The 119,705-nt window shown below is 39.6% G+C and overlaps 2 protein-coding genes across 2 annotated transcripts in view; both read right to left on the bottom strand.

Annotated features, from left to right (window-relative positions):
• MYOZ2 (myozenin 2) overlaps positions 1–10,596 on the bottom strand; it is a 15,273-nt gene extending 4,677 nt beyond the window's left edge. The window contains exons 1-4 of the mRNA XM_054283873.1: positions 10,521–10,596; positions 5,351–5,520; positions 3,808–3,937; positions 2,279–2,462 (exon numbers count right to left, since the gene is read on the bottom strand). Coding sequence (XP_054139848.1) covers positions 2,279–2,462; positions 3,808–3,937; positions 5,351–5,520; positions 10,521–10,596 — 560 coding nt within the window. The remainder of the gene's footprint in view (positions 1–2,278; positions 2,463–3,807; positions 3,938–5,350; positions 5,521–10,520) is intronic.
• A 21,036-nt stretch (positions 10,597–31,632) lies between these two features.
• On the bottom strand, positions 31,633–107,154 carry SYNPO2 (synaptopodin 2). The gene is made up of 5 exons (XM_054283862.1): positions 106,972–107,154; positions 54,390–54,541; positions 49,344–50,128; positions 44,121–46,291; positions 31,633–32,206 (listed from the first exon to the last, which is right to left on the bottom strand). The coding sequence occupies exons 1-5, from the start codon at positions 107,098–107,100 to the stop codon at positions 31,643–31,645; spliced, it is 3,801 nt and encodes a 1,266-aa protein (XP_054139837.1). The 5' UTR covers positions 107,101–107,154; the 3' UTR covers positions 31,633–31,642.
• Between the last annotated feature and the right edge of the window lie 12,551 nt (positions 107,155–119,705).

Genomic DNA, 119,705 nt, shown 5'->3' on the forward strand with positions numbered 1-119,705 from the left:
GTGCAGTTTTAGGAGTGTAGACATCTAAGTCATGGCTGTGAAATCCTCTCCAAGAGATGAGTATCTTGAATTTTAATTTTTCAAATTCTCAAACTTTTTTTGAATCTGCTAGAAAACATAAGTCTGACTGTAGCATGTAACTTTTCTAGGGCTATCAGGCATCCTTTTCTACTGGATATCAGTTTTTTTCCATGGAAAGAAGAGTTGTGGTGGACGATGCTTATATATTTTTTGGTTTAAACTTTACCAGTTTCACAGTCTGGTTCTGGATTATGTGCCAAATTTTAGGGTTTTATGGCAGTTACAAGAGAGGGTATTGACTTTTCCCTTATAAAAATGCACATATGTTCAAGAAATTCAGACTGCTGAGCCTCACTCTGCCGTGTCATACACAGAGAAACTCCACATAGAAAGAAATCCAAATAGTTAGTGTTGTGAAGAGGGCAGCTAACAGAACACAGGGCCACAGAGACAGCCTTAAAATCCACAAAGAAGCCATCAGACACCATCTCAAGACAGATATCCCTGTTAATGGAGTCTCTGTGCCCTGTCTGATGCTGTCCTTCACAATAATGACTAGCACCTCTTGTGAGAGGGAGAACTGATTCTGTCTCCATGCATTTGTATCTTTAGCATTTTTCCTTGGGCTCTTTTTTTTAAATTTTTTTTTTTTTTTTAGGTTACAATAAGCACAGTACATGAACTGTGCTGTTACTGTTCTGATGTTGCAGCTGTGGCACTTCTCTGGCTTGCATTTGCTGTTTTGTCTGCCGAGGAGAGTGTGCCACACAGACTCAGTTATTGACATGGCAATGTATATTGCTGCTAGGAAATCAAAGCTAATGCAGTGTCTGCAGTGCCAATTTTGATGCTGAAATGTGCAATGTTTTAGTCTTTGCACTCCTAGTTGGGGCCCACATCAACAACAGGAACACAAGTGATGTTTGTGGCATATTTCTCAAAGTTTGTATTTGTAGGGGGACAGAATGTAATTAAATAAAGGTAGTATATAGAAAGTAATTATAGAAAGAGTTAATTATTAAGGATTAGGAGCAGGCCTGACTTTAGCAGGCTGCAGTTGTAGCTGATAATAACAGTGCTATAAAAGAGTGGGTTGGTTGGCTGAGGGGAACTGGAGTCAGCTGGCTGCTGTGAGAAGGAGGAGTCAGTGCTTAGAGGAGCTGCCTGTGAGAAACGTCAAGGAGGCACAAAACTCTAGCAATGTGGAACCTTTGCAATGTAATGACAACAGAACTCTTGCAATATAATAACAACATGTATTGCTGTGACCAATTTTGTTTTTCGAAAGATTGCTGTCAGGCCTTCTCAGGAGGGGTTTTGGTTTGGCTCAGCTGTCTGAAACTCAGCAGGGTTGTCCATTACTTCAATAAATAAAAGTAGTGTAAATGGAATGAAAGAAAGCAAAAGGCATGAGTAAGAATTTGCTTTCAAGCTTTAAAAAGCCAGTGTTGTCCATATATCCAGTTCTACTGAAAGCCATGATACACTAGTTACTCTGTAAGTAAAACAATGATTAAGCTGTTAGTTTGTTGCTGAAGGTTGTCACATATATAAGAAATGTTATACTGCAATAACAGAGAAATCTTCAAGTTATTTAGTGTGAGGGATTGGTTGTGGGATAAAGTTCATTGCACCATCGTTGCCTAAGATAAAGCCATGTGAGTTGTATTAAAAAAAGAAATAGAAGAAGAGTACTTTGCATTAGACAACTTAGAAACAAAGTTCTGACTGAGACATCTGACAATACTATGCTTACTGAAGTCAACAACAGGCACCCTGAAAGGAATTTGAAGCTCATATTTCCCATTTATTGAGTACACTGAATCACAGAATCATAGAGTGGTTTGGGTTGGAAGGGCCCTTAAAGATGATTTAGTTCCAACCCACCTGTCATGGGCAGGGGGACCTTTCCCTAGACCAGGTTGCTGAGAGCTCCATGCAGCCTGGCCTTGAACACCTCCAGCAATGGGCATCCCCAGCTTCTCTGGGCACTGGATTCTGATACTTTCTTTCTTTCAATATTTTTAGCAATTTATCTTCTGTTCCTAGTTCTAGAGTTTGAATTTGGGCCCATACTTTAGAGATAGACTAATTTGCTCCTTAATGCTCTTGTTTACCACTTGCAATCTCTGTGTGTGTTCATGTTCATGCATACACTTGCAAACATGGCTGGTAGGGTTTTTAAAGCTGGTGAAAATATTTTATTTCATAGTAATTTTCCTCTGGTCAGTAAAATTCCATGTTCATTTAGGATTACCTGTTAAAGCTCCTGTAGTCAGGCAGTTCTGGCTTTGCTTCAGGTGCAAAAAGTTTAGGATATAAAGCTTCCAGTAGTTCTGGATCATCTCTAATGGCTTCTATCCAGGGAGACTGGTAATACTTTGGCACAGCTGTAGTGTTGAACTTTTCAGGAGGAATTTCTTTCAGTGGTCCAGAATATCCTGCAATGTGGTCAAGGTAAAATGATTATAATGATTCTTTGTGTTTTCTGCTTTCTTGCACCATCCTGTGCAAGCAGGAACTAACACAGCAGAACTTCTCAGTGAGTTAAAATGAACAGTTGGGCCAAGTCACCAGGCTGGAGCCACACAGAAATAGAGACCAGGCAGGGCAAATTTGTAGCTTTTTAGACAGATAATTCCTCCAAAGTATTCCAACTTCTTTTGAGGCTGAGTTTATTTTGGTCTTTTTTATAAATTTGCTTCTATTGTAAGCATTTGTTTGAAACCGGAGAGTCCTTAGGCTAAATTAACAAAAAGATTTTAAAAGCAGACTGTTGATTAGAAGTAAGATAATTCTACCTCTTTGAGTGAAATTTTCCACAAGTACATCTACATCTAGGTCTCTAAATGAATGCTGTTTCATTCTATAAGCTTAAACCTCCCCATGGCTTAATACCTACTCTGACCAGACCTTTTTTGCCTAAAGAAAGGCTTGAAGATTTCTATCATGTCTTAGCAATGGAAATTACCTCTGTTTGCATTGTGTTTGGCCAAAGGATGCACAGAGCCTCAGCAGACACCAGCAGAGCAGGACTGACCTAGTTTACATGGACTGGAAAAGGTCTGCACAAAACATGCATTGAGTAATTCTGAACAAAGAATGAATTTGTAAAAACCATGGTCTGCTCATGGATAATTCATAAACAGGAAGAAGGGCTATATCACTGAATAAATTAATTAAAACAAATTAGCCTTCTCTAGTCTTAAAAGAATACAAAATAAGGCCTTCTTGTAACTCACTCCTTTAAATAAAGCCAACAGTACCCTCACAGTTAAGGATTTAAAAAAGAACAGTTTATGCTGCCAGAGGCAAATTCCTTTCAAAGTTACTCCTCTCTAAAGGGTTCCAGCAAAATTTAGTGGCTTCAGATTTACATTTATGGATAATTAAGCTACAATGGATAGCTTGCTGACTGTTGAGCAGGGTGTTGCATGTTGGAAACAATGGTTTGACAAAGGAAAATCAATATATTAATGTGGTTTTAAATCAAAGGATCTCTTTCTCAGTGTTTTTAAGACCTGTACATACAGGAGCAGCCTCTCTTGATATTGTTATGTTTTCAGTTTAGAGAGAAGTAGTACAAAAGGTGTATCAAATCTTTTAAAAATGAACACAAGCAACTAGGAGCATCCCAGCATTTCTGGGAGAAGTTCTGATTAGTTATCTGACTCAAATGTGTGTATTTTAATATTAGTCCATTATCTTCTAATTGAAGGTACTGCCTCAATGGTCATGTCTTTGCTGTGCAGTGGGGCTGAGTGCAGTCGGTGTGTGCAGCGTTACCTGGGGCGATGTTGTCAGGGTGAGGAGGGCTCCGGGGGTCAGGTGTGTTGGGAGGTGTCATTGGGGCGTGCTGGGGCATTCCTTCCACACTGAGGCCGTCCATTCTGACACTCTGCACGGGCTCTCCACGCTGCGTTCAGGCAGGAAGAAATAACACTTCAGGCAGGGCATTCTCTGGGAGGCTGCACCAGTGCTCTGATTTCCAGCCCAGATCTGATTGCCAGCGTGCACAATACTAAAGCACGCTGTGCTGCTGTCTGGTAGGGTATTCCCTTCACACTTACATTGTCCAAGTAACCAAAAATGAGCATTTTTTGGTCACTAGACACTAGAAGCTGTTCTGTGCCAGACAGAGCCCCCATGCAACCCAAAGGGTCAAGAAATTTGGCAAGTTTGAGCCCTTTGATTCTTCAAAGCATCTCTTCCCATATCATTTGAAAATTTGCTGCATTTGTTGCACTGCTTTTGTTTGGGATTGTCTTTTCCTTTATTTGTAGTAGAAATAACAACTTCAGTGCAGGTCACTTTCTGGAGATTCATGATATGCTGTTATTTTCCACCCTCCTATTGGGATATCAGTTCTAAGGAAACATCTGAAGGCTTAATCATTGTTGCATAAATATAGAATTAGAGTCTCATAAGAAGTCAGCATCTTATTTTAACCGTGACACATAGGCTAAAAGCAATTTAAATATAGACTGGTTTAGAGTAAGAATTTCTTGAATAGGAAAGCAAACAAATAATACTTGTTTAAACTTGAAGTAACAACAAAAAAAGATCAAGGCAGAATGTTTTCTAGTCATCCTGAAGTATGTTAAAAAGATTAACTTTGGCAGGCAGAACCCTAAAGATGATGCAGACACCACCAGCGGTGCTAAATAGACACTTAGGGGAGGGAACAGGAGCCAGAGGCATCGTTTTTTCATGTGTTGGAATGTCATACTGACTGTAAACCAATTGTACTCTGTGGTTTTGGGGGAAAAAATGGACTAGAGGGAAAAGGATCTGTCAGACTGTAGCAAAATCATGGAATTGCATACAGCATTCTGACAAGATTGATGGTGTGCTTAGAATTTATCTGTGTAGCTTCTAATACTCAATAGTATTAGATATAGATGGGCTTTTAATGATAGTGTTTAATAGATGGGCTTTTAAATGATAGTGTTTAATAATAGCCTTGGGTGCTCAGTGGAGTTGTTCAGATTTTTTATATGGGATTTCTTTTGTGCCGATTTATTTTAAAAAGGCAGATTAATCAAAGCCCAAACTGGATCTCATTTTATCCCAGTGTAATTTAGCTTCTGTTGAGCAAGTGATCAAAGACATTGGAAATAGCCATACCATATGAAAATAAATTTAAATTTATTTTCATGTCTATAGGATCTCATTTAATAAAATACAGTTGCGGCATTTCTTCTTAGCCTCATTCTAGGATTTTGCTTTTATTTTTCCTGAAACTACAAGTAAATCACACACAATGCATATCATGAGCACCAAAGGAATCTGATGTAGAATCACCAAGAAGCCATTAGAAAATACTCACATTTCTAGGCTTGCTTGCCACGTAATGATAATTTTCATATGTGTACTTGTCAGATCTCCGCTGGCGGCGCTTGAAGAGCCTGGCCCCTCTGTTGCTGAGCGTCGACAGCTCCTCCACCATGATATCTCTGGGCGTGCTGACCTTTTTCCCAAGGTTCAGGGTGGGTGAGACTGCAATGCCATGGGTAAGTACAAACCCCTGTTTGTCTCAAGTGTCTGATATTCCATGCTCTGCACCTGAAATCCAGCAACTTCCTCATGCATATTTAGTTAACACATAGCACAGTGTCACATGGTGTTAGTGAAATTAAGCCTTCTTCCCAAACTTTGGAGGAGATTATTGAACACCACAAACCTGTATTCTAAAAGATGATAAGCATCTCAAGCTCCAAGTTAGATCAGGTCTATAGTGTCCTACACATTATATTAATAGCAGGCTAGCAAAAACAGGCTTCTGCTAAAACTGGGAACAAAATTCCTTCTGATCCCAAGTTCCCACATTAAACCTACAGTTAACTTTCTGTGTCCTGCATTGGATAGATAAGAGATAATCCCCTTTAAACACACCCACCAGTTTCTATTAAATGCTATTTTTAGACTGACTTTCAAAATAAAGCTCAAGGTGTGGAAAATGAGTCCTAACAAAGAATTACAACATACTTCTAGAAATTGATTCATTTAGGACCTTTTGGGTTTTATTCTCTTTAAGGGAAAACTGAAATACTGGATGCATATTTCTTTATTCACTACTTGGGAAAAATTTCTTCTATGTCTTTATTCACATCCTGTGGAATTTGAAAAGGAAGATGCATAAGCAAGGTAAGGGGAGATCAATCAGGACTGTAAACAGAGAATTCTGAATGTCAGAATTCCTATGGTCATGTTCATGATGGTGCTCTGGAAGCTGGGACGCCGGTGGCACTGAGCAAGCTATTGCTTAGTGACTGAACTCTCACTGAATGTCCTCAACCTAGAGACAAAACTTCAGCATTAGAACACAGAAACCTAAATGCTGAATAAACTATTTTCTATTTATTAATTTTTGCTTAGAGCATTGCAGAATTTAAGAAATATAACAATAATGGCATTCTATGTTTCACATATTCTTATGGTCTTCAGGATTTAAAATTCTGAACTTTGACATGTATTTTAATGCATTAAAATGAAATGAGGACGCGTTATACATAATACGTATCCTGTTAGCAGAGTAAGCAGACAGGAGGGTGAGTTTGAAATTAACATTACAAATTAATTAGCTGCAGAAGGTGCCTAATGCCAAAGTCAATATTGCATATGAAGGGTTTTGTTTTTAGTAAATGGCATGTTCAGCCTGGCATGTGTCTCCTAGTAACTTTATGTTGGAAAAACAATGTGATGTGCTGACATTTAGGAAAACTTAATGGAGACAGATATATTAAATATTTAGCTGAAGCTGGATGGACGAGTTTTCCACATAGTAAATCAAACAAGTAGATGGGCCCTGGAGTGCACCCCTGTTGATCCATTTCTGTCCATACCAATTTCAACTGAATGCTTGCAGTGGATTTCAGTGGAACGAGAGCAAGTTAAGTGGATCATGAGCTGGACTGTGCACTTCTGCTTTAAAATAGTGTGTGCAAAGAATCCTAACAACCTCCTGTTGTTTAAGAGCTAGTTACAAAACAGAGTGTTCTTAACATGGGAGAAAATGACTCAGCTTGCCCAGTGTATCCCTATCAGTGGCTGATAGTGGTGGGATTTTGGCTCTGACATGGAGATAACTGTACTGGTTATTGGCTCATGGCCTGAAATTTAGACCTTAAGTCATATTTTGATTTTATCGTTTCTCAAAATGACTGCAGGGGTAGAGACTGCTGGATGGTTTTATATTAGCAAGAAGAAAGAAATTGACCCCACAATTCAGCAACACTTTGACATAGAAAAGCTTTTGTTTGTACACAGAATGGGGAGCTTGAACATCCTCAGAGACCAGGGAGCCAAGGCAGCTGCAGAGCTCTGTCCAAAGCACTTGGGATTCTTCTGGGACACTCTGGGTGTTATCTATTTTGGGCCTTGCTGTTCCCTTACATACACACTGTTCTTGTTAATGTTAACTGAAGGCTCCAAGCTACTTTGTAACCCACAGTTGTGTACTCTTGTGTATCCAGGCAGCATCCCAAAATCATAAGTGTAAAGTTCATTTGAATTCCTGGCCAACTAAAATCTAATCATCTGTCTAGCTTTATGATGTGTCTAGGGATAGTTTCAGTGTCAGTGCAGATAAGGTGATAGAGAATGAGAGAAGGAGGACATTTAGGGGGTGATGGAAAGAGAACATTAATGTCTTAGATGGACATTGAAAAATAATATTGAAAGTTTAATTCATAGTTTAATCTTAATCTTAACCTTTTAGCTTCATTTCTTTAATTTGCTCCTGCCAAGTCCTTCTCGTCCTGTGCTTAAAATCACAGCAGATTGTATTTAAATATGATTTATATAGTCCCTCCTGCATTCATTACCTAATATTCCTTTAATCCTTCAGTTTACAATCTTCTAAATGCCTTAATCTGGCCTATAAACTTTAATGACAAATATTAGAAAGTGTGTTTGTTGTAGTATCAGAAATAAGGTCTCTTAACTCTATCAGGAAAGACAGTTAATCACATGGATACTGAAGAAAGCATTTAAGAAGTAGTATAGAACTCCATGTGGGATTTAAGTGGTGAACTCCAAGGGCTTCCTTAAACATATGTATGTATGTGCATCCAAGTAGTCTTAGAAATGTTCTTATTGGTCCAAGTCTGCCAGTGACAAACCCTGGGCTTGAGGAAGTCGCTGTATGCACCCACTGATTTACTCATGCAGTTTCTCTTTGAGACTGTAAGAAGGTTTACAGTTGGTGTCTATTCTTACAGCATTTTATGGTGTGTCCACTTTCTCTAAAAAAATAGGTCATGTCCCACAAGCCAACAGCAGAGGTGGACTTTCAGTCTTCACCAGTCTTGCCCAGAGAGTGGTGATCTCAGACACTGGCAAAAATCTTGGCTGGTTTTGGAGTCTACCACCAACTGTTTCTGCTACGAATGTCTTTTAACAAGGAGGTGGAGAGTCACAGTTTACCTGAAAGTGTTATAATAAAAAGGGTCTGAAATAAAAGTGGGGTAGGAACGCTTACACCATTCCGAGGCGCTAGGCTTTATGGTACAGAGCCTTCTGTTATTGTGTGCCTGTGCTGTCAGTGGAGAGTTTCACAGGCCTGGGAGACTGGCTGGAGCTGTACATTTAGTGTTGATGTGATCACCAGCTGCAGGACTGTCATTAGGAATAGTGATTCCAAGCCCAGAGACACAGCAGTTCACCTTCTAGATCTCAAATTAAGCTCATTGAATTAACAATTCAGAGCAAGACAAAATGTCAAAAATTAGTTAAGCTGAATCTAGTCAATTAAATGCTGTATTTCTCCTTGGTTTTTCCAAGGCTTGTTCAGATTTGGTCCCAAAAAACTGGCTTATATTTTGTGTCACCACAGCTTTGGTTATCCTTCCCTTTTCTATCTGGCTTCACTGAACTTGTACAGTTCTCTTATCACACCCAATTCATGGACTTTCATTTTCTGTTAGCATATAAATATCTCAAGCACCCGAAGAAGAGGTAAAAATAGCATTTTACTAAGAGTTAGAATTGCCTTCAGTGGCCACATATCACAGCATATCTTGCAGGATAAGCTGCCATAACTATGAGTATGAATCTTGACAGCAAATCTGATAATATGTAAATAATAAAAGGGAAGATTATGTGAGGCAAATGTTAAGCATCAGCACAGATTATCCAAATACACCAATGATTTCAAGGGCTGTATGCTACATTTATTAATATTGCTATGAATAGTAGCAACATTTACCATGTGAAATGCCTGGTTCCAAACAAACATATGAAAGACTTTTTTTTCCTTTTGCCCTGAAGAGCTTACAGGCTATTTCAGGCACATGTAGTGCTTGGGTTTACAATACCAAAAAAAAAGGGGTTGTAATGAAATCTGGAAGGACAGACTGGCTTTCAGATTTGAGTGCATGTTCAGTGGAGAATTGAAACAGGAAAGAGGTATTTGTTTAGGAATAGAAACCTCAGGAAAAAACCTCTGGAAATATCAGAAGGGGTAGGACCAGGCAAGTAGCTTCGTGTTCTAAAAATTCTTAAGTCCCTTGCCCTACCCGTCATGTAATCTCAGTGGTCATCAAGTGAGTGCAGAAACCATCCACAAATTTTTTGAAACAAAAGCCCACTGGAAAGATTTTCTAAACTGGAATTCCATGTTTGATATTTCATCCCATGAAAGTGGTATAACTTTCATAAATTCTCTGCAGCTCTCTATGGTTGCAGCTAGGCTTGAGGGGTGCTTATCACTTTTAGAAAATTGATCTTTTATGTAAATAGTAAAACAGGCTTCATGAGCAGGATTGGAAGGCTCTCCAAAAGCATCCAGCACATGCCTAATGAAAGCCAGGCAGGTTTGTATTCCCACTGGAGTTAATTGCTTCTTAAGGTGTCATGCTAGAAGCATAACTTCACAAACCTTTTCAGAAAATCAAACAACCTTCCAAAAAGTGCCTGCATTTCCATCAGTGCCACTACACAGAAGTAAAATATCTGTCAAATAAGATTATTTGGTGGCTGTGCATTAGAGAGAATGTGCATTAGAGAGAATGCCAAATGCTAGTAAAATGTGTTAGTTACAAAGACGAGATCTGAGAGGAATGGAGATGTGAACATTTGTTTCAAATTTTCTTATCAATTATATAAAAAGCAGAGTGAAACACAGCAAAAGAACCTAACAAACCAAGAGGGTACAGATCATTATGTTTCTTAGATGATAGCCTTTTAATGTGGAATGAAGTCATGTTATTAACCCCAAATAATGTTCTGAAAGGCTATCCTAGCAGAATGTACATCAGCTGTTAGATTACTTCATTCCTCCACAGCAGTTGTTCATCTGAAAATAGCTTTCAAATGAAAAGAGGCAACTACAAAAGGATTAGTTACCATAGGCAGCATGATACTCCCACAAGATTATTTATGGCAAAACACCCAGAGACAAAGCTGCAAGAGAGTTAAACTCTGTGATTAAAAAAAAAAATGTATTAGGGAGGGCTAGAGGACATTGCATATGCAGTAAGCTGGGTTCAGTGCTATACCATTTCTGTGTATTTCATCCATAATGGCTGATGCTTGCTCTTTCCTCTCTTTGGCCAGGGCAGAATCTGATAACATTGTGATTTTCTGATACGACTTTTCCTTGCTGCAAAAAAAACAACACATTTTTATTGTTGAGCCAGCGCACACAGTTTGGCCAGCTTTCATTTCCAATAGCCTGTTTAGAATGGCTGAGCAGTGAAGTCAGGGGTTTCTGCCTGAGAAATACTGCACTGCAAAATGCACTGGCAGTTCTTGCTTACAGACAGATGTTAGGACATGTTTTGATGGATAGAAGATTCATAGGAATGGACTTTGAGTTGGTTACATAAATTCTTCAGCAAACATCAGTGTCAGTGGTATAGGCCTTCTCACATCTACTTGCTATACCTCAAGATGTAAATTCCTAACTAATTTTAATTTACATCTTGGTTTATGTTTGAAGAAATGTTACATTTTGAAATTTCTTAATCTAATAAAGAATCTGAGGAATGAAACTAGTTCTTCTGGCATCTTTAAAGAAGGTGCATTTCTGACTAAGTAAAAATATAAACATCTGTTAAGTTGCAGAGTCAAGAGGTTACATAAATGTCTTGTATATGACAGTTTGTAGGACAGACAATGTCAAAACATTTCAGGAAACAATACACTTACCCTACTGTTTTGTTGTGCAGATAAAAAGCGATGTCAACCCTTTAGCTGAGGCTTCAGAAGTTAGTTATGCATGGGGATGACCTGCCTGGTCCTGGATGGTTTGTACCCTTGTGCTGGGATCTGCATGGTACCTAGAACTGAGACAAACTGGGGGGCTGATCCTCTCCAAAGGGGTTGGCATCCAGCTGACATCAACCAGTTATATATAGAACCAAACACTCCAGCCACTCATATCTTCCTGGCAAAAGAGGAGAACAGAAAAGATTCGACTGCACCCACAACAAAGAGAGGTTATGTCCCTTTTAGAGCTTATTGAAAATTTGGTGGAATGCCCCCCCTGATGTACAGATCATTTCCTCAACTTCTCATCACCCCAGAGAATTATAATCTGCGTGTTATAATCAGGAAGGAGACATTTAAAAAGAAGGTGTTAAGTGTATAGATAGGCAAGACTATAGCAGATGAGAATGGCATGGGCTAATCCTTCAGTGAAAGATGAAACCCTGCTCCTGTAGGGGCTGATGGCTAAAGTCAGTGGCAGATGGCTGATATACAGAGGCTGCTCTGCAAAAGAAATGAGATTTTCTTCAGCCTGATACGTGCTAGGCAGTAATTGCTCAACAAGCACACGTCTCTCAAACTGTTTTTCAAAATCCCTTCACTTTCTTTGAGCACTGGGGACAAAAAGCCTTCAGCAATTTGAAGCTCACTAATATCCAGCATTCCAGGATAGTGTTGTATCAGTTTATCAAAGAAATGTGTGATTTGTAGTGCACAGATATTTCCAGACAGCAACCAACTTTGGACAGAATTAAACAGCGGCAGAAGAGAATATTCCTCCTTTGCCCTCCTGTCTGAATGCAGATAGATGAATTTTGGGGTAGCAAAACCAAGGTGAAGTTCTTCTGTTTCTGATTTGGATTTGAGTTTGTTCTAGGAAGTTCCTTTTTATAATGGAAAATTATGATCTAATTTGGCTTGGAGGATTGATCAGAAAATTGCACGTATTCTGACTTTAAAGGGAATCTGGAGAGTAATAAAATAAACCAACACAACCTGCAGACCTTTTCCAGCAAGAAGCACTTTGAGGTAGATAATATTTATGTGCCTGATCCAATGTCCTGAAAATCTGCCTGTCCAACTGAAAAACTGCATTGTTTTTCCCTCAATCTTTCTATTCCCTTTGCTTAGCTTTGCAAAACATATTTCTGAGATCCTGGCCATCTCTGCCCAAAAGAAATGTTCATTTTAATCCTCACCATCAGAACTGACCTGCTGTTATGGCTGATTGGTAATTTTTTTCAAGCTTTTGTGCCTGGATCAGACACTTTTAACAGTACTAACAACCATGGTCAACCAAGTCTTGGTTGAATCTTACCTATTCAACTAACAACTTTGAGTAGTCTCAGTGGTTCATTACCAGCCTGCCAAATGACACTGAAGGGCAGAAATTTAATGTTAAACTAGCCTGATGAATTGGAGGGGGGGGGGGGGGGGGTGAGGTGAGGGGGTGGAAATCAAATGCAATTCAGTAAAGCCATATCCAAAAGCAATTATAAAGTGGGCATTCATCTGATTGGCACTGACTTAAATGCTTAATCCAGGAGGAAATATCAAGAGACATCCCAAATAGGATAGTCTCGTGTTTAGTCTATTCCAATTCCCATTAACCAATTATTTAATACAATAAAAAGTACATAAATGTTATTGTTTTGAAGCTGAGCATTAAAAAAAACTTTGTAGCGTGACTATCCTAGAATTTAATTCACTACTTAGTAGTGTGTGAAAATTTTGAAGTAGAAAGTAGAAATAAGCATGTCATTGCAGCTGAAATAAAGAATGTGTATCTGTCATGACTGCAAAACTAGAACTGATCCTGTTCAATGCTGCTGTCTTTTATAATGCTCAAAGAGGGTCAGGACACCATAAAATACACCAAGTTACTGAAACATCTTTCATATAGAATTGTGACTAGTAAAATGTCCATAATTATTAGTAAAAGCTAAGGAAGGTGAAAGAATTACAGTGCCATAAGGTGAAAGATTTACAGTGCCATGTGACATCATCTTAAAAATTGAACCCTGCATGTCGATGAGAAGAACTATTTTATTAGTGGCAAACTAGGATGTTTAGTCAGCCTGGTAACAGAGGCAATATTTTCCTGTCTTCTTCATTTAGGGCATTTTTATTTAACCAAGTAAGACTTGGTTGAATTGCTTTTATGTGACTAAAAGACTTTTCCTTTGGGTCTGGTCTTTTCTGACACTTTGTGGGTTCTTTCCCACCACACTGCTTCCTCTAAATTGCATAATTGACCAGAAAGGACACCTGGGCTGGCAAGTGGAAAAAGCCTGAACTATCTCTCCCTCATTTTCTCTCCTTTTCCATCTTTTGCCTCTTCTCTCATCTCCACAGAGACAATTTAAATGTTGAATAAAGCCCCAGTTCTTAACAGGTACTTAAATTCAACCTGAGGCTGTGACTGCCACTTCATGCCATGAATTTAAAGCAATGAACTACTCAGGCTGTTCATGTATCTGTAGTGTATAATTCACAATATGAGCAATATCTGTTTGTAAAAAGGGGGCTATAATTACTAGACAATGGCAAAGTTGCTGTTCCATTAATGATGAGGCTGATGTTTCTGTATTCTGTGTCCATCTGTGCTTCAGACAGCGATTTACAGGTCTACCTTATTGTAAAATACCTGGTTGGAGCCAGGTAGGCATAAAGTCCCAACTATTGCTTTTAAAAATTAAACTAGTCCTTTTTTTTGGAGATAAACTGCCAACAGTTGCTTTTTTCAAGTGAAACTGGCCCCCATAGATCTAAGTGTACTTGTAATCTTCTTTTTACTTAAATTCTGAACCTAGGCCTCCTACATGTGTTGCAAATGAGACCGAGTGCTCTGTTGTCATAAATTTTCATGAAATACATCTTGCAGTCTGACTGAGGCAGTACAGGGTTCCCTATTTCCACTTCTAAATTCAAAAATATTGGAGTCAAAAAAAGGCCCATTATAGAGTTATCTGGAATATCCTTCTTTGCCTATGAAAATTGTGGGAAAAGCCTTTTGTAAAAAATAAGTCCAGTTTGATTTTTTGCTTAGGGATTTTTTTTCAGGTGAAGAATGAAGTATTTTAATTTCAATTACATGCTTCATTGATACTTTTTCTGTAGCTACATTGAGCAGACTAACAAAAGATCTGAGGTATTAATGTATTCAATAAGATATAATCAATAATTTGATAGGCTTTTAAAAATATTGTTACTGTTGTCTTTCTGTTCAGGATCCAGACAATATAATTTTTTATCTGGAATTCATAGGAAGACATTCTATGATTCAGTAATCTCATTATCCTCAAGTTTTTTTAAAACAAATGGGAAGGTTTATTTTGTAGAATTTACATTTGCCACATCGGGCTCAGTAACAATTCACATAAAACCCTGAGAAAAAAGTCCCCTTGTTTCACCTGCATTGTCTGTAACAGAAGAAGGCTTAAAGGAGGATGACAGATTAATATTGCCCTTGCTCACAGGCTGTCAGGCTGGTTTAATTATCTTAGCTGTTAAATAATACTTCTCACTGAAATTCATGGTTCAATAGGTACAACTCATTGGAGACTCTGCTCTGTGTTTGACTGAAGTTAAATAATCCGTTAAAAAATAGGAGAATTTCTTCAGTGGCATTTTTTCCATGCTGTGGGATCTTGCTGCATTTAGTACAGACACATGAGAAATACATTTTCTGTGCAGAGGTGGGGATGGAGCTTCATTTTTGGAGGCAAAAATCCTGTGCCTCTACTCTCCCTGAAAGTGGGAAACCTGCCCCAGCAGCCTGGGGCTGGGCTGTAATCCAGCCTACAAGGACAGCAGATATGGGGGGACTCCTCAAGGTTCGTCACTTCCAGTTGTCTGCACTTTCATGCTTCATTCCCAGTTGAAATAGGACTTTAAGAAAACATAAAGCCGACAGCCTGATTTAATCCCCAGGGCTCAGGCCACAAGCAGCAGCCTGTGCTGTCAAAGACTTAATCAGAGCCAGCAGCTGGCCAGGGAGCTTTATTTCAGTATGTGCATGTTCTGATGGTCACTGATTGAAAACTCCTTCATTTCTGTGGGTGGTCCACCTCACTGTGAGCCTGACATACTCTTTGGGGTTGTTTTATTCTTCCATCAAAAGGATACAAGTCTTCTCCCTGCTTGCATCAACATTGCAGTCTGACGTTGTGTCACCAGCATGGAGAGTGTTTGAGTAAGGGACTCTTAAAAAGATCCTTTCTTCTTAAATACTGCAGGGCATGCACATCTTTCTGGCAGGTTCATGTTTGTTTAGAGATAAACCTTTCTCATACTGCATTCAATTCCAAATTCTGTCTCCATACCTAAACAATCTATTTAGATGCCTTCACCACAGGATTTGGATACCTGAGAATTTTATTTTGTTATTTTTGATGTGGTGCTGTGATTTTAAAAGGAAACATTCCAAATGAAATAGGAGTTCAAAGAAAAGACTGACTATTCTGCCAAGTTGTTGAACTTCTTCTGTTTGCTGTGAAGTGCCAAACGTCAAACTGGGAGAGTATCTTGGGGGGTTTTGTTTTTGAAGGTGAAGGGGGAAATTTTAGTCCAAAATACATGTCATAATGGTTAAAGTATGTAGAATATTTTAAAAGTACTTGAAGATGCAGATCCAAGGCAAACATTGCTGTATATCTGATTTTTATGAGCTCCACTGATGCTATCAGATCAGTGGATTAGTTTCATACTTATTTTCCTAACTTGGTGTTGACAAAGAATTCAGAACCAAACCATTCAGAATTAAGAACTATCTTCTGGACAAAGGTTTATAAAGAATGTGTGGTTTTAACTTCATTGTGGGGAAAGTACATAGTAACTTTTGTCTGGCGTGTGTTTCAGACATCTTTTCAATTTTCTGAAAAGAAACTATTGGAAGGGTCAAGTTCTTATGAATGCAGGAGCTGGAAATAAACAAACAAACCAAAAAAGCCTTAAAACTTTATGTTAAATTCTGACATCTTAACAGCATTGCTGTTCTTTACTCAGAAAAAAGCCAAACTTGCTGCCTTCATATGCATTGAATTCTTTTCTCTCTGTTAAGACAGCTACCAGCTTGGCTTGTGATGCTGGCAGTACACATGATGCAAGTATCTTGCTGATCTAACTTCTATAATCTAAGTAGTTTGAAACTAATTCAGAGAGGACAAGAGACTTTTGTTATGAGCAGGGTGAGTTCCTTTCTATGTGGTGTGTAGTTCATATGTTTGTTTTTAAGTCAAGACAGTGTGAACTCCTCAAAATAAACAAACAGGAGAGTAAAATGCCGCCACTTAAAATCAGCCTTAAAGTGGTAAACACTGGTAAACAAAGCTGAGAATACTGGGGGTGAGGGAAAATAATTTTTGTTTTAAAGATAAATAAGCTCCTGATCCTACCAGTAAACACCTGTTCAATTTTGTGTGTGTTTGGTCTACTGATCACTGAGGGTTACAGCTCTAAAGCAAGGCTGGACTAATTGAAGCATGTTCAACAGAAAAGTAACCTGAAAGAGCAAATAAAAGTTTGTAGAGCTAGAAACAAATTTGAACAGAAAGAAGAGTATTTGGACTATTATTTTTACATTCAAGTATGAGTACCATCAAGCCCTGTGTTTAAGTATGGTTTATATAACTTTTCGTGCTGAAATAATTTTAAATTAAGCATAAGTCTGTCAAGCTGAGAACACCATGTGAGTGTAAAGGCACAGAGGTTGAGATGGAGTTATGGCTAAGTAGGAACACTGTTGTGCACACACAGGAACTGTGCTAGCAGGAAATAGTCAATAACATATCCCAAGAAGGAATCAGCTGGCCAAGTGTTTCCATAGGAAAAAAACTGGCAGGAAAATAGCCTTATATTAAAAAAGGAGAAAACAAAAACAAATAAGGTGGAAAAGCTTACTTTGGTGTTTCCCTTTTTTTCCCACACTTGAGAAAGAGAACAGTTATTAACATTTGGTTGAAAAACAGGGGTTCTGGCTGCCAGTCAAAGGCAGCCCTGCTGTGAAAACATTTCTGTGGCTGATACAATACCTTATGGTAACCACTGTCTTCAGCAAGGAGTGCTCTACAGCAGGGTAACACAGTACCTGTTTTATTGCTGATGTGTTTCAGCTATTGTAAACACTTTTTCCTGAAGCGGTTCTATTAAAGAAGCATTTTGCTGTACTATTTCTGTTTCTTCCTCCATTGTTTCATCCTCTGTACAGCTCATCATCTTGCCTGGGACCTCTGCATAGAACTTCAGTGGACTTCTGGTTTGACTACCAATGTCAGGCTTTCTTTAGAATCTCAGGTTTCCTTTATCACTTGCTCTAATTCTTTCTCCCAGCCAATAAACTTACTGGGGTGTGAATTATTCCATCTGTATTTTTTGTTCTCCAGAAAGGACAACCTGCCTTCTTGTATAATAACAAACTTTATATAAAGAGTAATTGTATCTAGACATTACCATCTTCTGAAGTAGATTTTTTTTTTTTTTTTTGCTTTTGGTGTATTTGTGTTCCAAGCAGATTCTTTTTTCTAAATTAAGAATACAATCTAATGTAACTTCTAATTACTTATTTTGTAAGGCCCTAGACTGTATCAGCATCTACTTTATTATAACCATTAGATGAAAAGCACTTTTCTGTTTTCTGTTGAGGAAAGTAGCTCCCACAGCCCCTCACTGGACTCACAGCCTGGAAGCCTCTGCCCATGCTTCCATGATAGAGAAAGGATGAAGAGACAGTTCTCTTTGAAGAGTGACAGCCTGCAGTAGAAGGGACATGGATAATTTTGCATTCTTTTCTTAAGTCACTGTGCAGGCCATAATACAAGTTTGAAGGCTGGCCCCAGTGCCCCATAAGACCACAGCTAAAAATCCCATTTCTTCATGCAGACATGTGCATGAGTGTCTAATCCTGTTTCACAAGAAAAAAAAAAGAGAAATGATGTGATAGTCCTGTGCTGCCCTGAGGAAAAATTTTGTGAACATGGCTTCTAATCCCTAGAACTGAAGTGAGTCTGTCCTGGAAACTTCAGCACGGTCCCAAGAGAAGTGTCATCCTAGGTAACAGTGGTTTCTTTCCAAGACACTTGTTCCTCTGGGTACAGTTGCTATTTGTAAGTGATTCAGACTAATGTCTCATAGTCTGCAGGAGCCTTCAGTCCTGACACAGGGCAGCTGTGCTAACCTTGCTTTATCCTCGGGGCTTTGGGGCAAGACAGCTCTGGGACTCATTGGTGTCACTGAGTTTTAGGCCTCCGTGTCACAGGGATGATACTGTTCTTTTTGAGATGGGAATATGTGATGCAGTGGATATTCTGGTGTTGGGGATAGTAGCTTTTGATGGACATTTCACCATAAATTAGAATAAATTAGGGGGAATTGATTTGTGATTTAAAGCCAGTGAATTTTCCCTCAGTGGCAAAGCTGGTGTTCACTCCAGAGATGGCAATTCACGTCTCCTTTCAGAGACATGAAGCATATTTCAGTAAGTACACATTACATAACTTGTCCCACATTTCTTTCTCTTTTTAGTATCCCAGTTTGTTATGAAAAATTATGCTCCCATTAATCATTATAGCCACTCATATTTTTCTGTGAAAATAAATCACCGTCCTCTGCCCTTCCTGCACTGGAACATATTTAAATCAAAACAAGGATATGTCCACGATTGGTTCAGGGAAGGGAGTGTCGGCTAATGTGGCTTTGCTGCTGCAGAAGGATGAAAGCAGGATTTGTCTCTGTACTCAGTGGATTGCAATGCTGTGTGGTAGTGTCACTTGCCAAATAAGATTTCCCCTTTAGCACATGCAGAACTCGGCTGAACGTCAGTGGAAACTGCGAGCACTCAGCACGGGGGCGCCTGTAGTTGGGTCCTGAGGGGAACATTGAACCCTCTTTTGTTCCTCCTGCATCTGAAAACATTTGGGCTGGCAAAGCTAGAAAGCATCTATACTACTGGGAGAAACCAGCAGGCCTCTAAATTCCTGATTTAGGTTGTCACCAGCTTTATTGAGACTGTTTTTAGAAAGCATTTAAATCGAGGTGTCCAAAATTGCATATGCAACACCATATTCAGGCTACAGAGCAGGGGGCTGATTTTAAGACATTTAGGCATTTACTGTTTTCAGATCTCAAGGCTTCTGCAAAGTCATTTTTATTTACATGCTTTGAACATGAATTTAGGGACCTACCTTATCCAACAGTGTAAATATAGAGGCTAGGCTATTTTTAGACTTCACAATGTGATACTGGGCAAAAGGACTTTTGAAGCAGAGATTGCTGGTTACCAAACCACAAACCTGGACCTACATTTTTCAGTAACTGTCTGCTTCTCTCTATTCAGGACATGTGAAGCCTTGGAGAGTAAGTTAAAGGCTGTAGATGTAGATGATTCTCAGGGAACAGATCCTCTCTTGGGATGTCAGTTTCTCCAGAGAAGAGGTCTGAGGAAAATTCACCCTTAGGACAGAATGAGTTTTCTTTTACAGTATATATAAGATGTTATTTCTGTATTACTTGTACAAGGAAAATCAGTTCCTTATTTGGCCTCTGAAGAGAGAGAAATTTACTTTGGTCTTCTGGAAGAGCACAATGCTGTATTTTGGAAAATGAATATACAATACAAAAAAGACAGAAATTTTAGTGCAAAATGAATCAGATTCATTCGGACAGTTGACTACTTAGAAATTAAGCTTTTCTGCTGACCTGTTCAATTTTGGCTGAGAAATTAAGTCCTTTCATAGTGAAGGTAGCAGAAATAAAGAAGTCATCCAAATAAACTCTGGTCATCTTCAGAGCTGACAATCCTGTGACCAAAGCAATGGATGTTCCCTTTGCAATCATGCAATATTTGCTGGCCTTATAGGCAATGGGTGTCAGTTAACAGGCAGGCTTGTGAGGCAGCCTGGATGTGTTTTAGAAGCCTTCAGATATTATTTGTTGAATAAAGTCAGAGAATGATTATTCATTAGTGAGGGAATAGTCCTAAAACTCTAAGTCTGCCTCTGGTATTTGTGAAGATTCTTCTCTGGGAGTTTTTCACAGGCAGACTCAGTATTAGCAGAGAAGATGTCGAGTGCATTGCTGTTGTAATTTTTTCCCAATAATCAGAAATGAAATGTAGACCTCACTTTAAGATTATAGTCTGGCTGAACTTGTTTTCTGTTTGGTGCTTTCATTATCAAAGAAGGTTCAGAGTTTCTCTCTTGTCACTGTTAATTTTGCTGAGGAAAAATACGCCCACCACCAAAGTAGTCTCCTTGTGGGAAAAATCCTCTTGGAAAAAATTCAACACCATTGTCACCATTGAAACAACACAAACTATCAGTTTGATTTTGGGGCATTTTTTCCTCTGTTTCACATGTAGGGAACTGATTTCTGCATTCAGCAGTGCAAATTGTTAGCAACCATCTTTAGTGAATTTTCCCTAAATGGTAGGGTTGTTGCTGTTCTGCTTTGTGGCATTTCCAGTGTTTGGTATTTTCTGGTGCACCCATTAACTTTGCAGTTAATTAGAATACTTCATGGCTGAAATGTAGAAAGCCTGTAGTTCAGCAGATGTTCTTTCTATAAGTTAGCACAAAAGTGGTGAATTAGAAGTAGTATTTCTTTGTTGCTGTGTCATCAAGACATGTCATGACCTTACCTTTCAAAAATTTGAGCAGTTTCCAAACCCATTTCAAAGGCTCTGCTAGTCAATGAAACTGAATACAGCATCATTAACTTAGGCAAGCATAAATTTTAAAACTGTCACATGTCGCGGTTGCATTTTACCCCCAAATATACCTATCAATTTGACCCTTTTAAGTGCAAAATATTACCATAGTTTTCATTGTGTTGAGCACATCTACTGTACTACTGTGCACGTGTTTTAGGGATAATATCTGTTTGTGATTAATTCTTGGCATTTTTCCCTTTTTTCCCCCTTTAGCTGTTATTGGAGTCATGCAGAAAAGATCAGTGAGCAGCTTGCCACAGAAAGGATGTATTTTACACGATATTTGGAATATACAATCAATTTACAATAGGTTGGACACTATTCTTTACCATGTGAGCAATGGTGTTGGAAGTAATACTTGCTGGGTTACACCATCATCAGTCTGCCCCTTTAATTTTTTTAATAAAAAGTAATTTTCTGGTTCCAATTAAATGTGACCTCACAAAGCTCTTAAATATGAAGAATCAAAGGCCAAGTTTTGATCCATAGTTCCATCTTTGCAAGAAGAATTATTTTAAAATGGGAGAAGGAATATTTCACTCCTGAAATGTGCTGTATTTTCTCTTAATGTTGCTCCCATTTCTTTCTTCACAGATTCACTTTGTTTAGAGGCATTCCATGACTAATGGGCTTGCTAGATGATTAGCAGCAAACAAAACTCTTACCATCTCATATTTTCCACTCTACAAGAGTCCAGCCATGCCATAGATATTTTCCATTCTTACTCTTGATGTTCTACAGATGTGGAATTAAAACTCCTTGCACTGTATGGGAATGCATTGTGGAATTGGACATGTGTGTTTTACCCTCCTGACTAATTTCTCCATTACTTGAGCTGCCCTAAATGTGGGCACTGTGCTCAGTGGAGTAACACTTGCTGTACCAACACCTTTATACTCCTTAATTCAGATAAAGCTTATCTGTCAAATCAAACAGAAGCTGCCAACATTTGCAGCTTAATTGCTTTTCCAAATTCCTCTTTCACTTAGAACAGTGAACAGAGCTAAAAGAAACAAGAAACTATTGTTGGCAAAGGTCTGGAGTTGTGTTTATAGTTCCATCCCCCTCAAAAAACATACTGCAAGACTAAAAGTCATTGGTGGAGGAATTAAGGCTTTTTGGAGAGTAAAACTTCCAGAAATGTGGACTCAGAATTGCACTGGGAATAAAAGATATGTATAGTATATTATGTACACACTTAAATACCAAGGCTGAAGGTTTTTTCCCAGGGAAGGATTTATCTTTATGCTGTGACATTTGATTTAGAACAAATAGCCATGCTCTGATGCAATAGGAAAGAAGAGACATGGATGGGTGATTAGGGACGACAGATCCAATATTTTTGCTGTTCTCCCTGAATTGTGTTTATGGTTAGAACTTAAACTAAACAGCTATTTAGCACTGCCATGAAAGTGGATGGTAACTTGGGCCCGTGTGGCAAGGAAGCTGTAAACAAAGTGTGTGTGACTTTTGCCTGTGCACATAATGCATTTGAATCATGCCAACTTCCTTCTCTTTCCCCCAGAGATTATGCCTCAGTGTCTTACATGGAAATCACTGGAGCGGGTGGTCACGTAATCACACGAACTGACTCTACATTTGTTCATTACCTTTAGGCTCTTCCTTGCCACTGTGCATTCCAGGAAGATTCTTTAGCAGTGCTTGTGTTGCTTTCTGTTTGTGTACTTTCTGTCTCCCTTTTCCAGGAGGTTTCTGTTTCCAGGAGTTAGTATTGCTAGTCCATTAGCAGAGATTTTTTTTCTTTAAGCTTTTTGTCCATAAAGTACTTTGTCTGCACACTGATTTTATCTACATTTATTGTTATGCCATCTGCTAAGATGAAGTTAATTGTTAACTCCACTTTGTTGAGAAAGAAGTGGCAAGTTGGTCAAGTTTTGCTCACTCATTTTAACACTAGTCACAGTTTCTTATTTATGCAGTTTTCAAGGAGGCCCTAGAGAAACTCTTGCACCATCTGTCATAATTTTTCATGTGTGTCACCTTTTCCCCAGGTTAATGGAAGTGACTCCTGACATAAACATGCCTTCATTTGGTGCCTTTGAGTATGGCCGAGCCACTCTTTTCCCTTTAGTGGCAGGGTTGATCCCCTTAGTAGCAGCTGAGTGTATGTTTTACATTACTGTTGGGACAGATACAGAAACAATATGTGCTCCTTAGTAACAGACATCAGACTGAAGACATTGCCAGTGGTGATTTGGCAATAGCTCATGGGGAGGCTCATGATTTAACAGGAACTTAAGATTTGGTTCCTTTGGATGGGTTTTGTTTGCTTTCTTACAGAGTTTAGGTGAGACTAGCATGGTGACATGGGAGAAGGCAGGGGCTTTTGTTATGGTAAAAAATGTGGACTCCCCTTTAATTCTGATATTTTAAACTAATCCTTCTACTGCCCTTTGAGGTTAATCTGTGTTCACTCAGCTGTGGTTACCATGAGTAAATAGCTCCAAAGCCTTACATTCTCTGTCATGGGATTTGGTGAATTTTGTCTGGCAGTCTGGGCCATAACTTGATCTGTCTCTTGAATGACTAGATTGTTTCTTCAAAGGACCTGGAGCTCCCTTCCTCTTCCTTTTCTGAGCTGTAAGAATGTAATTGTGCTGCTTGTGAAGTATGCATGACTGCTATAAATAACCAGTGGATTATAGGTGAAGGTAAGAGCCAGGAATGTCCCCATCCAAGTGCAGCATTGCCATTGCCCCAACAGCCTTGGGCAGTGCACGTGTTCTTTCCATTCCATGTTCTCTTCCATTGGTAAAATGAGATAATGACATCTGTCCACCCCGTGCTGCTGAGGTCAGGAGTAATAAACTACAGTCTGTGTGAGACTCATTAAGCAATGCCTCCTCTATCATCTGATTTAGCTCAAACTTTAAAGTTTTCTGGCATTTGAGTTATGAGTTATATATGAGTTCCATATGAGTTCCAGTGGACTGCTGATAATGACACTGCTTGGTGTCTGGCATCCCCACAGATCTCTAACTGTGCCACGGCTACTCTGTTGAAACAGAGGCTTTGTCAGGGAGAGCAAATAGTATGGATTGTATGGATTGTGTACCATTGCCCTCTGTTGGACAGCACTAGGCTTAGTCCAACCTCTTGTCGTCTTTTGGGCTTGCAAAACTTCAGAGCAATAAACCTGATAATGTTGTGAAAGTAAGCTTGAAGTGTTTAGTGACAAACTGACCATCCTTGTTCCAAAGATTGCACCAATCCCTAAAATGCAGAGGGAAATAGAAGTTTGAAAACCTACCATGTCCTAGAATGTCCCAGAATTTTTCTGCTTTGCTGGTAAAACATGGTTTTATTTTTTCCCTCCTGCTCTCTGCCTACCTCACATCTTCTGTGGCTTGTGAGCTTTCTGTGTACATGTAGGTGAGTGTTCAATATAATATATTTCCTGTATTTAGTTTAGCTATGGTTTTTCAGGAAGTTTATAAGCTTTGTCAAAAAGTATCATGTATTTCATACACACTGTAGTATCTGCAAGAGATGGTGAATAATGGCAAGAATTTAAAACAGGGAAGTAAAAGTATGAAAGGTACAATCAAATTATTATCTGAGGAAAAAAGAAATGACAATGTTTCTTGGAAGTGCCCATAATCCCCATTGTGGTTGTGAACTTAGTCCTAACTACTTTTGTGTTCTCTGCCCTCCAGTACACAGTTTATGGCAGAGCATTCTGAGCAGTAGAAATTATTATAAAGGTCACAAGGAAAAACAAAGCTACTGTTGCTACTGTCTGAATGTTATCTGTTTGGATTGCTGCTCTCCAAACCTGTACTCATGCTGCTGTTCATTTGAGGTTACATGCAGAGCAGTCACATCTAACTCCAGTAATAAACATCCAAAACACAGTGATCTGTATCAAATTCTGCTGGGTTAACAGCAGCTTATTAAAGTGTAGGAAGAGATGAGTGCTGGTCTGTTCCTCTAAGCTTCAAGCTGATTTTGAAAAAGCATCTGCCTAAACTTCCATAACTTTATGGCTCCCAAAATAACAACAATCATCTCTTCACTGTCCTTGAGTGTTTTTTCTGGTCTGTTGATGATCCATTTCTCAAGTACAGAATTATCCAAACAGACCTCTGCAAGCCTAGGTGAGTTTGGAGTGATGTAAGGCTATGCCTGGGGTCCTGGGATCCAGTCCACCGATTTTAGGCATTTATTTGAGGATGGAGTTAATTTCTTTTTAAGAATGCCCCTTCACACTGGTTATACAGGAGGCCAAGATAGCAACTTGAGCCTCAGCAGAGTCCCAGCTAACTCTCCATAATTCTGCACATGAGTGAGTGAGTTCCTAACAGAAGATAACATTTAAAAATCTGATTATTGCCATAGTGTTTTGTCAATCACATTTTGTAATTCTGCAGGCTACAAAAATCTACAGAACTGCTGACACCAATTCAGTGCTTGTAAATTTGTTGTGTTTTGTGGTTCTACACATTTCTGTGTGAGATGAAGTCTTTGCCCTGCTGGCATAAGTGGTAAATTAGTCAAGTTCCTGTTGATTTAACTGGTAACAGGGTTCTGCTCCACGTGTTCCAAGGAATTCTGTTGCCCTGTTTTGTTCTTGGTGTTTCTTTGAAATGTGGGTTTTCTCAGGGCATACTGATTCAGTAGGAAGATTTATTAATTTCTACACTAATCTTTTTATTTTATTGCCACATGGAAAATCTCTTGGGGTTTTATACTGCCAAAGGAAGTAAAGAATGGTGAACTCTGCAGAAAATAATCTTGAACTTTCACAAAATGATGAAATTATGTGCATCTGTGGTGGGGAATTTCTTGGAAACTGTAAAAGTTACCAATATTGATCATCTTCTTCAAAATATTCTGTTTTGCATACAAGTAATTCTCCAGGGAGCTTCAAGTCCTGTGTTTTTATACAAACCATTTTATATGCCGTATATTTGAATTTAAATATAAACTGTCTTGAAGAGACCTAAAAATCAGAGTAGCTGATGTGCACCTGATCAAAACTGCTGTTTATGCTCATAAGCCTTCCTGTTAGAAAAAAACCCCAAAACATTAGAAATACCAGAGTTAAGAATATGCTGACTTTATATTGATTCTTATTTTTCAAAAATTACTGACTTTTTGAGGCTAAACCCAAGCACATCCATTGATATTAGGAAGCGACTAATTAAAATGAAAATTACTTTGGAATTGTTAATAATATAAAGAGTGGCAATTGTTTTATAGCTGCCACAGTTCTGTGAGGTTGTTCATGCTAGGAAACTCTACCAATACATCTATTATTCTGATTTAGAATTCTGTAGAGCTTCTTATTTTCCATTTTTGCCTTGGGCAAATTCTGCTTGTCTACAGCCTGGTTGAAATTATTTACAACATTCAACATTGTTTGTCCAGCAATTAGCATATCTTTCCTTTGGTTTCCTTATTTATAGGGAAAAAACTAGTCATGAACCTCTTCAGTATTTAGACAAAATTACCCTTGGGTTTTGGTTTACTTTAAAGATAAAATTAGATCTGGAGGTTTATCAACACCTTCTTTTTGATAGGTGTGTCAGTGTATTGGAACCTTCCAGCTGTTTGAACTGCAGTGCAGCACAGAATGTTCTCCATGAGCATCTGTTAATTGGCCATTACCTTTCTCCCTCCACAAACACCCCACAGCTTCGTGTGCACGCACACAAACGCTCCCGAGGTCATTTTGTTTTGAGTGTGAATTACTTGAGTCCTTTTTTAGGACTGAAAATGTGTGAACAAACACCAGACATTTTCCAGCATCTTGAGTGCTGTTTCTGACTCAGCAGCAACACAAGGCTTCTTTTTAAGGTCCAATAATATACCCAGGGAACTATTTCAAAGCACAAATGTTCAGTTTGAGGAAAACCAGACACTGGCCTGGAAATGTCTGCCTCTCTGGACTTAAAATTCCCCATTCCATCAGCCTCACATTCAGTAAGGGAGAAATCTGCCACACTGGAGTCATTTTAAATGCTCTCAAGTGTTGATGAATGCACCAGAAAATCGAGGGCATTCCAAGAAACCCAGGGTACATTCTCTGCACAGTGAAACATCCTACAAAACCTATGACTGTTCCCCTGGCAGGGAGATTTTTAATCTGTTGCCAATTACAGGACTCAAGGGAGTTATGTTAAACTGTGAGTGTGGCTTATGCTTCCTTTCTTTATGATGTATTTTAGAACTTAACAAAGAATGGAAATGTAGCTGTGGAAATGAATAGTACTGGGTCTCTTATAACCTTGTAAATCCTTTGTAGAGCAAAGCTCTTAAAATGCTATTGTGGAGCTTTTTCAGTTCCCTGAGTTTTACATGCATTAATCATTTTTCTTGTACTGGGGACAAAATCCTGCTTGCTGTACAAATGCAAAAACTGCTTTGGGATTCATTTCATGTGTATAGTGAAAATCTGATCTGACTTTCCACAGCTAGATTGTATATGCTGGCCTTATTTCCTGAAGAGCTATTTATCCAAATAGCCTTCCCAGTGTACAGTCTGGGTTCACAATTTATTCACAATATTTATTTCACGTTTGAACAGTAAGTTTCAAACAATGAGAATACAGCAATGTACAAGGAACTAAACAGAGGGTTAGGTGCAAGTAAAGTAGACAAGTACAGTAAGTAGATTTTAGTTGCAGATTTTTTTGTGGTTGGGCTGAAAATGTTCAAACAATAAAAACTGTTCTGTTTGTATTATTTAACCTGGCTAGATTGTACTTCACTGTGTTTCCTTCCCCTGCTTAGTCAGTATGGAAATGAAATTCCACTAAATTTGATAAGTTGCCTTTTGACCTGATACTGATTTAAGCTTCTAGAAGCTCAGACCAGCATGAGGTCACTGACAGGCAAAGTCAGTGAGTCTAAAAATGGTGCAGAAAAAAAGAGATTAGGCTTTACTTGGGTTCAGATTATTTAAACAAACAGAAAAGAATTTAGGGAAAACAAAATTGTGTTTCTCATCTGGTTGGTCAAATCACTTTATTATGTGATACAATTTACATCGCTGGCATGCACTGTCAAATAAAGTGTCCTCTGCAATGAGCAAAAGTCTTTAGAAGTGAAAAGTCTTCTATAAAGATAACACAGTCTCTTGCTACTAGGCAGAAATGCAGTGTAAATAGATATTTGGTTATGTTAAAGCACGCCAAAATGAAAACAAACTATGAACAAGATTGTGAACATCATCATCTAACATAACTAAGGAAACTAATTTTCAATTATATTGTGTACAAATGCTCTGCATGTTAACAGAGACACCTCTGAGGGTGAGCACAAAGCCAATGATTTAAAATATCAAGAGAAATTTTTCCTCACATTTACTGAGCAGATCTGTGCATTCAAAAGCAAATGTATGAAATACTTGCATTAATATATTCAGAACTCACACACAACAGTCACAACTATTTTATAGAAAGATGCTTTGCTAGTGGAGGAACGGGGTGAAGGACAGAAGGTGAAAAATGCTGTGGGGTCCTTCTAAAGCTCTGATGCATTAATATTTCATTTACTGGTCTGGGCCTGCTGCTTTCTTTGAAATCACTACATGATCTCAATCTGGATTTAGCCTGATTTCCTTCCAAACAAGGCTATGTGATCTGTCTGCATGCCTGCCCTCAGGTCTGCCCTCCCATTAATAACTTCAAAACTGTTTATTAGCTCCATTTCTCTGCAGCACAGGAACAGATCTCAGAGACAATCCATTGCCCACAGACTTTGTAAAAATAGACAGTGTTGGGGAGGCCAGATCCACTTCCCTCTGTTGCTATTGAGGGAAATGCTGCACTGGGAAGTCATTCCATATTAGATAGGGGAGAATCCACATGGGAAAGAGAGCTAGGGAATCCTCAGCAGGAGGAAAAAACGAAATCAGGAGTAGGTCATATTAAACACCCAAATTAATCTATGATATGATACAAAGCTACATGAAACTCCAGCGTCAGGGATTCTCATGTTCACAGAAGTACTCAGAGATTAATTCCTGCTTGTGAAGAGAATGAAATTATAGGGCTGCACAGTTTTTGTTCTAGGGGAGTTGACAGAAACTCAGTGATGCTGTCTGAAACTCTTCACTTCCATGTTTGTTGCCTATTTGGGGTGGGGAATTAGGGCTTCATCCTAGAGAATCTTTTCCTGTAAAGTCATGTGATCACAGCATTAAAGCCTTTCCAAGATCACTTGGTATCATAACTTTTTTTGCAATATCAACATTTAAAAACACTTTTGGCAATTTTTAATTGCATGTACCTTAAAATTAGGCACACATTTTCTTCTGATAGATGCATGACCTCAGAACTCACACCACTACTTTCAATGGGAATGTAAAAGTTAGGTGTCCAATTCTTAGAATTAAAATAATGGTGTTGGGTAAAAATATGCTTTAATGCAAACTCATTAATCTGTTTTTCTTTCTAATGATGTAAAGGAAACAGCTAAAAGCAGAAATCTGAACTTGATCTGCAAGGAGGAGCTTGTTTTGCTATGGTAATATGGACCACAGGTCAGCAAAATATGTAAGGGCATGCACTTTTCAGAATGTAGGCCTTCTGTGAAATGCATTGCATTGGTACTTACTGAATATCTAAGGCCTTGATGACCTTGAACTATAGATTTCACTGAATTTCAATTTGATTTATAATTTAACTGAAATTAAGTGAGGATTTGGCATGTACTTCCAGGGCAATAGGTTTAGCTGTGAGGATAAGCCCTCAAGGCTAAGGGGACTTCCACAGTCCCACTGGTGGAATATTCCCAATTGTGATAGAAGGGGACATAAAGGGACTCTGCAGAGAGACATCTATTTTTGCCTGTGTCGCAGGAAAAATTACTCTGATTGTATGCATATATAACTCTGAGGTGCAAAGCTCATTTTCAGGCATATCATGGCAGCCTTGTTCATGTAATTTTTCTAAAATCACTTTTTTTTTTTTTTTGGAAATTCATATTATGAAATAAATCTGTAAAGTGCTATAGCATATGATCATATTCTAAAAGTTTGCCACTCTCTCATCTTCATTTCCTGACTGGTCAGAAAGATCAGTTGAATTTTAGGGAGACTTCTGTTTGGCTACAGAATTTCTGCCAACTTAAACTCATTAAGGCAATATTTTTTCCTGTAATTATTTGCTTTTAGGGGAAGTTCCACCTCAACTGAACTTGGATTTCATTTTCCTTTCTCCTTCATTTTATAATTGCTCTAAGTGAAAATTCTTTGCAGATGGGAATTTTTTGTGCTATATTTTTTCTGGCTGCATATATGTTTTAGTTTTTTTCTAATCGAATCCCTTCACTCACAGTGACAGCCTTACTGAAACTAAGGAGAGTTAATAGTGCTGCTGCAGTAATTTCAGCTGACTGTGCTTGACAGATCCTTCAAGAATTCCCCACAGAATAAGGAGGATTGACAACACTTCATAAAACTTGGGGTGTTCATTTAATGCTTTAACAACATCTAAACTACCCAGGAAGCCTGGAATACATACATTTTTAGCCACATATTTCTATTGTTTAAATAAGCTGCAAATGCAAGGAATGTCTCACCAGCAAAAATTACTCAGCATCTCTTCAGATCCATCAGCATCATTTAGATATAACCAACCCCCCAAATATTTGCTCCTAGACTCACACCCTGCACCACATATCAGGAACCCTCTGCCACATGCCAGCTTCTAGAGCAGGAGCTGTCCTTGCTAAACAACTTATCTATGTCTTCCCAACTGAGGATACAACTCAAAAGCTTTCTAAACATTGAGCTACCTTAGAAACACAAATAACTGCCCAGCCAGTTGGATTACCAGGCACTGGAGCAGTAAATGCTCAGCAAATAGTGCATTTCACAGAGAAATAAAGGCTGTTCAGCCTCTGACTTGTTTGATAGTTTATTACAAAAATAACTTGCAGTCCAGTTTAAATACACTCCTCATCTCTTTTGTTGTTCAAGTATCATGGTATTGATCTCTATTAACAATGCCTTTCTTCCTGGTGTTTTGACATTAATTACAAGATGTAAAACTTCATTGGAACTGTCTTGAAATCTATCTGAAATGATTGCCTGTGTATGATTTCCTGTATCTACATATTGTGGTGATTCAGGTACCATTGCCACAAATGTGTTTTAACTGTTGCCATAGTAAGAATATTAATGGATTTACTTTCTTAGCTCATTATAGAAATGCAGTAAAAAACCATATGGCAAATAAGCCAGTGCTTCAAAGTCTTCCACTTCCATTAGAACTTTTGCAAATCTGACTATATTTAGTAACTTAGAACTCATGCCTAACATACTCAGAAAACCTGCAAGATCCTGTAAAATACTTCTTGGTTATTAAATGCCCTTATTTTACTTTTTTTTTTTTTCACATTAGCTTAACTGCAAGCATTTTTGCTGTCACTTTGTACATCCTTGCTAGATTTTTGCATCGAGTCCATGGATTGCCCCACTTTCATCTCCCCCCTCACCCCAAGAAATGCATATTTTTGCCTTTTGACAAACAGAACAATCTTAGGTGTAAAACTGAGTCTATTCTAGAGGCTGCTAGCGCTGCAGTCATGTGAAAACTGTGCTCCATTCAATTTTGTCTCCTCATTTTTTTACTTCAGAGATCACCAGGCCAGCAAGAAACTTTCCTTCTCCAACTCATATCTTAGGGCTTGCTGAGCTGGGGGAAGGGAAAATGCCCCAGGCCCTTCAGCTGCTCATGTTGGACGCCTCCATCCCCTTGGCTGTGGATTGTAGTTTGAATCAGCTGTTGACAAGCAATAGTCAGACCTGGAATCCATGGACATGATATCGGGATCTGTTGTGGAGCGCTGAGTGCAGTAGGGATACTGCAGCTTAGGGCCAGCCTGCGGGGCACTTGGGGCAGACAGGGAGCTTTTTTGGGGTGACAGAACCCCTGATTGCTTCCCTCCCAGTGAGGCTACGCTACCACTTGGGGCGGGGGGCTCGTAAGCAACTTTAAGTTTCCATTCATCTGGTGGCTCAGGAAGCGTTTTCCTGCGAGCAGCCGACACCACGTTAGCAGCAACGCATTCCTGCATGCTTTGGGGGCCAAAAGCTTCATCCACTAGGCCAAGGGGAGATCTGGCTGCTGCTTCCCAGGGAGTCAGTCTCTTGCCAGGCTTGTCAGCTGCTGTGTCTGGCTTGCTGAAGTAGTCAGGGGCAGGCTGAAATACAAGAGGAGAAGTGGGAGACATGGCTCGAGGGATGAATGAGGAAGGTCTCCCAGGAAGCGATAGTGAGCGGCCACTGCTCCTTCCCTAGGAAGACAAAATACCAAATACAGTTATTAAGCAGCAAGAAAGGAAGCTCCTTCTCTTCACTTCCAAACTGGAACAAAAGACACTGAAGGCATGTGACATCCTGGCAGTCCCTTTTTATGTCTATGGGTATCTTTTAGAACTTTAATTTACTGGAAAGGCAGGAGGCAGAGAAAGAAACAGGAACTAAGACGCAGCAAATTGAATTTTTGAGGAAAGCAAGCAGACCAAAGAGAGACTTTTACTGAAAAAGTACAGTGGCATTAGCAACTGTGCAGCTTTCCCACTACTTAGCTGGTGTGCCTTGCTCTGAAAAGACCATTCTTAATGCAGAAGGGAGTTATGTTGTGACAGTTCTGTGTGTGTTTACAAGATTCTTTCTAACATTAGGCACAGCCTACTTTATTTGATTACAGGCTCTGTCTAGGACATCTGTCCAAGAATGTATCTTTGGCAATCTCCTTTTAAGAAAGGCTTTTCTTACTCAAAAATTATTAGACTGATCCCAGTTTTCTCTTTTGGGGGCACAAAAGTGAGCACAAGCAATTAAAGGCGTTAATGCAATCATTCACTTAATACCCTTACATGACGCTACTTTTGGCTTCTTTAAAAGGCAATGCCCTCGGAATTTCAGTACATTCCGACCCACTTATAGGAGCAATCCATTCATTTTTGACAAATCCTAATCTTCTTAGTAATGCAGCACTTTGAAACAGAAACTGTGTTTGTGAGAAGGTTCTGCTGCAGCAGCCATTTGGCAGCGCACGAAGCAGGTACAGCCTGTCCCCAAGCCAGACCTGCTCTCTGTGTCACACAAATTACCTTGTTCTTACAGTTTCTACAAATGTGATTCCTAAACTCACTGATTCACACTCATTGATTCATGTCCTCAGGCTTAAATTACTTTAATTCTGAAATCTGCTCTGAAATTCCTGGCTCTTTTTGCCAGAGACTTTGCTAGAATTTACTCTGAACGACATTGCCCTGCATTCCTTTTCCTAATGAACTTCCCAAACTTAAATCACTGTAAGCATGAACTAGAGAGCAGCTAACCAGGTGTATGATCATTCAAGATATAGCTGATCTAGCAAAGACTCACATAGAAATGTCACATTTTAAATTTTTCTGCCACAGGACTTTGGTGCACTTAAGAAACTTGAACGACCACTGCTTCAGGTTTTAAATCATGTTGTAATATCAGCCTTTTGTATGAGAGATGGAAACTGAGGAAGAGACTTCAGATTTCATAATTTTCAGTCAGTTGGGTCATACTTAGCTTGAATCTCTTTTAAAAAGTGTAGTGACACTCAGAGGTTATGTCATGAGAGTTTTGACAAGTTTCACAACCTATGCTTTATGACAGGACTGTCCTGTCATCTCTTAGCTACGATCAGCTATTTCCAGTTTGCATTTTCAGAGAGAAAACTCCCCAACATTATTAATCCCACCCACACACCCCCCTATGTTAGAAAGTAATCAGATAACCCAAACCACAAGAAATTAGGTGGTTATTAAGAATATAAAGCAATTAAGAAGATAAGGTCATAGAGAGGGATGAAGTAGTTGATTAAAACAGGCCCACCTCATCAGTCTACTGGTGTAAGCTCCTCTCAGGAGAGTTCTACTGCACAAAAGTTCCCCTTTTTCAATGGAAATATCTGTTCAAAGCCCTGCGAGTACTTTGTAGGTTTTCAGAGATGCAGAGAGAAATGATACTGTTTAAACAAGTGTTGGAAAAGATATCTGTCTTTTCAAGACTTTTAGATGAAGATACTGTTGAGTCTGTCCTGTTCAGAGAAAAACTCCAGAGCTCATCAAGTTACGGAAGTATCTTTTTGGTGTAACCATAAGTTATAAAGCAGGAACTAATTTTCTTTGACAGAGTTTAATCAGAGAATGGTGAGTTATTAAGTGTGTTTTACTACCTTTTAATCAAAATGAATAATTCTATTGTATTATTTATGTAGAAGTCCTGGTCTGGTCTTCCATTTCCCACTTGATAGCTTGTCTTTAGAAAAAAAGGTCTGAGGACTCTTATTTAGACTAAAGACTTTAGGCTGGGTTTTAACTTTGAAATTCCAAAATGTGAAAATGCAATCACTTTCCTCGAGCTTTTGTAAAGTAAGGATAGTCTCTGCTTCCTTGAAGTAAGGACTGAACAGTGTGTGGGTTTAACTAATATTTATCTTCTTGGATTGTGAGAGGACAAAACTGTGAGGGTAAACAGCATTCCAGATATTTTGCCTGGAAGAAGGCTGAAGTACAGAGGAGGAACCTTGCAAATTCCAAAAGGAGGGCCTGAAGGAATTTGAGGAAAAGAAAACTAACTGACTAACTGACTAACTGACTAACTGACTAACTAACTAACTAACTAACTAACTAACTAACCAACCAACCAACCAGCCAACCAACCAACCAACCAACCAACCAACCAACACACTACTTTGGTGTTCAGCCCTTTCAAGCTAACAAATTCTGGAATTAAGGCAACTTCCAGTCACTAGAATTCATCATTCATCTGCTGGACAGCAGCAGCCAGAGATGCTAATACTTTCTAACATTTCCCCTTTATATTTAAATTCTGGAGATACATCTTTTGACAAGCATGTACTAGAAACAATGCACAAACCCCAGACACAATGAAAAACATGAAGTGTAACTAGAGAATAATTACTCTCCCTTCTTTCTCCCTTAAGCTATAAGAAAATATTAAAAAGAGGGGTAGAGATTTTCCATTCTTCACCTCAGAAATCAAGGAAGAAGAGAAAAGTGAAATGTTACCAGAATTATTACTTTATCACCTTTTTTATTCCTATGACCTTGTGGTAAAACAGTTACTAGAATTATGCAGCAAGACAAGCTAGAACCCTCTACACTGATTAATTTATTCTATTCCAGGTCCTGGATGTTTTCATAGGGAAAGACCTTTTTCTGCAATAGTTATTGAAGGGAAAGTGATTCCTAAATGTAAAGAAGAGGAAGGACCATTTAGAGTTGCCCTTTGCCATCAAAGAATCCTGTCAGCTGCTGAGTGCCTTAGGTGTCTGTGCAAACAGATTAAACTGTTTGGGTTAGTTTTAGATTAACACTGATTCTGACAAAGCAAACTAGTTATAAACTGCTCACTGAAGCAAACATTCATGACACTGCAAGAATCTCTGGTAGTTATAAGATCTGTGTTAAGAAAAACTAATATTTATATAATACTACTTCCAAAAGGAACTATTTCCATACATAAGCAAATGAAGGTAAAAGCAGTACTTAGGTGTGTGCATGTACAGATCTAGTTAAGGTAAGATGGATAAGTGTGACTGTCTGCCTTTGATTTAATGATATCTTTACCAATTGTCAGGAAAAAATGGGTTATTTGGAATTTACAGCTATTTCAATTTTCTTCCTAATTATGAAAAGCTGCAAGACAAAAAGAACAGTACTTAGGTTCATAAATAGTGCAAATTTTAAAGGCAGAAGTCAGAAAGGTCTTTTTTCCTTTTCCAGGCTAAATAAGAATGTGTAGTACTACGTAGTGAAATGATTTCCCAGCAGCTGTTTTTGTGTCTCAGGTGGCACATCTCAGTACAAGAAAACTCTGTGTGTGTGTTTACAAACCACAACTGCTGTTTTACCAGTCAAGAATACAAAATTGGCTTGGGCTCTGAATAGTCCAGTGAAACTCTCTCCACATAAACTCCTCCCTAATGAAGTCATTTGAAAAAGTTGGACCTTCGTGTCTAAGTCATTAAAGCAATTTTATTTTTGTCTTTTCATTATGGTCCTGGTCCTTAATCCCATATCAAAGCACATTAAAATCCGAGTTAACAATAGTGCCTGGATGCTGTTTACACAGAAAGGGACAAAGGAGGAGGAAGCAGATAAAACAGTTGTTTTATCTCAAAAAGTGACTCTGAAGCCCAGAATGATGCATTTCTCCTTTGGCCTTCTATGGGCTTGCAATGGCCTCTCCAGTCAGAGACCAAACCACTGAGAAAATGCTAGGAAAAATAAATTATACTGAATTTTTATGCCTTTCAATTATTTTCTTATTTCTGTTTTTTTAACATGAAAGAAGCACTTCAGCTTTTTTAACTGAGCTGAGTATGGAAGAGAGACATATTGCTTATAATATTAAAGCTTTTTTTTTTCCCCAAACCATTTATTATTTAAACGTTATGTAATGAAAACATATTTTCTCTCAGAAATGCTGCCAGCTCTGCAGTAAATGCTACAGCTATTTTATAATTCAACTACCAAAAGTTTTGAAATAAAATGGGAAAATAATTTTTATTTGAAACTCTTGAAATATTTTACAGTAGACTAAAATAGGAATGAAGAAATTTGTCTAATGGCTGGGGAGGGAATCTCACTGTCTAACAACTAAAACCTTGTCAGTGGCTGTACTGAGACCAGGAATAAATTAGAATCACACAGTTCAGGCCTGATCTTGTCTTCCTCAACGCTGTCTTGTCAGGGCGTGATTCTGAAACTTTATAGGGAATTTTAGGACTGGAATCTAATTTATTCTAAATTCAAATTGTTTCTAAATGTGGTGTTATTTCAGGTGAGAACAATCTTGTTTTCATAATTTGTATACAAACTAAGGAAGCAGTTACTGTCAGCCACCTCACATAAGTTTTGCTGCAACTCACATAAGATTTGTGACAAAATTTGTGAAAAGTTTTGCCTTTGAAAATAAAGTCCTTTTTAGTTGTCAGATAATTTTAGAAAAGGAAAGTAAATTATTAGATTAGGCCTTCACTTCTGCGAAATGCCTGTGTGCTTAAAAACCAAAAGACTGTTGCTAACTTAACTTGTCTTTTAACTTGATAAATTAGTTAGCTCATTTTGGACCTATGCATATGAAAGAAAACCAACTTTTCATTATAATTTAATCTTAGTTAGCTCATTTTGGACCTATGCATATGAAAGAAAACCAACTTTTCATTATAATTTAATCTTTATCCATATGCAGTTCTCTAAACACAATATATTTATGCCTACAGAAAGCAAATGTCTGAAACTTTTGGCCATAGGCACCTTAGATTTCCTTGGAATAAACAGTTTATTTCTTGTCATGAAGAATATTTGCTGCCACCTGCTGGATTTTACATTGCACAGCTACCAGCGCAAACTTGGCCCTATTTTCTGGCCTTTCTACCTTGAGATGTGGTACCCGTGCCTGCTTTAGAACTGGTTTGACACCAACCTTTGTGTCTGAAGTGTCCCATATTTCAGTGTAAATGTCCCTGTGTGTGGACATTCACGCTGAGAGCTTTATGCAGGCTCAACAGGAGCACAGCCTGTTCCAGCCCCATATCCTGTGAGGTAGGAGTGTTTTATTCATTCATTCCTACAAGTCCTGGTAGTTCAACCCCCCTGTTACAGTGTGCTCCATGATGGAATTCCAGGGGTTATTTTGGCTCTTAAAAAGTTGCCTTGAAGCAATGCTAGGGAAGTTGGAAGGTCAGCTCTTCCAAAGCTCTGAAATGAAAGCACCATTGCCCAGTGCTGATGCATTTTGATTAAATTTCAGGATTTCTGCCCCACCAATTCAGGGATTCATTTAGGAAATATTAGGGTTCTCTAACACAGGAGTAGATTGTAAAAAAAGGTGGTTTTGTGGGTTGGAATTCATTGCTGGTCACTGAGGGCTCCCTTTCTGGAATTCCACCTGGAGTCTGCCAGCTGTTAACACTCACAGAGGGATGTTAAGGGTCACATTGACAGAGTAACTGCTGCATGTGCTGCTGGGCTCTGGAGATGCCTTGAAGTGCCTTGAACTGGACACCCAGGGCCACAGAGTGCCCTGGTGTCAGTGCTGCTCAACCTGAGCATTATTTATTCATTTGTAGAATGCCACAGTGCAAAGATGAACCCTAGCTTCTGAATGGTTTGGGTGCCAGCAGCAGAAATCAGTAAGAAAATCATTCAGAATGAAAGGCACCCTTTGAAGAGTGTGCATTGAGTAAGGAATGGTGCTGAGCATGGAATGATGTCGAAACAAAGCAAAGAGCTGTTTGTCAGATGGGAATCCTTGCAATGATTGCAGATGTTCTGGCCACACAAACCAAGGAGATTGGATTAAGTTGACACAGGCAACAAGAATTCCAAGTGCCTCACTTTGCAATCCAAACAGCAGTGTTTAATATTGCTTTTCCCATAATTCTATATACACAGTGTCAGATGCTTGCATCAGTTCCACTTCAGCACTCTAGGGAGAAAACCAAGCGTACCCAGATGCCAGATATTTTGCTTTTGTTTGCAGTATAGAGCCATGTGCCAACAACAACCTGCATAGAGGGGTTGTGAGAAGCAGCATTCTCACAAATCAAAGCCAAAAATCACTAGCAGTTACTTATGGGTTTTGGGGGAAAAAGAATCCTTCTTTTAAACACCTGAAAATATTTGTCCTTAGGTTTATACTGTATGGAAACTTTTACTTATAATATAAATGTGCTGAATTCTTTACTTCTCAATCAGTTAAAGCTCACACTGAAACTGAATGTTGTGCTCCATGTCACCCTTTGTAATCCAATGTGCTCCCGTGATTGGGAATGTATTTTATTTCTGTAATGTTCCTCCTTTTCTTCTGTTTGTTGTATGTTTCTTAAAACCATTACAATCTGCTGTTTCAGATCTAGATGGAAACATCAAGAGAAACATTCCATCTGTCCAACAGTCCAGTCTTGACACCTATTTAGAAATGACCTGGTTATTTTCATAGCATCTTATCTTTGAATTGCCTGGAGTTATGAGGGGAGTCTCTGGTTTAAGATTTCTGTCTTTAAAATGTACAAAAGAATGAGGATTCTTGTATGAAAATGCTGGTTTTACATTAATTCCCCACAAAGGAAGCCTTCATCCAGATAGTTAAGCTGTAAATTCACGAAGTTATTTCTCTCAAAGCTGAGTTTTCTCAGCCTAAGGGAGTGTGCAGTTATTATATTAACCCAGGTGTTTGTGCAGGTTTCACATGCACCGCAATTAAAAAGTTTGTCAAGATCATTACAATGAGGAATAGGTTTTTCCTTTAAATGCTGTAGAGGATAACTGGAGACTTGTTCAGCACACAAAGAAAAAGTCTTTCCCTGCCTTACTTAAGGAAGCAAATATTAAACCCATGGGATTATTGTCATATGGTTTGTCTTAGCTCATAAAGGAAGAGTTCAAGTCTGCATCTGTAGAGATCATTTCAACATAGAGTTTCAGGATTTTTTCTACTTTTTAAATCATTTGATGAAAACCTGAAGGGCTTCCATTAGTAAGCAACCAGCCTGAAAACCACTTGTCAAACATAACTCTTGAGTGATCCCAACTTCTCCTGTATGTAATGGCATGCAAAAGTAATGTCTACTGTAAAGTAAGACCAGTTGTTGTACTGGGTACTGTCAAGTTGTGATGGGGGCACCAAGACTGCCATGAAATTACCAGGCTCACATATTTTCCCAAAAGATCTACCAGCAGTGAGTTCATTCAGAGCTTGTGAATCCACAGGGTTTTGAAGATCTTGTCAAGTTTCTTCATCATATAGTGTTTCCATTCCAAGCTGAGTAGAGCCATTATAAATACCATTATGCCAAGCTGTGTAATAAAGATTTGCACTTGCTGTGCCAAACCACCAAAGCAATCAGTGCAATCCCAGCTGTTTGACTTCAGGTACAGAAAGTTGCATCATGTAAAAAGGCAAGACTGGAAGAGGGAACCTTTTTAGAACCAAAGGGTTTGGAATTTTAAAGCTAGCAAATCTGGAAAAGGATCCTGGAAAAAAGAGAGGAGAAACATTTTGCACAGTGTTAGTTGTTGTCGTTTCCCTGCTGTTCCCCTGCCTCACAGTGTACAGAGCATTCCCCACTCCAGAAGAGCTGGAGCAGCACACAAGGGTCAGGCTGGTCCTTTGCTGAGCTCTCCTCCTGGATACTTGATAAGCAATGCTCCTCCCAGATCCCATCATCTGGTGTGAAGTTCTCTTTATAACTGCTTGTCACCTTTTATCAGAGTTCAACAAAAAAAAAAATCTGGAAATGTCAGCTGTCTCTATATGCAGAACAAATGAGTCCCTCTTGCTGTTCTTTTACCTTCATTATTTCAAAATCCTCTGACAGGTACTTTATCTTGTGTAGTCACTCTTTTTTTATGGAGTTTTGTCCCCCCAGCTTGCCTCCCTCTAATCCCAGTACTATTTTCTCTCAAAATTTCTGCTCTGCCACTTAGCACTAATTTTTCTACCTGAACCACACACAAACTCCACACTTCCTGGTTTTTTTTGGAGCCTGCTGCCAACCTCTTATTTTTTGTTTCTTCCTTCGGAGAAGAAAGCAGAAGAATGAGGCTTGCTTGTAAGAGATGGTAATGTTTACATTATAAATGTTGCTACAGGAAAAATTCATTGAAATCTCTTTCTGGTTGTTTCATAGTACATTATTTTTTTTCAAGCAGGAACATGGTAAGAGTGGTTCCTCTAGAGAAGGGAGGAGGAGTTAAGCAGTTCTTAAGAAGAAGAGTTCTTCTTTAGTTCTTTAGTTCTAGTCGAAAAACTAAATTTTGTCTTTCATTTTTGCAGCAGAAATTTTAACTTTTTGTCTGAAAGCCACTCATCTCCAAAACAAAACTTTCCAATTCAGTTATGTAGCAGGATGTTTATAACTGAATTTATGATTAAATTGAAGATATATTAACCCTTGATTGAGGTAGCTGTTTTTATGAAAAGGCTGTCTAGAATGTGAGATCAAAACTGGTGTATTATAATATGTCCAGTCTGTGTTAATTAAATGTGTTAAAATAGTCACAAAACACATAAATTCCTCCTTTAATGTGAACATACTGGAAGTATTGTTATTGGACATGGCTTAAAATTCACTGTTAAATATGCTTCCATAGCAAAGATGACAACTGCATCTTGGCAGGCTGGCCATATTATATAAAATAATTCTAAAAGCTTTTTCAGAAAACCATCTACAAAAGCTCACTGCCCTTTCCAAATGAAATTTCAGATGGCTCCTCTACACAAATAATTCATTTTCTTGACATTTCAGCTACGTTTGACTTTAGCTTTTCATCTAGACCCATGATAATGAGCAGCTCAGCTTTCCTCTTAAATATCTGCTTCATGAGAGATTACATCTTGGATAAACCTGTAGGCAGAGCAGTCTTTTGAAACAGTAATAAGAATTAAAGACTTACCTGATTAGTAAAACGAGCCTTGAAGCCAAGTTGGATGCAAGTCCCATGTGTGTAGGATGATGTGTATATAAGAAATTGAACTCAGAGATGGGCTTTGAATGAGATCTTCAAAAGATCCAAACTGAGCTATGAGCACTAATGTCATTGAGACTTTTGTTTTTAACTCTAACTGGTGCTTTAAAAATCCTTCTGTCATTGTTCTAGGCCATATAAAATACTTGTATTTGAATGCAAATGGGATCAAAATTCAGCTTTTCAGCATAGATGCACTTTGGAAGCTCCTGTGTCTCGGAGCCACATGCATCAATACCAACACTTGTGGAGGAAGGACAAAGCTGCCATAAGTCTCCTCCTTAGGGAAATATTCTTTTGGTGGTGGAGTGAACAAGTACAGAAGTATGATTATAATTTACAGATGTGCTCTACAGGAGGAGACTAAGCAAAAACAGAAAGGCAATATGAGGTTGATTGGATTTCTGTGTCTCTTCATAGCATTACTTACCTTTGGCAGGGGATCTTAATTCAAAGTATATCCTGGTGTCTTAAAGTCTACCTAAAATAGTATATGCTACTCCAGATTGATCTTGGAAAGAGGGAAAGAAAGGAGGGAGCAAAGGGAAGGGGAAAGAGGTGGGGAAAGGGACAGAGGAGCTTTTGTGTTAACAGACTAGCATAGGAAATAGTCTTCCCCCATAAATAAGCTGTCAGTCTGTACATGGATGTGAAGCAAAAAAAAAGCTGCCAAACCAAAGAAAAAAGCCACAAACAGGCAGAGAGGAAAGGGACAAGTTTAATGATAGAAGAAAAGTACAGGTATTGACAGTGGAAAACAGGTAGAACGGAGATCTCCAAAGGACTAAAATATTGCTACTTTCTATTTCCAGGTAAATGCAGTATAACTATTTCTTGAGTTTTCCAATTTTTTCCCCCTCTGAACATCCTATAATTTTTCTGAATTTTAAGGAGGAGATGGGCCCCTTGGTAATTTTCTTCTAATGCAGTCATTATCCCAATCTAAAATTTAAAGGGGAGAGTAGAATTTTGGAGGTCCAAAATTCATAGGAGTGTTTTTTATTGATTTGATTAGAGTTTGAATTCAGCCTGCTTTCTGCATGTGCAACCAAATGCATTCTTCTCATCTTTGATTGCAGTTTGAGTTACCATCATGGGACCAAACTACAGAGATTTTGTTCATACTTAGGAATGTTTTCTTCATTGAAATAGATGGTTCTTCAAACCCTGCTATGATATACAAAGTCCATAATCTGGTCGGTAACTAGCTGAATGATAGTTTAAACAAATATACCAACAAATTCTGCCACCTTTATTCACAGAGTTATGCTTTAATCTTTAGCTTCCCACCTGGGATGGATTTTGATTCCCTTAGTTGTGAGAAACAGCACCTTGTTTTAGCCCTAGCACCACTAATGCTGATGAAAGCCATGCTAAACTACTCAAATATTTGCTCTAGATTTACTGCAGGATTATACAGTACATTTCAAGATCACAGACTCTTAGAAGCTCTCCCCAGTAGCAGTATTTCAATCCTTAGTCCCCAATATGACAAGTAAAAGATAAAAGCAAAAGACCAGAGTAAAAAGATTTAAAGTGTGAAGAAGCACTGTAGAGGCCCAAGAGAAGAAAATTAAGTGTGTACAAGAGGCCAGTAGGAAGACATGGTCATAATCATGATTTACAGGTAATTTCTGTGGCACAAAGTACTCTGGGAGCAAGAATCAGAACTCTACACTATAGGCAGCCCTCCAGTTCTCAGTCACTGCGCTTTCACAAGAAACTGGTTCATTGCATTACAGCTGCAAAACCCAGCTCACCTCTCTGACTGCTCAATAATTTTGATTTACAGGCTTCTCTCATACTTGCTGGGTTCAAGGCAAACTCTGGCTAAAAATATGCCTGCGTGTGGGATGTGAAATTTCCCCAAAATGGGAAATTTTAAGCAATTTGTCCAGCTGTCTTTCCACCTCTTTTTAGTCTTCATAACACTCCAGCATCTCTTATAGCACATTCTCTGTGAAATCACAGAGGCAATTCATGATTTTGGATCACAGCTGATCCACATAGCTTACTAGCTAAGCCCCTGGCTCATCAATCAGATTCCTGTGGAAGGACCTTCGAGCCAGGACAGATTCTGAGTGAATTCCATAAGGCTCTGTGCAGGCCAAAGGTCTTTCCAGTTGTGTTCTGCTAGTGATCAGTCAGAGTCTACCACTGTATCTATTTTATGCTGTGTTAATAATACATATTGCTATTTGTTAATAAGGCACTTCTTTAAAAAAAAAGCAACACCAAAGTCCTCTAATCCCTAGGTCATTAGAACACAGTTGGGGAGAGTGACAGGAAGAAAGCTGTTCTCTGTTAATTTCACGTACCAGGAACATTGTTCGCTGTTTCTATTGTTGTAGTCCTAAAGCAAAAACCTAGTGTCCTGCTCACTTCATGCAATGGCACCTCTCCATTTCAGGATGTCATCTCTATAAAGCACCTGATAAAATGCATAAATGTGCTAAAAATTTTAGATCTATTTTGATTCCTTTAAAAAGTTCAAATATTTTGGACCCAGATTTGAGGTGATACATCTGACATTCTTAAGTAAGCTAAGGAATACCACTGGCTGTGTGCCAGGTGACCACTGCAAAGCAGTGACTGCAAGCAAAATGGACACTAAGTTTCTGCTTAGAAACCAGGTTTACTCTCGAATAACCGATGGCTTCCACACCTGTGCAGTGACACCAGCTTTCTTGGCTGAGAATTTTGGCCTCGGAGCGGTAAACAAAGAGGATGTGGTGGTTTCTGGCTTAGAGAAGGCAGAGTATGATTCATTCCCTGGGAGAGAGGCGTTGGACGGGAACGAAGGCTGGGACCCGTAGGCTGGCACGGAGTACACCGAGGAGGGCCGGGCCCTCGTGGGAGAGCCAGCACCAGGTGGAAGGAAGGTGGGTAAAGGCAGTGTTTGCTTTGAGGGGGACAGCTTCGATGTCTGCTTCAGGGCAAGGCTTTCCTTAGGAGGCTGGAAAGTAAATAAAGATGGATCGAGTTGATAAGGTTGATGTTTCATGATATCCAAAGCATTGAGACCTTTCTTAGGTTTTCTTTTTGTGTTTTTGGTAGCAGCAGGGGCTTTAGAGGAAGGCTTGGTAGCAGCAGCAGGGTAAGATGGGCAGTGGATGGGATTATAAGCGACGGGTGGAGGTGCTCGGACGTTAGATGAATATTTCCAAGAAGCTGGTAAGGATGGAGTTGGAGATGCTGCTCGTGCCATGTTAGCCTGCACAGTCTCTGAATCCACCACATACTTCTCCATTCGGGAATGCCTCCTGGCAAACAGCTGTGCTCCTTTCCCACTCATTTCTGGTGGCATCTCGAAGGGAGGCTTTGTTTCTCCAGAGCTTGGGGTGACTGGTGTTGCCTTGGGGGCAAGGTTTGGACTCGCCAGGCTGGCCTGAGGCCCTTTGAAAGGACCGGCAAGGTCAAGAGTGCTTGGGGGATGGACGGGAGAATGAGGATACTGTGGAGATTTGGGTGGCGCAGGATACGCTGCCTGAGGTGAGGCTGGTGCTGGGAAAGAAGGAGGCTTGTTGGAAGCTGCAGCTGAAGGTGACCAAACTGGTGAAAGTGGAGAACTAGCAGAAGGAGACACCTTGAGTGAAGGCTTTGGAGCAACAGGAGGAGGGGCCTTTTGTTTAGATGCTTGAGTCTGCATGAAATTGCAAGCTTCTGCTCCCAAACTGAGGTAGTCTTCTTCAGGTCCTGACTCAAAACCAGCTCCGGTCCCTTTTTTGCCCTCTGCATTGTGTACAAGGGACAACAGGGCAGGATTAGGACTTACTTTGGGTGCGTCTTTGAAATTGAACATGGGTTTGGAAGTGCTTCTTCTCTTTGCCTCCTGCAGTATCCCAGTTCTTTTGGCTGGCACGGCAATCCTTTCATCCCTGGACGCGATGTGTTCCGTGGGCTCCATGGCTGCCCATGTGGGCAGGGCGGCCTTGCTGGCCACAGGAGCTGAGACAGGTCTGTAGAAAGCCTCAGCTGGTGGGCTGACAGAGCAATAAGGAGGCGGTGCTGCTGCATCTGAAAGGGGACTGGTGACATTTCTTACAGGTGAAAATGGTGCAGCTGCTCGGTTTTGAACTCCAGAAGGGAAGGGTTTTGCTGTTTTATTCAAAGATGGTGCCTTTTGAGTTCCAGAGGACTGAAAAGAGAGGTTTGTGCCAGGTGCTAAGCCAAAGCCATTTTGTTGTACTACTTTGCTGTGATTCTGGCTCACGTCTGTGTAGCTTTTGCTCACGCAGCTCTGCTGTCTCGACATTTCCTCCTCTTTTGATTGATAGATGGAAGAGCTCACTTTCTGGAAGTTCTCTGTCATGGTGCTTTCCCTGTGCTCCTCTGTCTGCACTGTGCTTGCCTTCATCTCCTCTTGTTCCGCCGTAATCTGATCCATCCTCTGCCGCCTCTTGGCAAACATGAGGGCCCCTTTCCCTGTGGTGTCTGCAAGCGTCTGCATCTCCTCTCCACTTTTTGTCTTCTTTTCCACCTCGAGCAGACCACTGTCCCAGTCAAATGTCACGATCTTGCCGTCCTTGTCAATGTCAGAGAAAAAATCTTCATCTATTTCTGACTCACTTGTTGCAAGCAAACTCACCTCAAAAGTGTTTTCTTTGTCCCCCTCTTCACCTTCACCCTCTTCCTCCTCGTCCTCGTCACGTTCCAACTCCCCAGTCCCGTAGCTGACTAAAGTGTATTTCCTTGCCCTTTGGCGGCGCTTCTTGAACATCAACACCCCCTTGGAATTGGGGTTGGGAGCTGCTGTCAGCAGCAGTGCAATGCTTTTACATTTAGATTTGGCTTCTTTCACCTGCTTCTCTGACAGGCTCTCGCTTCGTCGGAGCCCTGGGGAAGGAATCAGAGTGCACAATTAATTCATGCAGCCCACCGCTCTGCAAGGAGACTAACAAGTGCATTTTTCTGTACTGAAATTTATTAAATATGGAAACATTTCTTTTGTATGGAAAGTTCATTATACTTGAGTTTTTCTCACAATATCAGCTGGGTTAGAAATGCCATACCCAGCATGCCTTGGAGACACACCCATGCAAGTTCAAAGGCTACATCACTTTCCTTAGAACTCTCTTAGCTCAACAGGAACATTATACACATCTTTATTTCTAACATTGTCAATTTTTATTCCCAGCACCAACAGGCAGGTGATATTTTCTCATTTATCCAGCTTCTGGTCTGCTGTTTTCCAAGTATTTGACTACAAGTTCCTAGGCTTACAGCAGCCATTCCCAGCCAGGCAGGCCATGACTGCTTAATGTCCAAGACCAAATGAAACTGAGCAGATTCTGTCTGACAGTGGCAGCAGCTTCTGCCATTTAGGTGCTTCTTTTACTCCTGTAAATTGCAAAGTTGCTATAAGTCAGCATGCTACCGTGTATTAGCTGTTTAAAAGCAAGTAGACATCCAGAAGGGCATACACAGAAAATATTAGCATTGACTTTCAACCCCTTGGTAGATGTGGGAGTTTGTCCATGGTATGCAATGAAAGCAGGTTTCAGTCTTTAAACAAGCATTATTTGCATGAAATATAAGTTCTGTAAGATATGACATATACAGAATATTTATTTTGGAAATGTGGCAAGAGTGAATCCACATTTAAGAGCACAACCAAGGAGAGTCAACTAACTTCTCAAGGGTATTCACTGGAGTATCAATGACAATATTTCTGAAAGCATAAACTACTGGTTTTCTTCAGGTCATGTGAAAGAGGAACAGATGCAGCTGCAAGGCTGATGGATGCACTGTTCATCAGTGTGACTGCCTCTTTGTTATGGGACATGGAGCATGTCCCTCATGGGGCAATGGTGGTCAGGTGGTGTCCCTGCTGCTTTCCCTTCCTCGTACTCTACCACTGAACCTCATCAATTACAGCCTCAATACCTCCTCCCTTCAAAAAACCTGGAATTTAAAGCCATTCCTTACTAAATCTATAGTCACAAGGAAAAAACATGCCTCTGATAAAAGTAAATTATTCGGTATCTTTTTCTGGCATAAATAAAACAAACTTTTTAAAGAAAGTTATGCCCTGTGTTTTCTAGTCATGATCCTTTTAGCCACGTCAGTAGATGGAGTCTGATACTTCTCCTATTTAAGACAATTGGAGTTTTGCCATTATGCCAGATGACTGCACAACTGGACCAATGGTCCTCACAAGAATCTATAAAAGAGAAAAGAGCATGGGACCCAAACCAGCAATTTGTAATATTTTATTGTTGGAGAGCGGCATCACAAAATCCTTGGCTCAGTCCTGTGACAATCCAATTGCTTACAATAGGAAGGTATTTTCCAAAACTATGGGTTTTAGTGTTGGAGTGCTTCCTATTCAGGTAAATATGATCTGAATAATATTTGCAGAGAAAATTTCTGCTAAAGAGATCATAATAAAAGTTCTTTTCTAAAAGTTTTTTTTCAGACTTAAATGCATAATAACTTCTCTTTTTGCAGAAAACATGCATAGTGCTTGCTGCACACAGAGCATTCACTAGGCTGGGCAATTAGTCTTTTCTAATGTGTAGACAGGTTAGTAGTAATAATAATAATAATGAAAAAAATTGTAGTAAATCACTTGTTCCTAAGCATAATGACCTGCCACTAGTTTATAAGAAACTGAGATTGTCATAGTTGACATGGAAAAAGGACAGGACTTCTTGAAAGAAGAGTTTATAATGTAAAAAGTAGTTCATTCTTTGTATTTTTTTCCTTTTAAGACAGGCACGGCAAGTAATTCCCTAAGAAATGCAGGACAGTTCCACAGTTGGTTCTGACTTTGCAGCCAAAATGTGAAGCATGTGCACTTTTCTTTTATACTTCATTTAATATGCCCAAAATATGTGGGTTGCATACAGACACTTAGGCATAAGTAACTGCCTAATCCACTTGCCAATGAGACACAAATGGTTATCATGCTAAAAATATGCTTCCAGAGGAATTAGCAGTGGGTTAGCAGAGGAGTTCCAACGCTGCATATGAAATAGTTTGTTGCTACAGTATCTCACTGCATACATTCAAGCACCTTTGACATACTGCTACAAAATCCCCAGACAGGATTCTTCACATTGCTGGGAAGGAGCAAGCAACCAATAGAAAGCTCCCAGATGAATAAAATAACGAATAAATAACTAGATTAATTAATAAATAATACACCTCTACACCCAGTTAATCAATATTGCCTCCAGTGGCAAGTTTGCTTCCATGTAAACTTCTTGGACTCATTTTGAAGCTGACCTCTGGGTCTGGGAGTCAGGAGAAATAACATGTTCACTTTACAGTCTAGAGAAGGCTGACAAAACCAAAAGGATCATGTAACAGTTGTACACATGCTGGTGTCTGTCAAAATCTCTTCTGCAGACAACATCAAGCTTTGCTGCTAGACTTTTTTATTAACTTTTCAAAGCAGTGGCATGGCTTTGGTTTTAGATGATGCAAATGACCACGCAAAGCTTTTGCTATAAAAGGAGAAAGCCACGGGATTCACTTAGACATGTGCAAGCAACTTGTTCTTTTTGTTAATATTTTACAGATTGCCACTGAATATGAGTTAGAAGACCAGCAGAGTTCAGCCCTTTCAGGAGATGTAAGTATTTTTAGTTGGACAAAGTCATGAGTTAATTTCAAAGTGGAAGTCTACTAAGCAAAGTTATTCAGCACAGTTAAGGCATGGGTACACTCTTGGCTCATCACCAGGAGCACTGTATTACCCTGAAAAAATACATAAAGCAAGAACAGAAACATCATTTAAAAGAAAAAGAGAGAAGGAAAGTTAGAAAACTTCAGAAAAAAAATTTCACATGTTTTTTTCTAATGTATTCTAAATCCTGCAATTATATGCAAAGCTACAAGAGATGCCCCCAGGCAGTGCAAATATTAGATGGGACATACTCACTTGCGTGCCTTGCCCTGTGCTTGAGAGGTCTGTGTTCCTTTTCCGAGTGCTTGCTGTCTTCTCCCTGCACTGTGGCTTCTGCTGAGATTGCAAAGGAGAGGAGGGAAGGAGGTGCTTCTGACTGCCCTCCTTCCACTTGAGAATCAACACACCCCCTTTCAGACGGAGACCTGGGCGCTTCCTTCTCCCTGTCTGAGCAGTCCAGAATCACCTCCACCCTGGGGATAGATGGAGCTGCGCCTTGGATCCTCTTGACCTCCTTGCTGCTAGAGAAGTGGACTACTTTGTTTGACCACTGGATGTTGCCCTCCTTCACAGCCAGGGGAACTGCGATGAGGGGGCTGCTCCCGCCCTGCTGTGCACTGGGGCCTCTGCCTGAAGGGGGGAACTCCTCTGCGCCCAGGAGAGTCACAGCAGGAGCACTGGTGGCCTTGTGGGCGTCATTTGAGAGGGACACCTGCAGCTCAACCATGGCACCCTCTTCTGCCACCCCTCTGACACCAGCCTCATCTGTCACGATCACTTTAGGGGTGGCTATCACTTTAGGAGCAATTCTGTGGCTTTGTGTGGTCTCTTGTTTTGTTTCAGCAAAGTGTGTGTTGCTTTCTGCTGCTCCGTGGTGAGTCCCACTGTAAATCTCTGTGATGCATAAGTCTCCGTGGGGAATCTCTTGCTCTGTGTTCATTTGCAGTGTGGTGTTCTCCCCATAGCCCTCAATTTTTATGTTCTCGTGCTTCCCATTTTCTCTTTCAGCGTTCAAGGTTTCATTTATTCCACTGGAGGATCTGCACATACATAAACAATTCAAGAAATTAAGCTGCTGTAAGCACAGCCATTTTAATTAGAGTTGCAAAGGCAATTTCTGCATAGTATTTCTCCACCCTAATTAATTGTGGCACCTTCTAGCAGGTCCACTTTAATGGAAGAATTTTCCCAGGATGTAGACATCTTAAATAGAAGCATCTTTGCATCTTTCAGAATTTTTCAACTTAGCAGTGCAGTAAGAAGGAAATTACATTACTCTGGTAGAGCTATGACCCCACTACTAACCTAAAATGTGAAATTGTATCATTCTTAACATCAGTGTGCTTTCACAGACACATTTTTGTTACAGAGTTTCCAGAGAAATGCTGCTGAGACTTTTGAGACAATACTTCTTCATATTTCACATGTCCGTGAGAAAACTGACTTTGCATGTCACCACAGGAGTGGCCAAATTTTGGCTCTGTAGCCACTCCTGCAACTATTTTAGGCACCATCCTTACATGTGGTTCCTGTCCCAAATCATTCACTCTCTAAGGAATAGAGAAGTACTGGATAAGGATCAGAGGGAGGGAAATGAATATTTGAAATTCACATTCGCAGAATTCCTGAGAGGATCATCATCCTTGTGTATCATGGATTAATTGAAATATTCTGGGCCTATTCTGGTGATCCAGCAAAAAAGGGTAGTGAACCTGTACAGTATTTCCTACCTATTTAAAAATATACTATTTCCAACTGGAAAATGTTCTCACTTACACAACCTACAATATATGTCAGTGTAGGTCCTTTTTCTAAACTATTCTTTCCTGTGGCCCAGGTAAGATTATTTGCTGCTCTTATGACACCTGGTGTACTCCTTAGCACTTTCTTTCAGTACTCTGGACCATACTGAGTACTATTAATTTGAGGAGAAATCTTGTCTGTACAGCAAGGTTGCAGCATGTTATTTAGAGCTTCTATCTGCTAGAAGGTAGCAAAGCACTTTTTCAAATGAGGGAAGTGGTAGGTGTCCTCAGTAAATTATTAATATCAAGTACTAGGGAGGTTTTCGAGATCCAAAGCAGCCCTGGCTATTCTGAAACTTTGGAACCCCCTAGAAATCAAGGTCAGAAGAAGCAGCAGAAGGAATGAATCTGTCAGTGTGCTGAAGAAACTTCAATATTGCTTGCTTTTCAGGCATGCAGCTCACTGCTTGTGGCAGCCTGGGTCTGCCTCAAAGAGCACGAGAGGGGTAACATCCATTTCACCACATCTGGGGCTTGGTAAAGGTCAGGCAGATTTTCATTTCGGGAGCTCCTTGTGAGTGCTGCTGGATCCCATGGCATGGTGCTGCTTGGATGATCAATTGTAGTGCTCCCAAGCACGGATAAATTACAGAGATCTGTAAACATTTCCTTCTAAGATATGGACTGGGGGCTGGGCCAGCTAAATGTTAGCCTTTATTGGTAGCTGAATGATTGTATGTGTGGGAGAGAAAGATTTCCACCTTAAAAGGCCCTTGCTACATATGGATATACTTCTTCTCTATATAGACATAATTGTGCATCCTGTGTCAAAAGGCAGAATACTGGGTATGATTTCTTTTTTGTAGTTTCACATTCTGTTTTGTCACATGATTGTTTCTGTTTCAGGCCTTTCCAGCTCACTGCAGGAACAACAGCCCTGGTGTAATTCCAGGAAGGAAGCAGAACTCCTGGAGTCAGCACGGCAGGATTTGTCATAGGCTCATGTTTTTACTCTCTACATGGAGTATTTCATGTCGGCATGCACTGAGCACTCCCTTCTTCCCCCTAGAAATGTTCTCTCCAGACTCAGCAGTAGCCCAGGAGCTGCTACCCCTGATGTGAGAAGGCCAGGCTGGCGTTTCAGTGTCTGTCCCCTCTCTGCACGTTTCCCGGATCCATCTGCTCAGCATTTGCCCAGCGCTTGCCGGGAAGGTCAGAGAGAAGCTCCCCCCACGGCATCTGGGAGTGCCCGCCCTGCAGGGTGTCGCTTTCCTCTCATCCTGTAAACCCAGCATTTTCTGGGCACTGCTGCTGGTCACTAACTCACTGTGGCTTTCACATCGGGCATCGGGAAAACTTTTGGTAGACATCAAAGGCCAAGTAGCATTTTAAAAACTATTTTAAAAGCCCAATTTTCCTCCCAGTAAGATTCGTAAGAGCAGAATTAGGTCAACAATTAATGCCTGTGAAAATCCATCCTTCATGCAAAAAATTCAGGGACTTTTCAATGCAAAATATTCTTCCCTGCTAACAAAAGATACTTAGATGTAAAGATCACCAGTGGAATGCCACTTAAATTATTCTTTCCTCATTCTTTCTAGCATTTTCTTGAGGTGGCTGCTAACAAGTGGCTACTCAGGAAAGGAAGAATTTGCTTCTCATAGCTCTCAAAGGATGCTAAGACACTTCCTGAGAAATCCTTCTGGGGGTTGTGCTGAGAGGGATAGTACCCACAAATGAGGTGGGAGTGGAAGAGAAGTGTTTCAATCCATTCTCCCATACCTGGGAAGATACAGACAGCAAGGACTGGGATTTGGGAGAGGTGAGCTAATGAGCAGAAGTTTAAAGATTCTCACAGTGAATTTTTTTAGAACATTTTAGTCACTTTCAGAGTGTTGAGCAACTCCAATTTTCCTAAAACTTCTGACATGGTTTCAGTCCATGAAACACTGAATTATATGTTATAAACACTCTGTTCTGGTTCTGATATTTTCTGATATTCTCATCTTTTCAGGACGTGCCTTGCTGTTCACCATGCATTCTAGCAGGGGCAATGGAGAGTCCCTTTCAGCTGCAGCATCCTGTGGCCTTCAGACAACTGAAATATCAGTTATGGAACAGCAACAGGCAGGAGTCAAAGTATGTGGAGCTATTTCTATGGCTGAAGAGAAGACAGCTGGTCAGCCACAAATATCATTCTTACAAGTGCAGCTCCAGTAGCCACGTTATGAATTAAAAACAGAAGAATGCAGCTATCACATGAGGAACACTCAGCTGCTCCCTGCTGAACCAGGAGCAGGAGCTGTGCACTCTGGGGAAGGTAAGATCTAATCCTCAGCTACCTCTGTCCCCCTGATCCTGTCATACTGATCCATTACTCAGCCCCAGACAACATGTACACACAGGCCATGAAAAATGTCTGTGATAAATAAAATGAGCACTCCTTGAGAGCATCTAGTTTTGAAGGCAGGCTGTCACTTTGAACTGCTAAGCACTTGAGGAAAGCTCCTTTGTCCAGGTTGCAGGAACCATGAGGAATTCCACATGCTGTGTAGACATCCCTGGTAGCCAGAGACATGTGCCTGTTTTCAGCCTTTCCAGGGACACTGCTCTGGTAGCTGTCATGATGAATTCTGATCCTTTCCTGGTCCTGCCTGTGAGAGGGAGCTGCAGTAGCTCTGGGGGGAGCCTTAAGCCCTTACAAGGAGTGTGGGAGTTTCAAGAATTTTCTTCCTCTTCTTATCCCCACTGAAGGCAACTCAGAGTTCATCCTGTCTGAATTCACAGTCTGGGGAGAATGTGCTTTACTGTAGGTGGCTCTGAACTCAGGTTGCCTTTATTACACTGATGCCAATTACAGAACAGGCATTGGAATAGACTGATGTTCAGTGAGCAGTGATGCTGGCCTGCTTGCAAGTTTGCATGAAGCATCTCTGCTCTGAGAAACTCAAAGCATTTTCAAAAACTGAAATTCCCTCTCACTATTTTGCAAAGGCAGAAACTGAGACCCTGAGAGCTGTGACTTCCCCCACCTCATCTAGTGAGGTGATAACAGCTACAGAAATAGAATTCATGACTTCCAGACCCTCTCCTCCCCCTGACCACTAACACATTTTGCCACCCAAGAAGACCATTTGCCATGTCATCATCAAGGCATATCTGGGTAGCACAGTTTCTCCATCTATACAGCCTTTGTTTTATGTAAGCCTCACTTCCCTATCTGTAGGGAATAACAACACTTCACTGCTTCAAAGGGGTGCAGGGAATAACTGAACTCAAGGCTCTGCAGTATGCATATATGGTAGTGGACACCTTGCAAGTATTAATACTTACATTTGGAGACTGTACTATTAATTCTGTGCCTGACTGCTGCTGTTCAAATTATATACATTAATTCCTTCAGCTCAAATTCTCTGTCTTCCTTTTCCATCCAAGCAGAGTTACAGACATTAACAACAGGACTATCAGAACCTCTCAGTATAAGTCTGCAAAACAAAGCCAGCATTTTCCAGGTGATTCACTGAATTGCACCAAAGCATCTGGAGCATTCCTGTACCTCTTGATAAGCATCTGCAGGACGTCAGTCAGGCTTTCCATCAGAACAATGACTTCAGCATAGGTCAGGTCTCCACAAGGCTTGCCATTGATAGACACCACCTCATCCCCCTCACACAGTCCAGCCTTGGCTGCTTTGCTTTTGCTGCGAACCTACAACGAGTCAAAGAAACATTCCAAATTGCACAATTAGTGTTCATTTGAAAACAGCAGCAACCATGTCCTCAGCATACTTTTTGGCTGTAAAAAAGAATTGATAATATTGATCATAAACAAATTTACAGTAACACAAATTTATAACTTGCCTCAGTTGAGGTTAACACTATTCTGGCCAGTAATAATACAAAACCTGCTTTACTGAGCTTGTGAGCTAGGTGTCAAACAGGATGGATGAATTATTTTAAAACTGGGAGACGTGGAAGTTTGAGACAGACAATCAATTGATCACAGTTTAGCAGAACTGCAAAAAACTGCCCCATTAGTTTCTCTGAAAATGAGGACTACTAAGAGCTGAAACCCCCACTGAGATTGTAAAAGAAGAGTCTGTAAATTCAGGCCTCTCTGGGCAGTGGCATGATGGTCACTTTTTCCTTAGAAGCCCAACTGTAGTTTTAGTCTCCAAACTATAGACATCTGCATCCCTGGAGATCCTAAATCCATGTTTAGTCATGTGAGTAAGTGCCCTGATTTATTAAAGCACGCCTGTTATGGTTTAAACTTCCCTGTTAAGTTCTCATTCAAGAATCCTGTGCAGCTCAGTTTTTCATTTTCACTCCTTTTTCCACTGGCAGTGTATTCTAACTTATCACAGTCTTTGCATAACAAAATCCAGACAGCTCTAACACCACTCAAGGTATGCCTACAGTTGATGGCTATTTTTGAAGTACATATTTGGCAAAGAGTGTGTTATATTAACCAGGATTCTTGCACAAGTCTATTTTAGAATGACATATACACAAAAAAAGGCTGTCCTTGAGTTCTTTGAGCTCCATTTCTACCTGTTGGTGTGAGTACTTTGGCCTTATCCCACATCCAGTTCATTCAGTGTGCTTCCCTTGTTAATTCTCATAGTGTTTTCTTGAAATTTTTTAGGGAAGTAGCATTTCTACCACACTCACAGTAGCAGAGTCAGTTCCTACTCACTGTAGGAAAGCTACTTCTGATATACTCTGGACCTGAGGGTGAAACTGCCCTGCAGACTCATGGAATTGTCCCAGATTTTCTTTTAAGCCACTGGGCTGGTACCTAAGATACATTTCAGAAAGGAAGTTCCTTGGAGTCAGGATGAGGTGGGCCACAGCAGTAAGACTGCACATTTCCTGTGGCAGGGCCACCATGTCTGTCTCTGCTGTTTCAATTTCCACATTCCTATGTGTCACATTATGGCTCTTGGAGCAGTGAAGGAACAGAAGCCTGGTGCATACAGAAGCCAGTTTCTACCTTGCAGAGTTAACATTTACAAATATGGAGTGGTATGCTGCTCTGTTTATCTCCCCTTGGACAAGAGCATAAACATCCTTGTGCCTTGGGAAGAAATGACACTTTAGACAGTGCTTAGAAGGTTTTGTTTCATATAAGAGCTAGAATTTGGGATGAGGTCTAGTTACTGTCTTTTTTTAAATAGGGGGGTATGCTATTAAAATTTTACAAGACATTCTTGGCCTGAATGTAAATATTTAATGTAGATGCCATGAAGAATTTTGAGTGAGCCTTTTTCAGAAAATCTATAAACACCCATTATAGAAACCTGTGAACTCCAAAATAGCACAATGTGATACCTAGACTGTGAGAAGAAAACTTGTTTCTCTTTCTTTATTTAGTGTTTGAGGGACTCCTTGATAGCATTAAAAAGAAAACACAACAGACAAGGAGATAGATTGATTTTCTTTTCAAAGTTCTTAAAAGGTTCTCTCAGTCCATTTTTTCTGCCTTGTGAATTGTTGAGAGATCACAATTCTGAGAAATATGAAACTGCATGCAAAAACACCCTCCCAAATTTGAACAATATCTGTATAAAATCACCTCAGTATTAACCTTTTTTTTTTTTTTTGTATGTTTCTGTTGGGGTAATAAAAGGGAAGGGAGAGAAGGAAATAGGCAAGGGCAGGTTATGTGGTAAATTATAGCAGGTTGCTTTTAGGATAGAATATGCCATCATCATTCATGTTATTTCAGCCTCAGCTGAAATACCCCACAATATGTAGACTGCTTTGCTACGCAAGCTGCAATTGTTTCTGGCTTTGTTTATTTGTTTTCACTGGAAACCCACAAAAATGAATAAAAATTTACTCATGTAAACCAACACTTTTCAGGTTTCTGGGAAAAATAATATAAATAAATAAATAATAAAGAAAGAAGACCCACCCAGAACAACAATAACAACAAAATTCCAAGAAGATTTGTGGAAAGAAAGATCTCCCTGGTAAAATATGTGTTCAGTGGACATTTTTCTCTCAAAATTTTGGCAGAAAGCCTTTGAGGAGCCCACTGGGAAACAAAAGCTGCTTTTGTTAGCAGAAATGCTACTTGGTCACACAGGAGACAGTAAGAAACCTTTATCCAGTTCTTGGGGACTTAAGGCAAGGTTATTTGGCTGTAAAGCAGGAGAGATTCTTATAAAACCAGTGATTGCTCTTGAGTGCAGTCCTGGCTTTCTCAGGTACTTGTTAGTTCTTTGTACTTGAAGTTTTCCTGAGGAAGAAAATGTGAGTTTCCCAATAAATTTTTTTGAATGGGATCTCACCAAAAGAAAAATAAACTTGAAAATATTTTCTTTGCTTTCCAATGTCTGCAATACCAGTATAAAACAGCAAAACTGGGCTGATGCTGTTAGTGCTGAACCTGTCAAGATACCAGCTGCTAGTGGGCACCTTGAAGAGTTCCACTCCATTTTCAGCTGGTACTGCCTCTATTTCCTGCTCCCCCTCAGTCAGGACTCTTTATTATTCATATACCTGAAGTGAGTAATTTCTTTTTATTCCCAGATTTCTCCTGTATCTAGAATTTCCCACTAGCAGGAGTGCTCTTTGATGATTAAAATGTCATGTGCTGAGCAATTCCTCACATCCACAGAAATATTAAACTTAGGAGAAAACTGTTCCATGCTATGTAAAGAACTTGACCTGGGTGTTCACTGTTGTCTGAGCACCCCAGGCAATCCAGGACCCCCTGGCACCACTTCAGAGGCAGCAGGGACTGGGGGCTGTCCAGAGGCTGATCAGGAGGATCTGTGAGGACTTGAGGTGGAAAATGTGAGTGAGCAAGGTCTGGGTGCTGTGCTGGCCTGGTGAGAGATCACCTCCCAAAGAACAGGTACGTGGGGAAAGTGTAGGACAGGAGCTTTGGTGGTGCCTGTGGGATGCTGCTGGGGCTGGAGTAGCCATGGATGCTCAGAACATGGGGCAGTTCCAGTTTCTTCACCAGGAAAGAATAAATGGATGGATACACAGTGGCAGTGCTCTTGGGAGTGTGGGGAAACGGTATTTTTAGAGAAAGCAAATGGGAGGGCCCAGCCCTCATCCTGTGTACACTGTAGTGCTTTTAATTTAAACTAGATCAAATCTTCTGCCAACTGGAGATTCCTTCCCACATAACTAGATCTCCTTTGATCTCATCTGAAAGCACTCCAGTTACAACCCAGAACTGTTCCATGCTATGAAACAAAGCATGGTAAATCAGGAATAACAGAGAAATTTGCTTCAAAAATGTTATCCCAATGAAGCTAAAAAGCTGGAGTAGATGCACCTGGTACTTGCTGTGGCTACAAGTGGATGCACAGACAGCAACTGGGGCTCAGCTGACCAGCTGATGATTTTGGGTGCATGTTTGAGCCCTATAATAAGCAGATCAGGGTTTGAGGTATGTTGAACCTGGTAACAAGGTCAGTGAGTTGGAGTTTAAAGTGAGGCAAATGGACTTGAGGACATTCTGCAGTCCAGGTTCTCTAATGGCACAATGAGGAATTATTAAGATTTTTTATCACCTTTTCATCATCTTTACCAGTGTTTTTTGTTAAGGATGATGTGCATCTTAATCTTGTCCTGGAGTTAATTTATTCTGGAGCCAGGAGTACAAACTTTTATCTGGGATGTGTCTAAGTGCTGTGCAGCAGGTACAGCCTGAGTGAGCACCCAATCTGAGGAAAAGAGCACTATGACCATAAGCACAGTCCATTTAGCCTAAAATTATATCCAATAAAATAAGACTTACGTAGCTTTAAAATATACATATATTTGCACTGCAAAAGTCTGAATTTAAAGCAAGCTTTCCAAAACCATGAATTATTTTCAGAATTATTTACTCATCCTTTTTCAGTTTGCCAGCAGCTTACAAACAGCAGAACAGGAAATACTGCCACTGCCAGTAGAAATATCCTTCCCTGCATTTCAGGCACCCTGTTCTTACAGACAGGGTAGTTTCTTCCATTGAGGGGTCACCTCTGGAAGAGCCTATTCAGTTGGATATCCTGTCTGATTCCTGAAGCCTCATTTGAGCTGCTGTTGCCCCTCAAGGTTTGAAGCTGGTTCCTGGAACCTTATTTACATGTGTGTCCTCAGTGGCAGTTTTGGGTCTTTGGCTGGCCTTGTGTTCTCCTGTGATGAAATATGTTGCCCAAAACAGCAAGGCTTACCAGGCAAGGGACTTCTCTAGATCAGTTGTCCCTCCTCATTATTGTTTACTACTTTAGTTATGTCAACTGCAAACTTTACCAGCAGTGACCTTTTTGTTTTCTTTTAAACTGGTGAATAAACATCAACAGCAAAGGACATGTCCTTTGGGTGCTGTTATACCCTTACTGAATAATGATTGCCCAGATTAATGTTACCTTCTCAGACCCAAAAACTAGCTTTTAAACTAGCCAGCTTTTAAAGCAGTAATTTTTACTAAGTAGCAAACTGTGCCCTTTGATGTCTTGCAGAAATGTGTTTAATAAATTTCTATCTAAAGCCTTTTTAAAGTAATCATTAACCTAAATCTTGGGATTAGTACCCTTACTGTTTAGAACTAACTAACTAACTAACTAACTAACTAACTAACTAGCTAATTATTAATATAGTGACATTGTTTAAATGTGCCTTGTGTTGAGTTGTTTTTAATTGTTCTGTTGTATTGCCAGAGATATGAAATGGTAAAGAAGCAGAGAAAATAGGTGTCAGTATGCAAGAAGGTGGGGCTGGGGAGACACTGCTGCTTCTTTTGATGATCATACTGATATTAAAGCAGTAAGTGTTTGATGCACTCCTTTCACAAGTCATACTCTCTCTAAAAGAAATAACTTGCACTATAACTTTGACACCCTGAATACAGTTCTGATGTTTCTAAATCTATTTTTTTTTTTTTTATTTACAGTCAGCTACTTTAATTTTGAGAGAAAGTATAATTAAGTTAAGAATCCAAGTTAAATGGGTTATGTGTCAGAAATTACCATGGAGTCAACTGACTTGAATAGGCCTAGTCCTGGCCATGAAAGAGGTGGTGATTCAAAGTGATTGAAAAGACGGGAGAAGTGATGAAGTGATGAAAAATCTGAGCCATCAGAGAAAGTTTTATTCTGCTTGCTGACAAAGTGATAGATGTGAAAGTATCAAAGTATAGTGGAACTCAGCTTTGCCACTTAACTAAATACTAGTTAGTATTGCAACAATTAAAGGCCTGCCTGTTAATTGCTGCAATAAATTTATCTGGCTAACATGTTTTTCTTAAATATTTTGAGGCCAGCATAAATAATGTATTCACTACTTAGATTAATTTTATCAGACATTAGGTCATACTTTCCAGAAGTTATTTTTTCTCATTAATTGATTAGCTAAGTGTTAGTCATGAAGTTCAGAATCAGCAATCAAAGATCAGTGTTTCCTGTAGACAGTATTTTAAAAAAATCCCAAAACCCACCAAAAAAGGCACTTCATCTCTTCTGTTAAAAATCCTACATCAAGGACAGTGGCTGGTAAATGTATTTAAAAGTATTTGGAAGTTATCTGTCACTCTAATAAAATGAACAATGCTTTGCTTTGAGAAGGAAGCAGAAGCACTCAGAGTGACAAATGTTAATCTATAAGTAGTTTGACTTGTATGAAGTTAGGGAATTAAAAATGAAGTTACAAATCAAATTAATTCAGCAACAGTTTATAAATAAGGCTCTAGGCCTTGTTTGGCAATGGTTATGCATGCAGGAGTTCTTTAGACAGACAAGTAGCCCTCAGTTAGTGAGCTTTTCGGGGGTTAGAGATGAAGGACTGTACAGTAAGTTAAGCCTACCTCCTAATGTGCTTGGGGTTTTTAGGCATCTCCATAGATACTTTAAATAGCTCAGAGGTTGCAGGCTGGTAAACAGTGCTATTGCTAAATCAGAGGGGGTGATGAAGGGACAAGCTCACATCCCTTGTTTTCTCCATGGTTTCTGGAGGGGACTTCAGTCAGGTTTACAATGAGAACATCCAAATGTATTTCCACCTTAACGCTTTCTTCCCCATCCCCAAGCACTGCCATCACAAGTTATAATGTGGGCTGTATAAATAATGAGTCTTAAGGAAAAAAAAGTGGCCATAAATGAGGAAAATTGGAAGACCTTTGTGCTCTTAAATTTCTGTTTTACCATGTATATAAAGAGAAAGTAGCTGTCAGTAGAGAGATAGTGATGTGCAGACAGGAAAGAGTCATCAGATCTTCAAGAAGGAAATTGGAGCCACTTGTAGATTTAACTGAGTAATTGTAGCAGAGGAGTTCCTTGAGAGGTTTTAAAAGCCATATAATTAGGAAATATTCTGGCCTAGAACTCTTGCTTTACATCCACATAAATTCATTGGAAATACCAGGTTCTGGTTTAAACTGAAGGCATTTTTAGTAGGACAGGGCTCAAGCTTATGGATTGCATTTTGAGTAAAATGGGTAAAATGCTATTGAGGTAACAGTGTCATTGATGGAGCTGGAGTGGGATGATTTACCTGGGTGTATGGATTCTGTATACAGACTCCACGATGGCTGCATGCATTTTACTCTTAGAAAGGGCCTCTTTGAGGCTGGCATACCAAATTTTAGTCTGCTTTCATTAGCCATGCCTGTACTTGAGCATGAGTCTGCTGCATGATGTGGCTCGAGCTATTTGCATCTGTGCTGCCTGGAGGTGGCTTTGCGTCAAGCTGATTCCAGTTCTCATCCTCTCTGGACTGAATTTCTCTACCAGATAAGCTACTTTCTTTCAGAATCAGTCAGGGAAAAAGCCACAAAGTAAAAGGTTCAGACAGGGCAAGTTCCCTGGGATTGTGAGATCCAACTGCTCCCTAGCTCCTCTGAATGTGTGGGAATGCAATGAGGAGCCTTGCCCCAGAGCTACAGCTCAAGTGCTGTGACTTCAGCTACTATAAATATAGATAATAGGAATAGAGACATTAAGAGTATAAACTACTTTTCTATATTTTACCTTGAGGTCTCTGTGTCCCCTCCTTTGGGGATTGTATGCAGTATTTACACAGTAAGATTAGTGAGAGAATGGAAATGCCTGTCAATTAACTGGGTTAAACAAAGATGCTTCTAAGTTATCTCCCAAACAGTTTTCCTGAGAGCAAGCTTTGAATAATTAAGTATCTTTGGCTTGTAAGGTAAGCACAAAATATTTCCTCTCACCAAATTCTTCCCAGTAGCAGGACAATTATATTGGGAATTGGGCAGTTCAGCCCACTTTTTTCTCTTTCTGGTCTTAAAGGGAACCTCCTAGAGACATCCACTTTCATGTCTATCTGTAAAGGTAATTATCTTTCTAAATGGGTTATGAGACAAAATAACCTTAAAGACATCAAAGGAGAAAATAGTTAATATGCCTATCCATAGTTTTATTACTAAATGTTCAAAAAGCCTTTCCAGAAGGGAAGGTAGAAAAGCCCTCTTTGAATGCACAGGAGTGCTGCCATTGCTTATCACTAAGATCATCATAGAAAAAATTGAATGCTGGTATATTATTATAGTAGCTTATGGCAACACAGAAGATCTAGGATGCTAAGCCATGTAAAACAAAGGTACTTTTAAACTTTAAAATCCATGGATCTCATTGCAAAGGTTCTGGTTTTACTTAGCAACTCACAGCTAAAGCAGACTTTTAATTGTGGTTTGCTCATGTAGAAGTTCATGGGACATTCCTGCAGAGAGGATATGGTACCATATTGTTTTTCTTTTTGATTAACTCTGTCTCCAGTTCTTCTGCTGGGCTGTACATGTGAAATCATACTTCTTGATTCTGGATCAGTTCAGTGACTGTTGTCTCCTCCTTCCCACAGTGTCAGAAGTACTTATATAAAGGTTCAGATCTTCGCACTGTCTATTTGACAAATGCAGTTTGGTAGAACTTCTTGCACATTCTGTCGTGGGAGGGTTACAGAACCTGTTTGGCCATTTGTATATTGACAGAGCACTTGTGCCATTTGGACTCAGAGAGCAGACTGATCTCAGTGAGAAGAAAAGCCTGCTCAAATTCCCAAAAGCCTTGCCTAATGTACTAGTGTATCATCTTACTGGCTGTTGCCTTTTTCTGGCAGAAATCCAAAGTTAGCAGCTGAAGAAGAGATGAGATAATGACCTCTGAAATATTGATGTGGTATGCTGGCGACACAGCAGATTTCCCAACAGTGAGCTTGGGCGTACGGCACTTCAAGTCTGCTGTTCATTTTGTACAGCAGATCCAGTGCATGGCCTTTCTTGGTGTGTACCATTGCATGCTTGTAGCTGATGTGTCAAAACCAAAATTTTGTCACGCTGCTTTAACTTTTTACAGTGAATTTTTGCTATGGTGGAACATGTGACTAGGGGAGGAATGATGCCATAGCTTTCAGTATGGTAGATGTGCACTGATTGCTCTATTTCCATTCCCCTTTCCTTCTTGCACTGCTTGAGCAGTGACTGGCTGTATGCTTCCTGCCTTATTTCTGAGTCCTAACCAACTTTGATCTCTCCATGAACACTGCAGCTATGTTTTCATTTCTTCCTTCCCACTGCTCCCCATGCAGAGAGATAATTGCATTGTCAGAGCTTCTTTGGGATTGAGAATATAATGCACCTTTACTGAGTGCTTTGGTATAAAGGTAGAATCAAAAGTCTTTAACTGCAGTATACCTTATGTCCTGGAGATTAGAATTTCTATAATGATAAGGTCAAGGGAGAATAAATAGAGATCTAAAATGTCTTTATTATCTACTACTGAACAGTTGGAGGCAACAAGTGCTACAATAGACAGTTCTTGTGCTAAGTATATCCACTGCCTAACCTGGGGCTGAGGTCTTGTCACTGATGAGCAGAGGAACTGCAATATGCTTGCAGTATTTGTACAGTTCCAAGACCATACACTGGGAGTTTCCAGTAGGAAAAGGGACACCTTTCTTATACCAAAATTGCAGTCAAAGCACCAGTAAATGAAAGGTAAAAAGCAAAACCTGCTACCTGAAAGTACTTACCTGCTGGTGCTGCTAAAAGAATGATGGTATATAATATATGCACGCTGTTACAAAGAGAACATTTGTAGCCTAGATTTGGGGTTGCTGGGAGAAAATAGCAAATGTATGTGAGGTAACTGAACCCTTCAGTTTCTTAAAAAAGGAAAAAGAAATTAGTTTGCTGGAGGTCTTTGTACTTTCCCCGGTTTGGTCCAAAGCATGTTTGTGTAATTTGATGCTTTGACTTGTGACTTGCCTTTCAGATTAAGCAACGTTTTGGGAGGGGGACATGAGGGGCACGAGGGTTTTTTGGGGAGGTAGCAGTAGGGGGGATGACTGGCTTCTTAGTGACACACAGCCTATAAATCCATCCTGCTGGCAGGCAAATGAGCCACTCAGTTTACTGGTGTGCACTTGGTCAAATCCACTCATTCCTAGCCTCATATCCTGTATCAATTACTCTGTTCTGTGTGGCTCCCCTGTCTCATTTTCACTCCATTGGTCACCTGCCCAAATTCTCTTGATGCAGGGGGGATGGGAACAGGCAGAGAAGGAAAGACAGGAGGGTTCTCATTACAAATCTGGATTTGAGACAACACATTTAATCCTTAAAGCAAAACTGCTCCAGTGACAGTTAAAATGTTCAGTCTCCCCAGTCTATTCCCTGAAATGGTATTGTTTATTACAATCCCCTAACATTATGTCATGAGCTTGCAAATACATGAGCACGCCATATGATCATCCTCCCAAAAGGAATAGCAAAGGCAGCAAGAAGGAACAAATGCCGTCTTACAGGTTTCTGTTTCAGCAGGGGCTGCAGCTATCGCTGTCAGTGATGTCAAGGTTATCCTGAAATGTGTGCCCAGTGATGTATTTCTTGCTACTTGCCTCACTGCTGAGGCAGCAATTCAGTCAACACCATGCAGAGGTAACTGGAGGCTTTGCCTCGCTCCCAGTGGAGAAAGCAGCGGCCCCGTGTTTGTTGTGGGAGCTTTCTGTGTGTACAAAGCTCAGCACAACTGGGCCAGATCTCAGATTACAGGGTAGGGATCTTTGGTGGCTGTATTAGCACAAACGAGAGACTTTGTTCAAAGAAACCAAATACCATGAGCATCTGGTAAAGGCAGCATCTAGCTAATATACATTAAGCAGTTATTGTGTTAGTACCCAAAGCAAAGTACCCAATGCCAAATAATCTTCACAGGAAAGCACAGTCTTCCAAGTCATTTGAGAAGTATGAATCAAACAGTGGCCCAAACTCAGCTGAGAGCTCCTTACAGGGGCTGTGTTCCAGCTCCTAGTGCTTGTGGTCATCTTTACCTGGACTGTTCACCTAAATAAAACTTAAAATTAGCCTGTATAAAAATAGTCCTGTGTGAAAGCTGCTAGATTTATTTACCAGGGCTTCACATGGAACTCTACCATGTCATTCTCTCTTGAACTGTATCTATTCCTTCCACTTCTCAAAATAAGTCAGCTAGATTCAAGCTTCCCTACACTTCCCAAGAAAGTTCTTACTGCCGAATTTCAAAACTGCCTGCTTCACTGAATTTTCACTCTTCCTTGACGCTTCTCTAATTGCTCAACTCTTCATATCTGAGACAGGTAGTGTAGAAATTTATATTGACTAGTAGCTTTAGCCATGAGGTACAGTTTCAGACAAGTCTCCCAACACTCACAATTTAAACAAACACTCAAAGAAAGCATGCAGAATCAATTACCAATCTTTTAATTTCCTTAGCATGCCTCCTGCTTAGGGTGTAATATTTTGAAACAAGCTTTTAGAACTGAGGCAATCTCAGGCCAACCCACCTTGGTGTTTAGGAGGAAAAGCTGTGCCAAAGCTGGCGAATGTTCTGTGAGCGCCAACTCGTAGGTTCATGTGAAGGCCTTCCAGTGTTGCCTGCAGTCCTGGACAGCTCCTGTTTTGTGACTCATCAGGAAATTTGGATGTTCATCAGCCTCACCTCTCCCTGGTGACTCAAATGAAGCTGGCCAGGAAAGGAGCAATGATGGCTCTGAGAGGGGATGAACACCAAGGATATCCAAGCCTGGAGGAGGCCAGAAATCTGGGGAGGTCAGTGGTCTATTTCTGCTCCCAGAAAAGGAGACAAGGTTTCTGTGCTTGTGCTGGAAGCCCTAATGATGGGGGAAATGGAGGCTGGAGACTCCTGAGAGATGTTTTTAAAAGCTCCAGAAAATTAAGAGACAAAAGTATTCCCTTTGTGGGCTTTCTCACCCGCCTGGGCAACAACACTGGGCAAGATTTTTAACCTGTGCTTTTAACCAAAAAATTAAAGCCTATAATCTGTCATGAAGATTTCCTTATCTGAGTCTCAATTTTTAAAGAATATTTCCAGAATTTTCCTAGTTTTAATTTTATCCATTTTATCAAGCTCTAAAATGGCCATAGATGGATTGATGCAAACTGTCACAAGAATTCATCTTTCTTTTTCAGTGGCTTAATCTGAAGTGGCTTTAACCAAAGATAATTATACACAGGAATAAGTATTTCTACTGAAAGGAGCACTTTGTCACCCCCTTAATCCTTTCTTGTGAAGGCAGCTCTTGAACACATGTAACAATCATGCAGGTTCCATGAAATGGACATAGAGCATAGTATTCCTGATCTGTCTTTCAGCTCCTAAATAAAATCCTGTGTAAGTCAGGTTTTGGTTGGTGGGACCAACCAAAGTATCTTACAAGTAGAGCCTGAGACTTGCCCTGGAACTGAAGGCTGAATGAAGAGTGAATCTCTCCCAGGGTAGGCTAGAATAATGGATTGATGCAAACTGTCAAAAGAATTCATCTTTTTTTTTTTTTTTCAGTGGCTTAATCTGAAGTGGCTTTAACCAAAGATAATTATACACAGGAATAAGTATTTCTACTGAAAAGATCACTTTGTCACCCCATTAAATCCTTTCTTGTGAAGGCAGCTCTTGAACACATGGGACAATCATGCAGGTTTAAGCTCAGTACTCACATTTCATAATTTGGAAATACCAGCAATTTCAAATTCATGTTAAATATGCTTTCAGGAGAATATTACAGTGGTAGAAGGTGAACTATTTTGGTATGGCAAATTGCTAGTAGTAGTCAGAACACTGAGGAAATGCTGTTTTACTCCAACAGTAATTGTGGAAGCTGAGCCAGACTTCTGGCTCCCATGTCCAACTGTGGCTGTTGTCCTTGCACATTTGTGTCTGAGGCCAGTCTAACACAGAGGTGCTGAGCTCTGTTTAATACTCCTGGACTTAGTGCTCCCAGGAATTAGACCTCCTATTCTTACAGTCTCCAGTTCCAGCATGCTGGCAGAGTTGGCTTGTTTAGTCCCTGACTTTAGTAAGAGCAAGTTGTCAACATCTTCAAAGGCTGGATGAAGAGGATTTGTGTTCCCCCTGCCCATTCCTTTCTGTGTATTCCCAAGAGGAATGGCTGCCTGAGAACTGGAAAAAACTGCTCCCCTGATGTGTGAGATTTCTGTTTGTTTGTTTTTGTCCTGTTGTCCTCAGTGCAAGTGTTGGGCTTAACTCAGGATAGGATATCATGCCCAGCCAGGCAGTCTGGGAAAAGCTGGCAGTTGTGTCTGGGGGCAGGGGTGGGGGGCAAATAAAGTGTTATTTTTGCAGAGCTGTAAATCCAGCACCTTTTGCCAGTGCTGCATCTTTTTTTATTGCTTGTTTCTAAGAAGGTATTGCTGCAACAGCACCGGCTGCAAACACAATCTTGTTTGCTCCAAGTTCACCACAGGACAGGTCATGCATTTTGAACATTTGCGGGACACTCGCAAAGGAAATACAGAGCGCGCTTTCCAAAAGCTTCAGCTTGAAATGCAACAGTTTCCTTGCTGCCTGGAGCTTCAATGTCAAAGGGATTCTATTTTTAGAGAGAGATTCTACTCAAAGAACTATATAAGGCTGTGCTGGGGAGACCATTACTTTTTTATTATAGATGAGAGTATTAGTTACTCAATTGGGAAGAAAAATTCTGTATAAAAGTGACAACCACAAAGATACTCTCATCTGGTTCTCTTTTGTGGGTGAGAAGGAACTAAGATGAAACCTGAAGACTCAATATTTGCTTTTCACTATTCCAGTTTCTCTCAACTTCTTGAAACAAGTGCTTTAGGCATTTAAAATGTCAGACAAGGCTCTTGATCAGAAGTGATGATGCAAGAGGGAAGAGATAACTCCAAGCAGAGTTTGATGCCAAAAGACAACTTGCTATGCTAACATGTGATAACACAAGGGGGAACTCCACAAATAATCAATGTTTTATTCATGGAGAAACTAAATAAAACGTGATGTTACAGATTCAGCCTTTACAGGTACATATTTATAAGTTATCCTGAGTACAAAGTGCACCTAAACTGAATGAGTGCTGCAGCAAAGCCATCAGAGACAGTGGTCAGGTGGGCTCAGAATAGTAGTCATAGCTAATAGCAGGAAAATGGAAGAGTATCTGAAGTTCTGACTTTGCTGGGGAGCCTTCCTCTGAAGCTTGATTTTTAGTCACATAGAATCACCCAGGAAACACCTAACTCTGTTACCCTTAATCTCTGGCTTTGTATTAATAGAGAGGAAAAAGATCTGTACAGAATTGAACAAACTTGTGTTGTCAATTCATGTTCCCTCTGTGATTTCTTCCACAGTTTGGAGAGGAACTGTTGGGCTTCTGGTCTGGTTGGAAATCATGACTTACAGACTGCTGGTGTTTGTTTACAACACAGTGGTGTTGCTTAATCCTATTTGTCTCCTACAGCAGCATTTCAGTAAGAAAATGTTTCTTGTTTTGTTTTAAAGAAGTGCAGCCCAGGTGACACAGGTTTTAGCAGCTGTTGCCAATGTTAGCACAGCAGCTGGAGCCAATTTGGTTTTTGCTTGAGTAAGGACTCAATGAGGTAAGAGAACTAAATTAAGGACAGTGGATCCACTTCTTCTGTAGTCCAACACAGCTCCGTGATGAATTCTGAGTTAGGGATGGGACTGAAATCATGCTGGTCTTACCTTGCCCAGAGTTTCTACTTCTGTTTTTCTATTGTCTGGCTAGCTGTGACATAACCTCTTTGGCTTTAGGGGAATAAAGTGAGGAACACCTACACTGAATGAGGGGTGAAAAGCAGCAGCTGGAAGTAATGTGTGCATTCCTGTAACAAAAGGAAAGACAGTGCCCTTGGGTTGTGCAGAGGGTAACACAGGGCAGACTAGGTGGTGGCAAATTGGAGTATAGGCAGCAATGGCTGAACAGTTTGAACGAGGGAAATTCTTGAATCCACTCAGTGCACTGAGCCAGGAATAGCAGGAGAAATAACATCTCTACTTTGACCTTTTTTATTATTATTATTTTTTTTATTCAAAAGAAATAAAATTACGGGCATTTAGAAGCACACAGCATACTGATCCTGCCTTATTATTAACAGCATGAGAAGCAGTTCAAGTATGTGGGGGCCCAGGGGCACCTTTGCAGGGTGGTTGGTAAAATCAGCGTTAATGACTGACGCCGCCGCGGCCCGGCCCAGCCGGCCCTTGTTGGAGTTTGGGGGCTGCGCCTGAGGGCCCGAGCTGAGGGACGGGGAGCGGGCCGCGCTTCCCGCGCTTTTCGCGGTCCCGTGCCGCTCCCTGGCGGCCGGCGCTGAGAGCCCGCCCGCCGTCAGGGAATTGCAGGAATTCTGAGGCGTCATTCCTGAAAAACCTGCGGAACGCGGCCCTAACTCTGCCATACCGTCCTGCTAAAGGCCTTACGCGTTCTCCAGGAGGGGTCCGCACAAAGCAGCCCCCCACCCGTACGGGAGTCGGAGGTGCCTCTTCCCCGTGAATTGCCGCTGTCCCTGCCCTGAGGAAGCCCCCCAGAAATGTCGCCATGGCCGTCCCCTCCTCCTTGCCCGTGTGCCCGCTGTGCCGGCCCGCCCTGCCGCAAAGGCGCGTTCCTCACTCGATCCCCTTGGCAGCTGGCTCCAGGCAGGAATCCCGGGCTGTCTTTCCACAGTTCCTGGACAGTTTCCTTCTGGGATTAAACAAATCCCCGCACTGTTTCCCGAGCGAGCAACTGCCTGAAGGTTTGGTACTTAATTCTGACTTTTGCTTGCTGTGCATTCAGATAGCAATGAACTTTTTCCTTCTCGTTTTTTAATAACAGACAGAGATTTTGATATTGACAAGTCATTTCTTAAAATGTTGTACATTTGGTCAGTCATTTGTCTTAATTAATTCTTAAATAATTTCTCCAGTGTGGTTTCCACTGAAATTTTCATGCTTCTCTTGTAAGATACTGTTCTGCACTTGAATTTGTTTTTATTTTGTTAGCTACTGTCCTAAGGAGATCAGAACTGACAGTTGCTAAATAACTAAAAGCTTCCATTTGATCAACACTACCTTTTTAATAATGACATAAATGTATTACATAGCGTTTCCATTAGTAAAATGTAAGTACAAATGTCTATTCCAAGATGATAAAAAAGGACTATAAACTCTAAGGCACTTTTGGACCTGAGAAAATGAAGTATTAATGAAGTGTCTTTTTTGTTTGATTACAGCAAGGTATATAATCCTGCATCACCTGAGCTTTTGGCATTGGTTGGATATGTCAAAGAAAAAGCTTGAAACTCCTGAAAAACAGGGAGACACAACATCACATCTGAAATTTTAATTGTCATCAACTGATCATCTGAAATGGTTAGTACAAGAATACATATATGATCATTTTAATTGGTTTATATTTATATTTCCATTGCAAACTCTTTTTAAAATATTAACTTGAAGATTTTGGTGCCAGTATAAACTCAATCTGCAAATTTTTCTGAAGCTTTGTTCCAATGTCTGTCTCTCATGCCCCTCTAGATAAGCACACTTCTGTTTTCTGGGCTCAGTAGTCTCCAGTCATGTAAGACACTAACATATTCTGCATGCTAAAAAGTTCCTAAATGATATATTGAGCCCAAGCACTTCTCTAGCACAAAAGAAGAAACATTTCTTACTAAAATGCTGCTGTAGGAGACAAATAAGATTAAGCAACACCACTGTGTTGTAAACAAACACCAGCAGTCTGTAAGTCATGACTGTACAATTATTTCCTGAGGCCTCCTCTTATTAACTGAAGGTTAACTCAGCAGCACAAAATGCACAATGGTACAAAAACCAGCTGCACTGTGCATGTGTTTGTACAAGCCTGAATTTAGTTAAGGATAAAGATTTATTTGAGAAGCCACCAATTTCCAAAATATTGGTAAATATCTTACTACTCCTGGAGTCCTTTTGTGCTGCTGTTTTGAAACATATTTGCTGTGATACTTGCTCTGAGTATCCAAGAAAGGAGTAAACAAACTGGGTAAAAGAAATGAGATTGAGGGGAAATGCTGAATAGTTCTTTTTCTGTTGAGTACCTTTAAGTATTGTCTGATTGTACATGGCCATTAATGTTTGTCATTAGAACTGAATATTTAAACATCACATATAGAGAACCCAGGCAAATGTAGGATAGGGTTTTTTGCCTTTTACCCCACTATCCTTGCTTTTTTTTTAATACAGAAAAAATATTATAAAAGTTTGATGGAATTATCATAAAGCATGCATATAAAAAACGTAACTGACACTATTAAAACCATACTTTGATGAATTTAACTGTCCCTAGCTTTAGAAAGTTCTGGATTTATCTGAATGGTGATCACCACCAGAGGGCCCCAGTCTCTCTTAGAACAAACCAGATTGTGTATTAAAATAGGGTAGTGAAATTTGGTCCGTTTTGATAATTACTGATTTTTTTTTAATTTTTTTTTTTTGCTCCTGTTGCTAAGATGCACACACACGCACACACGCGTGCTGTGCATTTGTACAATGCAATATAATGTGGCTAATTATAACAACAAACACCTGCACGGTAATGGAGTCTTGTTTTAGCGGAAAGCTTCGCCACCGGTGCAGAGTTTAATTGTGCTTGTCAGGTGAGCCTGATATTTTCTGATGAGAGGTTTCCGAGTCAGCTGGCGCTGCGGCTGAAGTTAATCTGTTCCCTGACCGCTCTGTGCTCGTCTCAAACACCAGAGGGCAGCAAATCCCCACGGAAGGAAAATGAAAATGTCTGCTCAGAGAAAAATTATCATTCTCTTTCCATACAATCCCACTTGCTCGTCATTCCCTATCAGAAATGGCCACTGTAGGGCATACCCAAAGTAAATTACAATAAATTACATATATGGGTATCATGATGTTTTGTTGGGTTTTTTGTTTTTGTTTGGGGTTTTTTTTTACTTAATAGTCATAATTCAATTCAAAAAGCAATTCAATAAACTAAGATGATTTTGTAAGTAAGTGTAACTTGAAGGTCAGAGTACTGTTTGCTACACTGCATATGTTGTTATCTTGATATATTGTAAAAAGGAGCAGAGAAGCAAGGACAAGGGAAAAAGAAAAGGAGATCAAGTCAAAATTAAGACTCAGGAAAAGGAGTACTACAACCACAAAAAAAAAACCATTAGCTGCAGCTACAGTAGTGGGTGGCTTTTTAGTAATTTTCCATGTCTGAATGTTTTTTGGCAGAAGTGAAATATGAACACTAAGATCTGTTCAGATAGGCTGAGGATGATAAAAAAACCACAAACCAACAAAACACAATCAGTCAAAAAACCCAGAAAGCTTGGGACTTTCCTTCGTTAAAACTCTTTGCTCCTCAAAGCTATTGACTTGAAAACTCAGCTTTGCAAAGAGGAGTCATTTCATGTGAAATATTCCAGCAGCTCTTTATTAAAAGACATAATTTCTGATGGAGGTAAGCACATTGATATTGCACATTCAAAGCATTGAAAATTCTTCAGCACCATTTTCAGATTTCTTAATCTCTTTTTACAGTCTCTTCAGATTAACAGTAAGAATCACAAGTTTGATCTAGCTGAGATAGGGACATTTTGTCTTTTTTTTGTTTTTTTTTATCCTTACTAAGACCATTCTGATAGAGCATTCCTTATGCTTCTCTGTCTTCTCACGTGTTATTTGATGTGAAAACACGAGGCTTTTCACCAAATCTCTCTATGCAGGAAAGTATCCCCATGGGATTGAAAATTGGCTGTTATCATTAATGGCAGATCTCCTGTGAGTTTCTGTATTTCCTTACACAAAGCATACCGCAATTTATTGCCAGAAGATTCTATCTTTGATTGGAAAACTACTCATGTTGTACTCTGAGACACCAGGGAAGGCATTTCCTTACAAGCCTTTGAAGGCATTTATCATTATTGTCTGACTTTGCAGGGTTAGATCCTTTGGAAAATGTTTTTTGTTTTGTTTTTTAAAGTAACATTCTACATCCAAGCAGTGTTATATACTTATGTAAAGAATGCCCTTTTATTACTTCTTTTCATGAATCCCTCACTGAAGCAAGAGTGTACACATATAATTGACTAATGAGACCCCACAAGGTGTGCTTGCTGGCATTGTGAAAGAGCCACATTCAGAATGACCTGGCAAGACAAAAAGTGGATTTTTATAGTTTGTTAGAGTAACACAAACTGTTTCACTTGGAAAATGGAATTTATGAATCAAGAATTGTCTTGTGGACACCAGTTCAGCCCCAGAGGTTCTGGGGGTGCTTAGTGTGGTTCCAAACTGACTAAGGGAAGCCTGGGGCAGGAGGTAGGTGGTGGTGTTTTATGTTGTCTCTTGGGTTCTTTCCTTAGGAAAGGAGGGAAATGTGATCCTGGGCCATATTAATGGGATAGCTCAATCTGCAGAACATGGGAGGTCATTATTTATCTGTACTTGGTGCTGTGAGTACCCTGTTGAGTTCAGAAAGATGTGGGCAAATTGGAAAGGGGCCAAAGTAGATCAGTGACTATGCTCAAAGAGTTAGAAAGCATGACCTATGAGGAGGCTGGGGAGGAATTTACTGTATTCAGTCTTTCTCTTTTGGGGAAAAAATCCCACAAAAACAAGACTAGAGATGGGAGGGAGGACTTAACCTCTTCACAGCAGGAAACTATTATAAGGAAGGCAGGAAAATTTTTGGTTCTTCTTTGTAGGCTTAAAACAGCAAGAAATCAACTTTTCAGTGAAGAAAATGTAAGCTTATATATTCAGTATTTTTGAGGACAGTGCAGGACTTTGCTAAGTTAGGAGTCCCGGAAACTCCTTCACTGAAGGATTTTACAAGAGTTTAAGCAAATTTCTGTCAGGAATTGCCTATGCTGGTTTCATGCTCTGGGCTTGAAGCTGGTTTCAGTGATGTTTAGCTCTGGCCACAAGTCCTGATTTATGGTGACTGAGGTTTTGACAAAGCCCCAGTGCAAGAGCTCGTCAGTGTGGTTGGTAGATGGGAGGTGTTTCAGCTCCAGTCAGTGGAGCACCAGCCCCTCAGGGCTCAAGCAGCCCCACACATCTCTGCTCAGTGCTAGCAACCCCCCAAACAATCCTATGGGAAAGGGAGAAAACCAGCCAGGAGCTCAGGCTACAGGAGCTGACTGAATGTGTAGTTGCCACAGAGCTGGAAAGGCCCACACAAACACGTCTGGAATGGTGCCCCAAACAGCCTTAGTTCATCTCAGCCATATTTTTGAGAGAAAGAGTGCCTGCAACATGAAGGCTTGAAAACACAGAGCCACTTGACCTCTGTGTCTGAAAAGAAATAATGTAAAAGAAGAGGAAATGCATTCCTTCCTGGAATAACTTAGCACAGAATTGAGACTCCATAAGGCCCAGGCTGACTTCACTCAAGAGGGCAGCAGCCACAGGAGAGAGTGTGTTATATAATCTCTGCCATTCTTCTGGGGTCTGTGCTAGAGAGGATTCTGCAATCATCTTGAAAAGGTTACTCCACTTGTTGGTGGCTCTACCAAGGTCTGGTTATGGAAAGTAAGGTTCCTGTAACTCCCAGTGCCTTTATCAGGCATCTGGACTCATCTGGCAAAAGAGATTTCAGATCACTTTTGCTATTGGGAGTGTAACTGCTCTCCAAGTATGGCTGAGATGAGTGAAATGTCTGGAGGACTCAATGAACAAGTGCTCCATTTCTTTCCTGGCCTAAGCTCATATCTAATACAGAGAGTCTGGGATGGCTTGGATGTCACCCTAATCCACTGCAGGTGCTTGCTCACCTTGCACTTGGAGGGTACTTCATCACAAGCCATCTGTATTGCAGAGGCCCTACACACTGAAAAAGAGCAGCTCAAGACTGAAACATTGAGGAGAGAACAGGCACACACACAAAAGACTTCTGGAAGTCTCTTCTTGTTACTGTGTGTGTGCAGTGAGATGTAGGAAACCCAAACAGTTCCTGACGTGAGTAATGTAAGGAAATTAACAGTTTGATTTAGCACTGCTGTCTATCCTCTCAATCAATTGCTGCATCTAGACTTCAATTGCTGCATCTAGACTTGCCCTGAGCACTGTGGCACAACAGCTGTGCTGGCTTCCTGCTCAGACTATCAAGTACCAAAAGGGCAGGAAATTTATTCAAATACTAATGCCTTGTAGAGAGCCAGTGGATATGTATAAACTACAGCTTGCTCTGAGCAATAAATACGGGAGTGTTGTATGCCACCCCTCAAGTATGCACAGATATGTGTGGACCATGAAATGATCAAATCTTTCCCTACAGTTAATTATGACTGATGTAGAGATTTATGCTTCATCCAGATCTGTTCCCCAGGTTTTCCTTAAGGGAAAGTATCTATGTATTTAGAAGCACAGCATATGACAACAAAAATTTGCAACATGCAGGATGCATTCTTATAAGGCACCAGTCACTTGTCTTTTAATGCTTGCTTGTACACCAGCTGGATATTTGTTATTAACATGTTTGCTCAAATCTCTTGTAAAAAAAGCAGAAATCAAGGGGTTTTTGATGATTATCTTGCTTGAAGGAAGTTGGTTTAATTATGTCCGTTGTCATTTGCAAAGTCTGCAGCAGTTCTAACGTGATTCATAAAAAATGAAACTTCTTATACTTGAAGATACACCTAAAAAAAGCAGTGGAATGGGAGTTCTATTTCCTGTCCAATTCTGACAGTGGTTTGGTTTTTACTTTTTTATTTCCTTTCTAAGCAATTTATTCTCTGCCTCTGGGCATTATTGTGGTTTTGCATTCAGTGAGATCACCTACAGAAGACCCCTGTTTTTATCAGAGAATCCCCCTGCTTGATGATTATCCTGAATCATTCCTTGCTTTTTGGTACATTACAAAAAGAGGGAATAGCTGGAAGCATGCTATGCTGTATGGATTGCACAACCCTCATATGGCTCATCTGCTCTAATTCTCATGCTGAGGAAGATGAGGAAATCATCAACTAATCTGAACAGAGACACACACAAGGCACTGGAAATCACTATTCCTCTTACTGTTAAGGCCCTCAGACTTCTCTTTTCTCTACCTCTGCCTCTCATTTTTCTGTAACTCAGCTTTTCCATTCAAAGCACTAATGATTTTCAATTATAAATTGAGTAATGCCAACAGGAAATATGAGCAGTTCAAACCAGTTTTGAGTGACCTAAAGTACTGTACTTAAAAGAGCTGAGAGTACTGCAGGTTGTGAAGTGAAAATTTATTCCTTTTTTTTTTTTCTGGAACAATATTTGTTCTCTGCACTTCATTCCTCTCTGTTTTTACACCCAAGTGAAATGAACTGAGAACCTTAAACCCAGATATTAGGAAGTTTTCTTACAATTAATCACTCTGAATAAGAAGCATCTGGTTCTGAGTGTACTAAATTTGTGGGAGAAATCATAAATGAGATGACATCTTATATCAGGGCTTTATCTTAACATAAACAAATAATTCTTGTATTTCTTTTGGAACTCTGCTGTCCCCAGTCAGATATGAGAACAAACAAGACATTAGTTTTATTTCCCAGTATAAAAGTCCCTTGAAGCAATCTACTGGGAAAAGTGAGTCTGGAAACAACTGGCATTGTCTCAGCTATTTGGGTTGTAATGAATTAAAAAGGACAAAATTCTAATTTTAGTAGTGTTTTAAGTAGGCTTGTGAGAATTCAAAAGAGGATTGAGGTTGCTCATTCTTAATAAAACAACTTTTAGCTGTGGTTTGATTTTTTTTCCTTAAGAAGCAGCTTAGATGATACAAATATTGATTAGGGCACGGGTACAGATCTCCCTGCAGACAAGGAGGTGATCAGAGGGCGTTGCCTTTGTGTTACTCCTTTTTATCTCACAGGACAGCCTGAGAGTTGCAAGGGCAGGTCCAGCAGGGAGCTTGGCAACCGTGATGATGGTGATGATGCTACATGTTATCTGTTCCCTTGCATGTTATCTGCTCCTCCACAGCAGACTGCACCCAGCAAGTCCCTGAGATGCCTTATTCCATTCCCTCATTAAGGACAATGTGCTGGATTTGACATGCATCTGGGAAAAGCATTGGTTCTTCAGGCTGTATGCACTGCAGGCCCAAGAAGAGGCAAGGCAAAAGCAGTATCTTTGCACTCACCCTCTGTGTAATGGCAACCATTGTCACCCAGCTGTAGAAAAATGTCCCCTTCCTTAAATTTTCCTTGCCAGATCAGACATTTCTCCTGCTTTCCACTTAACACATCTCTAGCTGTGTTCTGTTGAAACAGCAATGTTTCCTTTGTTTAAAAGGAATTTGTCTGTCCTATAACAAAACATTCCTCGTTGTTTTTCCTTTTTCTGTTTAGCTGAAATGTGCAGCCTTGTTCTGCAAGCATGGACTCAGGGATTTCCAAAAGCTAAAGGTCAGCCTGAAATCTCACAGCATACTTACTGTACAAAAGCCAAGCAAGGAAATGTTCAAGGAGTCTTTGGAGAGCATTATCCTAAAATATAAACTTAGAGTCGTGGCAATCCCATGTGCCTCGTGGACAGTATTTTTTTTTTTTAACAAAGGATGTTATTAATATGAATTTTCTCATATCCTGAACTCTCAAAATAAAGCAGATTTAAGAGATCATTTTTACAGTTATCCCTTTTTCCACAGAATGTGGCTGTCACATTTTATGTGACCGTGTATTGACTGTTTTAAACAGGTTAGATTCTTGTTTTTATTTAATGGCAAAGTCAGTTTTTTCCTCAGACCATATCTTGCCCTCAAATACCTTCTTTCATGATGTGTTCTTAAGGTAAGCAGATATAAATATTGAACACATAATTTAATGTTCTATAATTACAGTGGATGTCTTAGCAGTGCTGCCCATCCTATGTAATTTCCTTATCAGGGAACACACTGGAGTCTCCCTGGTCTCAAATGGCTGATTTACCATGATGACAAAGATATTTATTGACATTTTTTCCTGCTTATTGCAGCTTAAAGCTATCAGGGAGAGTTCCTTTATGAAGTATAGAAAAATATAAGTGCATGGACACCCACACATATTTTCAGATGACTAATGCTGTTGCTGAAAGGAAAATGCATCCAGCAAATCTGCTTGTAATTGGACCTCACTCAGTGCTGATTCTTCCGAAGCTGGCCAGAAAAAGGTATACTAATGCCAATCAAAATTGCTTATACTCTGCTGTGAGAGAGTGGGAATTACTGTTTACTATCCTTAGTATTCTCCACAAAAAGATGAAAGTATTGTGAAAACTGTGAAATGTGTTCTTTCAGTAAGAAAATTGAGTGCATCTCAGTAGTACGTGGGCCAGGGAAATTGAACGAGGAAGGAAGGTGCTCAGGACACTGTTGCCTAAATATGTCACGAAAAATGGGACCCAGTTCGTTTGGAAGCCTGGTTCTTTGTGGTCTACTGAAGGCAAATAGCAGGGGAACCCATAAACTGTGTTAAAGAGTGAAGCAAGTTAGAAAACTTCAAAGTCATTTTGTCCAGAAGTAGTCATTAGGTCACTAGTGGTTTTGGGGTATTTTTTTCCTTAATCTTTTTTTCTCTCCAGACAGATCAGATATGAACAGACATACAGTATGGGGGACAGCTTGCAATGGCTGCAGTTGGAGCAGAATCCACACCTTGTACAGCAGTTTCACATTCCATTTAGAATCCAGAAACTCTTCTTTCCAAACTTTTGTTTTAGCTTCAGTCCTGTCAATTTTCTGTGCTAAACCAACTGCAGTTAGCATTGCTAGCTATGTGTATTTTCCTCTGTAACTCTGCCCTTCTGCTGCTCAGCATTGGGGCAGGGTCCTCTGGAAGGGTTCTCTGGATTTGTATCCTCAGCAGTGCAAGGGACTGCTGAGCTCTGCTCAAGCCCAGCCCTTGAGTGTCCATCATTGCTACCCTAAAAGATAAACTGGTGATTGGCAACCAGAGCATGCCAGCCCAGCTCTGGGCTGCAGCACTTCTATAAATCCACAGGGAACTCTGGCTCAGCCAGACCCCAGGCTGCCAGACCAGGCTTCATTCCAGCTCTCTTTGATGTAAAGGCACTGCCTGAACTCTGTAGAAAGTGGTACGTGAATGAGATGAGAGCAATAATTTTTAGTGCTTTACATCTATATTACACTTCTAAAGTTTAACAAGGCTCAGGTTTTTTATCTCTCTTTTTTTTTTTCCTCTGTGGAAGACTAAGGTTATTAACTCTTACCATTTTATCATTGTACATTTTTACCTACACACTATAGTCTCCTGCTGCTAAAAATTCCTTCACTCAGCTCTGTTCTCCTCTTTTTCAATGTTTATTTTTTTATGTGGATAGATTCATTCCTGAGATATCTTGTCATCTCTTTGTGTATTCAATGTGATATTTTTTCTTAAATTATTAAACTTATGTCTCCTAGAAACAAAAAAACCCCCAAACAATCATGTCTACATGTGTTGTAGAAGGTGGGAGAAGATGAGGGCCAGGTTTCTAAGCACAGGGTCTCCAGGCAGTTGATTTATTCAGTTTGGACTATGTCTACACAAAAATTTTTGCTGGCATAACCATTTTTCCACATTTCTAAACCCTATGAATGGATATCTAAACTCATGGCAGTGGAAACAACACATCTGCACCTGTCTGACTCCAGGTTTAGCTGCAGAAACCTACCCTTTCCATTGTTGTTGGCACTAGGACATGTGGAAGGACAGAATGTAAGAGAACAGTGCAGAAGGCAGTCTCACACCTGAGGAGCTGCAGCTGTACCGATCACCAAAGATCAGGAGCAGCCCTGCCCTTAACAGGCCACAGCTGTGCCCAGTGAGAAGGTGAGTGCTACGAAAGAGGGGGTGAGCTGGGTGAGGGGAGAGTTGGGGTTTGCTGGCTGTGCTGTGAGGAACTGCCCATGAGAAGTCACCCAGAAGGTATAGGATATGATTTTTGCAATATGATAACAACAAGGACACAGCATTTCCCCAATGGCCTGTGTGAGGCTGCTGTGTGCTTTCCATTCTGTCCCTTTCTTTAGTACAGACAGAGGTTTGACACTTGAAATCACTTTAGCAGGTTAAAGATAGAACTCAAGTTATGATTCTCATGTAAAAGGGAAAAAAAATCCATGTGTTTTAGATGCTGAGAGGATTTTTTTTTTTTCGGACCAGTACAGCAAATACCACCAGCATTAATTTGTAGAGTCTCATAAGGGCTTGTGAAAACCTCCAGTTTTGTGGCAACAGAATCCTTACAAAGAAATTTTTACTCCTGTTGGTTTGGTTTTGTGCTGCGTTTCAGGATTGTAACTGTGTAACAGTTCTGAGCACTGTGGTTCAGCCAGCTGTATCAGCATTATTGTGAGCCTAAGCTGATAGCTGCTGTATAAATTAACGGTGTATATTTATACAAATCATCTGCTTTGATGATTTGTATAATCTGGGGGGTTGTTGTAGGGGGATACAATATAAGTAAATAAAGGCAGTATAGGAAGTAATCTTACTCCCTAAAGAGTTGCAGCTGGGTTAATTATTCAAGATTAGGAGCTGGCCTGACTTTAACAGGCCACAGCTGTAGCTAATACCAAGAAGAGTGCTATAAAAGAGTGGGTTGGTTGGTTGACTGTGGGGAATTGGAGTCAGCTGGCTGCTGTGAGGGGAAGGAAGAGTCAGTGCTTAGAGGAGATGCCTGTGAGAAACATCGAGGAGGTACAAAACTTTAGCAATGTGGAACCTTTGCAATGTAATGACAGCAGGGTATGACTGTTGTTAGTTCACATCATGTGCCACTTCTGGCTGAGAGAGTAGGTAGGAATCAGTGTTTGTGAGTTGTAGGTTCAGTCCCAAAAGATCTGAAAAACACATCTTCCAAGATTTTTTGACAAACCTTGTCCCTCATTACGTTATCACAGCATAATGCTCCATGTTTTGTTCGTTGCTTATTTGTAGTTCCAGATTCTAAGCACAAATATTGTTGTCTGTATATTTTATAATTGCTCTATCTACAGCTTGTGCAAAGATGCTTCTTCTACAAGCATAACTGACCCTAATGTTGAATAAATAAAATATTGTAGTAAATTAGCTTTATTTTTTACAGATGTCCAAAAGTGGGAGGTGGAGGTGATGCTTTTCCTTCATTTAATTATAAACTGTGAAGTATGTGGTTTTTATAGTTTCACATTTCAAGACCACAAGCATGGCTGTGAAAAGTTAAATTTTGCTTTCTCTGGGTCTGTCCATATAAAGAGCTTATATGCTTGATAATTGAATTAAAATGAACTAATACAAATCTCCCTGCTAAATTCTGTTGAAATTGCTCTGTTTCACTTAGTTCTGCTTGAAAACTGAAGAAAAAACAAAGCAATTTTATGCTTATTTAAAACTGAACTAAGCTCCTTCAAGCTTGCTTATTTGTGAAAAGGTTTGCACTACTCTATGAAATGCAGTGCTGAAGTCTGTTATGGATATTTGGCATTCCTTCAGGTGATCCCCACAGGAACATTTGCTTCCTACAGAAAGTGAAACCACAATTTAAAAAACAGTATTCAATTACTTTTGTGGTTTTAAGGTTCTTTTTATTTTTTTTTTTAATCTGGAATTTACTGTTTAGGCAAGATTACAAGCTCTGATGGAAATTAGTAAGGCTGAATTACTTTCAGGGGCTCATAAAGGGTTCCTGTCTCATTGCTCAATGAACAGAAGTATTTTTGCAGCCAGAATTTGAACTATTAGAGGATCAACTGATTTTTCTCAAAGTATTGTAACTGTAGTGGCTGCTTTATGATTAGGATTTATTATATGAGGAATTTGCTTTTAGCCTTGGGGATAATTAGTACTTCACAACTTTGACAAAACATCAACACACAGATGGACAGAAGGTAAATCAGAAAGCTTCTTTTTTGATGTTTTATCAATTAAGTCTTCTGTCTGTATTCTCTTATTTAAGGAGAAGTTTTACAACTTTTGAGAGCAGGTGCTCAAGATAATTTCTGTGGCTGTGCTTAATACATTCAGAGCACAAGATTTTGTTCCAGGTGCTGTAATTAGTCTACACTGGTTTAGAAATGGCTCCTTATTGCAATGAATGCACTGTGAAAGTCACAAAAGCACATAACACTGTATGGTGCTCTCAAAGAAAAAAAAACAATCAGCATTAGTTTACTGACCAGAAGCCAGAAACAACAACTAGATTTTAGAAATGAAATACTATTATATTAGAGGATCACTCACACAGTATTTCATGTCTTTTGTACTCACTCTGGGTTCCTCTTGAACATGTTGAACATTTATGATGGAGGTGGAGATCTGCTGACACTTTAGAAATGCTTCATTTATTTATCTCTAAAAGTGCTAGGTGGGACCTTTTTTTTCCCCAGGAAGAGGAAAGATGGATAAAAAGATGTACATGTGGATAGTAGCAGTAAAGCTGTTATTGTTAATCAGTTTCCACAAGTGTCTGATGGGATTGAGGCATCTCCAGTGCAGTTTTAAAAACCTGAATTGATACAAGGCCTGTATGATCAGAGCTGCTGGTTTAGAAGGAAAGAAAAGGATGTGGGGATTCAGATGGGAATCACAGAACTTATGATCATGAAAGATCATACCAACTTGTCATAAACCCTCTGTGAAAGCCTGAGAGAGAAAGACCTAACCAACAAGATTTTTGACCTCTAAACAAAAAGAAAACAGCAGTACTGAAGGTAGTGATTGCTCAGAGGGAAAGAGAATTCAGAAAGCGTTGTCTTTGTTGGATTTGGGTGCCCTGTGTCACTGTGATAATGAGAATGTGGCCGTGGTTTGGCTTGTGTTGAAAAGTCTTGTATCATATATTTGTTGATCTTGTCTTAAAATGAAACCATAGTGGTTACTCATAGCTCCTCTTTAAGGATCTTGCAGTTACTGGTGGTGGCAGTTGTGTGTTTCCTCCTTTTTTTACCCTTTTTAAAAATTTTCAATTCCCCAAAGAGCTTTGTGGTTTTGTTCTTGCATTCCATGTTCCTTTCTTTTCCTTCTCCTCTCCACTCTAGCCAGCTACTTTTGGGAGGGGCAGGCATAGCCACTGACTTGCAGTACATGCTTTCATCTTCTTATAACCCTAGGGAAGATGATAGGCAGCTGACTTCTGCAGGAGGAGAGAACAGGAAATCTTGTCTTATAGGAAAAGATGGTTTTGTTGTTGGATTTAAAATGAAAATGACTCTGGTCCTCATTCAAGAGGAATGCTTGTGATTGTAATAATTGTTTAGAGCTCAAACTGTGAGAGACAGACAATTTTAAGAAAATGTGACCAACATAAAGATGAGTTAGAGTAGTCTTAATGCAGGCTCTTTGTGCGTTTGAGGAAAGCAGAAAATCCACTAGTGCAGGGTTACAAAGATGAACTTGTTTCATGTGGTTTTAATCTAAGCTGGGCTGCCTGGAATTAAGGGTCACCACCCTGCGAGGCACCTTGAGAAGAACTGCTGTTTCAAATCAGGCCATTGCTGACACGAATGTGCACTGAAAGTTGTGCTTTGTTAGAAACCAGGCATAACAACCAAACCAGAAAGAAAACCCACACATCAACAGGATATCTCAATTTGTATTTTGCAGTAATTTATAGTACAGAAGAGAAGGAATATTGTTTCATTGTCCAAGAAAACGAAAAATTTAACTTGTTCAGGCGCATCTAATATATTACACAGTAATGATTCCGAGCGGTTCTGAGGGCAAACCACACTTGAAAAACTTGGCCGGATTTGTTCTCTGTTCTATCCACTTCACCCTGCTCCCACAGCTGGCTGCAGCATCCTCCTTGCCTCTGCTGGCTGCAGCACAGCCCTGAGCTTGGGCTCATCAATCTGGTTCCAGCTGAATGCACGTGTGCAAGCAGCTCCTGCACCCTCCGGTGCTCCCCAGTACTCCCAGATCCCAGACTGGGATGCAGGGACGGACAAACCTACCTCACACTCAGCCTGACAGACTTCACATAGGCCAGAGCCCTTTGCAGACCCACAGCTCATCAGGTATCACACACTTCCTCTGGCAAGAGCTCATTTTGGGTGTCTCAGAGGTGATGCTTTCTCTGCACTCTGATAGGGAGGAGATAAAGATTCATCACAACTGCACCTTCAGCTGATTGTAAAAAAGCAAATGTGAGTTCAGTGTGCAGGATTTGGATCAGAAGTTAAAGCTGCAGTTGTTTCTGTCAATAATACTGCTACCACCCAGCATCATTTTTTTAAAAAAAGAGATAAAGATAACATTAGAAACCCACAGCTCCGTGGTTTTGGTCTAGGTTTTGCATTTGGTTTAATCTCTTGACATTAAAATAGAGTTGGACACAGCTTAATACAATGCAGTTTTACCAGGTCATGGACACTTGTTCCCTTGTTGCCTAGCTATCCTGAGTACAAATAAACAAAGCATTCAAGGTAGGCATAGCTCTGGATGGGGAGAAGGGCTTCAATGTTGTTCTGTAAGACTTAACTAAGCAGATTAAAATAGGTTCTGACACATTTATCCTGGGCTTTTCTGGCACAGAACTAGCCTTGTTTTTTGGCCAAAAATCGTGTCAAATTCATGTTAGGATTAAAAAATGAACTCATCCGAGGAGAAAAAGCTCCAAGCTAAGAGTGCAGTGACATAAGACAGCACTCTGTGTGATCCTGCACCAATGGTTACTTGTCCAGTTAGTTAGCAAGAGGATTGTTGGATTCTCTGTGGGAACTGGAGCCATCTCCCCCACAGTGGCCACAGGAGATCTAACAGCACAGCTTCCAGTTGGGATTCATAAAGAAATTCCAATGTGCTTTGCCCCTTGCATCCTACAGAGATTTAAAATCAAGTTTGAACAGAGAACTGGAAGCCTGGAATTTCCAGTTACCTCTCCTGACACAAAAGATTTAATGATGAAGGACTATGATAAAAGGAGGAGGCCAAGAAATTGTCTAGGTAGGGCCAAAAGTTAGTTGCACATTTAAGGTTATTTGAATTTGAATTTCTAGTGATCTTAAATTGAAAATTTAGATTTATGTAATGTGGGGGACAGAGAAAACAGAAGGAAAATACCAAACACCTTTCCAGTATTTCCACTTATTAAGCAAGGGAGCCCCAATGGCCACTGTTGAGGAAGGGGATATTGTGGGCCTGACTTGCACTGAGTAGCATTATGTTCTTAAAGAAGCCCACAAACCACTGCAGAGCACACCTGGGATCACTTGTTTTCCAAATTTAGCTGCACAAGAGGAATTGCTATTTTTTTTCACCCAAGCTTTGAATAGAATCCAGTCGTTCCAAGCTTCATGCTTAGAACATTTATGTTGTGTGAGAATTTGATCTTGAGATTTATGTACTTTACTATGTTGTGTACAAATGTAGCAAATCGGCAATACTAACAAATTCTGCCTGAAAGGTGCCAGCAGCAGGCTTCTTCCTTTAGGAGCCTAACAGATCCTTTGCATCCTCCTTATGGACAAGCAGTGGAGCAGCATTTGTGCCTCTGTTCTCCTACTGCCCTTGGAATGAAGCTCAGTGTCATTTTGGATCAGCTTGCAGTTAGGTTATTGAATCCAGACAAAGAAATCTAGACAGAAAAATTTCCTAAATAGGACAAGATGGTTGCATGGCAATGCTAAAATGCAGCATGCAGTAGATTGCCAGAACGTGAGTATATTTTTGTTTTTCCTTCTGCCTGCCAAGGCTAGTTAAGTACTGAAGCATAATAGTAATAGCATCCTGTAACAGGATGTTGCTCTTTGCAAGCATCTATAGGTGATTTTTGCTGGGAACAGGCAACTTCTGTATTTCATATCAACACTTTCAAAGACGTGTTTGGCTGATGGTTGTTTGAATAGATATCATGTAAATTATTCAATATTTCATTTGTGTACTGTTCTGTTTTGGGACACCTTGTCTGTAGGGCCATAAAAGTTCTTTTATGGCTGTCCCTGATGCTGTTTTCATTTGGGGTTTATTTGGTGTAAGGAGTAGAAGTAATACTAGGATTTTTCTAGAAAAGATTTAACCTTATTGAGAGACAAAAACCCCCAAATAAATTTGGAATGTCTTCAAAGCTCTTTCAGCTGTGCAGATGCCTTCTTGTTCTATAGTCCAAACAGTTTTCTTAGACCCCCCCCACCTGCTGGCTGAAGTAAATTTGCTCAGCTGCATAAATGAGGAAGAATTTCATACTGAGTATGTTTGAAGGCTTGTGAACCAAGTGTATCTACTGTTATCATCATTTCCATCTTCTTGTGCACACAGTGTTTGTAGTGGAGCAGTTAATACATTTCAGTTACTGTTCTTCCCTGTTTGATAACCCTCACAATCCCAGACTGAACTTCTGTATTCATCATGCATCAGGGCTTCCCAGTACCTTCACCTGGAATGGTTTCTTTCAAACCTGCCTGTTGAGTTCCCTTCCTTAAAACACCTGACAGATGAAGGAATGGAAGTGCCAGGAAAGACGTGTATATGCCATTAAACAGGGGGAAGCATAGTGGAGCTGTATCCCCTGGTAGAAATGACCAACAAGACAACCCTAACAGCCCAGCTGATGTCAGAATTGATGTAGTTGATGTATGTAGAAGGATTTAGAAGAAAAGAACCAGAAAACAAAGGAGAGAGCAGAAGAAAATAGGACCCAGGTTAGGAGTTAGGGTAGACCAAGCAATATGAGGTGTTTGAAGACAGCTTCCTAGACAAAGGTAATTATCCAATTAATTGGATAATTATCCAGTTACCTTGTATAATTCAGGGGTGGAAGTTGTGTGCTTACGTGTCTGTGCAAAAGGAAATCAGAGGAGCACACTATGGGTGTTAGAGCCCACAGAGGGATGAGGGACAGGGAGACATTAGATGAGGTTCTGACTGCAAAATGTGTTCAGAACTGATCCACTTAACAACTCAGCTGTGATAAAGGCAGATTTGCAGGTAAGAGCAGTAGTTGGAAACCCAAATCCTAGCTATTTCCAGAAAAAGCTGTATCTGACTCATAAGTTTAGGCCCTGGGCTGTAATGTGGGACTATTCTGTGTGGATTCATAACTCATCCCTGCCCCTCATCAGCTCTTTGTAGCTGCTGCAATAATTACTGGAACCAGCTCTTCCAATGGAGCCCTTAGCACATTGCATTGCCATTAATCAGTTCTGCTGACCACATCACTGTGAAAACTAAACTTGGTGTTTCTGAAATGAGTTTGCTGGAGCAGTCCTGGGCCCAAGCTAAGAATTAGGTCCTGGCATCCAAATGCCTCAAAATATATAAGCACAAAATATTACAGACTTCTCACCCACATTGCAGGAGTTTAAAATGGGTCAAACTAGGAAATTTGAATAATATTTCTGATTTTGTGTTTTGTACTCCATCTTTAACTCCACTAGAGTACACTTTGATTAATAGAACTTGTTGTTACCCTTGTTCTGTGCACCAGGCTATTTTTTTTTTCAGAAATATTATTGCTGTTATACACCAAGGTTTGAAACTGGCTGTGCTTTCTCTTGCAGTTTTGATTTTAGCTATTCTAAGGAGCATGCTAAAAATGTTGTTTTACAGCTGTGGCCGTATCTTGCATGTGTACTGTCAAAAATGGACTAGATTGACATTTAGTAGTTTAGCTCCTGGCAAGAGCTGGATATTTGTCAGCACCACTGGTCCATAACCAAAAAAGGTATTAGTTGAAGAAAAAAACATTTCAAACAATTTAGGTTTCTGCTCCTGAGTGCAAAAAAGGCAGGCAAAAGATATTTTATATTATGAACATGGAGATTTTCCTCCAGCAAAAGTATCTGATAAGTTTTCTTCCATAAGGGTTGGTTTAAATTTAGGCTTTCAAAATACACCAAGTTGGAATTCTGATGGTGCTGTGTGTAAATTTGTGTTGCTATGAGCTGAGGCTGCCAACTAATGCATAGGAAAACTCAGAAACCAAGAGAGTGGAACACTAAGTGGAGGCAACAACAGGAAAGGGACTTGGGGAAAGGACTTTACTTTCAAGTTGTGTGCTTGACCTCTGTCAGTCATTTGCTCTGCAGTAGGAAAAATATAAACTAAACCATTGGCCTTTGCAACTTTGAGGAGGCTGCTTTACAGGAACTTGTCATTTTCAAGCTTTGAAGGAAAGGGGAGCTCAACTGCAAATTCCACAGCAGTTTGAGATAGTCCATTTTTATGGACTATCACTACACTTCCTTTGGAGTCTTTTTTCATATACAAAATGTATGATGCTTCCTGCCCTGTCATTTTTTATAAGATTGTTTCCTTTATTTCTTGTCATTGCCTGGTGTTTATCTTCATTATCCTTTTTTCTTTTAGGCAGGAAATCATAATTTGAGAATACCACCTAAAAGCCAAGGTACTTCTTTATTCCACTTGTAAGTATTTCTGTTGTTTTTGCTGAACATTGTATTATTGCCCTGAATATATGAGCTAGCAATCTCTTGCAGTAGGTGCTCTTCTCTAGCTATTGCTGTGCATTACTATGTTTTTTCACTTTGAGTTTTCACTTAGACATGAGTATCTGCAAAAGCTGCCATCAGGGAAGTCTCAGCAGTAGGGAAATGCACTCCTGTATTGCTCAAAGAGCCCACTTGTCTCAACTGCCAGCAGCACTTTCTCACACCCAGTTTCTTCCTAAATCTCTGCCTTTAGTATGAAGTGCAATGGCTGTTAGAAATAAATACTGGGTGTTTGCTGTCTGATGAATTCCTATACCAATGCCAAACAAATTAAATCTACAGTCCAGGAAATACTCAGGATGCTTCCTTTTAAATCAAGAAAATTGCTCTCATTAAATCAATTAGGTAGCACTTAGAGGAAAATTGATCCAGGATATCCGAAGGCATTAGCAAAGTGTTGGGTTGTTTCTACTCCATTAGGGTTATATCCTGGTCAGGTTTGATCAGGATATTTGGAAAATCTGGAGCCATTCCACCAGAGGAACCCTTGCCCTCTCTGCAGGTGTTCAGCAGAAGGGGAAAGGAAGGGTTTGCTCTCAGTCCTGTTCTCTGCTGCTGCTACTGCTGGTTCCCTTTGATCACAAAGCAAGGCAGCAGCTCCTCAGTCTCTGTGGGCAAAGCAGTGCCTTGCTGTGTCTGTGATTCTGAAAGATGGCCAAGGTGGGTCCCTGCCACGTGTGCCAGCCTAAACACAGTCCCATCCTCAGTGCACCTGCAACTGTGCAATGCAGTGGCTCATGTCAGAAAGCATGAATAGCTCAATATGGTGTAAAGAAATCTGTAAAGGCTCCAATTTCTGTGGTCATAACCCTTTCTGATTTAGGGAAACTGTTTATTTTAATAGTTCACTTTGTTCTACTGATGCACTCTAATTGAATTCAGCTGAATTATTTCCCTCTCTGCTGCCAGCCTTCGCCCTCCTGCAGCTCCCTGGCAACCAGGTCCAGGGCAGGCCTTTAAAAGAGGCGCTGCAGACTCTCTTCTGCAGCCTGTTGAAATATCACTCCCCTCATTATCAGGCAGAACACTACCCAGACTATTGCCAAGCATGAGCCTCCTGTCCCAGCTGGCCTCCCATTCCCAGCAGCAGGACCCTTCCCAAATAGCAACCTCCGAGGTCCCCACAATGAACAGCACTTTGGGACAGCAGCAGCAGCAACAGCTTCACCCACATGTTTTTAAAATGTGAGATTTGTAAAATATATATATATATATTAAATCTATTAAAATAGCCAAATTCTATCATTTGTCTATCCACAATCTACTGCAGTGGTAAATTATGACTTTGCCTGGAGATCTCCCACCATCAAAGGTACCTCATAAAGCATCAGTAGTGCATGTCTAAGCTCTACTGTAAAACCTGGGCTAGACTGTAAAGCACACAGTCATTATTTCTGGGTCTGCAGAAAGAACTGAGTGTTTGTGACACATCTGTGAACTTTGTTTGGCCCAGGGCATTCCCAAATGGTCCAACATGAGCAAGCTGGAAGTGGGGTGAAGAGGGTTTTGAAGCTTTTTTTTTTTAAACTTATCTTGAAGAGTGCAGGACATTCTAGGTATGTTCAGAAGATTCAAATGCTGTTAGCTTCATGGCAGTTTGAAATATTCAGCATTCTCCTGTAAAATTCCTAGGAATGGGAGTCCAGAACCGTCAATAGTCTTGCCAAATTACAGTTGTGATTTTGCTTTCCAAAGGTGACACTCCCATTGAAATCACTTGGTCACTTTCTGTAAACTTCAGCCTCAGTTGAACTAATCTTAGGAGAAACACTCAGGGAAAAGTTTCATAGTGCCTCAAGCATGAGAGAATGATAAAAAAATTTCTACTAGCGTTTTGGGAAACTTTATACAAATGAACAACATTGGAAATGAACTTTGAGACAAAACCCACCTAATAGTCTGAAATTTAAGGGAATGTGGCTTGACTACAAGGGAAAAATTCCTTTATATTGTTTGTACACTAAGGAGAAGGAAAATAAAAATTTTATAAAATTCTCTTGCTAGATTAGCAATATGCAAATAACTAGTGCTGAACTTGGAAAGAAAATGGCATTTTTCCATGTTTTGCATGGAGCACCTGCTAAACAGCCAGCATCTCTGACCCAGCTATTGCATGAGCAAGCCTGCACTTCTCAGTGCATGTTCCTAAGATGATAACAGGGATAACAAACCCTGTTAAAACTTTGCTTTATGAGACATAACCTCAGTTTCTACCCCTGAAAGGCAGGATACTCAAATGCTGCAGCACTGAGAGAAGTAGAACAGTAAGTGGCATGCTGAAAACATGATTTCATTTATAAAACTGGGAAAAACTAAGATGAGGGCTGTAAGGAAAGGATGTAAAATCATGAACATTAACAGAAGTTTTTCTGTCCTAACTTTACTATTGTATCCTTTGTGGCATTGCAGGGAAGACGGTGCAGGGAATAATGCAATAATATTTCCTTATGTTATTTGCAGTCTCTACTGTGCACAGCATCAGTGTTGTTTTATTGGAATAATGTTATAATTGTTAACAGCTCAACTGGTAATGTTGGTGTTTGGGGGAATTGCCAAGTACCTGAGTACCTGGGCTGCAGCAGGAAAGTCCCACTGGCCCCACAGCTGAGTAGGAGATCGTTCCCCAGCTCCATGTCTGGGTTTGGCAGCCGGTGATTTGCTGGGTGCATGCAGGAGCTCACTGCCAGACTAGGCCAGACCAGAATAAAGTCAATTAAAATTTCCTTAAGAAAAGGGATTTCTGTCTTATCTATAGAACTGAAACTAGGGCAGAATGTTTTAGTCTTTCCTGACCTTTTCCCCCTTCTCTTCAAAACACTGCAGTATTAGGTTGAGTTACAGCATTCTGAAAAACTTCATATTTTGCTCTTTCAAACTATCCTTATCATGCCCAAAAGAGAAGATAATTTGGTTTGGTTTTATTAAAAATCCTTTCTGAACTTTTTACACTGTAGCTATTCTTCCCAAATGACTCATACAATAACCATTCCCAGTTTGTAGTCAGTTCTCCAAAGAAGCAGCAGAAAAAAAGAACAACTTCCTTTTAAGGGAATGAGACCTGTTTGTAAAGATAAACCTCTTTCTGTTTCTATTTGAAGACATTCTCCATAACCCAAGAATTGATAGTTATAAAAACACTACCTACTTTATTTGGACTACCAAAACAGTGCTAGCTATAGAACATTGTTTAATGTTAGCCTAAAGCATCTGTATATTCACCCACACATAAGGGCATTGTTGAAACGACACATGCAACATGTCAAATGAGCAGCAAGTTTACCAGAAATCTGTAAGAAACAGCTTGACATTTGTTTGATTTCCTTTCATAGAATATTTTAAAATCGATTAGTTTAAACAAAGGAGTATTTAATATTTATGTGAAATGGAAACAGTTCAAGAGTATGTAATTGTATAAGTAAGCTAACAGCAATTTCTTTTCAAGTGCTGTATGGTTCCCAAAAGGAATCATGCTGCTTGAATGCTAGACAATGCATATGCTCTTAGGATTTGGGAAAATATCTGCATGCCATAATTTGCTGTGACAATCTATGAACCTCAGAAAGCCACTGTGATTTTAATAGCAGCTTTGTTGTGCTACTCCATTTCTGTCCCTAGAAACTGTAACAGGTATTTAAGTGTCCTCACTGGGCATTTTGTTCTCAGACCATGGTCTTGCCGGGCTTATTCCATTTGCTCTGCAACCAGCAAATGCCAGTTTCTCTCGTACCACATGAAAAAAGAATAAAACATTAAAAACTTGGGATTACTTATTACTTGGGTTTTTTCTCCCTTGAGGGTGGGATTACTTTGCAATCCAGGGCATCCAGAAATTTATTGTAATTTTAATGGAAGCTGGAACTTGGGTAAGCACCAGATTCCAGTAGCTGGTACTCTAAGGAAAGTTGCATTTGTCAGGAGAACCACAGTAAGTTTTAAAAAGTTGGGCTACTGGGATTTTTTTTTTAAGATATCTAACATTCTTTTTAAGATATTAATTTTTGAAGTATAAAATGTGTGATTGCATGTGAATTAAGCTATTTCAATGATCTGTTACTTCTGTAGGAAGGTAAGAATAGAGTTATAAATTAGTCAAAGGTTGAAGGGGACAAAAACCAGGTATTAATTCAGACACATAAGCAGAGATGAATTTTTAAAGTTGTATTGCCATCCATTTAGCTCTGAACCCCTGACACTATAGTTTATTAGAGAGGTGGAGACAACAGAATCCTTTGTAAAAGGGATTTATGTTACCAGAGGAGTTACAGCAGACTTTTTCTGTGTTGTTTAAATAAATTAATCAAAACCAGCAGGGGAGCGTCCTTGAATTACAATGGTTGCATTATTCAGAAACTGTAGATTGAAATTTTTAAGGAAATCCAAAAGGCATGGAGCTTGGGAAGGAGCCAGTTGGAGTTGTTTTTAATGCTGCCATTTTTGACAATTCTTAATATAAGAAGCTGGAGTATTGTTTCAAGCAGACTTTTGGCATACATTTTTATGATTTTATTTCATTTTCTTCCTCTGAATTATTATTTTTATATATTAACACAAACATAATATGGCATCTCTCATCCCAGATACATCCTGAAATACTTTCCTGATCTTTGTCTAAGATCTGTGCCAGCTTTAGGACATTTGCTAAGTCAAGGCTGCAGTTGCACAGACAGAAGATGAAATGCATCGATGCTATATCAAGCCCTGCCAGATGTGCCCCTTCTGGAGCTCAAGTGATGTTTTCCTAACAAACCTTTCACAGAGCAAAGGGATGCAGGCCAACTGATGCCATTAGATCATAGGCATGAGTTGGAAGTTTAGTTTAAAATATTTTTTAGAAGTCAGATTCCCGCAGAGGGTCAGAACCTGCAGGTGCACATTTCTTGTCAGGATCGCTGAGGAATGGACTCAGCAGGGAATGGCCTCGTGCTGAACACACAGTGTTGACTTTGTGCAGCACTGCTTCTGTCAAGGAGGAAGGGCCTTGAAAAACACCACCATTTGAAGTGCTATTACTTATGTTGAGGCACAGCTTTTACTTTTAGCAGGGTTGTAATTTTTATAAAACCATACTGCTAAATGTGACAGATAAATATTGCTGATGTTGCTGAATCCCTCAAATGAGTGAAAACTAGGACAAAATTCCTACTTGCTTAATTAAGTTAAATCCTGGCCTCTTCCAAAACTTTGAATAATAGAAATAAGGATTAAGAAACATAACAGGAAAATGCTATGAGACTAAAATAAAAAATATTTTCAAGTCTTACTCAGATGTTAGAATAATAATAATTTTAAAGAATTTTCTAAAAATAACAACGAAAGAAACAAGCACATGCAAATGCACAGGATAATCTTGACTGTATCATACATCTGGAAAATATAGGTGCACATGAAAGAGCTGCTTATTTTGAGGATTGAAGTTAATAATTTATCTGGCCAAGAAGATTAACACGTGGCCATAAAAAACCTGCTTGCTGTCAGATTTCACCCCAACATGGTCATAGAAATATTCCAGATAGCCCAAGCTGTATTACTCCAGCATAGCAGCATCCCTTCTCATTTTGTGTGGCTACTGTTGCTCCAACTTTGCTCCAAGATCTCCTGCATATTTTTCAGCTATTAAATGATGCATCTGACTTGGCTGCATTGTTGTGGAATATCCAAGTAACCTTACTGTGTTTAAATCCTAAACAGTGCCACATCCTCATGACTCGCCTTCCTATGCAGTTTTCAGTCTAAAAATCACCAAATAACTGCATCTTGTACCAATTCAGAGGCACCTTTTGTACGTGCTTCTGAAATTAAGACTGGCAGCTACAAATCCAAAATCCTCCATGTGACGTTTCCCTGGGGAAAGTGTGTCAACTCCCAACAAAGGTCACATACTAACTTTAAAACAGGATCCAAAAGCAGAAGAGGAAATGGACATCACTGCCTTCTCCTCTCAAATGCACTGTGCTGCTTTCAGAGCTGATTTCTGGGAGAAAAAGCAGTCTGAAGGAACACCTGGCAATATGACAGCTTAGGGTGAATTTTCCAAAGAGTGCAAGGAAGCCCCTGGTAATGTCTAAGTCAGCCCTGATCTGCAGCATTTTCCCAAATGCCAAGCACCAAACAAAAGGAGCAGATGCCAGGAGGAACGTGAAGGCACAGGTATTAACTGGAAAGACATTTATATGTGAATTGGTTCCGTAATTTTGTATTTGTTTCCTGAGCAAGCGCTTCCCAACAGTTGAAATTACTATGTACACTGAAAATTGATAGGTTGTATAAATCCTTATCATATGGCACTGATTTTAGCTTTTTAAGAAACTCTTATAGCCACAGTTTTCAGCATGCTGGTGATGTAAGGAGTAATTTAAAAACTGACTGAAGATCAGGAGTGACCTTTTAAACAACTAAATAGGAATGTGAACTTGTACAGTGCTTATTTTAATCTAAAAGGTGATAAACTGAGTCAGATTGCCTCAGAAGACTTTGCTGACACCTCTTACTAATATAATTTTGAGAGAAAGCTCCTATTATATGAACTGCTGGTATGTCCTCAAGTTTCTCTGGGAAGCACACTTTTTAAGCATTGTGTAGTCTTTAAAAAGATGTCAGGGGCCAGCACCTCCATAAATTAAATTCAGTGTTAGAATCAGTGTCCAGTTTCCTTTTCTCACTATTATTTTGCCCTGAAACTTACCTTTTTCTTATTAACTTATGCAATTAATTGAAAAAGCACAGCAAAAGCATTTTAATGTAACCGTGATGGAGAGGATTGTACGTTCTTTTAGCATGGGAGAAACTAGTCAGAACCAGCCAAGTGCAGTAGTGACAGGATCTGTATTTGAGATACTGCTTTAGGGTGGGACGAAATGTGTTCAAATAATGGAGAAACTAGAGGTACAAAAGGCCTCTGTGAGCCAAGTTAAATGGCCAAAAGGAAACCCAAGCACATGAAAATATCTGGCCTGAGAGCATCTTGCAAATGTAAAGCTGAAGAAATCCAGAAGTTCATGAAAACTTTTAAATGAAACTAAACTTACTTGGGCCTAAGTGCAATTTTTGCTTTAAGGGACATGCAGGTATAACATGAGGTTATGTGAATCCTTATGGGTGGACACTGGTTTCTGTAGTACCACAGACCTCTAGAAGCAGAGAGGATTTCATAACATATCCTTTCTTGTCATAGTGATGTGATGGACAGCTGTTGGAAGAAGCTTTTTAGGTGTTTATCAGACAAGAGAGGCACTGTGTGGGGCTGAGGCAATAGCTAACTCCTACAGCTGCCCATCACTGGCTCTGCATCTGGCACATTGGATCCAGTCACTGAAATAAATCACATTCCTTGCTCCTGATGGAACACACCTGCCCACAAACATGGAACAGTAAGTATTTTTCAACCTTTAAAAAAGTATTTGGATCAGTAAAATGTTTTGGGGAAAGAATTGGTTTGGCTCTCATTTTAGGTGCGCTCCATTGCCATGCCGTTGCCTACAGCAACACTCAAACACCCAAAAAGAAGGCATTTCCCACAAGAGGAAGGGTTCCTTCCCACCCTCTGCAGTTGCAGCTGATTGTGCCAAAATGATCCCATTTCTGCCTGTCTGTTTTTATCTCAGGGCCCAGCAGCTGCTGAACCATGCCAGGGTTGGATTCTTCAGCGCTGGATGATGCAGGAATCCGGAGGCCCGAATGCCAGTCTGATTTGAACAGGTCAGTGCATCTTTAGTTTTTGCCTGAGTCGATAGCACCCCAGATCAATTTGTGCTAATTCCCAGCCTCTGCAACTTTTCCAGGCCTCTTTTGCAAATCAGGCCTGGAAGCAAACAAGCAGTGAGTGACCCAGGAGGCTGGTACAGGGCTGGGTGCTATTGTTCTCAGGCCATGCATTTCAGTGCTCTGTTTGTTCATAGTGTAACTCTTAAAAAATGACAGGCCACAGGCCTAACTACCTCCTCAGGCTTAATTATTGTAGCCTTTGTACTGTTCTTGCCAATGCAGAAAAAGAAGCATTCATGGGTCTTTCACTACAGTAAGATTCATTGGATTGTTTCTCACTGTTCCTGTAAATATAGAGGAAGAAAACTGAAACAGAATGACAAGAGGTTTTAAAGTCAAACCTCTTCTGTAGTCACAATTGTGTCATGAAATCAGAAATGCTTTGGTAACATTATCCTGGGGATGTGGAAACTGACTTTAAAATGTAGCCTATTTAGGAGCTGCATCAGGGCCCTTGAAAGGAAGATTCAACCATGAAAAATTTAGTTATATCACACTTGTACTACTGATCTGTTAATTTTGAACTATTTGAGTCAAAACGGGCTTAAGCTGCAAAACTCAGGTCGATTTCCAACACCATGGCTGGCCAATGATGCAGTCTTGGATTTGGTGTACTTCATGTTAGTCTATTCCTAATCAAATTAGTAAAATGAAGAGCTAGTGTTACAGACTGAAGTCATGACTAAAAGTGAGGGCAGAGAAAGGATAATGAGGAATTTATTAAAAACGCCATTTTAATATAGCTCAAAATTTGTTTTAAATTGGATGCGAGACCTGGAAGAGTTCTTACACCTCCAGGGCTCCCAGCCCTGTCTACTCAGGCTGTTGTCATATTGGGCTGCAAGGAACTGAGGTGTGAGATAATATTTTTCATACTCTTTTTAACTGTTATTTCACTGCATGTACACACAATAGTTGTGTGTAATATTACTATTTAATGTTCATAATATTACTATTTATGTTCATAATAGACGCAGAAACACACTTGTTTTCTCTTTAAAGGATTACAGCTGCTTCCCTCTTCTGCAATACTACTGAAATAATTTTTAGTCAAGTTTTTTCTAAGATCAAAATTTGTCCTAACTGTAGTGTTATGAAACCACAAGTCAAACCCTAGTACAAATTTATGGAGCCCTCCTTAAGGGGATTACATTTTATTTGTGTTTAGGGACTTATAAGTAGAAGTGAAAAGAAGATTTGGAATTACTAATTTCATGTTATGATTTTGATTAATTTGATATTCTGTGATTCTTGACTTGGTTTATATACAAATTTTCCTGAGGGCATTAATTCTGCTATGTGGTCTGAGGAGAGCTGAGCCAAACAATACTTTCAGCTTTGGTAAGAAAACATTAAACCTCTCAATGAAAACTTCTCCAAGGTAGAAATGTCTGCATGTTCACTTACCTATGATTTTGGGGATTGTGAAGAGCACCATCTAGTGATAATCAATAATGTCAATATCACGAAAAGGTGATTATTTAAAGTGGACTTAAAGGCACGCTGCAAATTCATTTACCAAGGGGACTGGGGGGCTCCAAAGGAAACAGTGTTCTAGTTGTGGTTTTCTAATATCAGGTACCTTCCCTCAGATACCCCCAAAAATGCACAATGCATCTAAAGACTGGCTTTGACTAACAGTATGAATACCATGAGATAACAACTTTAATACTAAAATTTTGTTTCAAAAGCTATGTAATCTTACTATGCATTCTATAATGAAACTCTCTACTTCTGTGAATGGCTTATTTTATATTGATCAGCATATATTATATTACTTATAGATATATAAAAGTATATATATAACATACTTATTCCACTGACTGACAATTTAGGTAAAATACTTCTAATTTCCTAGATATCTTTTTGTTTTTCTGGAAAGCCAAAAATTCTCAAACTTTGGTCTCTTTTTCTATGAATGATGTCTAACAGCTGCTCCTTCATGAGGGTCTTAGGCATTAAATAGTTTCACATGTTGGAATTTGCTTATAACATACATGCTTAATGATATTTTTCCTAATTTGAAGGATTTTGCAAGCAAGTCTTACAGTATCCATCCTGCAAGTATTATTTCAGCATGCAGAAAGCTCATTATGAATATATGATAATAAAGAAAGCTATTTATCCCTTTCAGATTACTTCCATCTGCATCCTCTGTAATTAAATCAGTGGCTTATAGCAGCTGGCCTTTGAAGTGAGCTCTGCAGAACAGGAAAATGTAATTTGTGGAACAAAATGGTGATCACTCTATTCCAGCCACATCTGTTACGCTCTAGTAGTTCAGAGATTCCTGTGCTGAGAGAGCTCGTGAAAGTAGAAAGTTTCCTGTATTTCTTTCAGTCCAAAGGAAAATTACTGGAAGTGATGGGAACTGTTCTAACTATATAACAAGATTTGAAGTCAGAGGCATTTTTTCCCACAATTTGCAGTGAATTCACTAAAACTGATGTTTAAGTAAGTAGCTGTACTTTTGTATTTAAATAGAAGTACTACAGAGAGAATGATAAGAGAAAGCAGAGCAAGAATTCCTGGCAAAGAAGATGAGAATTTATAAAGGTAAGTAGAGAGATGACTGTTTCAGTGGTGGTGGATGAATAAAGATGTCAGAGCTCATGATGTGATTCCCCTTGATAGCTGTAGGGGGATAGAATATAAGTAAATAAAGGCAGTATAGAAAGTAATCTTACCCCTTAAGGAGTTGTAGCTGGGTTAATTACTAAAGATTAGGAATGGACCTGACTTTACCAGGCCACAGCTGTAGCCAAAAACAAGAAGAGTGCTATGAAAGAGTGAGTTGGTTGGTTGGCTGAGGGGAACTGGAGTCAGCTGGCTGCTGTGAGGAGAAGGAAGAGTCAGTGCTTAGAGGAGCTGCCTGTGAGAAACATCAAGGAGGCACAAAACTCTAGCAATGTGGAACCTTTGCAATGTAATGACAACAGAACTCTTGCAATATAATGACAACAGATAGCAGCACATCTTGGGAACACCTCCTATTACACAGGCACAGACAACAACTGCAGTTACTGCTGCACAATTCTCTATGGAGGTGCTTTTCTTACAGATGCCAAGCATTTCCAAAGGGATGCCACTTAAACTGCTGGAGACACGTTTACAAGATGGGTGTGTCAAGGAGGTACAGACTTGTCCAGCCACACCTGTGCCTGCTGGAAAAGTGTCACCCCCAGCTGCCTGGCACTCCTCTCCCTTTCCTCCTTCCTCTCCTCATCTGGAGGCTTCTGCACTTCAAACCTGACAGATAAACTGCTCCTAGGACTGTTGCCTGAGCTGTCAGGCAAAAGGAGGTGAGTGAACAAAGCCCTGAAATCTAAATTGTTTGGGGAATACCGTTCATCCAACACAGGTCAGTCTGTTGGCAGAGCTAAAGAAAGTGAGAGGGCAGTTACAAGGAGTGCCTTCAAACAGTAAACATTTGCAGCTGAGGGATATGGCCACTGCCTAAACTTTTTCCTTAGCTTACACTGATATATTATCAGTCCTTGAATTCATGGCTTCTAGTTTCTAGTGATGTCAGTCTACTCTGTACTATTAGCAATCATTTCTTTCTCTTACAAATAAGCAGATTGAAATGCCTTCAGCTCAAGTGAGTATCTCTGTCCTCACACACACTTCCAAAACAGATTGGAAAAGAAATATATCAAATAATTACCAAATAACTTGAATAAAAGTTGCATTATGTAACAGTGTTATCACAATAGCCCAAATCTAAGGTGGTTTTTTGTTCCTTAGAAGGAAGTGACTTCTACTAGACACAGAAAGCTGTGCTAAATAGATCCATAACAACATCTCCTACACTCTTCCCAATGAGGATTTTTATTCATGATATCTGCTTCTAATTAAATAACTGCATGATATTATACATACTAAGGTCTAATCCTTTGCCCTTTGAAGTCAATGGCAAAGTTCCCAATGAGTTTGTGGGTTAAAAAGTAGCTCCTCTGTTAAGGCTTCCTTTAGTGAAATTTCAACTGTTAGGTTTTTAAAAGAGAGCTTCAGCTTTGCCATCTTTTTGCCATCAGATAACAAACAACTCCTGATTTTCCTGTATTAGGCAGAGAGTGCTAGGAAAGGCAAATTTAGTCTTATTGAATTATGCTCCCCTGTCATTCTGTTTGCTTTTCTTTCTGTTGCTGTAAAGAGCCACAATGGACATATGGTGTCTTACATTATTTTTAATTCAGAAACTTTCTAGAAATTCAATATTGCAGCAATTTATGCCATACGTGGCATGTTTATGCTATGGATAAGGTATCAAATGAAATCAGCAGTATGGAACACCACAGTTTATCTACTTTCTTCATAGTTTTGACCCATCACCAGTTCATCTGCTAATCAGTTGTAATATAAAACATGCTTCAAAACCCAAAGCATCCAGTTTGCTAAGTAGGACCATATTTCTAAAATATACTTACAAAAAGGCAAGTTCATAAAATAATGATTCCACAGCTACTCAGTCCAGGATGACATAATTCTTTTGAAGCAAAAGGTTACCCATGCATTCAGTGCCCAGTCCCAGATGTAGGAAGGAGATGTAAAACAAAGAAAGATCCTTAAAGGATTCAAAATCTATTTCTGTAAAGTAGAATGACAACTTGCAGACAGTTTCCCTGCTAAATAATAGGGGGACAGTTTGTGCTGTGCCCAGGACTGCAGAACATTGTAGAGAGCTCGGGGTCTAAGCCTGTTGTCTCTGGCAAGCTTAGAGTCAGGTTTTTATTAGAATTTACCTTCCACATAAGCCACAAATAAGACAGCCACTTTTCACTGTTCTTAGCCCTCCACTGAGAGCAAGGTCCTGAGGTATTTTGAAGATTTTTGGCCTTCATGCTCAATACCAGGTTGTATTGGCAAGTAACCAAAACACAGCACTTTGATTTTGGTGCATACTGAAGTGTTCCAGTCTAAATGTGTGTTAGTCTGATCCTAAAATTCCCACTGACGGTGGCCTACAGATTCTAATGAAATGGTGCAGATGGGATAAATTACTGAAAAGGGAAAAAAATCCACTGCGTAACTTGTGTACATTAGGTTTGAAATTGAAAACCTTCAAGCTGATATCCAGGGTTTTTTTACTGCCAGTTTTGTTCCAGACAGTGCTCATGAGTACTGGTTGCAGTCTAAATGTTATCATTTCTGTCCATAGCTAATTCCATGCACAGAATTGTTCCTCTTAAAGCTGAAGCTATCTCTGCTAATCCCTCTCTTTTTATAGAGTGCTAACCATTTAACTTATGAAATATGGACCCTTAAAGTAATTTCTGCTCTAAACATTTCTGCTGCAAATAGGAAGAACACTGAGTTCTGCATTTGAAAGAAAAACCTTCCATGATATGCATGAATTGTTAACTGTGTCCTCTTAAACAATCAGACCCAATCCTAGAGGACTCTGTAAATCATATTTCCTGTTGTGATATTTTAATGTGAACTTGGCCAGAAGTCTTACTATTACATTCACATTCACAATAAGAATGCCATGGCAGAAAACACAGAACAATGACAAGTAATAATGTCTTGCAGGGTATTTTAAATGTTTCCAGCAAAGAAAGTACAAAATGAAGCCAAGCTCTATACAAAGCAGCTAATCTAATTTAGTAGGAATACGCTGTTTGGTTTTTTGGTTTGTTTAGTTTAAATCAGTGTGAATTATGGTGTTCATTCTATTCCATTGAAAACTCGCCTAGCGTGAGAGCTGGAAAAGCATCAGTTGGAAATAAGCACAAATGAATAATACCATGTATCCAAAACATGCTTGTATTTGGCTAAATACTGTGGGAAACATGCCAAAACCAGCTTGGTATGTAGTCCTGTATATCCAAAATGGGCTATACACTCATGTGCTAGTTCAGCCTGCAGCTTTTAAACAACTAGATGGGACTCCAGTGCTAAACATTTCCACTGGCACAATGGCTGGAATGCAGAAGCTTGGAAGTAGGGAACACAGAGCCCTAACCTTTAGAAGAACATGTAAACCTTTGTTGGGTAAGGTGAATGGATTTTTTTCTTCATTATCTTTCCAGCTAGCACTAGCAGATTTTTCAGAAAAAAGGTGATTTAACAGTGGTCTATTTTAGCTAGATTTGAGGAACCTCACTTTGTTCCTCTGTTTTGCAAAATAAGTTAAGCTCCAGAAAGCCCAGCTTCTTCCATCCTGTCAATGGAATTTGGTAATCTACTTAAATACAAACTGAACTATGTCATCTAAACACGTGCAAAAATGTATTGGTTATTAAATTGGGTCAAGGCTTGTAATGCAGTCAAAATCTTCTCCAGAAAAGATGGAGAAACCCACAATCTTCCACGTAACTCCTTGTGTGAAAGAATATGTAAATATGCCTCACAGGGTTTTCCGAATATCAGCAAATAGCAGCTGTGTCAGATGGTCTGAAGGGTGAATTTGAGAATAAGAGTCTGTCCAGGCTGCAAAAACAAACTATGTTTGGAAATGTATTAGCCAGCAAATTTAAACAAACAGTTTGAAATACAGGCCAAGTAAGGCAAGTTGTGTTTAAAATCATGTAGGTTGACTCTAAACTCCCCTCCTTTACTGCCAAAGTTCAAAAAGAACATTTTAAACATGACTTGTTCTGCTGATTGCTATTGCATAAAGTTGTGCTGAAATCCTGCTTAAGAATATCAAGCGATACAAACTCAGTGGGATCAGCAGGGTGGTGTTAGCTCAGTGCTGAGCCTTCCCCCAGCTTGCTGAGAAATGCAGTTCTAGCAGTACTGGAGAGGAAGATCCTGCTTTCACCAACCTCCTTTACCTGCCCGCAAGTGGGAGCAGGCAAGGTGGCAATTTAAGAGTATGACAACTTAAAAAAGGTTTCCTTCAACCCAGCAGCCGTGATGTTTTCTGTGGATAGTCCAACTGTTTGCTGATACATACATTGCACATGTATATGTGACAGTGGTGTGTTTTGCCTTACCTCAGGATCCAGAGCATAACTGTGCCAACGTCTCTCACTCCCTTATTTTCTTTTTCCACTAGACAAAGTGTAGAGATCAACTTGATGAAAACCTCTTGTTGTTGTTCTGTATGTGTCAAGTATTTTGGATAAATGCAGAGAAAAAGCCAAACTACCACAACATAGCCCACCTCTGTTTACATCCAGTGTTAAGTAATCATATTCAGATATTACTTTTCACACTGTTGGTTCAGGTTATTCCCAAGTCTTTGAGTTTCACTTTCTGTTTCAGGTTGCAGTGAATCCAAAATGATGAAACTAAGACTTGAAATCTGAGCATGTTGATGGACAAGGGCACAAGTCTAAAATGACCAGGCAGCCAATTGTCACATGCCATTACTAAGCCAAAGGTAAAGCTACAATTTGGGAAGAAGTAGCAGAAGCCTCCTTGTAAGCAACCATTCATTTTTACTTTTAGTACACGGGTCTAGATTTCCTTTGAAGTGCTTATAGGTCAGAGTCATGCAACTTGCCTCCCTTAAATATTAGAACTATTTGGTTAAGTTGCCAAACATGAATTACCAAGACTTTGACAGATACAAACAGTGAGTCCGTCAAATTACTGTTTGGTGCAGGTAACAAATATGCTCAGAATAATCTACCTCTCTTGTAAATATTATTTAATAGAGTCACATTGCAGATGAATATAAATCTAATCATCTATAGGACAACTCCATTAAATTACCTGTTGCAGAAGAGATGCTTCTTTAAGGATATAACTTTACTGCTAACTATTGTTAAGTATTAAAAGGGAAAAGTCACAGGACTTTCTTTCAAATGCTAGTTCAGAAAATCAGCCATTATTTTCTATATATTTTAAATTAAAAACTGCAAAGAAATTTTCAAGAAAAACCTCAGTGATATTCATTTAAAAATATTCTTTGATGTATCTCATGGTAAAACGGAAAGGTCATCATGCATTGCTTAGCTTTTATATATCTTGAATACTTATCCTTCTAGGGTCACTGCTACACTGAGATTTCCCATCTCCTGGTTTGGGAAAGCCATCCTACAGCACAGCACTGACATGCTTTAGTGAAGGGATACACTCAACCACTGTTTTCCTTAGCTTTGGACTCATGATTAAATTTTTTTTAAAAAAAACCATCAATTTATTAGATAACTTTCTTAGCACAGTGTGCGTTTGCACATAGCATTTAAAATACTTTATTTTATATTGCAGCAGTATATAGGATATGCAAATTTTTTTTAACTGAAAATAAGTTTTCATTATTTGCAACACTATTGGACTTCACAAAGTAAGTTGGTGTACAGAGACAGGGTTTAGAGGAGGAGAATTTTAAAATATAAATAAATATAAATTCTTATACGTCTACAGAAAATGAGTCAAATTTATATCTTGAATAAGGGTTTGAAATAGACAAGCAGAATGATACTTTCTCATAGTTCAGAAAAATCCATTTCTTGCAATCTCACACTTAAAAATTACTGAAAGGTCTTGAATCTAATTTAGTGGTTGTAAAATTATTTGCTGATGAAAGTTGTCTGTTTTATCTGCAAAAGTACTTGTGAAAAAGTACCGAGATATTTTTTGGTAAAAGGTTTGTCTTTATCTCTCCGTTAACATTTTGTTTGGTAATGGAAGACAATAATTTATACTGCAGGCAAAACTCATGGATTTTAGTGGGAATGCTACTTGAACATATGCTTTAGGAGCTAGGCAGAGGGGAGGTGGTTTACATATTCTTTATACATGTAATAAAACGATTTTAAAAGGCATTAAAAAACTGGTAAAAGCTGCGTCTGGCAGTGAGTGGCAGTGACTTATCCCATCAGCTTTAAAAGCAATATGTTTCCTTTATCAAAGAGTAAGTAGTGTGAATTTGGGAATTTTGTGTCCTGACATATTTCATATCTCATTTCCCTTCATTTCATATCCCTCTCCATTTTAGATCTATATCACAATCACTTCTCCACACATGACCAGTACCCGAGTGCCCTTCCCTCTGCTCTAACAAAGGTAAGCAACCCCTCTGGAGCTTTCCTTTTCATTCACAGGAAAACAAACTTGTACCTGTGAGTTTTTTTTCTAAAAATACATATTATTATTTTCTGAATGTGAGTGTATTTTCCTGGGAACTCTCCCATTAGAAAATATTATGTATTACTGAAAATACAATAAAGTAAGGTACAACTACCTCAAGTCCCAACCCAGTCTTAAGTGGCCCAGTCTAGGATGCGAACATGAAAAATAAAAAAAAAAACAATTCACCCTGGAATAGACCATTTTTGTCAGGAAAACTAAAGTTTAGTCAGAATCTTGTGGGTTTTACTTTTGATTTTATGTAATCTAGGCCACTTGCCTTTTACCGGTGCTCACCATTTTAAAGCTCTAGCTACAAGTTTTCACTAGATGGCAGGAGTCCACTGCCATCTGTTCTCAGAGGCTTTACTTGCACACCAACAGTTGCCCATTGGTAGGAAAAAAGTGAAAAAAAAATCAAGTTTTGTAACACATGGAAAAACAAACAAAAAACTTCACAGAAATGAGAAAAATTATTCAGACCCTCAATAAATCACAGTTTTGTTACTGGATATGATTAATATGATAGGCTGGAAATAAGTGAAAAGAATAGTGAAAGATGTTCTTTTCTTGACAGAGGAGCTAAAAGTACCTTCTCCTATAAAATGAGGTCTATTTATTGTTTCTGCTGTTTGTGAAAAAGTTGACTGATACAGTAATTAAAGTTAACTAATAACCATGTGTATTGACAGCCTGAGAAAGTTACAGCTTAAATACTAAACTACTGATGGAAAGCACATATAAAAGTCAAACAAACACTCAGTGCAGTGCATTACCCAGATACTGGAAGGAGATAAGGCACATTTTAAACTTTCTCCCTCGGTTTAATGAGGCAGAGCTCATGGGATGATGATCAGTCCCTGAACTGTTTCAGCCTCTGGTATTTTGCTGAGCTCAGAGCTCTGGACAAAATTTGTCCCTCTTGTCTAAGGGAACAGAATGCAGCTCCATACAGTTACATAAGCCTTAATAACCGTGACAAATCTTCATTGTTGCACTGGAGTGAGCACTGATTTTTAACAAAACTACCTTTGAAAAATTATTGCTGCAAGTTGGGACTACCAGTTCCTATTTTTAATTTATTGTCAACTTCTACTGTCTGTCTTGCCCTCCTTCTGTACGTGCAGATAATTTATAAAGTGTCCAGTAATTTTCAGCGTTGCTCATGAAATATAAGAGGGGATGTTTGGCATCTATTAAAGCTGCTTCTGAGACTGGATAACTTTCCAAAACCAGAGATAAGTCAGTGTAATGCTTTCCAGGATTCCCAAAATAGTAAGAACATTTTCTCATGATAAAGCTGTAGTTATTCTATGACCAGAGTAGAAAAACTATCATAAATGGGTGACTGAAGTAGCATTTCCTAATATGAGATTGAGCTTTGTGATGTGCTGAGTGCACTCAGAGCCAGAGAGCGAGGCAAACAGGAGCTGAAAGGCACACATCGTGTCACAAGTGAAACATTCAGCATCTAACAAAATTTGCAAACTACCCAAAAGTAATGATCCTTTTTTATTGAAACTGACAGAATCGGCACCTGTAGAATCTCTGCAAAACCCGTTAGCAAATTCAAACAAGCCTCACAACAAGAGCCACACCATTTCCCTGGAAGCAGGATGGATTTAAACAAAGTGCTCCTGTCATCCGTGCCCACAAAACTCCAACAACATCTTTCTCTCGCGCTCCTACCTTGGCGATTTGCAAAGGCTGCTTGTGCTCCTTGCCCCCTTGCAGCCTGAAGCCCCACGGCGCCCCTCCGCTCATAGCAATGCAGAGATAATCCCCTGTGCCCATTTTCTCGGTGCAGTTGGGCAGCATTCACGGGCGGGAGAACATGAAAAACTTGGCTTGCAGATGTTCAGCGAGCTGCAGATCCGTCTGCCGGGCAGAGCTGGAGCCCCAGAGCACCACACTGTTGCTGCTGCTGTGTACTGCACGAGCAAATGCAGGCATTGAGGGGAAGGGAAGAGCTCCCTCGCCCCGAGGGCACAGCCCACTCTGGCGTCACATTCCGATGCTCAGCCCACCTTCAAAGTAAAGAAAGTGAATTTGGAGCTGAAGGGAATGCAGGCAGAGACTCTGCCGTGAGGCAGAGAAGGCTGGCTTTGAACGTGATTATCCTGCCAGCTAAATCAAAACAACAGCAAAAAGAAGTGTACATTTCCCTGTGACAATTTACTTTAGTAAATGGTGCCAGATGTTTTAAACTCTAATTTACCCATTTCTTGCATTTTTACTCCAAGCAGAATCTCAAGTGAAACACCATGTACATCCTCTGAATAACTGATTCACTTAGACTGAACTGGCTTTAGGATTTTCATCTCTACTCTGCATGTACTTTCTGCAGCACTGCAGGAGAAAAGCTGTGTAATTTCCCTGTCATAGAATTGCTTCTTTTTCTAGTTCTCTCTGGCCTCAGTATAGTTTAACATGTACTGCAGTTTAGCAATGACCTGAATTACTGTTGGACCCTAGGAATACCTGTTCTTATGCAGCCTGCTGCCTTTCCTACCAGAGAGGGGAAGGGGATTAGTAAAATGAAGTATCAGCTCCCTCTACAGATGCTATCAATGGATGGTTTGCATTATGTTGTTAAAGGGGAACCTTACTATAAGCACCGAAAAAAAAGAAAGAAATTCAGTGGGATGGTTTAAGAGGTGACTATTCTTCAGCACTGGATGAATATTCCTCTAGCTGGGTGTTAAAAACTGACAGCTGTATCTCATATCACCTCAGCCCAAAGTCAGGCAGCCTGGTTTAAATCACATTGCATTTTGAACTGTGCTGGTTCTAAAGGAGAGTTCAGCAGGTGAGCAGTCTTTATGTCTGGACAAGTTTCTGAAAGAAACTCCTTTTGCTTTGAACCCAGGGTACTGGGACACAGATTCTCACAGTATAAATTCACTTAAGTCCCTCTCTGAAGTATTTCCACTTGGTTGGTTCTAAGCTGTCAGATATGTTGGGGCTACAGGAAACCCTCATCATTTAAATTACATGACTTTGCATCTAAGCAGCAGGTAACCACTGAGGGCTTAAATCTATCCAGTGCATCTGTCAATTAAGTGACCCCTTGAATGATGCTTCAAAGGCAAAATATCAAAGTAGAGACAGGATCTTGTGTCGAACTGAAATATTCTGCCTGGAAAAATAGACAGACTTTTAGGAGCCTGAACACTTCATTAGTCTTCTAAGACACCAAGGTACACAAAGGCTGGGTGGGGAGAAGATCCCTGATCAAACAGAGGAAAATGTCACTCTCTCAACAACAGGATTTAGTAGGAGGAAGAGTGCTTGCTTTATTGACTACAAGTCAATAGCTCTGGAGAAGCAAAACAGGTACAGGTTGCCATATAATGAAATACTTTAGGAAAACACCATCGGAGAAGCCATACTAGGAAAGGGGATGGCCTTTAAAGGGACTTTGCTAGACAACCTTTGAGTGCAGACACCTCACTTGAAATAGTTGAAAGTAGCTAACTGCTGAAATAGTTGAAAGTAGCTAACTGCTTATTATCTTCTGCAGTGTTGATGTGTTGTGGTAGCAGACAGATTTTTAGTCTTTCTCTAGGCACAATCTTGCTTTAGACAAAATTCTCTTCTTTTAACCTAATGATGCAAGTATTTAAAGATTTTATGGCAATAAATCTCTTCAGTAAATAGCTGCAACAAATGCTCTATGACACTCTGTTAAATACAAAAATTAGAAATCTGTTTTAGCAGAATTTATCACATAATTATTAGTCCTTCAAATGTTACAAGTTTTTGACAAAATGCTTAATTACTGTTAGGGTGTTTTGAGCTTGTATTAGTCTCTCATCATTTTGGTAAAAAGGAGAAAAATCAAATCTGATCTCTGCTTCTGAACTTCTTCATATACTTATTGGAGAAACCAAATTAAAGAGAATCACCCCTGCCTTTGGATGCTCACATATGTGATGGTAATTTGTACTAGATACAGACGTCTCTGTCCCTTTTGAGCACGTAACTGTACTGTGTATATTATTAGAACAGAACAACCTTGATTAGTGATTACTTAGCTGAAAAAATGACCAGTCAGAACACCAGGATCTGTGTGATTTTGGTGTATGATAAAGCTTTGGGGATATTTTAACCTGGTCCATTTAAGGTGATACAGGACTCTTCGCTTGAACTGACAAGAGCTGTGATCCTGATAGGAGACAAAAATATAGGAGAAATAACTGTTGTCTTGTCAGCACGTTGAGGGAGTTTTCTAACAACAATTTCAAGCAAATTGCTGCTTTCCTCTAAGGGCTAATTTCTTGTTTGCTCTGCAGTAAACCATTTGAAGTCTGTAACTATTCCCATGATGGGGACACCCAAAGCTTCCTATGTCTTAATCTCTCAAAGAACATTCCCTAGGCCTTAACAATTCCCAGTTGCTTTATATGGATTTCTTAAATACTTTTACTGAAGCATGTTTTGCTTTTTAATACAACTCATATCCTTTTTTACACTCCTGCATCCTTTGGGATTTCTGAATGCTGGTCAGAAACTGGACATCAAGATTAAAGTGGAGTCCATAATGGAGTTTATGACTTTTGGTCTCTGTAATTTGTAGATCTTAAATAAATTGCATAAATTCTGAGATTATTTTCAAAATACACTGGAAAATTTCAAGCTAATGTTAACTACAGCCATTTAACCACTCCCACCATCTCCATTGTTTCACTAAAACCTAAAGATCCAGTTTTAGGCAACGAGTGATAAAACTTTGGTGTCAGAAATAATCCTATAAACTGGGAAAATGACAAGTGGCAGAACTCACTCAAAATCTATCTGTGTCCAAATACAGGGAAAGCTTTGGCTTCAATCTAATCTTGTATGATGAGATCTGTATTACAACATTTCCAGGTCAAACTTCCTCTTGCTCATCTCCCTTCAAGAACTGCCAGTCAAGAAACCCAGCACAATAGCCTGGATGAGCTGTGATAAGGTAGGAATAGCCACACTCGTAGAATAGCCAAAGTGAGGCCATCTATCCTGAAATATTGTCTCTGATAATAGATGGAAAATGGAACATGGAAAATGGTGCATGTCTTTCCCCAGGGAGCCTCCACTCAAAGATTTCCTCAGCTGGATGTGGCAGCTCTGTACTTTGTAAGAGGAATTTCTCTTCCATGAATTCTGCAGTTGTTTGCTCTTGAGCCCACATAACTTTTAGTATCTTTAGTTGAGTGTGGGAAGTTATCCCTAACTAAATACTGACATAAAGAATCACCTTCTCTGCCTTGAATCTGGATCCTATAGGTTCATTTGATGTCCCCTGGTTCATGGATCAAGGCAAACTGTTACCAAGCAATCCCTAGGCACTTATTTTACAGACCTTGTGCACATCTACCTTTTTTTCAAAGAGACAATAGAATAATTAATCATCCTTTACTATCTCACACCTTTCATTTTCCTCATTTTCTTTCTCAACTTCCTCTTTAGTTCTAAGTCCTTTTTGAAATGAGGGTCTGCAACACCACATGTGCTTCAGGGAGCAGACAAAGTTGGGATTTGTGCAATAACACAGTGATAACTATTTTGCTCTCTAGTTGCTAACCCCAACACTCCTAATTTGCTTTTTCAGACACTGTAGAGTTAATGTGTTCCTGGAATTACCTTTCAAAATCTTCAAGTCCTGTCTGTTGTTGCTTAGTTCAAAGCACATAGTTTTATATGTGAATTAATGTTTTTTTCCCCAATGTGTATCACCTTATACTTCTAAGCCATGTTATGGTATGGCTGCTTAGTTTTCTTAAAAACCTTTGGTGAAGGAATTTGTTGAAAGCCTTTTGTAAATCCAAGATCAATCAGATCACCCTTATCCACGTGTTTTTTGATCCCCTCAAAGAGCTGCCTTATGTTTGTGAGGCAGGAGTTCCTTTTATGAAAACTGTTTCAACTCTTCCCAGATAAGTCATATTTATCCAGATGTCCACTGTTCCATATTACAGCTTCCACCTCTTTGTTTTGGATAGATATCAGGCTGACAGACTTCTTGTTTTCTGAGTCTCTCTTGGAAGACTTTAGTTAAAAAATGGAACTCTCTAATCTCAGTAATGGTCAGCTATTTCAGCTTTGAACTCCTCTAAAGCTCTGTGTGGTCTTGGTGACCACTTCTTAGGTTTTTTTGCTTCATCTGCTGCCACTTGTCCATATATTTTCTCCTTGTGCTGTCATAATTTATGATACTGAACAGTTTTACTACAAGTGGATTAATCTAAAATCCAATAATCAAATATTTCTGCAGCTGAATTCAGAAGACATTGTTCAAATGTGAGAAGAAATAAGATATATGTTTGTCTTTTCATCCAGCAATAAAAGCAAAGCTTTCATTTCACCTACAGTAGTATCCTAGGTCTGTGGATTCTTTAAAAATGCAAACATTTCCACCCATTCCTTAGTAATGAGGAAGAGACAGAGGGAAAGGGGATATCATGATCTCTAATTTATGGGCAGCATTTTACTTCTGTAAGTACCCAGAAGGTCTGGCTTCCTCCTTTTTCTGCATTTCATTTTCTTTTCATATCTGATTTTTTTCCATATTAAAATCAACATAAGCTAGTTCTCCAATAATACTTATTTTAACAGCTTTCTAGATTTAACTGTATCATCTGTAAACAATTTAACAAAATACCCAATTTATTGTAGAATGTGATTTTAGCCAAATGGGAGAATCAGCAGGGAAAAAAAAAAAAAAAGCTGATGCTTATTTGCTTGGTGGGCTCTTGGTGTTTTTTTTTTTTTTGTTTGGTTTTTATTGTTAGTTTGGTTTGGTTTTGGGGGGCTTTTTCTGTTTGTTTTTGTTTTGTGTTGTTAATTATGTGGAGAAAATCCCTCACTTGTAAATATATAGCTGGTTTAATGAAAAAAATTATAAAATCACAGCCATGCCACTTAATAAATCATGGCACATAGTCTCTTCCAAATGAAGGGAAGACAACCTCTTCCAATATATCCCTTCAAGTTTGTTTTTTTTAAGTGACTTTTGCAAACTGGGCAGTATCAGGCACCTCAGCACATGTTGTTTTCCCAAATCATTGCCTAATAGCATACCTTGTTTCATAGTCCTACAATTCAGTAGTTAATAAGGCAAAAGCAAATTTTGAAGGCAGATCTAAACATCATTTTCCACAAATGTTACAGAAGTAGAAAAATAAACTTCTGCTTAATTGCTACCATTAAGATTTTTTTCTCCTGACTTGAGAAGCAACAAGGAACAGAGACACATGGAAAAGATTTAATTTTCAAAAGAGGTATAAAATGACAATGTGAATTAAATATATTGATGGAAGGTTCAAATGTGTGGCTCCAGCTAACATCCATTAAAGCTGATTCTCTTCATCTTTTCCCAACAAAACTCTCTTGTCCTACAAGACAAATTAATAATATCCAGATGTTTTAATTGCATGAGGAGCCTTGCAGTGCACTGCCAGATGGATTTGCTCGCTAGAAGTACAGACATTGAGTGGCAAAGGTACCAAAACCAGTAATACCAAGTTCTTAGTGAAAACAAATCAAATACAGAGGTCATAGATAATTCTTAGCTACCTATAAGGCTAGACAGGAAAACTCTGCTCACACTCATATTAGGCATGAGTAGTTCCTCACCAGTAAAGGTAAAAGCTTTTAATTTTAATCCCTAATGTGGATTATAAGGCAAGGCACTGTATGATGAGTTGGAATTTTAGAACTAGCCCTGCTTTCTTGATTTTTTCCCCACCTTGAAGACTGGCAAATAAAGCACAGTGAAGAAGCACAGAAAATACAGGAGGGTATTTCTCATCATTTAGGTAACTGGGTGTCATCCTCGATTAGGAGTTTGGATCTGTTGTGAGAGGGAAAATCCAAATAAATTGGCAAAAGAAGCCACTTTCCTCCAAAACACAGAAACAATGTTGTTAGCATTGAGCATTGCTGAATTATACAAGAGAAAATGGAAACTTGTGTAGAGAATGTAACTACAGTCCAATTAAGAAGCAGCTCTCAAATCATGTACACAGGGCCTCTGCAGCCAGAGACCTGCACCATTAAATATGAGACATAAGAATGTATAAAAAATGTATAGATAACTCAAAGAGACAAGAATTGGGGGAAGAGACCTCTAATGTTTCTTCGGTGTTTGTCCTACCTGTTCCTACCACAGCCAGTCTCGGATAATCAGGAAATACTTTCCTGAACTAGCTAAAGAGAAGTTAACTTTTTTTTTTCTCCTGAACTTCTTGGAGAAAATTCTTTTGAGGTTTTCCTTTATGAAATGACAAGGATTTCAGATTGTGTCCAAAAATTAATTCACAAAATAGCTACAAGACTTTGTTGTGAGAGAAAGTAAAACATATTCACTGCAAGGTTTATGAACATGGGAGAAATATTGTGATGCTGGAATTACTGTTTCTTATTAATCTAGGAGTAATGTTTTGGGCTAGAATTCATGTTTCCAGGTGCCATTCCACTGCTGGTTTTACTTATCCCTGTGTTTTAGCAAGTAAGAACTAATTTACTCTTGGGACTTGGAAAGACTCTTAGGTGTGTATTTCCTTTTCATTTTGATTCCCAGAAGATGGGATGACTACATTTTTGGCTTCAGTAGTTGGAAAAATTCTGATAAAAGCCTCTAAAGTAAAAAGAAAGCTATTTACATGTCATTTTTGTTCTGGTTTTGGCAGGGAGATGCTGCATCACATTCTTCCTAACAGAGCCTATGAGAATCAAAATTGATCTTCTCTGCCAAAGCTTGGAAGAGCCTTGAATGGAACACGCATGTAAGTAATGCAAGCAGGTGTTTCACTTTGCTCACCTCTGCCCTAATGCTTCATCCTGCTCTTTGAATTGTCATTTAAAGGGGGCAGTTAAGTAACACAGCACCTTTTAGCCATCTGTTCATCTAAAACTGTTGGATTTTATGGTCTCCCCTCTTCCTATTGAAAAAACATTTCATGCGAGCATGTTGGGCTAAAGAAATCCACCATGCCAAATTCTCCTCTGATGTACAACAGTGAAATTAATCAAGAGTAATCACATCATATTCAGTTAGAAAATATATTTTCATCATAGCTGAGATATGAATTAGGCCCAAATAATCTACTAAATTTTGAAATATGGTTTAGTGGGGAATTTAGGATTGAATACAAATATTTAAAATTAGTCTGATGAATACTCTCCTGCATCAGATTTCATCTTTTAAATTTTGTTTCCTGTTAGCAAGTGTAGAGGTGATTCACTCCCCTTGACTGGTTGCTTTGAAAGAGCTCAATTACATGCATGGCTGCAGTCCAGCATAAAAATCAACTATTTTTGCATTGCAGTTTAAAGCAGGTATTGTTTCTTACTTGGAAGTCTCCTAAGAATGAATTTTTCCATAGTGAAAACAAGAACAGGAGAAGCAGAGAAAAACTGAGCTATAATGCAGTACAGGTCTCAGGGAGTTTGGGTTCTGTTACTTCACTGGAAAATTCTCATTTTTTGGTCTGGGCCTGGAAAATGGGAGAAATAGCTGCTAGAAACCTTGAGAAATGTGATAACTTCTGAAATTCTCTGCTTGGAGTTTGGTGGTTTGATAGTTTGAGTCCTCCTGGAGTATCCTTTCCTTCCCTCTTTCCTCTGTATTACAAACTAAGCTGTAAGGTTTGTGAAGCAGTTTCTAACACTCACAGCTGCAGGGAAGTGTTTTGCTCAGTGTCTGTCCCAGTGGGTCTGATGTTGGTGGTTCCAACTACAGCATCTGTCAAAAGGACAGGGCATAAAAAGTCACCTTGGCATCAAGTCCTGCCTGCAAAAGGCAGCCAGCATTGCTCACTCTGCCTCTGAATGGTTCTGGTTAGGCTTTACCAGAGAAGCAGAGGTGACACAACCAGGACCTCCTGCATGAAATGTTACCTTCCATCCAAATAACTGCAATAGATTAAAAAGCAATCCAGCTATCTTCGTTCCTGGCAATAGGAACAAGAATTCCAACTCTTTGATAACTAATTCCTTTCCAAGTGGAGCAGATTCTATTGGAAAAATCTGCCCTCCAAGAACACCTTGATGTTTAACCCCTGCTGATCCTGCAGCCTTGCCTGTTGTGCTGCATCTTCTTGCCAGGAACCAGTTTCCAAACTTCTCAGCTCCTTCTGCCTCTGGTACAGGCCTCTGCTTTGGTGCTCATGTACTCTGTAGCTGGCCTTGACATGGATCTGTCTCTTTTCCAGACAACTGCCCAGGTGTGCAAATGCTGAACAAGGGGTTTGTGTGCCTCCACAAGGCAAAGCTACCACACGTGCTGTGACACCAAGTGTGGCGTGGAATTTTGCTCCTGCCCTTAATTTTAACTCCAGCTGCATCTCCTATCCCTCTGTTGCTTCTATGGTGTAAAAATAACATGATGGATTTTTTTAAAAAATAATTCTGATGTTTATTTTTGTTGATCATGGGAAAGGCATCAATTGCTTTATACTAAAGGTATCCATATAGCATGAGCCCAGTATTTTTGGGTTTTCTTACAGATTACTTTGTGATCAAGACTAATATTTAACATTAATGGTGGAATAAAGCAGAAGCACAGTTAAAGTAAGAACACACATAGAAGTATTTGCATCTTAAGTAACTCAAATCACCAGTTTGTTATGAAGAACTCACTCAGCTACTCTTTTTTTATTGCTAGTAAGTTTGAGTACTGCTCTATAGCAAGACTCCACTACTACATCAGAAATTTTAAACACAAGCAGGAAACAAAATGAAACCCAATCTAAATAAAGCTGCTTCAGATGCTTTCGAGTGTAAAAGTGAAATATATCAATGTTTAAGAAATTCCATACATTCAGCAGGTAAACACAGAAAGGCTGGTTTAACTTTCTGCTGTTCTTTCAGACTGGTGGCCTAATGTTTATTCACAGTTCTTTATAAGGGATACATTATTAATCAGATTATACTAAGACCTCATCTTTGGTTTTATGTTAGAGTTCATTAAGTAGCAATTACAGCAGGATAATCAAGTCTTGGGGGCTTTTTTTTGTTAAGCACAGGTAGTGCAGTCTTCCACTCTCATGCATCTTAGACAGTAGTGAATGAATTTTAAAACTAATTGAAATTCCCCAACTGAAACATCACAGCAGTTTTCTCAGAACACCACATCTATCTCCTGTAAATGTTCCGGATCAAGTTGCCAGAATGTTGATTTCATTAGAAAACCAAAATAGCAACAGTCAGTGAGAGTAAGCAGAGGAGTCTCACAGCTTGCAGGTATTGGGAAATCCAGAGGCTTGAACTAGCCAGAGAGTATTTGTTGGGAGAAAACAGCCAGTCATTTTTCTAAAGCACATTTGCTTTTGTAATGTGTGGCTTGCATAGAACTTACCACATGTGGACCATAAAGCATTTCATAAAAATTTCTGTTTAACTGAGTTTCAGGGAAAGAAAGTGGTTTTAGCTAAAAGGGATCAACTTAACAGGAGATCACGACCTGGGCTTTAAGGCGAGTACCCTGTTCTCAAGACCCAGAGTATCTCCTGAGTAAATAATAGCATTAAGTACTCTTTCACTTGCATGTAGTTTTTCATGCCTAAATAGAATTTTTTGCTTTGCAGAAGTGCCAGCAAACTCTACCAACAGTCTCTGAGGTAGGCAGTGAATGCCCCCTGTGCTGATTGGGTTTTGTCCTCTGGGGGAGTTAGGGAGCATGGAGACAACAGGGCAGTCATTGTGGATTTCCCAGTTGCCAGTGATGTTGAAAAGAGTTGGGGCAGGGAAGAAATGAAGCACTCCCAGTCCTCCCATCCTCTGCAGGATATAACAAAATTCAGCCATTTCTAGGGTAAAACAGTGCAACTGCTCTAAAGCTTGCAAGCAACCAACAAAACATCCCAGTTCACAGCAGGGAATAAAATGTATTAATCAGTCTAAAGAATTTGCAGGTGAATTCAGACAAACATAATACAAGTTCATGAATTGGAATTGGATTCACACTTCTTCTCATCCAAAAATACTTTGGAAACTTTAATGAGCACAAGGTGCCAGGATGTCTTTATGCTGGAAGCGGCCTGAGGGGTAGCACAGCTTTACCATCACTGTGGAGTGGGAGGTCAGCACTCAGCAGAAGGGAAAAGGGAGATTCACTGGCATGATCCATGTGCTCAGCAATCCCCAATGGCCTCCCAGTGACCTCCTCAACTGGCCAGGACCCACCGTGGTTCTGGGTGCTCTGATCCACAGCCTGAGTGACCTTGGTGAACAAAAGCCCAACCAACCAGCCAGGAGTTATTCTTTCTTTACTGTGGCCTGAGCTGAAATTTGTGATAGTGGACAGTCCCTGTAGGAAGTATCTATTAACATGGGGTACATAAAATATACAGCAATGAATGCATGGCCAGGATTTTAACATTTCTGTATTGTTTGTGCTGAATAACAACACCTACGGACATCAGTATTCTGGTATTCTGAAAACCCCTGGATGTTTTCATTCCCTGTAGGGCAGTGTTTAAAGGGTGCACTCCAATAATGTTTTCTAATTGGCTTTGAGACTGTTGAATCATAATATCAGTATTCACTTCTGCTGTACCCTCTTTCAGGTTTCTCCTGTGCTTAGCTTTTTATGTTAGAAATGTAGCTGAGTCACAGCACTGATGTGTTTCTTCTGATAGTAGTGTTTTGATTTCTGAAATATTACATCTTTTCTTTTTCTTCATATAGCATTTTCTAATCTGACACATGATTTTTTGAGAGGAACAGAATTCCTTCAAAGTTTCACTGGTTTTTTTTTATACCAAAGTCCTTGCCTTCATTTTAATCAAATAATATTTTTAAATAAAATTTCCATTTTTCTTGTAAAGCACTTTACACTGAGCAATAAGCTGTTTTTCATAGACCTTAAATATACAGTAGGCAAAGCATTAAAGAAGATTTTAGTGAATATATGTAAGCAAGATAAGAAAACAAAGTATTTTTTTATGTAAATAGCTCTTGGGGCCCTTCTGATGTGCAAAAGCAAACCTGTAGCTTGCCTGAAGGACATACGAACGAAATAAAAGAAGAAAATCAGTTTCAACAAAAAGAAGCACCTTTTAAAATGTATAATCCTTGGAGTTTTATGAACTATTCCTTGTGATGAAATAGTCTTTACTTTAAAGAACATACCAAATATTGCCCACATCTTCCCCTAGGGAAAGGTTTGTTCTGATTCTTCCTTGCGCCTTGTAGCGATGCTGTATTTTAAGGACATGCACTAACTGAACAGGTTAGGATAGGATTTAGGTTTCCTGGAATCACACACACATTGTCTTGATGGGCTGTGCTATGAGATAGAGACAGAAGATCTGCATGGTTTGCTCAACTGGGGCTTTTTATAGACCTCAGTAATTTCTGGGAACAGTCCAATCTCAAATTATTTGAAAAATAATAATAACAACTAAAAACCAAATTTTATAATGTTCTCTGAAAGATTTGAGGTAGCCTTCTATAGAGCCTGTGTACTACTCCAAATTAGGTCTGAAATGTATGAAATCACATTCATTTTCAGCAGCATTGCATAGGTACCACTACAGGATAAATTTTCCAACCTAATTGATTCTGTTAAGAAAGCTAATTTAGCCTACAAGTTCATCATCGCTGACAATGATTGAGACCAAACCAGTCTGACTCTCAGATTTTATGGCAGAGTTCAATTAAAATTATTTAATACAATTACTTACAATAGTTTAGCAATCCTGCATTCTCATGTCATTCACATTCTCATGTGAAATTATATTCCAGACCTAAAACACACTTTAGTCTTTAATGATGTTTCCACGTTTCTGAAATGGAAAACCTTAAAATACTTTAAACGTTATAGGTGAAAACAGAAGATAAATCCTACTTGTAGTTCCAAACATGCAGACTGTGACATGCTGCATGCCTTTTGTCTCAGTGTGCCAGGCTAAAGGAGAACAGGAGCATCCTTGAAAAAAAGAGAATTCTGGATCCATTTCCAGAGTGGGCCTGAATTAAGGGAGGAACTTCCAATGCCATGGCTTCTCCATGGTATCTTTTGCTGATCTCATGTTTCAGTTTCACTGGAGCTGATTTCTGGGAGGAGAAATCTGATAGTGAGGATTCAGTGGCCAAGAAAGTGCAGGGTTCCTCAGTGCTGAGTTATCCACAGCTGCTCACTGTTAATAGCTCAGAGAGAGACACAGCAGGACTGCTGGGACAGTGGCTGCCAGTCTCCCTGACAAAATAGGGAATGTCCAAACTTAAACCTGTTATTTTCCTCAGTGGCATGCTATTTCAGAGGAGTTTTTGCATAACTTTAATGTGTCTGTTACAACCAGGAAAAGAGATAAGGGTGAGGGGTGGAACTACAGCACAGCAATGATGAAAGGCATTGGTTTGCATCCTGCTTATGAAAGTCACTGATACCCTGCAGTATCAAAACCACAAAACCACATCCAGTTTAACCGATGCTT

This window comes from Melozone crissalis, unplaced genomic scaffold, assembly GCF_028551555.1.
Source record: "Melozone crissalis strain CALT ecotype California unplaced genomic scaffold, PUWL_Pcris_2 ptg000039l_1, whole genome shotgun sequence".
Taxonomy (NCBI): Eukaryota; Metazoa; Chordata; class Aves; order Passeriformes; family Passerellidae; genus Melozone; species Melozone crissalis.

Bases quoted from the DNA above. Each gene is read 5' to 3' on its own strand.
- SYNPO2 (XM_054283862.1), bottom strand. From the start codon at position 107,100: ATGCTGCCCAACTGCACCGAGAAAATGGGCACAGGGGATTATCTCTGC. The intron at 54,542-106,971 runs GTAGGAGCGCGA...GACTCGTTGTAG, and splicing joins AGCCTTTGCAAATCGCCAAG to GTTCGCAGCAAAAGCAAAGC. The intron at 32,207-44,120 runs GTGTGGAAGCCA...TTGTCTTCCTAG, and splicing joins AAGCTGGTGTCACTGCACAG to GGAAGGAGCAGTGGCCGCTC.